We start from the raw sequence: 121,896 nt of genomic DNA on the forward strand, positions 1-121,896 counted from the left end.
AGAGGACTGTACACCCCATTCCACATTTCACTCTTGTTGCTCCCGTCTGTGTAAGCAGAAGACGTGAGTCTGCAGCAGGTCATGGGTGTGTTAACTGTGGTCCACTTACCACTCTTTCTTCCCCATCAAATAAATCTCTCTTCAGGACTCGTGTCCCTGATGTCTCTACCCTGCAATAATCCTGCCTTATGAATGTACCAGGGTTCTCTCAGATTACATCCTGTTCTTTGTACCAGCTTTTTTTTTTTTTGGTTCTTTTTTTCGGAGCTGGGGACCGAACCCAGGGCCTTGCGCTTCCTAGGTAAGCGCTCTACCACTGAGCTAAATCCCCAGCCCCTGTACCAGCTTTAAGAAACATATTTACTAATAACTAGTCCGAAGCAGGGCTCCTACTGGCTACGAATAACCAAGATCATGACTATGTAACCCCTTCAAACAGCGCTCAGAAAACCTCCGAGTACACGCGCCCTTGGCTGCACTTTATCAACGACCTTAGTCTGGTGAAAGAGCACATTAATGTGGCGAGTTATAAGAAGCAGATTTACTGCTTACGCGGTAGGCAGCCGGAGAGTAAGCCTACTTACTGTAAAATAGTTCCTGTGGCTCAGAAAAGCTGCCCCGGGGCAAGCCGAGTCTCACTTCTGTGTGTCCCTGCTGGGCTACCGCTGGAGAACCCTGAAAGGAAGCCAGCTCTGTGTCTGTGGTACACATTTCTGACAAACATGACTCACTGAGTAACATTTTGAGGGACATCGTGTTTTCAGAGAAAGGAGGAACCAAAAAAAAAAAAAAAAAAAAAAAAACCAAACCCCCCCCCCCCAAAAAAAAACCAAAAAAAAACAAAAAAGAAGGCTGTTCTGGAAAGTTCTTCTGAAGCCACAACAGTTATCAATGTCTTTTCCAATTGGGCTATCACCACATTTAGCTGAGGAGTGTCTTTAACATTTCTAGCAATTGTCTTGAGTTTTAATAAAATCTTAATTGAAGATCTTCAAGTTATTCTTATTGGGGAAGGGTTATTTTGTTTAAAATTTTCTTTTTGCTCTTACTATACAGAATGTCTTCAATTATTGGAATCTTTTTATCCTCTTCCTCCTCCTTCTCCTCCTTTATAAAATTAGGATTCTGGTTTTTTGGGGTTTTTTTTTTGTTTTTTTTTTGTTTTTGTTTTTTTTTTTTTTTTTGTTTTTTGTTTTTTCTTTTTTTTGAAGATCCAGGGCTTATTTTGTTTGGTTTCGTTGTTTACCATTGTGCTGGCAGTAGACAAAGTGTGAAGGTTGTTACTTCCCTCCTGACAGCACAAGCAGAGGGTTTGCACTGAAACATGTGAGAAGGGGGACTTTGGAGCCTGATCCCCAGAGTTCAAGTACCAGCTCTTCTGTTCAGTAGTGATGTGGCCTTGAGCAAACCAGTCACATTCCCTTATCAGTTTCCTTGCTTCCTACTTTCCAACCATCCTTGCAGGGTTATAGAGTAATGTAGATACGCCTGGGAGGTCCTGAAAACACTCCCGAGGAATGGTATTTGCTTCTTAAAATACCCTCTTAAAAAGGGAAGTCTATGTAGTGGATTAATATCTGTTGCACCTTGAGTTTAGCTTTCCTCTACACTCCACCACAGCTGTACACACACACACACACACACACACACACACACACACACACACACACCTGCCCTTTATATTCGACCAATGAAATCAAACTTCTCCATGAGAAGAACAGGCAGTAAGAGCTCAAAACTCCCTCGGCAGTCCTTCAGGCCATTGCTTCAGCCCCACCGTGAACATGACTGCTGGTAGGTTGGTCTAGTGCTACATTGGCCACTGCCCTTAGACCTCCTCAGGCAGAACAGATACTAAAGGGAATACTTGAGAGGGGAGCTACCTCGCAGGTTCACTGAAATTGATAAAAGCTTCCTGTAAACTCCTGTTGCTCTGAGATAGACCTGGAAGTCCTGATAGTCATGTAAGGCTCACGGAGGACCTGGTCTTTGCCTCCTGGGACTCTGGCCTCTGTGCCCCACCTTCTCTCCTGCTCCATGGGCTCTCTGTTTCCCTAATAAGGCAGGGATCTTGGCTTCTGGGTTTTTAACCCTCATTTGGCTGTTTCCTACCCTCTCTCAGGAGAACATTCATAACCTTCAAATAGACTCAGGCCCCATGATCAAAGCAACTCATGTGATAAGGAGTTCATTTGGCTTTGGGTTCCAGATGACTCAGAGTCTGTCATGGTGTGGGGCACGGCCCAGACCAGCAAGTGTTGCTTTAGAAACTGGTTCACACCTTGACCCAGAACACAAAGCAGAGAGCACATCTCAGAGCCCAGACTCAGAGACACACTTCCTCCGAGGCCTAACCCTCCTCAACAGCACCACCGACTGGGGGCGGGGCACTCAAATCCTGGAGCCTATGGGAGGGGCTCCATTCCCATTCAAAAACCATCACAACCAACTTCAGGATTTCTGTCACAACAGGTAGTTATTCAATCGTGTGTAGCTCCGAGGAATTTACAAACTTTATTTTTTTCTTCTCCCTTGTCTCAAGGCCTTATGTCCTACACCCAGTTTACAAAAGTATTAATTTTGATTAGAGATTAAGAGAGCATACACCTCTAGTCTCAGCATTCAGAAGGCAGAGGGAATTCTAGTCTAGCCTGGGCTACATAGTGAAATGGTTACAAAAACAAAACAAATACATACATAATACACACACACACACACACATATGTATATTAAAAGTTTTTGATATTTGGTCCAGATTGTTGTGCTATTGATAAGGAAACTGTTAGCTTGTAGGTTGATGTCATTATGGAGGTGAAGGCAGGTACAGGACAGGATGAGGCCTGTCATTGGACGGGAAGGAAAGATGGGTGGGAGAAAAGTGTTAGAGGAGGAGGGGAGGAGGAGACTAGAACGACAAGAGAGAGCAGCAGGAGAAGCAACATAGAAGCAGATGTGAACGATCCTTGCCGTGGGTCCTTACATAGATACAGGTTGTTATGAATATTCTTAAGGGATGGATGTGTACAGGATTTTGTGTGTCTAGATGAGCAAATTGTATCTTATCTAGTTGGGCAATTATATCTTATCAATTGGATCAGAGGTTATTGTGTGATGTGTTCTTTCATGTGGCAATTTAATTGAGTTCAAGAGAGTGTGTGGTGGCTGGACACACTGGACCCACCACGGAATTGGGATGTGTATGTCTGGCATGGTGGCAACCTGCCTTGGGAACTAGATGGGTAGAGACATTGTTGCCAGGCTCAGAGAATAGCCTTCGGCTGTGTGATATGGGATGGAGCCCAGCAGGTGAGACGCTTTGCTGACTGAGATGAAGACATCCCACAGATGCCATGTGGCTGTATGGTGCCGGCACTAGTGCGGGATAAAACAATCTTTTTTTTTTTTTTTTAATATACCACAACAGTAGCTGACTGCTTAAAATTATCCAGGTAATTAAGAATGGGGTGAGAGGGGTTGGGGATTTGGCTCAGAGGTAGAGCGCTTGCCTAACAACTGCAAGGCCCTGGGTTCGGTCCCCAGCTCCGAAAAAAAAAAAAAGAAGAAGAAGAAGAAGAAAAAAAAGAATGGGGTGAGAAAGAGCTTAGGCTAATTTCTTCTATTTCCCAGCCCAGCGAACTTTCTAGTAATAAATTATTTGCTACTATAGATATAAAACAAGAAGGTCAAAAAGATAATGCAGATATATAAAACGAACAAAGGTTTAATGCAATTATCACGGGCGCCAATGACTTTACTGCATAGTAATGCAAAATGGACATTAGGGATTCCATTAGCAATGGAAGCTTTGGCTATAGTTAGGGTTTGTCAGTCAGGACTTTATCAGGTAAATATAATCCCCCTCGTGGGTACTAGGAAACTTAGTCCGACCAGGCTGTTGAGAAAAAGCGCCCTTTGGGAGGCGAGGAAGGTGGAGAAGAACAGACGAATCCCGGTGGCTGGTAAAACAGGAGAGACAGACACACACACACATACACGGTGCGCTCAGACTCTCTCCACATCAGCCTCTTCCTTGCCTCAGGACTCTGCCAGCAAGAAGGCAGATGTGAGTGACCCAGAACAATGAACTGTGAGCATGGATCAAACTCCTCCTGTTCAGAACCTAACCAGCGGGTTGCTGTGTTCTTAGTCACAGGAGGTGGCTGAGTGCTGAAGGCGTTAGAAACCAAACCGAGTTAGCAGCCTCAGGACCGAGGAGGCAGAGGTTTGGGTTAACTTTTTTTGTGAAGTGTTTGCTCATCTTTGCTCTGGGTCACACTACGGTTTGGAATATGCCCAGCTCCTCACCAAAGAAAGGCAGCGGCCTCCACCCTGAATTCCTAAGCCAGACTAAGAGTTTGACTCACACAAACCCCGAGGCTCACTACCGCAAAGTTCATAAATGGTAACATCAGCATTAAAACCACCGTGATGACTCCCTGTCCCACATGTGACTTAGAAGTCATCACTTCCATCCTTGGAAGAAGAATGAAGCCAGGCAAACTGAAACTTGATCTGGGCATGTGGCACAGGCCTGTAACCCCGGAATTTGGGGATTGGATCAGAGCTCAAGGTCACCCCCCCCCCCGCCCCGTGCTGCATTAAGTAGCCTGAGACCAGATAGAATGACATGAGATCCTGTCTCATAAAAGCAAACCCAAGCCAATGTAAACTGCACAGAGAGTTTAAGCTGAAGGCTCTCATTTAGACTCATCAGAAAACTGATGTCATGGGGCAAATTACTGCCTGGAAAACTGGCACAAAATGTGATAGAATTATAGTTTTCAGGGAGAAACTCTGGGCAGAAGTCACTGTAACTGACCCATTACCAGAGGCTGAGTGTAGACTAGCTGGAGAATTACCCTCCCGAGGGGACCCATGATTAAGAGAACACACACATTTCCCAAAAATTCACCTCCATGAGCCATATCACGTACTCTCTGTGAGGTCAGAGAAAAGCCCCTCTACGGGACTTTTAGAAACAAATGCCGAACCTTTTGTTTTCCTTAGCAAGGCTTTCTCTTATTTTCCTAATGCCTAAGCACTTGGAGTTTTACCAAATTGTACCTGACCAGGGGAAAGGGAATTACCCAGCTTGGCTACCTCCAGTCATTGTGGAAATACCCAACCGAGTTTCAGTTCAAGCTGGAGAGCTGATGACTCGCAGAACACCTCTCTCATAGCTTGCAACCAGATCACCCCGCACCTGCCTGCCAACAGAAGACTCTGGTGGAAATGACCGGCAATCCCTTAGTTTTTATTCTTCAATTCCTACTTTAGGAAAATGCAGAGTGGTGGGGAAGATGGAAACAAACAAGTGGAGGGAGGGAAAGTCAAGCCTCTCACGTAACAGCAGAGCAAATACATAGACAGTTTAAGTCTCAGTTAGAGAAACGTAAAGCACAGAAGCTTATCTACCTAAGTTCCCAGAGGCCTGATGCTGTCAGGATAGGCTACACAAAAAACCAGTCTGACCAGACCCAAAAAGGAGACATAGAGAGGCGTGGTGGTAAATCTTGACGGTCTTAGCTACTTGGGAAGTGTTGGCAGGAAGGTGAAGAGCTCTGGGCCGGCTTGGGAACAAGGACAATGTATCATGGTTCTGTGCCCAGTGAGCCCACATACATACCAAAACCCCAAAGCAAACCAAAGCAACTGAACTGAAGTTATTATTCAGACCTGGCTGTACAATAGAGATTCTGGAGCAGAGTCTGGAATGGAGTCTTTATTTTTCTTCTTTTTTCTTTAATTAGATATTTCCTTTATTTACATTTCAAATGTTATCCCTTTCCCAGTTTCCCCTCCAGAAACTTGCTATCCCATCCCTATCCCCCTGCTTCTATGAGGGTGCTCCCCAACCCACCTACTCACTCACTCCTGCCTCCCCGCCCTGGCATTCCCCTATACTGGGGCATCGAGCCTTCATAGGATGAAGGGCCTCTCCTCCCATTGATGCCCGTCGAAGCCACCCAGGCATGGAGTCTTTAAAGCATGCTCTCTTTAGAGAGTGGCTGAGCTGAGAAAACTGTACCCATCACTCCAAGACATCATTCATCTCATCTCCAGCTGGCGGGCTATTGAAGGAAGGGAAACAAAGGTTGTTCACCATTCCAAAGTTCAGGCATACCACGCCTCTGAGACCTGTGGTATCTGTGTTTCTCCTGTCATCCCTACACCCTTCTCTTGGTCTCTGCACATCTGAGCCCAGGCTGGACTTGGAATGCTGAGTCTGATTGGTGTCTGCTGATGCTAACGTACTGATGCTACTCCAGGCAGCGGGCTGGAGAGCTAACTCAGAGCAAGCAAACAGTGAGAATGGGGCCATCCAGATGGCACAGTGTCTGGGGAAGGACGGGTCATCCTTTGGTGAGTGTATGGCCACCGACAGGATTCCCCTGTTCTAGTGCCCCGTACCCATGCACTTATAAATGCCCCGTATTAGCTGGACTGGTGGCTCATAAAACAAGAGGTGGGGGCTCAGGGGATAATGACAGATGTAAATGACAGCGGAAAAGAGAAGGCATGCAGAATGGCACTCCCCTCATTACTAAGCCAAGGAGTAAAGGGAGCAAGGGACTTGGGGGTTAGCATTTAAAACCTGTCCTCAATCAGTGCACCTCCATTCTAGGCTGATGCCCAACTTTGCAAGCTTGTGAAACTGCACTGCCTTGGCTATTCTGAGTCTCCTTGTTCTTACTATGAAGTGAAGGTCCATCCATGTCTCTCCAGAAGATCATACATACTCCCTTGCAGAGTGAGTCAGATGTGTTTCCTCCTCTACCACTAGGGGGAAGGAACAACCCAAGTGGCTAGGCCATCTTCCTTTCCTAGAACACTAATAATAAATATAAAACGAGCAGAGGCATCTCAAGGTTTCATAGACCTAGCTGTTAAATGCCATCAAATTCTAACCTCCTGGTGGCTTACATTAAAGACGACACTATCAATAGGTTTGATCCTTTAAGAGATAGGTGCTATTCACAGCTCTAGTTTATGAGTGAACCGCTCGAACCACAGGGCCAGAAAACTGGAGTGGCAGGACTAGGGTTTAAAACTGTAGTCTGGGATGACACTGCATCTCAAATGTGCCTTGGTGGATTAGCTCACTTTCAGTTGCTGCTATGACAAAGTGACACAAACTCAAGTGGCTTAGAATAACACAAACTAAGTACCTTGCAGATCTGTAAGCCAAAAAGTCCTCAACTCAGTGTGTGGGCGTGGCTGTTTTCATACATTTCTAGGGACTACAGACAGGAGTCTGTCTGACCTTTCCAGCTTCTAGAGGCCACCCTCCCTCCCTCCTTCAACTTCACAGTCAGCGTCTTATGGCTCTTCTGTTGCTACAGGTCTTTCTTTGACCATAGCAAGGGATAAATTAACGGATTCATTTACTAAGTTCAATTTTGGTTAAAATTCATAAAATTTACCATTTATATTTTAGCAACGTTTAACACATTCACACTCCCCGGGGCAAGTCTGCAGTACTTTTTGCCCTCTTACGGATCCGAATTCTACACCCAATAAACATTTCCTCCCCACTGGTCTTCAGACACACCAGAAGAAGGCATCGGATTCCATTATAGATGGTTGTAAGTCACTATGTGGTTGCTGGGATTTGAACTCAGGACCTCTGGAAGAGCTCTTAACCACTGAGCCATCTCTCCAGCCCCTCAAAAGATGTTATTTAATTTTGTGTGTTTGAGTGTTTTACCTGCATATACCACAGACCAGACCATAGTGCCAGGTCCCCTGGAACTGGAGTTACAGGCAGTCATGAGCTGATTTGTGGGTACTGGGAATGGAACCTGGACTCTGCAAGGGCAGTAAGTAATTTTAACAACTGACCATATCTCTAGCTCTCTGGTATCTGCCGTTTCGATTCTCTGTTTCTTTGGATTTTATTTCAGATATTATTGACATAGAGTCTCACAGTCCAGTTTGGCCTCAAACTTGCTAAGCAGCCAAGGATGACTCTGAACTTGTAATTCCTTTTGTTTCCGTCTCCTGAGTGCTGGGGTTACAGGTATGTACCACCATGCCTGGCACATGGGATACTAGGATCAACTCCAACATGTTACACACACGAGGCAAGCAGTCTACCAACTGAACCACACCCCCAGATCCTATTCTAGTTGTTTGGAGACAAGTGAGACAGGGTTTTGCTGCACAGCAGCGTTCCTACACAGTTTCTGCTTCAGTTCCTGATTCCAGATTCCTGCTTTGGCTTTTATCAGTGATGGACTGTGATGTGTAAGTTTAAACCAAATAAACCTGTTCCTCCCCTGTGTTGCTTCTTGGTCATGGTATTTACATAGTGTTTTAGTCAGGGGTTTACTGCTATGAACAGACACCATGACCAAGACCACTCTTATAAGGACAACATTTAATTGGGGCTAGCTTACAGGTTCAGAGGTTCGGTCCATTATCATTAAGGCTTCCAAGCAGCTAGGATGAGGGTCCTAAAGTCCCTCAGTGACACACCTACTCCAACAGGGCCACGCCTTCTAATAGTGCCACTCCCTGGGTGGAGCATATAAAATCCATCACACATAGCAACAGAAGAAAAACTTGCTGTATGCAGAAGCTACCTTTGGTCGTAGTGTTATTTTTTTTCTTTTTTCTTTCTTTTTTTCTCGGAGCTAGGGACTGAACCCAGGGCCTTGCGCTTGCTAGGCAAGCGCTCTACCACTGAGCTAAATCCCCAATCCTAGTTGTAGTGTTATTTAGGGAACCATTGTAGATCTAATTTTCATTAAAAGTATGAATTTCACTTCTCTTAGTTTTTGTAAATGATAGGAATCTATGGTCCAATTTCATTGTTATCTATGCTAATGCCCATTTCCCCAACACCATTTGTTGGAGAGACTATCTTGTGTATCTTGTGTGTTCTCCGCAGTCTTCCTGAGGCTTCTTGTGACCACAAGTGAGAGTTTGTCTCTGCCCTCTGTTCTAGTTCTCGGATTCACTTGTCTCTTTATACCAGAGCAACCCTGGCTTGATTACTGAGCTTTGTATTGTGTTCCAAAATAAAGAAGCACCAAGTTCTTTGAGTTTGAACATTTTAAAAACATGCTATTTGGAGTCCGTTAAGATTCCATATAATGCTACTGTTCAGGTAAAAAAAGACAAGAGTCATTGACGTTTTAAATGTTTTAAAATGTCATTATTATATGAGTCTGTGCATGCTGTACAAAAGAGTATGTGCTTATGTGTGAGTGTGTGTGTGTGTGTGTGTGTGTGTGTGTGTGTGTGCGCGCGCGCGTGCGCGCATAAGACAGAGAGACAGAGTGGGTGATCTGCATGTGTGAGGTCAGAGAACAACTTGTGGAGTTGGTTCTCTCCTTCCACTTTTACACTGACTCCAGGCTCAAACCCAGGTTACCATGCAGGTGAACCAAGCATTTTTACCTGCTGAGCCATCTTATTGACCTCCCAAATGTAACTGAAGTATGTTTTAAGCATATTTAATCTTCTTATCCATGAGCACAAGAAGTCTTGTCTTCTTTAAATATATATGTACATTTTTTAAAAATTTATACACACACATGTGTACATGCGTATCGGTCAGAAGACACCCCCCCCCCAAGGGACTATCCCTCTCCTTCCACCATCTCAGTCCCAGGGATCAAACTCAGGCTATTAGACTTGGTGGCAAGCTCCTTAACCCGCTGAGCCCTCTATCTCATTGGCTTGGGTTAATTTCTTTGTATTTTTGATTTGTTGAATGTCCTATTATCATGTTGCTACTTTCTCTGAGGCAATTGAGATAATCCCGTGGGTGTTTATTTTCTTTTCTTTCTTTTTTTTTCTTCTTTTTCTCTTTTTTCTTTTTTTTCGGAGCTGGGGACCGAACCCAGGGCCTTGTGCTTGCTAGGCAAGCGCTCTACCACTGAGCTAAATCCCCAACCCCTTCTTTTCATTTTTAATGTGATGTGCGTCACTGACAGATTTTCGTACATTAACTCACCCTGGTAGCATTCCAAGAAGGATGCTACTTGATCGTACTCACTAGTCCTCTTACTGTACTGTTGAATTTGTTTGCTAGTGGTTTTGAAGTTTTTGTTTTGTTCTGTTTTGCATGAACATTAATAAGGAATATGGATGCATAGCTTTTCGGGTTTTGTTGTTTTTTTAGAAATTGAGCTCGGAAGAATTGCCTTTTTTTTTTTTTTGTCTTTTGATAGAGTGTGAGAAAACACTATGTTAAACTGTAAGCATCAGATATATATCTTTAGGGAAACCATGTGGTCTTGGGTTGCGGAGAGAAGCTGTGATTAGTGATTCAGTCTTCTCCCTGCTAATATTTACATTTACCACTTCATAATTCTAATCTTGGTCTGTTGCATGTTCCTAGGAATCTTTTAATTTTTTTTAATTTCTCTAACTTACTGCTATTAAATTTAGATTTCATTTTTAATTTGTGTGTATATGTGCACATGAGGGTGGTGCCCATGGATGGCAGAGGTGTTAGACCTCTGAAGCTGGAGTTACATGTGGTTGTGGGCCACCCAATTCAGGAGTGTGTAGAGAAGGAGGAAATGAACCTGGCTCCACCGGAAGAGCAGTGCTCACTCTTAACCACCAAACCATCTCTCCAACTGCGCTTTCTTTATCACGAGTTGCCTTTCACTGTGATTTTTAGTTACTTGTATTTTCTCCATTTTTTTTCTTTAACTAGAGGCTTCATGGATTTTGCTGATAGCCTCAAAGACCAGTTCTGTTGTGTTCTTTTGCTTTAGGCTTCTTTTGTTTGTTCCTACTTTGTACAAAGGTTGTTGTTATTTTCAACCTCTGGTTCTGTATCCACGTGTGTACATTTTGTAGCTATTTGGCAGTGTTTCCCTAGTGCTACATTTGTTGCCTTCTATACATTTTGTTACATTCTTTCTTTTTTCATTTGTTCGTAGTTACTTCCTACTATTTTGTTACCTCTTTACCCTCTTGGTTATTTTTAAGATGTGTTGCTTAGTTTCTACATATTGATATACTCCCAGGTTTATGGTTTTGAGACAGCATCTCACTATGTAGACCAAGTGCTGAGACTAAAGGTATGACCCCAGCTATTTCCTCCTTTCTTTGTGACTTTGCCAATAGTTTATCCCACTGTAATTAGTAAAGACACTGAACTATTTCAAAACTGTGTACCTTTCAACACTTATTTTGTGACGTAATTTGGTTTGTCCCCAGGAAAGTATCAGAGAAAGTGTATTTTGCTCTTGTTGGCCTGGAGTACTCAGTGTGGCTGTTAGGTTTCACTAGTCCACAGTGGTGTTCAACCCCCTTTCTGAGTTCCCATTTTATTAAAAGTGCACTTGGGACCTGCTATTGTGTTGTCTGTTTCCTTCCTGAATTTAGGAGCTCTCCTGATCACTACATGTACATGATGTTCTTTTTCTGGGATGTTTACACAGGTGCAGACAGACAGACAGACAGACACACACACACACATTTTATTTTGCCTGCTACAACCATTCCTTTGTATTATCTTCCATCTTTTCACTTTCAGCTCATGTGAGTCCTTAGATAAACCAAGTACCTTATGGAAATACATGATTACTTAAGGCAAGAATTGGTAGGAGAATACTGTCACTTAGTTATTTCTGTAGTCTTAAAAATACTGATTTTACGGGCTGGGGATTTAGCTCAGTGGTAGAGCACTTACCTAGGAAGCGCAAGGCCCTGGGTTCGGTCCCCAGCTCCGAAAAAAAAAAAAATACTGATTTTACATTGAGTGTGTATGTATGTGGTGTGTATGTATATGCTCGTATGTGTGAACATCATAAAAGTCAGAATACAACCTACCAGAGTCTGTTCTCTCCTGCCATCCATGTGGATGTCTGAGGGGACAGTCCACTATGGTGGGACAGGCATGACAGCCAAAGCTTAAAAGAGCTGTTCTCATTGTATCCACATCAGGACACGGAGATGAAAGCCGAATGTGTCAGAGCTTCTGCAGTTAAAGCACAGAATGTATGTATGAGGCAGTGATTCTACATGGGGGATCTGACGAGGCCTCTTCAGCTACAGAAGTGTCATTGAGATGGTTTCTGTAGGATAAGAAAAGAGGAAAAAAGAATCTAGGCATAGTGAGCAGTGCAGCAAAGGAAAGAGAGCCAAAGGTTAGACTCACTTGTCAGCGATGATGCATGTGTGTCTTAGCTACATATCTGGGCAATGGGCAGATGAACTTCCTTAAAAGTCTGTGTACCAGAATTGCATGACAGTATACTGAAAATGTTGACATCTTACAAGGTGTTTGAATGTAAAATTTCAAGCGCATATCTTGCACATACTGTGTGCACACAACTAAAAGAATATGACATTTAAAGAAGAATCTTTTGGGGATTGTTTTGTTTTGTTTTGTTTTGAGTCAGGGTCTCACCATGCAGCCCTGGCTGTCCTGACACTCACTATGTAGACCAGGCTGGCCTAGAACTTGAGAACTCCACACACTTCTGCCTCCAGAGTGCTGATATTAAAGGTGTGCACTGCCATGCCTGGCCTTTTAGTTTTAAGACCAATATTTTAAAAGTATGTAAAAGACATCAGGGGTCTGAGGAATGTGTCAGTGATTAAGGGCATTTGTTAATGTTCCAGAGGACTCAAGTTCAGTTCCCAGTGCCACATAGGGCATTTCTCCTCATGCCTGTAACTCCAGCTCCAAAGACTCAGGCCCCTCTTCTGCCATCTGTACCCACGTGCACAGAAACACGCACACAGGTAGGTAGATAAAAACAAAACAAGTCTTTTCAAAAGAAGTGTCTGGGGCTGGAGAGATGGCTCAGCAGTTAAGAGCACTTACTGCTCTTCCAAAGGTCCTGAGTTCAAATCCCAGCAACCACCTGATGGCTCACAACCATCTGTAATGGGAAACAATGCACTCTTCTGGTGTGTCTGAAGACAGCGACAGTGTACTCATATAAATAAAAATAATGGGGTTGGGGATTTAGCTCAGTGGTAGAGCGCTTGCCTAGCAAGCGCAAGGCCCTGGGTTCGGTCCCCAGCTCCGAAAAAAAAAAAGAAAAAAAAAAATAAATAAATACATCTTTTTTTTTCTTTTTCTTTTTTCTTTTTTTCGGAGCTGGGGACTGAACCCAGGGCCTTGCGCTTGCTAGGCAAGCGCTTTACCACAGAGCTAAATCCCCAACCCCATAAATAAATCTTTAAAAAATTAAGTACAAAATGCTTAATAAAAAAAAAAAGAGAAGTGTCCACATTTGTGAAATTTGGGAGAGCAACTAGGGTTCTGCACTGGAAAGGGGAACAGAGCCGGGGCCTGCCTGCCCAGGCTGTCACTCCTCCTACAGCAAGTACCTGACTCATTAGTTTCAAAGTCATTAATACTGTTTCACACCATTGAGAAATGTTGGGATCATTACAGTACTCAGAAATTCAGGCAGCCAACTGGCATCTTTAACCTCTCCCCCAGAATATACCCCCAGGTCAATCAGACTGATTCAAAAATTACTTTGAATTTTTAAAATATGCATACCTGGCAGGAGTTAAGGTAACAGATACTTTGTAAGTCGAGGAGACAGTTAAGCTGTACATTGTGTTTTGTTTTTGTGGCGTGCTGTTATTTGTCTGGGGAAGACAGTTCATTCTCATGGTGATGACACCTGTGCATGAGTTCAAACATAAGGAAGACAAATGTACCAGCCCTAGAATCTGCATGGACAGAAGGCAGCAGCAGACCAGACTGCGGGCACAGGACAGTTCCAGACACTTCATTTCTCACGACTTTTCACATCAGTAAACTGGGATGTAACTGAGGTGGGGCTGCCATTTCTCTAGCCAGGACCCTACACATACAGATGGCTACTGGAAGCAAGAAACATGCGAGGTGCTAAGTAAAGAACTGAGAGAGGCTGAGGACAGTAAGACTTGCTCTTCCAATCATCTGCTGTTCCATGGTTGCAGCTGCTGTGCTTTCACAACGCTACCCTTGAGGGATCCTTCAGGAGCTGGGCCGTCATGCTCTATGCATTGCTTCCTCCCTGCTCACAGAATCGTAAGAGCAGGCAGGTAGCAGCCTGATCAGGCCTCTTACGAAGAAGTCCTCCCGGGATACAACTGCCAACTGAGCAAAGAGGAACGATGCGCAGAGTGGTGCCTGCTTACGATTCCAGCGCTCGGGAGGTAGAGACAAGAAACCACTGGGCCACAGTTTCCTGCTTGTAAATGTTATTTTCAAAATCTCTGAAATCAGAATTCCTTCTCAAGTTTTAATTGATCTGAAGCTCTTTATATTCTTGGATCTCTCTATTAAAATTGGTTATCAGAATGAATGGAGGCTATTCATAATTCACAACGAAACCAGTAGTATATTTAATAACGAGGCTGTGCAAACTGACAGTAATGGTCTGGTAAATGATGTAGCTGTGCGATATTGTACAGTGTTTAAGCTATAATCCAGAGTGCACAGCACTGTGTGAGGCTAGTAGTCATTCTGACAAACTAGGCCCCATTCTCTGGAAGGTTCTTTCAGCAGCACTTTAAGGTACTCTTCTTCAGTGGCTCTTAACCTCGTGAGACAAGGAACATTACAGAGGTCTCCAAAAAGACTCAAGTGCGGAGGACGCCACATACAATAAGAGCACAGGGCTGTCTGATCTATGTGGTCTACAAAAGCACCCTGGCAACAGTGTCCGAAAGTCTGTACCCTCATCTCATGTGAAGAGCGTTGGACGTCAGTACCACAGAGGTAAGTAGGTTTTCTGCATCATTTCCAGGTGCTTCTGAAGTACGCCTGAAGTTAGAAGCCAGTGCTGGCGACCAGCCGAGTGGATGGTTTCGGGACTAAGTGTCAACAGCTTCATTCTGTCTCCAGATCCTACGACAGGAGACAGGAGACAGTGCTAGAACCAGTAAGCAGTAGCACTCTGGTAGCATCTTATTCAGGGAGTTCTTCCTTGGCTTTGTCAAGGATGGACATGGGGTAGAGAAGGTAGGGCGATCAGACATGGGACATATTAGGGTACATTTAATAAAACAACCCACTCTTTCTTTCTTTTTCTTTCTTTCTTTTTTTTTTTTTGGTTCTTTTTTTCGGAGCTGGGGACCGAACCCAGGGCCTTGCGCTTCCTAGGCAAGCGCTCTACCACTGAGCTAAATCCCCAACCCCAACCCACTCTTTCAAAACCTCTTTTGTACACGGCAAGACAGGGAAGTGCAGTCACAGTGGAATTCACTTAGTCCGAGGCTACAAAAGAAAGGACCACAGGACCGAGAAGGCTCACAATGGGAAATCACAGCACTTCCTGGCACTTACAGAATTAAGGTCAAAGGTTGGCGAAAGTAGATTTAAAAAGATTACACTATTTTTCCAGTGACTCACTAGCTTCCACAACAGAGGTACAAAAATCCAGATTCTTTCACTCTTTTTTTTTCTTTTTTCTTTTTTTTTTTCGGAGCTGGGGACGGAACCCAGGGCCTTCTGCTTGCTAGGCAAGCGCTCTACCACGGAGCTAAATCCCCAACCCCCCAAATCCAGATTCTTACATGTATTTCAAAGGCATAAATGCACGAGGCGACTTTTCTTTCAGTGCATCTGAAGCAGGGGACTGTGCACCGGACGCAAGTGCCAGCACCGAGCTACACCTTCATCCTAATGGTGCGAATTTATATGATTTCTCTTGGCAGAAATATTTTTTCCATACTTTCTAATGTGATGAAAAAGAAATGTCCCCAAGCAATGACATTATTAACAGGGAGAAAGGATGAAACGTGTGGAGAAGCAATGTCTGAACCTCTCACAGTTGGGATGTCCAGGATAGTTAGTTACTTCTTTGGGCTTCCATGTGCATGGTTTAAGCTGTTAAAGCAGGTCTAACTTTGGAGCAACTGTCATGGTGGTTAAGTTTCTCTACAAGTGAGGACCATTTTGTCAACAGACTGCTTTTAAAGATTTATTTATTTATTTTATGTACAGCATTCTGCCTGCATATGTGACCGCAGGCCAGAAGAGGGCACCAGATCCCATTACAGATGGTTGTGAGCCACCATGTGGTTGCTGGGATTTGAACTCAGGACCTCTGGGAGAGCAGTCGGTGCTTTTAACCGCTGAGCCATCTCTCCAGCCCAACAGACTACTTTTAGAAACTGAACAAAATAACATTTTACAGAGAACATTTGATGTTTCAGTTCAGCCACTGAGGCCAAGAGCAGCTCCATTGTTCGTGAATCTTTACCCACAGAGGATGAATGTGGACAACTTGTATGCACTTTCCCCTTCCACCAGAAAGACATCAGCTGCTAAGGGAGCTGAAGGGAGCCCGTGGTATGCGGCCACAGCAGAACATGGGAGAAGCCAGCATTCCCAAGTTCCCCGAATTTATTATTCACTGAAAAAAAACCTTTCCCATTGCAAGTCTGGCTGGACTCACCAGTATCAACTGGTTGGGAAGGAAAAAAAAGTTCACACTGTGGGCCAAAATCCCGAAGCAGCTGTTGGGAGCAAGAGGGCCACCAAAACTGAGGAAAACAGATTCACAGCATTGTTATCCAGAATGGGCTTCCCTGATATGTGCTTGGTCTCCTGTGTTGGGCTACTGACCACCAGGCCAGTGCTTTCATCCAGCCCTGGAACAGAAAAGAAACACATGAGGTACAAGATACAAATAACTGTTAACACACTTTTCTCCAGAGGAGACGATCTTTGAGAGATTCTCAGTGCCTTGTTAGAAGACTTGGGGGATAACTGATGTGGTGTTATATTTAAAAGTTTTCAATATAACATCCCCCCCACCCCCTGCCGCTGCGGCATAGGTAGGCTTTACAACACCTCAATAGTGATCATTCCTATCTCTGGGGTTCCTTTAGAAATGGAAGGGCTGGCTTCCCAGTGGGTCCTCTCTGAGACAACCATGTGAGGGCTGACAGCGGGGATCACATCTGGCCTCAGAATTGGACATCAGGGTCCAGGATGGTGTTGCTGCAGGAGGCTCTTAGGACTCCTTTTCTGTGTCTGCTGCAATGGAAGGCTCAGTGTTCAGTATTGAGAGGTGGGGTTTCGGAAAGTGATAAGCCTGAGAGCTGTTCTCTAGTGAATAGGGCTGATGACCTTCTAAAATGAGGTCTCAGGGAGCTGCTGGGCTCTTTGCCCACAGGCGGACATGTGCTGGCATGTAAGCCAACAGTAAGCCATCGATGGATCCTACCTCTATTAAGGGCTTCATCTTAGTTTTGCCCATCATAAACTACCTACTCCTGGAATAGAACAGAGTAAAATGTAGGCATGTTAAAACGTGCACATATTTTTCTTTCTTTTCTTTTTTCCTTTTAGGATTGTGCGTGTGTGCACTGGCCTGTCTGTATGAGCATACATGTGTGATTGCACATGGAAGCAGGAAAAAGGAGGAGGAGAAGGAGGAGGAGGAGGAACAAGAGGAGGAGGAAGAGGAGAAGGAGGAGGAAGAAGAGGAGGAAGAGGAGGAAGAGGAGGAAGAGGAGGAAGAGGAGGAAGAGGAGGAGGAGGAGTTGTTTTACTACAAGCCTTTGCTCTTACAACGAGCTTTAAAATTTTAGAGTAGTTGTTGCTCAAAGACAGTATCCTTTTCAATGTTTGGGACATCAATTATATCCTAAACAAATTGTGGCACAGAAAATCCCAGTAGGAAAAGATAATGTACTTACTTTAAATTATTTTCAAAAGCTGTTAAGGAGATGTTAACTGGCTTAAGACCTCCCTTTAAGCTTACCACAGGAGAACTTAAACCTCCGATATTCTTAAGGGGATGCAAATCCTAATTTCCCTAAACAATTAACTGATGAGAGAAGAATAGCTTTACAGAAAGTAGAGGAAGCTATTAGTCAACAACAGATACATTACAGACTATGATCAATTGTTGGTTATTTATACCCACAACAGTCCTTTGACAAAAGGGACCATTAATGTGGACTCATCTTTCTTCATCTCCAAGTTAAGTTTTAACACCCTATTATGAAGCTGTTATTATGTCAATACAGAATTGTAGTATAGAATCATGAAAGTATTTCAGAAAGAATGTCTTAAGAATCTGATGAAATATTCCTTATTCCAAACAGCAATTAAATTGGTTATTATGGAATACTGATATTTGGCCTATTGCATGTACAACCTTTTCAGGCAAAATTGATAATTTTCTTTTACACATGCTTTTATATTTCCTGTAAATTTACAACCTATAGAAAATTTGCAACCTATAGAAAATACACTTACTATATTTATAGATGGCTCATCTAATGGCAACATATGTAATTAGGTTACATGTTTATTCTCTTGAGTTCCCCCTTGCCTCAGCACAGATTATTGAATTATGTGCTGGAGTCACTGGTTTTGAAATGTTGAAAAATTAAGCTTTCAATTTGTATAATGATAGCCAATGCATAGCTTATGGTTTGCAACTGCTTGAAATTGTTCCTTTTTTAGATACTGCTAATTCTCAAATTTTGCAATTATGCAAATACAACTCAATTTAAGGGACTGTACTGTTCAATACTTTATAGGCCATTTAACAACTCATACTGGATTGCCTGGATCCTTTAATGAGGGCAGTGCCATAACTGATTTGTATGCCAGGCCTTATGTACGAATGACTACCCCAACAATCTCACTCTGTAGATCAACAAAACAGTAATAGCTGGAGAAAATAATTTGCTATTTCTAGAGAATGTGCAAGTCAAATGATAAATACTTTTCCTCAGTGTCTTCAATTTCTTCCTGTACCACATGATGGTGTTGATCCCCGAGGACTTATATCTCATCAATTATGGCAAGTGGATGTTACATTTGTGATTTTGGAAAATTGAGATATGTACATGTGACTATTGACACCTTTTCAGGGTTTCTGGTTGCAACTGCTTTAACAGGAGAAGCAACTAAAAATGTAGTCATTGCCTACATTGTTCTGTGCTTGGTGTTTCGAGTCAGATTAAAACAGATAATGGAACTGTCTATTGCAGTCAAGCATTTGAGATATTTTGTCAACAATTTAATATTACCCATATTACTGGGATTCTTTATAATCCTCAAGGACAAGGTATAGTGAAACTTTAAAATAATATCTTCATAAAATAAAAAAGGGGGAGTTACATCTCTATATACTACACAACTATTTAAATAGTGCTTTTTATTTTAAATTTTAAAATTTGGATGCCAAGGAATTCTCTTGAGTGTCTATGGCACCCTACAACTAGGCAGACTTGTGCCTAGGTGAAGTGGAAGGATCTACTTACTGACATATGGCATGATCCGGATCAGATATTTAATATGGGAAAGAGGGCATGTTTGTGTTTGTTTCTGCAGATGCTGCAGGAGTGTGCTAGCTGCCAGAGTGAATGGTCAGACCTGCTGCTGCTGGGACAAAGAATGATGCTGACCGAGAGCTTACTAAGTGCCCTGACAATGGTAACAGGGAAGCTGTTTTGCACATATGTTCCTGACCCACTTTTGCTTGCCTATATCCCAGATTGGACACGCTGCCTTACTTCAGGCTTTTAGACCTTGTGGGACAGGATCTGGATTTTGAACAAATGTTAGTGCATGTGTTAAATCTTCTAACCTTTTATTAATTGGTCATGTTAAAATTACTTTTGTTTCTATGGTATTTAATGTAAGTTATATTGATTGTTTCACTTTCTAATTTTGTTAATGTATTGAAATCTGTTATGGCGGTTTATCAACCAGCCTTTGCTCTATTTCCTGTGAGTATTACCAGGACCCTGGTATTCTGAAAAAGGCTTGCAAATATTGGAAGGAATAAGTCAGGCTTTAGCAGAAGCAAGAGGATTGTGGGCTTGATCACTGCTGGTATAGCGGCTTTAATCGCATTAATAGCCAGCCCTACTGCTTCTGCAATTGCTTTGACAAAAGTTAAGATAGCTACTTTTGTTAATTACTTAGCAAAACATGATATTAATGCTCTGAGTATTCAAGAGGATTTAGATAGATGTTGGAACGACAGATTGATGCTCTTTATGATACTATCCAAATTATTAGGGGAAGTTCTGAGTTTAAGAGTAAGACATCTCGAGTGTCATGCTAAATACCAGTGGCTTGTGTTACTCTTAAAGTTTACATGACAGTCACTATAATTGAGAAAAAGTTCAAAGACACTGGCAGGGTATTTGGCATAATTCTAATACCTCTCTGGATGTTTCAACTTTGCATACTGAGATTATTAATTTAAAAAATGCTACTGCACTGAGCTTTGCAGATATTGTAGATAAAAATATTTGTGACCTGAAGTCAGTATTTCCATCCTGGTCAAGCTTCAAGAATGGCATATATATCTTGATCATGCTAGCCTTTCTTGTCTGGGGAATACTTTTATTCCTGCCTATTGTGATAAAGATTGCCTTTAACAACATCAATATGTTGGCCACCAATATACACGGCTTGAAACTAAAAAATGGACCCCATACAGAGTTATTAATTTAAAAGGCTGGCAAGTCAAGGATGGGTAACATTCTGCATAGAGCCTTACCAACCTAAGACAGAATAGCATTGCTTTTGATAATGCATATTCCATGACAGATAAAGGCATTCTTGTCAGAACGACCTAAGACAGGCTCAGTTTTGTTTACGAAATAAATAAGGGGGAGGTGTAGAGAGCCTTTTGGGACCACTTGCTTCTGGACACTTGGCGGGAATAATTTGACATTACCAGGACAAAAGAAATAAGTTCAAGGCAGAAATCTGACTTCGGGCCTGGGCTCAGGAGATAGGCCCTGATTAAGAATATTTACATTTGAGTTAATGCAAAGCTCAGAGCAGGCTCAGTGGAGACCTGTATGGCAGTCCTTTTGTCCTGGTCATCCTAACCAGTCCTTAGAAAGGTGTTTACAGGATTTTGTTTATTGCCTTGCTTGTTCCTTGACCCAGAACTGATCTTATTATTCTACATGTAATTAAAGTGGTATAAAAGCAAATTGGAAAATAATAAATCTGCTTCAGCTTCAGAACTGGCTGGAGTCATGCTACCATGTTGTCTAATTGTCTTTTTATCTTTTCAATCCTTGCTCCTGCCCTGGGGAACCTGTTGACTGACTGAGCTGGCTTGGTTACCCTACACATCTCCCAACATCCTCTCCCCTTCACGGTGATCAACATGTCTACTAGGTATGGCCCATAGAAAGTTAGGCATAGTTGCCTCACTTTCCTTCTGACATTTCCCACAGGCCTCTTGTTTTCAGCCTCTTCCAGATGGTAGGATTCTTCCTCACTTTGTTTGGAGGCTTTTCCACTCTTTTTGTTTTTTGTTTTTGTTTTTCTCCACAGTGCGATCCAGTATGACTTGTTTGACTTTGGATGCCATTACTCCTGGACCTATCCTTGCCTTCTCCTCTTCCTAGTGATGTTTACCACCAGGTGGTCCTCAGACCTGCTCCACTCTTCCTCCTGCTTTCTGTGCCACCCGTCCTGCACACTCTGTGCCACCAGGAGCTGAGCCACCAGGAACAGCTGTCTTCATTAGAGATGTTGTGCTGGAAAGAATGAGCAAGGTCCAAGACCCATCAAGGCGTGTGAGCCTGCATGGGGTAGTCACTATGCGATTTGCTGCAGCATTCTTACCTGCTGAGGTAACTCTCCGGCCCTGACGAGTCATAAATAAAAACTTACTGGTGACAGCTAAGGGCTGTGCACTTGCGGTGCCTCAGCCTAAGAAGGTGGAGACAGGAAGAAAGCTTGAGCCCAGGAGTTCAAGACCAACCAGGGAAACATAGCAAAAACTTAGGGTGAGATTGGAAAGTCATGGTGGGGATAATCACTGTGGGGAAGCAGGCCATTCATGTGGTCAAACTAGTGTAACAATTATCAAATGTACTCAGCAAAAACCAATGGAAGGAGGTCCACTAAAATGATCTGATCCAGTGTCCTGCTTTCCTAGAATCAAGTGACAGCTCAAAATCAAGCCGGTTTTCTACACTATAAATCCTGCTTCTTAAGACTTAGAAATCCCTCCAGATTGGTTTATCACCAAAGAACAAGAAAATCAAAATTACGATGGTGATTTCCAGTCACTTCTAGCCCTTGGGGTTAGTTTCAAGTACATATAAAAACGTTTTTCAGATTTCTCTCCCATCCTGAAAAGGAAATGGAAGTTACAATAAGACACTGTCTTACCAGAGAACTGCATTGTTGCCCCTAAGAATGAGTCCACAATTGATCCTAATAACCCGGCCAGGCCTCCAAATGCAATGAGGGGCCACTGTGGAGCAGAAATGTCTAAATCATTCACAAACACCAGCTGTGTAAGGAAGTACGCCAGGCCCACGAAGGTACCACCGAGTAGGCTGGAGACAAGTCCCACTGCTGTGACTCCTCCATTGGTTCCTGAAGGAGAAATGAGTGTCAAATCATCTGGTTAGTAATCAACCAGCAAATGAGGGATACGAAGAAAGCAGACAGAACAGAACAAAACCCACACTGGTATATGTATATGCCTAGTTAAAATAAACGTAAAGAACACTCTCTCTCTCTTAAACAAACAAACAAAACAAAAACCAATCAAACAACAAAACCCAACAAATACATAGGGGCTGAGATATAGATTGTGTCTAGCATGCACAAAATCTGAAGTTCAACACCCCCCCTCCCCGGACCTGCCCACCTCCTGCTCCACATACCACACACTGCTCACTGTCTGCTGCTTGGAAACAAGAATCAAAAACCTGTTTGATGGAAATTCCCTACATGAGACACTGGTACTGGAATACATGCAGACACTTTATCATGGAACCCACACTTATCTCCTCAAAGTCTCATCATTCTTCATGGTGAAAACATTAAAAAAATCCCATTTTCTAGCTTTTAAAAACTGTACATTGTCCCAAGCAGTCACTCTACTCTAGTTAACACTCCTAGAGCTCGCTCTTGTGCAGAGTCCCCACTGTCAACCCTTCCTCATCTTTTGATCCCCTCCCCAGCCTCAGGTAACCACCATTCCATCTTCAACTTCTGTGAGATCGACTAGTTTACCAGATACTGCACACGCTGTGACTATTAGGAAGAGTTCTCCGGGCTGGCAGGTAGCGCTTGGTAGGAGTGTTGGCTGACTTTGTTAACTTAACAATAGAGTCACGTGGGAAGTGCCTGGATCAAACGGTATCTAGGTTGGGCTGGCCCATGGGCGCGTCCGTCGGGATTGTCTTATCTTGGTTACAGTAATTGAGGCAGGAAGCCCTGCACCGTGCCCTGGGCAGAGATCCTGGACTGTGAGAGGGTCGAGAAAGCCAGCAGAACAGCAAAGCTCCTGTCTGGTTCTCTGTTCTAGACAATGCATGTGACGGGGCCGGCTGCTTCAAGTTCTTGCTGCCCTGTCTTCCCCGTGTTGATGAGCTGTAACGTGGGTCTGTGAGCCAAACAAACCTTTTCTCTTTTACATTTGCCAGGCATTTTTTTCCCCCATAGCAACAGGAAGTGGAACTAAGACACTAGCATCTACAAAATTTTGATCCCTGGTATCACAGGAATAAAATAAAAAGATAATTCTCTTCACATATAACCTATTAACAGCCTTCTTTCCACATACTTTAGATTACTTGTAACAATCACTACACTGGGTGTGGTGGCACACACCTTTACTTCTAGTATTAGGGAGGTTAAAGGCAGGTGGATTTCTAACTTCAAGGCCAAGCCTGGTCTACCCAGTTACACAGAGAAACCTTGAATCCAAGGGGAAAAATTACTAATACAATGTGTCTTAGTTAGGGTTTCAATTGCTGCAAAACACCATGACCAAAAACAAAGCTAAGGAGGAAAGGGTTTATTTGGTTTACACTTCCAGATCATAGGCCATCACTGGAAGAAGTCAGGTCAGGAAATCAAACAGGACAGGATCCTGGAGGCAGGAGCTTATGCAGAAGCCATTGAGGGGTGCTCCTTACTGGCTTGCTCCCCATGGCTTGCTTAGCCTGCTTTCTTATAGAACCCCAGGACATCAGCCCAGGGATGACCCCACCCACAAGGTTGGTCCCTCCCCCATTGATTACAAATTGAGAAAATGCCTTACGGATGGAAGAATTCATGGAGGCATTTCCTCAACTGAGACTCCTTCCTCTCTGACGACTCTAGCTTGTGTCAAGTTGACACACAACACCAGCCAGGACACAATGCAAATAGTTTCTATACACTATTGTCTAGCAACTGATCATAAGAAAAAAAGGACTGTAAGTGTTCAGTAGAGACGAAATTCTTCTCTTTTTAAAGATTTATTTTCTGTGTGAATGTTTTGCCTACATGCATGTCTGGAAACTTCCATGTGCTTGATGGTCCAAGAGGCCAGAAAAGGGCATTAGATCGCCTGGAACTGGAGTTATAGATGGTTGTAAGTCGGCAGGTAGGTGCTGGGAGTCAAACCTGGGTCCTCTGGGACAATAGCAAGTGTGCTTAAGTGTGCTTAGCTGCTCAGTTGTCTTTCCAGCACCCTCCATTTACACTCATTTTTTGTTTGTGAGTGTTTTGTTTGCATGTCTGTCTGTGCTCTGTGTGTGTACCTGGCGCTGTGAGGTTAGAAGTGGGGCTCGGGTCCCCTTAGAACTGGAGGTACAGATGGTTGTGAGCCATCGAGATGGTGCTGAGAACTGAACCAAGTCCTCTGCAAGAGCAAGCACTCTTAACTGCGGAGCCAGCTCTCAAGCCCCCTAAAAGTACTTCCTTTAGATATGTTTGATCCAAGGTCAACTGAATCTGTAGATTTGGAGAACAAACTATATTAAAAACAAAACTGGTCTTCAATGCTTTATTGTCCCCCTATTTTTTCCCTTTTCCATTGCTCTGTGGGTCAATCTCTATGTTCCTTTATTGTGTATCTAAGTGTCATTACTATTCTCTATAGATACTATTTATTATTACCAATTTAATAGTCTATAGCAATTTTACAATTTAGAAGACCAAATACAAACTTTATAAGACTCTTAAGGAAAACCTTAATTCAAGAGGTTTTTGTTTCTAGTTTGTAATTAGCAAACTCAAGTCAATACTCACCAGCTGGGGCTGGGGAGGTGGCCCTATCAGGAAGGTGGTGGCTGAGCAAGCATAAGGACCTGGGTTCAATTCCCAGAACCCAGGTAAAAAGCTGGGTGTGATAACACCCAATACTGGTGAGACAGGCTTGTTCCTTTGGTTCTGTCCAGCCAGTAAACCTACTTGCAGAGCTCTAGGCAGGCCAACTGAGAGACACTGTCTCAAAAAAAACTAGAGTGGATGGCTTCCTAAGAAATGACACCCAAAGGCTGACCTTTGGTTTACAATTATATGTATATGTGACACACACAGACACACACACAGACACACACACACACACAGACACAGACACACACACACACACACACAGACACACACACACAGACACACACACACACACAGACACACAGACACACACACAGACACACACAGACACACAGACACACACACACAGACACACAGACACACACACAGACACACAGACACACAGACACACACACACACAGACACACACACACAGACACACACACAGACACACACACACACAGACACACACACACAGACACACACACACACAGACACATACACACACACAGACACACACACACAGACACACACACACACAGACACACACACACACACAGACACACACACAGACACACAGACACACACACAGACACACAGACACACACACAGACACACAGACACACACACAGACACACACACACAGACACACAGACACACACACAGACACACACACAGACACACACACACACACAGACACACAGACACACAGACACACAGACACACACACACACACAGACACACACACACACACACACACACACACACACGTAAACTTACCAACTGGAACTTTCTCCCAGGTTGTTATGAGTCGAGGTGAGCTTTTGCTCAGAACTGGGGCAACTTCGGAAGCCCAGGTGTCTCCCGCAGAGGAGGCCAGTGCAGCCAGGAGAGACAAACACATCCAGGAAGCAGTGTGTTGCTTGGCAAAATCTATGGGCATTTCCCCAGGGCCATTTTCTATCATGTAGAGCAGGGCCAGCTCTGTGGGAACGCCTCCATTACAGAATACCTGGACCCAATTCCTTTGACCTCCTGGGACACAGGTAAGCAGATGGAAAACAGAAAGGAAAAAAAAATCTCAGTTATAGGAACATGTATTTTTAAGTTTCAGAAAAGAATAGTAGCTTTAAAAAAAGGTAGTCAGGCATCTTACATCCACATTATATACTGTTATTAGTAAGCCCGGAATAGTTAACAGGAGGCTTGCACTGAGATTCTGCAGTTATTTGCCATATAAAAGTAATAATGAATTCAATTAGGCTACAGGAGTAACTCTTAAACAAAATGCATCCTATAGCCTGACACGGTCAGATCAAAGCTTGGGTTAGGAGACAGTCCCTCAGTTTGGAGTGATGTCAGAGGTAATCAATTTTACCTTCTTTATACTCTGAATCTAGACGCTTCTTCATTTCTCCTCTCCATTTCGTGAGTTTTGAAGATGTAAGGAAAAACATCAGCAAAGAGGTAAAAAAGCTGAAATTGGCAATGGTTAAGATGAATCCGACCACCAGCCCTGGAAGAAACAAAGTAACCACAGAATTACTTAGTCCAGCCTTATCCTCTGAGGTGCATTTCTAACACAAGCTCCCAAGTCCAACTCAGCTGCCCCCAATCAGTAAACTGAAGACCGTTCTAACTGATAATTTTCAAGCATATTCGGATCTCCTTTCAAATACTGACATATGATCATTTTCGGCAAACTTTTTATACTCAATTTGAAGAGAATGACTGAATTATTAGGTCATAAACATTTTACACGCAGTCACAACAGCAGGCTAATCTGCAGATTTTTCTTCCCCCCTACGTCAGTAGCTCTTTCTGGGGAGAAGAGATTATAGTTTTATAGGTTTATATCTTTGCATTTCCTCCCTTAGGCCTTGGGATTTTCTTTTAAAATGAAAATTCAAGAGAAGATAAGCTTTTCAAGCCTTTCAAGAACTTTGGTGTCTGTGATTTTCAGATTTATTTTTATACTTTTCTCTGGTTTAGGGCAGGCTCTTCATTTCTCAAAGGGTGACCCATTTCAAGGATGCATGTAAGACCCACACTGCAATGGGATACAGGGAGCTCACAGGGCGTAGAAAGGGTTAATAAAAACAAAGGACGCAGCACTATCAGAGCACTGGGAAGGATGCTACCGAAATCAACTTCTGAATTAAGCTGAAGGAACATCACAGTAGAGAAGCTGCTGTAGGCTGTACAAGCAGGTAGGAGAGGGAGGTAGCTCAGGGCTAGCCCAGTGTGCCGAGCTCAAGACCCAGGGTCTGGTCCCAGGGTGGCCAGGTGTCAAAGTCTCTCCAGGTAATCACAGGAAAGGACAAACAAATCCAGGATGGGGCTTTTAAAAGCCCGCCTGATAATACAATGGTTGGCTTATTCATTTTGAGAATATTTTGTTTCACTGAACTTGGTGGTAGAGGGAACAAGGTAGCTTCATTTGTATCATGACAGCTAATCCTACAAAAATGAGGCTTGACTCATTTGTATTTTGAGTAAATGAGTAAAATAAACATCTACAAAATAACAACAAAGACAAAAACCAAAAGAGATGTTTGATACGAGGATAAAGAAAAGTCAACCAAAGTGAGCAAACGAAGTCAAATCAGGGTGTCCTGCCTCTAAGTGCATCCTAAATTCAAAGTAGATCTACCTTCCATCTGAAGAAGAATGCACCAATAGACAGATATCTCTTATAATGAATCATTTCTAAGACTTTTTCCTTTCCTGACATTGTCACTATTGATCACAATTGATCCACTGTTTAAAGGGCATGATGTCAGGAGCCGTGGTGGCTGACACCAGCCTGTGTAACCCAGGACCTCATGTAAACAAACGATCAATCAAACCATGCACGATGCCCCTCTCCTTGAGGAGCTTGATGCATCAGGATGATCTGTCTGGAGTTACATATCCTATTGGCCCATATGCCATATGGGTGACCGGGTTCCTCAGAGCATCACATCTGCAAGTATCTGACGGCAAGTCTCTCTTCACTGGGGACTGTGATGTTATTAGTACTTTTGTTGTGCTAGAGGGAGGGTGTCACACTTGCTGAGCCCATCCCAAGGGAGGGCACCCCTGACCTGTAGACCTATGTTAATATTTCTCAGATATTATGCTCACCAAAACAGATTCGAATGATGACTGACTTCTCACATACTCTACAAGAATAGGGCATGCCTGAGCAGATGACACGTATCGCCACCCACGCTGTAGTTCTGCATGTTAGCTGCTTAATAAAGTGGCAATTAATCTCTACGACAAAAGACGGCATTCAGCTTCTTTTCTCGGTTCTAATCAATTCAGAACAGAGGCTTCTCCTTCAGGAAGACAAGTCAGAGCTGAGCACAGGGGCAGAAGTAGGTAAGACCACGCCTGTGGGGATGGTCATACTGCCTCTGGTCTTTCCTGACCCAACCTTGCCTTGCCTGTGCCCTTTTCTTCAGCTCACAACATCTCCAGAGAGGCAGGGCTCTGCCAGGATCATGTTTGACTTTGTTATCTGTCTTCTCTGAGGAGAAATGGAAGTTCTATGACAGTGTTTGAACCTGCTATGTTTACGGTTCCCAATATCACGATGTCCCGGGTGCCTAGAATAGTGTCTGCCACACATGGTCCCTCACTGCTCAGTTACTGAAACTGGATGGGGAAATAGTTAATCATTAATTCTAATTATCAAGGCCAAGGAAATGAAATTGAAACTCACCAAGTCAAAGGCTAAATAAACTGCCCATAGCAAGATAGAACATGACTGTGCAAACGTCGACTGAACAGTACTTCCTTGGACTAAGTCCCCAGTATAGAGTCCTATCCCTTCCCTCCTCCCCCCACACCACCCTGAGGCTTCCTTTTAAGTACCTTATGCTCTGTCATCTCCACACACTAAAGCACTTCTGGGTCGGAAGGGTTCTACATACCTACGTATCTTCTGTAACACTTCCCTCTCAATCAAGGGCATACTAAAAGTATGATACGCCCAGCCTGAACGAAAATGAGTGTGGCAGGCAGCATGAGATACATTTTACACGGGGAACTCCTCGTAACCCAGTGCTAGATATAACCATAATTCCTTTCTATCTGCAGACAGGAAAGTTGTAACAAGGGAAGTTTAAGTGACTCAGAGTCAGACTCTAGAAAAGTATTCTCAACTATTGTGAAATGCTTCACATCAGTGTTACATTTTAATTCTTAAGGGAAGAAAGCCCCAAACAGAAACATCTCACAGAGTGAAAAGATTAGAAGAGTCCAGACTTTTAAATCAGTGGACACTTCCTTCCTAAGCACCCACTCTGTGCCAGTTATTATCCAAAGAAGCATGGCTAGCAACTGTCAGCTCTCAAGGTTTGTATCATCTGCTAAGTTTATCCCTGGCAGACCAAGGAGCGCATCAACAGTACCAAAATGTTCTACAGAAGTGGACGCACTTTTGTAACCATCAGTCAGTACTGAAAAGAGGTAAGTTAATGGGCTGAAGACAGCCTTCAAGGTGGTAGAGTGCTTTTCCAGCATGCACAATGATTTGGGTTCAATCTCCAGCGGAAAATTGAGCGTGGTCATGCATGCCTGTAATCCCAGCATTAGAGAGGTGGTGATCGGAGGATCAGAAGTTCAAGGTCATCCTCAGCTATACAGCAAGTGCTCTTGGACTACATAAAATCCTGCCTCGAGAAAGTCTTGTTGGGCATCAGTGGGAGGAGAGGCTCTTGGTTCTGTCAAGGCTCGATGCCCCAATGTAGGGGAATGCCAGGGTAGGGAGGTGGGAGGGGGTGGGTGGGTGAGTGAGGGAACACCCTCATAAAAGCTGGGGGTGGGGGAACTGGGAAATGGGATAACATCTAAAATATAAATAAAAAATGCAATTAAAAAAAGAAAAAACAGGGGATGGGGATTTAGCTCAGCGGTAGAGCTCTTGCCTAGCAAGCACAAGGCCCTGGGTTCGATTCCCAGCTCCGAAAAAAAGAAAAGAGAAAAAAAAAAAGAAAAAATATGTAATAGCAAAGGTTTTTCTCATAATTACTTGTGCCAAAAATTAATATGGCTTTCACTGGATGTTCTTGTATCAGCTCAGCTACTTTTCTTGTTGCTGAGGCAAAAAGAAAAGAAAAATCTAATAAAATCAATGCAAGGAAAAAAATCCTGCCTCAAAACAGAAAGAAGATAGAAAGAAATTAACAATGTGTCCCCTTCTCCTTTGGTCTTAGGGTTTCTACTACTATAAAGAAGCAACTCTTAGAAATGAGAAGATTAAACTGGGGGTTTGGGGAGCAGGGCCACACACAGGCAGACACGGTGCTGAAGAGGAGGCTGAGGGCTCTATACCCACTCAGGCAGACAGCAGCAAGACAGTGTCCTACGGGGCCTGGCTTGAGCATTTGAAACCTCAAAGCCCACACCTCGTGATGCACTTCCTCCAACAAAGCCACACCCAGTCCAACAAGGTCACACCTCCTAACAGTTCCTAAGGACCTACGGGGGCCATTTTCATTCAAACCACTATAACTGTGATAGTTTGCTGGTGGCAAAGCAGTGACTACTCGTGAGCAACACCTCCAGTACTCAGGAGGTGGCCATTCTCGCAGCACGCTGTGGCGTGTACTACACAGCCGCCTCAGGGTGGGCTGACGTCTGTTCTCAGTTAACCTGCTTTCACTCCTAAATGCTAACTATCTAGTGATAGTTAAGGACATTTCACTTTCCCCTTTGGTTTCATGAAGAAAAGCAAGAATAATGTCAAAGAAAGCCATCAAGGCCAAATGGAGGGGATCCAAAGATTTTGTTGTTGTTGAGAAACTCTGTTTTTTCAAGATACTAGGACATTGCCTCTCAAGTTCATAATCTTAATACAGAAATACATTTGGATATGAGAGTTACTGTTTTAAAAGACACACAGAGATGCACATAAGCATAAAGAGAAACAAATGAACATACACACACACACACACACACACACACACACACACACACACACAGAACCCTGGGTAGAATTTAACAAATTCCTTTAATAAACCAAATTTAAATGAAAAGCCTCCAGAGATGGAAAAGAAGAAAGGCTACTATTTGGTAAAATCTATAGTAGTTTCACATTTGAACATTCTGGGTTTTATATCTTTGCCTGTCCTCATTTCTTAGTTATTCTTTACATACTTGTCAATTATAAACAGATTTTTTTTTTGTTTTTTCTTTTCTTTTTTTCAGAGCTGGGGACCGAACCCAGGGCCTTGCGCTTGCTAGGCAAGTGCTCTACCACTGAGCTAAATCCCCAACCCCTATAAACAGATTTTTATCCCAAACCCATGCCTGAGTTTGAGTGTCAGGAAAAGCAAAGGTCCCACTTTTTTTTTTTATCTTGATATTACAGTTTTAATTAAAACCAAAAGGGGTTTAGAACAAAATGCAGAGGGGCAGTGACAACGCACAGAACCAAGCAGCAAAGCCCAGTCTCAGTAATACACAGTCGGATTCCCTCCGTGGGAGGCATGTTTCAGGATGGTATCTAGGATCTGCTTGCTCCGTGCAGTAATGAAACTGACCCAGGCCAAAACTACCAAAGAGAAGAGTGCTACATAAGGGGCACACATTTACCACTTTATTATTTGTAAAGACAGTAAGTAAAGCAGGGCTGGAGAGGTGGCTCAGAGGTTAAGAGCACAGACTGCTCTTCCAGAGGTCCTGAGTTCAATTCCCAGCAACTACATGATGGCTCACAACCATCTGTAATGGGATCTAATTCTTTCTCTTCTGGTGTCTGAAGACAGCTACAGTATATATATATATATATATATATATATATATATATATATATATATATATGTGTATATATGTATATATGTATATATGTATATATGTATATATGTATATATATACATACATATATATATTAAATCTTTAAAAAATGTTTTAAGCAGGACAATAAAGAAAAAGAAAGTATTATCAAATAGTGTTTGCACATCCTCCTGTTGGGATTTGCTCTTTTGCTATGTATTGCAATGCTAAATGTGGTCCCCAAGGCCTGGTTACATGTACAATGAGAATCTACATGTACAATGTGACGTTGCTCCTTAACTATTAGTTAAATGAGGATGCCTAGAGTCTATAGCTGGGCATAGTTGAAATGGGGCGGAGGGGTGGGGAGTGTGTGTGTTGGGGTTCCGGGGCTTGGGATCATAGGAGAACAATGAGGGGAGAAAAAGGTGGAGAGAGAAGGAAGCAGTCATGGGGTACGAGAGTCATAAAAATATGACCACGAGGGCTGGCCAATTAAGGTTAAGAGCTATCCAGAGGGAACATGGCGAATTATAAAATGGGGTTATCTATGGGGAAATAGATTATAATAGCATAGAGGATAGATATCTGCCCAGCTCTAGTCCTGATTAAGGCTTATTATAAAAATAAAAGTTGTGTGTCTTTGATCTGGGGGAACTGAATGATCTAAGAAGGGGTAGAAGCTCTGACTGAGATGAAATATTATGGACAACATCCTACATAATGCGTATGTAATTCCCAATGGTGTCTATAAAATGTGTCGCTTTTCCGTAACTGCACTACCAGCAAAGGATGAGGTCAAAGGCAACCCATTGTTCCAGCCCAGTGCCCCACATGTGGGGAAAGTGCATTTAATGCAATACAGTACAGTGTGAAGGCTAAGATTCTCCAGAAGAGACAGCTGTACACAGCAGGTCAAGATAGGAAATAGTATATACTGTTAAATAACCTTGAGACATATGTGTACAAAGGCATTCATCTCATTGTATAAAGATGGGGAGACTTCTTTAAAGTTGCCTACTGTAGGTTATGATATAATGAATACACATAGCATGTGTGTGTGTGTGTGTGTGTGTGTGTGTGTGTGTGTGTGTGTGCGCGCGCGCGTGCTGTTAGATATAAATTATTTGCCAGATTTTTCTGTAAAGTTTTTGTGGATCTGGAACTTTCAGCAAAGAAAAGCAAACAAACCAAAACAACAACAAACACCGTGATTCTGTCCCCCAAAGCTAAGAAAACATATTCTCGGAAAAGTTTCAACATCCCCAAATCCAAACATTCACAGCCGCTATTTTGCTTCACAGTTCTTCAGATAAGTAAAACTAATGGGGTTTTCAGTTTCTGGATGTATTTTCAGGTTGTTATCGGAACCAAGTTATCTTTTAATATTCAAACTAGCTGATGCAAATCTGAAGATATAAACTCTGCATCTGACTGATTAAAACAGAGGAAATTAAAAGAAAAAAATCCATATTTACTCTGAGTAAAAACAATATCTAAAATTTAACTTTCAAAAGGAAAAAAAATTCTGCCTTCAGGGTTTATATTATTAGAAATACCTGACAACAGAATTTTTGGTTCACATTTGTCTAAGAGAAACATATATCTAATTATCCTACTTTGTCCCTTAAATTAATAACTTCATAATTTACTGGAAAAATTTTAAACAAACTGGCATTTTTATAACAGAAAAGCATCCCTTAATTCAGCAAAGAAAACTTATACAACCCTTATTTTTACAGAATTAAAAAAGATTAAATATTAACATTTTAATAAATTTATTAAGTTTAATATTTTAATATTATACATGAATCTTAGGAGCCTGGTTTTTTTTTTCTAATGAGAGACAGAAAGGGGGTGGATCTATATGGGAGGGGAGGGGTGAGGGAACTAGGAGGAGCAGACAGAAGAGAAACCATAATCAGGATATTTGTGGAAGAAAAAAAATCTACTTTCAATAAAACAAAAAAAATATATAAATGAGTATGCTTCTTCATTAGCAGATAGTACAGTCTTTATAAATCTGCTCTATATCAATATCTACATAACATAGATATAAGACATTAATGGCAATTTATTTCTGAACAGTGTATGAGACTAGCACTTTGAATCAGTCATGGCATACGGACTCTGCATCTTTAAGAACTGAATAAAGAAGGAAGGCCGTCCAAACAATTGACCGAGTGAACACCATACTCATGATTGACAGCTTGCTGCTGAGAGCCAGTTCAAAGGGAAGTCTGCGCAGGCTGGGGTTGTGACTCAGTACAGTTCTAGTGTCTTTAGAGAGCTAAGAAACCAAGTCCTCTTCAAGGCCAAGTGTGTGAAACTTATAAAGGGCTCAATGCCTTGGAGGAAATGGGGCAGCTGGTTGTCTCTCTAGACCAATTTTTTTTTTTTAAGTCCTTAAGATAAGCAATTTCAGCCAGGCAGTGTGGTGCATGCCTTTAACCCCAGTCCTTGGGAGGCAGAGGCACAACATCTCTATGAGTTTGAGGCTAGCCTGGTCTACAGAGCGAGTTCCAGGTCAGTCAGGGCTATACAGAGAAACCTTACCTTGAAACCCACCCCCCTCCAAAAACAAAAACAAAAAAACAATCCGATTTGTCCTCCAGACCTTACTCCCTTAATATTGTAAGGTCTCTGAGATCACTGGGAAGCTCCTTTAACAGACCTTTTGCCAGTACTAGAACCTCAGGAGAAACAAGACCAAACATCCTCTGGAACCTTTACAAGCTGAGGAGTGGTCAAATTCAACTCTACCAGACTAGTCCAAGTCCAAAATCCAAAGGAAGGGAAGTTAACTGTGTCCTTCAGACTCAGCTTACTTAACCCTTTTGCTCTGGAGAGAATACCAAAGGGGATGTGGGTTTTTTTTTTTTTTTTTTTTTGGTTCTTTTTTTTGGAGCTGGGGACCGAACCCAGGGCCTTGCGCTTGCTAGGCAAGCGCTCTACCACTGAGCTAAATCCCCAACCCCCAAAGGGGATGTGTTATCCAACCGTGTTCATGTTGTGGGGTAAATGAGGCAAACGGCTGGAGTACCCATCAAATGAAAATGGAAGACTGGCTAGAGACTCCATAATGATCATTCTGAATTATCACCACCACAGGACAAACATCTAGTCAGACTGGCTCTTGGGGTTGGATCTGTCATCTGGGGACTTCTCTCTTTATCCCAGCTAAAGGATACTTCTCTGCTACAGAAAAGGTACTGACATAGTAATCTTGGCCTGGCGACGCTACCCATGGGAAATAGCTGTACATTCTCCAAGTTGTTTTCTATGGTAGGATAGAGGGGGTTGGGGATTTAGCTCAGTGGTAGAGCGCTTGCCTAGGAAGCGCAAGGCCCTGGGTTCGGTCCCCAGCTCCGAAAAAAAAAAAAAAAAACCACAAAAAAAAATAATAATCTATGGTAGGATAGAAATGTCACTAATCTCTACATATATATACCTCAAGTCTTTAGGATGAAAGGGCGAAGAAAACCCACCAATCCCTGAACAGGAAAACTAAACAATCCCTGAGCTCACTCAAACCCAGGAATTGAAATTCTACGGTAAATCGTTATTCTGAAAATCTCCACCCTGAAAAGCTCTAACCCCACCCTGAAGAAATCTTATATAAGCCCTGCTTTCTGCTCAGCTTCCTCGCCTCACTTTCCTCAGCTGTAACACTTTCGCTGGAGCAGGGCTTTCGCTGTGGAAAACCTCCAGCTGCAGGGGCAGACATGTAACACCTTGGGGAAAACAGTGCTTCCTGGAGCGGAACTGTTACACTTTCTCTGGGGGAAACATTGCCCTGCTGCAGCTGAAGCAGAGATGTGTCACTTTTGTCCAGGAGCCTTTTCCTTCAACACTTACAGAGATATGGCGTTTGAGGATGATCCCGGTATTGCTGGCAATCTGTTGTGTCTCAGGCCAAGAAGGTTTAAACCGGACCAGTTTCCTATTGTACCTGAAAGGTTTACTGCACTGCGAGTCAAGGTCGATTATCTGTGTGAAGTTTCCGATCTCCTTTGGAAGTTCTTCAGGTTGATGGTGAGCGACAGCCACAGTAATGAGGTTACATCGTTCTCCAGGTTCCAATGTGAGTGTGTTGAGTTTTGACAGATTTTTCTAAACGTTCTTTTTCACAGTCCTTAAATGATGAAAACGAAGGGACAGGGTGGTGAGGGGACCCAGCCTGTCCACCCAGAAGGCATTTCTCAGTTTATTACAACATACCTGAGCATCTGCACTCAGGGAGAGCCGGCATCATGAGGTTGACCAGGCAGCCCAGCTCTGCTACTACAGTTGGTTACTGTACAAAGGTCTGTTGGTTGAGTCAACTCGACTGCTGGTGGCAGTTCATGTACAGATCTTTCGGATACCTCTAATCTCAGAGTTCTCCTGGCATTCGTTGAGTTCCCCAACTACCCTGGCATTGCTGGGGTTTTGATGGACTTGCAATGCTGGCTGGCCATTTGATGCCTTGGGTAAGCAGTGCTGGAATCTTCCTTTCCATCTCTGTCATGTTTCCCTTTGGCTTTGAGGTCCTTTTTCTTTGCTTTCTTTCCCAGAATCTCCAGAGGCTCTTGCCTCTTTTTCTCTTTCCTTGTTGGATGTTAAGTTGGGATCTTTCTAAAAAACAACTTGGGATGAAGAAAGACTTGGCTTCGAGTTGCCTCCACCTTTCACATGTTAGATGTTTCTGATAACTCATTTCAGATGGTGCCAGTCAGTCAGTGATTCATTACAATTTCAAGGTGAACTACAGTTCAGGGCTTCAAAATTTCCTTGTGGCAAACAGGAGAGCCTAGTCTCCCAGGCGGTGCCCTGGGGGCTGCCTCTTCTTCCCAAAGTTGCACCAGGAGGTGAGTACCCCTTAACGCAAAGCATACGGGGGGCCTCTCAGAAGGGGACCTGAGGAAGACTAGTTAGACCCAGCAAGGTTTCTGCTAGAAGCAGATCCAAAATACTGTGAGAGCTGGTGAGGTGGTTCAGTGGGCACAGGTACTTGAGGCCCTGAGCTTGATCCCTGTAGAACTGGTGGGAAGAGAACTGACTCTCAAAGGCTGTCCTCTGAACTCAACATGCGTGTGCTCACTGTGCCCTTCACCAATGAATGAATGAATGAATAACTGGGAAAAATAATTTCATGACTATAAGTCAATGATAAACAGTATTATGGTCAAACACTGCTTGCTCAAATTACTTGTTAAGAGTTAATGCTTTTGTAGAGCGCTTGCCTAGCAAGCGCAAGGCCCTGGGTTTGGTCCCCAGCTCCGAAAAAAAAAGAAAAAAAAAAAGAGTTAATGCTTTCAAAGTGCTAAATGCCTGACGCATAGTAAGGGTGACGCTCCCTTTGTTAAACAAATAGTGCAATAGCCGTTCCTAATATTGATTGCATATATTGATTGCATATTTATAATAACATTTATAAAAATGTCAACAGCTCTAGCTGACTTTCATTCTCAACTACTACAGAAGGAAAGCAGTCAACAGAGTGAAAATAATATTTCTCAACTATGAAGAGAAGTATGATGTTAAGGAACTCTATTAACATCTAATAATTAATAACATCCAATAAACGCTGGCTTTGTGTAGTGTGCAAAAACCTCTCAGGTAATCATTTTATTTAATTTTCACTGGGTTTTACAAGGCAGCTAAACTTGTAAGACCTTTTTGTTTTCTTCTTTGAGATGGGTCTCACTATGTAGGTCTGGTTGGCCTGGATTGCTATATAGATCAGTGTCTTAGGGTTCTTTAGGGTTTTATTGCTGTGAACAGACATCATGACCAATGTACGTTTTATAAAGGACAACGTTTAATTGGGGCTGGCTTACACGGTCAGAGAGGTTCAGTCCATTATCATCAAGGCAGGAGCATGGTAGCATCCAGGCAGGCATAGTGCAGGAGGACCACAACTTTACCAGAAGAAAGCCAGGAACAGACTCAGCACGCTCAGGCAGCTAGGAGGAATGTTTCCAAACACCCCCCCCCCCGCACCCACAGTGACACACTTCCTCCAACAAGACCACACCTTCTAATAGTGACACTTCCTAGGCCAAGCATATATAAACCATCACAATCAGGTTGACTTGAAAATCATAAGAGATCACCTGCCTCGGTCTCCGGAGTGCTGGGACAAAAAAGAATCTGGAGCTGGGGACCTAGCTCAGTTGGCCAAGTGTTTGCCTAGAATGGGCAGAGTCCAATGCTGGGTTTTAGTGCCAGCATCCCATAAACTAGTTGTGATGGCATAAGCTTTGTATCCCAGCAAACGTGAGGAGGACGCAGGAAGAGCTCAAGTTCCAGCTTATTCTCAGCTACGTCCGGTTCATTCAGACCAGCATGAGCTATGTGAGGCACAGTCTCAAATAAAAAAAAAAAAAATGGGGGGCTGGAGAGATGGTTCGTAAGTAAAGAGCGGCTCTACCAGAGGACCAGAGTTCAGTCCCTCGCACCCACGTCCGGCAACTCTCAGCCAGCTACAACTCTAGACCCAGAGAATCCAACGCCTCTACATCCCTGGGCTATGGGCAGAGGGACGGTCGGACAGACAGACAGACAGACAGACAGACAGACAGACACGCACGCACGCACACACACACACACACACACACACACACACACACACACACACCTATATATCTGTAGTGGTAAAAAGAATAAAGATAGTGACAGGTTCCCCTCCATACCACCCCTTCCCTGCCCCCGTACCCGCCCTCCCACTTTGCTTTCACTCGAAGTTCCCTTAGTGGGTTGTTATCACGACAGGCATACACATCCCAATTCTGTGGCGGGCCCTGCCACAGCACCTTCTCTTAAGCTCAGTTAAGTCGACACACGAAAGAACATGCCACACAATAAAAGACAATAAAAAGTCTTTTGTTTTTACAAAACTGTAGGGCCATGACGGCACATGCTTGGCATCTTCCCACGACCCCAGGAAGGTGCTTTGTGTTTATGTTCCATTTTTTTTTTTAATGATAAATCCTCCAGGTGACACACTGAAAACCCTCACAAGAAATGGGGAGAAGGCACAGTGTTATTATTCAAACTGACCTTTCCTGCTTTCACTGTTTGGCTTTTTACCAACCATGCTATCTTACCTATGTGAAGGTCCACTCTAGTTTACGGAACTTTACAAGCACTGACTTCCATATGAACAGAGTAACAGCACAAAGCCTGTGCCCAATTCAATCCTAAAAAGTAACCCAGGACGACAGGTTGGGACGGAGCTGTTGGAGATCACTGGTAGACATTTCCGAGAATTATTTTTCTTACCCCTTAAAGAGGGTATTCTGGTAATTCTGCCAGCAGGAGACCAAGCCAAGTACAGAAGAGCCCAGGTCAAGGCCCACCGAAAGCAGTCCTGTTAGCCTAATCGCATCGATTACAAAATTGGACGTGTAGGTTACTCTATAGGCATTTGCTCCTGCAGTTCTACAGAATGATATGCCTTTAACCCCAATATTAGGAGGCAAAGGCAGGCAGAGCTCTATGAGTTGACGGCCAGTCTTGTGTATATGATGAGTTCCAAGCCAGCCAGGACTACACAGAGATGCTGTCTTCAAAAACTTCTTTTTTTTTTAAAATCAACAAATTCAATTATACTCAGAATTCAGAAAGCATAAGATTAAATAAAAAACCCCACTTGTATAATTATTTTAGACACTGGAAATAGAGACATACCTCCTAAAGCCCCGCTGTGATCTAGACTTTTCTTTTTAAAGCCATTACAGGAGATCACAACAGAGACAACAACGGAGAAGAGCCAACGCCACGGAGAAACAGGCCGCAAGCTACCTAGTAAGTTAAAAAAGGAGAGAAACAGGCTGTAAGTGACCTGGAGAGGTGAAAGCATGAACAGCGTGAAAGCTGCATGGCTTGGTCTTCTAAAGAGGTTTTGAATCTATGCATGAATGTATGTATTATGTATGTATGTTTGTATGTATGTATCATCTATCTTCTATCTCTCTATCTCTCTATATCTATCTATCTATCTATCTATCTATCTATCTATCTATCTATCTATCTATCTATCTATCCATCCTTCCATCTAGGGAGACAGGGTTTCTCTATATAGCCTTGGCTGTCTTGAAACTTGCTCTGTAAACCAGGCTGACCTCAAACTCAGAGATCTGCCTGCCTCTACCTTCCAAGTGCTGGGATTAAAAGCATGCACCACCACAACTCAGTTGATTAAATATTCTTAAAATTCTTTCCGTACAATATGAAGAGCCAAGAGAGCCAACTAAGCCACAGAAGATTGAAAAAACCTTATTTGGGGAGGTGAAGTTGTAGCACATTCATTTGCATTAGGTGTTTGGTCCTAGTGGAAGAGTCGAGCTTGGAAATCCTAGATTGTTCTACTTACTTATATCAGAATGTTCTTGTTTATATAGGCAAGTTCTAAGCCAGCTTCAAAACTTAAAATTTGTGTGTGAGTGGTAGTGCACACTTTTAATCCCAGCATTTGGGAGGCAGAGTTAGCAGATCTCTTTAAGTTCCAGGCCAGCTACATAGTGAGAGCCTGTCTCAGAAAAACAAAAACAAAAAAACTGTGTTTATGTGTTATGCGTGTGCCTGATTGTGTATGTGTTTGTGTGTGTGTGTGTGCATGTGCATGTATATGTGTATATGTAGACATCAGAATAACTGAGTTGGCCCAAGAGTTCCTGGGGATTCTCCTATGCCTCCTATCTCCCAGGAGCACTGGAATTATAGATGCTTTCTACTGTGCCCAGCCTCAAGTGGGTTCAGAGGATTCAAACTCAGGTCCTCAAGCTTGCACAGCATGCACACACAACCCAGAGCCACTGCCTCAAGTCCCTGTCGTGCAATTTTAAAGATCTTTCTGGAAGTGTTGGCCCACATAGGAGACTGAGACCAGAGGATTTGAGTTTGAGATCAGCCAGGGCTACAGGCTGCGGTCTCGCCTCAAAAAAAAAAAAAAAAAACCCAAAAAAACAAAAACAAAAAAACCAAACAAAAAACAAAAACAAAACAGCAACAAGCAAGAGTTGGCGGTGGAGCAGTCCCTGAACACATGTGCACAGTACATTAGAAACCATGGGTTTAACCCCACCCACAACCCTACTGTAAAAGCCAAATCCAAAATAATCCTTAAAAACATCATAGGACCAAGTTATGTAATCCAAATATATCAATGCCAAAATGAATCCATTATCTTGTACAATTAATATATGCTAAAGAAGAAAAATCCTGAAAGGCTTTTCTTAGGTTGAGGCATATACAATGGTTTGCAGTTGTAATCCCAGCACTATGGAGGCTGAGACAAGGAGCAGGAAGAGTTCAACACCAGTAGGGGCTAACATAGCAAGATTTGGCTTCATTAAAAACAAAGACATACCAAGAAGCCAAAGCAAAAACAAAGTACCTTCCTTCTGCCAAGTGGCTGTAAGGTACATTGAAGATCAAATCGGGCAAGCACCATGACAGTGCCAGCCATAGATGTCTATTCTTTTGAAGTGACAAATTCAACTTCCAAGTATAAAGACTGTACCGCCTTTGTCATTTTCACAGGATTATGAAACTGCTAAACCATTACTAATCTTTTTTTTTTTTTCTATTCTTTTTTTCAGAGCTGGGGACTGAACCCTGGGCCTTGCGCTTGCTAGGCAAGAGCTCTACCACTGAGCCAAATCCCCAACCCCTAAACCATTACTAATCTTAAAATGATAAAAAGCATCATCCAAATTGTTTTACAAAACTATTTTATATCTTTTGTTCCCACAAAGGTAAACAAAATTACTTGACACATGCATTTGATGATAGGTGTAATTAAATATCAGCACAAGAAACATCAAGGCTGTAAAGTTCTCTAGACATCATTTATCTTGTCACAGTAGCAAACTAGATTCAGACTGTTGTAGTGAACATAATCATTCTTTTTTTTTTTTCTTTTCCTTTTTTTTTTCGGAGCTGGGGACCGAACCCAGGGCCTTGCGCTTGCTAGGCAAGCGCTCTACCACTGAGCTAAATCCCCAACCCCGAACATAATCATTCTTAACCATTTAACATATTTTTTGGATTTTGAAGTCGCACTTTAAAATTCCACCCATTAACTTGTAGCAAAATTTAAGACACTTTTACTTACCATAATAGGTGCTAGCAGTCATTGACATAATCCAGAACGCTAGGGAAATGCAAATGATCAGGCTCAATATTACTATATTGGTAATCATCTTTATATACTTTTTGCACGTACTGTCGTCAAGATCTGTCATGGAAAACAGAGCTAGGAGCACCTGAGGGGAGGGAATAGATAGCATTTCAGATGAACTAAGTCATTTAAGTTTCTTGCAACAATACTCCTTTAGAGGTACGGAGAAATACCAACATCTTCCACCAATAGAACGACAAAATAGAATCGTAAATCCAAAACTTCGAGTCACTGCTGCTAGTGCAGAGCTCCGGCTCGACCCGGGGAGGTCAACACCCCCAACTGGAAAATGAAAGCAAGCAGGGAGGAGTCGCCAGGACAGCAGGACAGCACGCTGCTCCCACCTAACAGGACCCGGAAAGAGCACAAACCACAGGTGGGTGGCCAATGGGCGGCCAGTGACGCCAAGCTCCGCCCCTCCCCGCCCCCGAGCCCCGCCCCCTCGGCTCCCGCACGGCGTCTGCCGCTTGCTTCACTTCTGCGGTACGCAGCCTGGGCGAGCGAACCTGGGCCCAGAGCGGCGCGGGAGAGCGCCTTTAGATCTACACCCGGCTGTCCTTGGAGTCTGATTCTAGCCAGCGGGGCCCAAGACCCCGCAGCTCCAGTCTCACCGCGACTATCTGCGTACGCATGCGCAGCAGACCTGCCTCGCTCACGTGACCATTCGAGGAAGAGACTTGCTTGAGTACGGATAGTGTCTTGGGCTTGTCAGGGCAGTGTTTGTAAAGCACCTCTGTAATAGGCGTTAGGACAACTTAGGTCTTGGGATTTGTGGACATCCTAGACTTGAAAAAAATGTCATCAGCAAGGGTGGTGTGGGGCACTAAAACTTGCCATTGATGGAATAATGAAATGCGAATAAATTTAAAACCAATAATGAGTTGTAATTTATGAAGGATTCATACCTGGAGATAGGGTGTTAAGTGGAGGACTTAGGAGCTTATCGTGTAGAAGCAGAATTACTTAGAAAGTAGCTTAAAATAATGGCTTGGCCCTTACTCTGGACCAGACTCAACTGGTACTGTGTTATATAAACAAACATTGAACTTTCATATAATGTTCTAACATACATTGTGGAAGTGTCCGTCCCCATGCACTATTTATCTGTAAAAAGTAACTTATTCGCCTGATATAATTGTCCTCGCGTAGGGCTTAATGCTGAATAATCTCACCTTTTCTACCTCTTTCTGAATTCTGGCTGGCTGGTTCAACTCAGCTGCTCTGGCTCAAACTCCTCACCAAGCAGTCTGATTCAATCTGGCATCTCTCAACTTGTTCTGCTTAGCCTCAAACAACTCTAGCAATTTGTTCTAACTCCTTCTTATTCTCTGGCTTCAGCTGTCTCTGCTGACCTGCAGTGAACTTCATACACTCCAAAATAAACAAACAAACAAACAAACAAACAAACAAACAAACAAACAAACCCACAAAAACCCGAACTCAACTGCACTGCTCTCAGGGTACTGCCTCCCAATTCCTAACTCTGATTGGCTCTCTCTGTGCGCTGCTGCTCTTAAGTGGTTTCTCTTTCCTGTGCTGTTTTTGTAAGTGATGGATGTATCCTTTCTGTCAATCTTTCGATTCTTCGTCACTTTGGCCCTCAATTAGACGTCACTTCCACACATGACTGCTTCCTTCTACAAACTAATTTTACATTAAAGGATTGTTTTAAGGGCACGTATGTATTCTAGCCAAAGGCACTAAAGGGGTGTGGCCTGTCTGCATACTATCCAGATCATAGTGACCTACGTCTTTGGATTCCCTTGCCAGAGCAGCCATGTTACTGGATTAAAATTCCTCTACAATTTCAAGAGTGTACATCCTGTCAATTCATTTTACACCGCAGACTATCATCAGACAATCTGAGTCTTGTGACTGATTTCATCTTTTTTAGATGGGTATTTTTGGGCCAGTCCCATGTGGTTCTAGGTACTGGCCCAAAAGTCACATTTTCAAGCTTGCACAGAAAGCAATTTATCCACAGTGTCATCTTCCCAGGCCCAGCTTCAAAACAAAGATCTCACTAGATGTGGTGGCCAGGCTTGTAATCCCAGATCATAGGAGGCTAAGGTTGACTATGAGTTATTTTGCTTGAGTGAATTGTAACTAGCTGATAACCACATATTTCCGAGATGTTTATTGCTAACTGTCAACAGTATGGGAGGCAACGGGACAGTTTCAGGTGTGGTACACAACCCACTCGATCTTTAAAAGCTTACATTTCTACTGCTGGATGGGGGCTTTTTTTTTTCTGGTCAGGCTAATATTTTTTTGATATACGTGGGCTATCTTGTGGCTGAAACTGGTTTGCATCTCTGTGGGGCATTTTTAAAGATTTTATGGTATTTTGAATTTCAAAATTCATGTCAAGACTGGTTTTCCTTTGGTAGAACACAAGATAGTGGCTTCAACTGAAATTCACTCTATATCTACTGTTTCTATTCTTCTGCATACCATAGCCCTATTTTTTTTTTTTTGGTTCTTTTTTTTCCGGAGCTGGGGACCGAACCCAGGGCCTTGCGCTTCCTAGGTAAGCGCTCTACCACTGAGCTAAATCCCCAGCCCTACTGTTTCTATTCTTTATAGTGAGAGGGCTAGGTTGATTCCATGGCAGGCTTCAGATTGGCAGTTAAGGAGACTAGGTCTAGATCTCTGTTTCCAAGAACTGGACAATTCTAGGCAAGTCCGGGCCTCAGAAGCTGCCCAGGGCCTGGCCTGAGGCAAGGACAATGGGTCAGCAGCAGTTTCCAGACCTCCCTAAAAGTTTCCAGACCCCTCCCCAGGAATGGAATGTCCAAAGATATGGACCCAACAGATTAACATAGAGGTCGTCTACCCCCAGAATTCCCTAATGTGCTTTCAATCAGGCCTGCAAGCTCACTTGGGTGTCCATCTTGGTAATGAGAGCATGCTGGACTTCTACAGAATAAAACGTTCTTTGCCTTTACATACAATCTGAGTCTGGGGTGTGATTCTTTGGTGAACTGTGGACCCTTACATTAGACAAATAATTGTATTACTTCACCATGCTATCTGACCACGGTTTGGATTGTTGAGGCTATTGGGGGCAGGTTACTAACAACCTGTCAAAATTTAAAATTTAAATTAATAAAAATTTAAAATTTTAAAAAATATTATTTTTTGCATCATTTAGAAAAATTATATAAAATTGCTTTTAATTTGCCATTTATCAGGTCTTCGACCAGTTGTTTTCTAAGAAAGTGGTGGGTTATCTTTCTGTGATTATCAGGCCATCTAATGACATTGAAGTCTATGTTAAGTAAGTTCTGCTTGAGTACTGGAGTGTCAACTCAGGGCTTTGTGCTTGCTGGGTAATTGCTCTACCGCTGTGCTCTATCCTAGCGTCAACCCATGAGTATGGATCCAGGGGTATTCCTTCTCCTTAATATAGATCAGGCTAAAAATCATATTACCAGAGAAATGTGCTTTCAAATGACTATTTCTCTCCCACCCACCCCAATATCCAATATAACAGAGGCAAAGTGGGGAGCGCCCTGATTTCCTCAGGCAAGTTTCCTGCCTAACCAGCCATTTAAAAGAACACTTCCATTAAAGGTTCAGACCCAGAAGTTGCCTACACCCATCCCAAGTGTTCCAGCTACACCTTCATGTGCAACATTCAGGAGCTTCGCAATTAAGTGCAGAGTTCAACCCTCGTGAGTAGATCGAGGGTTGAATAAATTATTGGACTGACAATAAAGAGCTATGTATGTAGTCCTGGGACTGTTTGAACATGGCTATGAACCTATGTGTGAAAGAAAGGACAAGGAAAGGACATGACAGCTCCGAGGTATAGTGGAAAAGAAAGTTTATAGTAGAAAAAACTTAGGAAGAGCCATGGACATCTGGAAGAGTCCAGACAAGACCCTGAGCCATGTGAGTTGAGAGGGGAGGGGAAGGGATAGAGGTGAACCAAGTGCAGCAGGAGGCCCAAAAGAAAGTGGAGTAACCAAAATGGGAAGCAACCCGGCTATTTCAGCAGGAGAGCTCAGGGTACTGGGCAGGGCATACGAACCTGGAGGAACCCTGTAACTGATTGGGTCTGAGGGGTGCTGAGAAGAATCTGGCAAGCGGGTCCACTTTGATATGTTAAATAGGCATCTCAGCCCTTTGTCCTGGGTTTGAAACCTAAGAATAGGAACCTGTCTTTTTGCTACATGAGACTTGGGAGGCTCTCTTCAACAAGTTATCTCCCCTTTGTACTTAGGCACAAAGATGTTGCTGGCTTCTTTAAAGGTCCTACCTCAAGTTCAGCAAAAGAATCCTGGAAGAACTGGCAGGAGGAAGGGACTCTTCAAACGAGTACTCCCCCACTCCCATTTTTGGAAAATTAGCTGCATTTTGTCTCTTTGTGATTTGTGTTGAACTGAGCAAACCTCTCTTCCTGGATCCCAAACTTTTGCTGATAGGTAGGTAATAAAACAAACTATCCTTTCTTAAGACTGAATTGGGGATCATTGTCTTAGTCATGGTTCTGTTACTATGAAGAGATGCCATTACCACAACAACTTTTACTACTACTGCTGTTGCTGCAGGCCAGCAGGTAGGCAGAGAGAGAGAGAGAGAGAGAGAGAGAGAGAGAGAGAGAGAGAGAGAGAGAGAGAGGAGAGAGAGAGAGAGAGACTGAACCTGGCCTTGGCTTTTGAAACCTCAGAGTGGACCCCCAGCAACAGATCTCCTCCAACAAGGACACATCTGACAAGAGGATACCTTCCTAATCATTTCAAATAGTTCATTAACTGGGACTAAGCATGAGAATATTTGAGCCTATGGAAGCCATTTTCATTCAAATTACACTTATGTTGTTAATACAAAAAGTCCTTAGTAGGTATTGTGGCTGAAATCTCAGCAGTGCTAAGAGAAACACGGGGTTAGAAGGTTCAGCTTGGGGGTTGGGGATTTAGCTCAGTGGTAGAGCGCTTGCCTAGAAAGTACAAGGCCCTGGGTTCGGTCCCCAGCTCCGAAAAAAAGAAAAAAAGAAAAAAAAAGAAAAAAAAAGAAAAGAAGAAAAGAAGGTTCAGCTTGAGACTACTTTGAATTGCATACTGAGACTGAAAGACCCAGAGTTGGGGTCAATCTAAGGCCAGTGGGAAAATTCCACCATAAACCTCCAAACATAAAGACTCCTCCCTTCCAGGGACAGTAGGGCTAGTTTAGTTCCTGCAAACCAAACTGTCAAAGCCACCTGTGGCTCCCAACCAACGCCCCCCGCCCCCCACAACTGTCCTGGGAAGTCCAGAATGGTTCACTGACCAGGAGTCAGTTTGAAGATCACTTCGCCCCATCAATAGTACCCTGCCTAGTTACCATTGTTTGAATTCTGCCCCAATTGTTTGCAAGGTATATAACTCCCTGTTAGAGTTTGCTCAGGGTCATCTCCCCTTGAAGTAGAATGACCCTGACATGTTGGAATTAAACTCCTCTTGCTTTTGCATCGATCACTGTCTCTGAAGGTCTCATTCAAGAGGTCCTGGAAGGGGTTCAATTCGAACATCACAAGACTATTTCTCAAAACATACAAAAAGTATTCTTAATATGTTTAGGATTTATTTTTAAGTGTATAAGTATTTTGTTGCATGTATGTATGCACACCATGTGCATGCCTGGAGCCCATGGAAGTCAGAAGAGGGCACTGGATTGCCCGGAGTTGGAGTTATGCACTTTTGTGATCTGGGTTCTGGGAACTGACCCCTGGTCTTCTTTCTACTAGAGCAGCAGGGGTCAGAGCCCTTCTCTTGATATTTGCATTTTTAAATTTTAAGATTTATTTTTATTTACATGTATATATATATTTCTCTCTGCATGTGTATACATATATATGCACTTGTGTTTGGGCACTTTAAGCAGCTAGGCCAGAAGAGGGCACTGAATTCCTTGTAGCTGCAGTTAAGAGTTGTGAGCTGTGTCAAATGGGTGCTGGTAACTGAACACCACTGATTCAAGGGCATCATCAAGTGTCCTCTTTTTTAATTTTTAAGACAGGGTTTTACTATATTGCATCGGAGCCTCGAACTCAATATGTGGACCAGACTGGCCTCAAACTCATAGAGACCATCCTGTCTCTGCCTCCCAGGTGCTGGGATTAAAGGCTAATCATTTGTTTAACCTCTGAGCCATCTCTCCTACCCTAATTCAAAATCTTTACAGATTTACCAGTCTAAAAATGTCAACAAGATCTTTGTCTCTTTAAAACCAAACTTCAAGAAACAAATTTTCTTTAAATATTTAAAATTTTTATTTTTATGTGGAGTAAATAGATATTTAATCATCAATTGGGGGTTTCCCTTCCATCTTTGACCATTCAGTTCCCAGAAAAAAAATACAGCAACTTTTTAAAAAAATTTATAAGCAGATATCTACTTTCTATGCTATTATGTCTACTTCCCTGCCAATAACCCCCAGATATTACTTGCCATGTTCTGCCTGGGCTGCTCTTACTCTGATTGGCCGGCCCTCAAGGTCATGTTTCCATGATTCACCTACCCCACGAAGTCTTTTCTCTTCACGCTTTCCTTCCTTTGTGGTTCTCCTCAAACCCTAAGCCTAGGTACTGGAAACCTCACCTACCTCTCTTTCTGCAAAGCTAGAGGCTGCTGGCATCTTTATTCAACTAATAGTTTTGTATTAAAGAGCAAGGCCACACAGCATTACTTGGTGTGTGAAGATTCTCTCCTCCTTGAGGGCAACCAGACCCTGTGGGACGGTATTTAGCATTACAATACATAGCAAGCAAACATCAACAAAGGAGAAAAGCACTTCTTTGTCCCTGTTTAGGGAAGGAGGTGGGAGGAGGAGGAGTGGGAACAGGGAGGGAGAGAAAATGAGGGGGAGGTGAGGTAGAGACAGATATACTGAGGTCTAATTGGAAAGGTGGCAGGGAGGCCTGCTAGTGTTAGCAGTCCCATGGTAAAGCACTGATCTTATAGGCAGGAGCCCCTTGTCAGAGAAGGGAGCTCTAAAAAGTTTGCGAGTTAAGAAGAGGATGAAACAGGATGTTCAAGAGGACGAAGAGGAGTTAATAAAGACAATTTAGAATATTTACCAAAGAATTTCTTAAACTGGAAGCTTGTCTCAGACACATATATCATTTCTTGACATTGGATCTCATTTTTTTTTTAAAGATTTGTTTATTTATTTTATGTATATGGACACACTGTTGCTGACACACCAGAAGAGGGCTTTAGATCCAAATACAGATGGCTGTGAGCCACCATGTGGTTGCTGGGATTTGAACTCATGACCTCTGGAAGAACAGCTAGTGCTCTTAACCCTTGAGCCATCTCTCCAGCCCGGATCTCATTCTTTTTAATGTTTGGAAAACAAAGTTTTAAAAGCCAGGCAGCACGAAACACCAATTTGTTGAATCCCATTGACTTTCTAAAAGTGGGTTATAGTGAAGACAGGACAAGTAAGTGGAAAGATCCTTACTGTAGACCTGAGAACAGGAGCCTCATCTCTTGTTTATTGTGCGTGGTAAATATCCCAGTTACTGTTAAAATGCTATTTTATGAAGCATTAAAGAACACCATTAAAGCAGTGCTTTGACTATTGTATCTATCACTAAGTCTTCGTGCATGCCTCAAGCTGTCAGAGAACAAAAAAGGGAAGTTATTTGTGTGTGTTTTAGTCCTGGCGATGGGACCTGGAGCCTTGTGCCTGGTAGATCGGGACTCGGCCACTGAGTTGTATCCTGACTCCACACGAACCTTTACAGTCCTTGGTCTATTTAGCTTAGAAAGCATGGACATTTCAAATGGCGCAGTGATGTACACTTAGCAATGACCTGAAACCAATCTGCCATTAAGGCCCCACTTGTTCTTTACCTGTTTCACAGTTTGCTTCAACTCAGAAGAAAGAGTACAGAGTTTGTGGGTTCAGGTTAGAGTAAAGGCCTTTACAGAAATGTTCACCTTTAGAAATAACAGGATGACAAAAATTCCATGGGAAACAACTTTTTAATAGTAACAAATTCCAAATACTTTTTTTGTGAGTACAATGTTATGGTTTAATAAGACATTACAAAATCCTTAACTTTGTAAAGTATTCGACTGTATAAATATCAAAAGAATCCCCTCCTGATATAAAGTTTAGTTTCTCTATCATATCAAAATAAAAACGTACCCGTTTTCTAACACTGAGAAATGAGAGAACACAACAAAATCTCCATACACACCATGAGCAAGTATCTCAAACAACTTTAGTACAGTTAAAGTTTATCCTCTGCTTTTCTAAAACGCATGATTTTTCCTAATTTAATAACATATTAAAAAGAGAACTGGAGGGTAGAAGACACGTGTTCATCCGAGACTGTGTAGACCTCAGGCATTCACATCTCTGCAAGTGGGACAGAGTAGTGTGCGAGAGAATAAACAGAGGTACCTTCTTGTGTGAATCCAGCTTGCAAGGAGAAAGGCAGAGACTGAAAAACAACTGTTTCATGAGTTAGTTCAGAATCCTGTCAATAGCATTATTTTTTCCCCAAAATACCAAATTCCAAATATTCTAGTTCTCAGCTTTGACCTTTTGGCAAAGTTATCATTTCGATCTGTTCAGTGTGTGTGTGTGTGTATTTTAAAGGGTTAGGACCCAGAAACACTGAACTCAGGCCAAAGCCTAGTGTTCTGCCTACCTCTCACCAGTCATTTTAAGAGAAATCCATTTTATTTCAAAAGAGAGTCACTTGGTTGTAAGTAAGTCTGAAGTTTCTACATTTTCCCATTGAGTTTCCAGTCCACAGTATGTACTGAAGCATCTTACACCTACTTCTTTCACAGAATTCACCTCGTATTCAAGCACCGTTCTTTCAGGAGGCTTGCAGCAACAGAAGGGCAGAGAATGTCATATCTAACCCCTTTGGGTGTTGGAGTTTGAACCTTGGACTTGATGCATGCTGAACGGGTCACATCTCCCAGTCCAGTACTTGCCTTCCTATCAAGTAAGTTCCTAACCTTCAGTTGTTTTCATTCTTAGCTTTTTCTTTGTGGATGTTAGCAGCTTGTAGACACACTGGATAGATAGAAGATCTGTGAGGCATGCATGACTGTCGAGAGCTGTGGTAATTCTGATTGGTTTATTTCCCAAAGAAGGACTCAAATAGCCTGGGCTGGCTCAAGTTTTGGGCCCACTCCCCATTCCTCTGAAGCCTAGAGAACATTTGTCTCTGGGCTTCATCACACCTCACCATCAGTTTTACACTATGCAGTCAACTAAAAAAAAAAAAAAAACTAAAATCTATCAGCAAACTGAAGGCAGGATTTTAAGACTCCTAGACTGTTTTTAAAAGCTTGGAATTCACTTTTCCCCACCTTCTCTTCCTTCTCCTTCCATTCTAGCCTGACGGATATGTGTTAGCATGTTCAGCTAGGAAGCTATTTTAAAGGCAGACAGGTGTGTTATTAATACAGTCATGTAAAGACACTTTGAAGCATGTTACCAGGAAAAACAACATGAAGAAAATAGGAAGAAAATTACATTTACTGAGGATTGTTTATTCAATGAAGTCCAAAAATAGTGACTGTAAAAGACTGGGGATCTGGCTCAGCAGGGGCGTATGCATGCAGGAAGCCCTGGGTTCAATTTCCAGCACACAAACAAAACACCCCAAAGAAACTAAAGGCTGATAATAATGAGTGAAGATATGCAACTTTGCCAAAAGTGCATTGTGTTTTACAATGCTGTACATTTATGATTTAAAAGTGTATTAAATATCAAGTATTAACCCTAACCAGACCACATTAATTAGTGCTTGGCGAACATGGGAAGCCATACGAAAGTTTACATTTTGAGAACATAGGTTATGTTAATATGATAAGTTGCCCCGCTTATTTTAGGCTACCAAGTAGGTACTAGTCAGTGTGTTTGCAGTTGATAGTTGACATAATATAAAGACACATGAACCAGCATTAGGAAAAACTATACGATGACAAGTTTAAGGAACTTTACCCAATACTTAAGATAGCTAACAAGGATGATCACATCTATAAAAGAACTTACAGAGTATTGGTTATAAGCATCACACAGAAACTAAGACAGCCATCCACTGTGTTTGCAGGAAACATGGTCCTTACTAAACAGTGCTGATAACTTGGCAGGACAGACAGAAACAGCTCAAGAGATGACAGAGAGTCCAAATCCCATCTCTGTGTAGGAAAGATTTACAGTTATTTGCGATCAGGCATGTTACATTCTTATGGTGATCTCACAAACTGGAAGAACTAAATAACTTATGTGAATGCACTTCCTTAGCCAAAGCTCTTTGAAGGAAGGGCTTTGAATTTGAAGGAAGGGCTCTTATTTTGAAGGGAGGGCCCTTTTATTAGACAGTTAGTGACAATAAGGCCTTTTCAAGGTACAAGTGGTACCAGAAGAGCCATCTCGATATTTCTGTTTTATAAATATCAGTATTTGCATAGCTTTATCACAGAGACACATTATTTTAGAGGACTGTATTTTACTTCCATTATGAATTAAAGTTTTGATTTTCTAAAAAAAGAATGTTAAAAAGCAAGCTGATGGGTAAGAAAAACTGAGTCTGTTTTAACGTAGCACTGTTGGGTTTCGGAGCCAGGACAAGTGGCTGAGGTGCATATTTAGTATACCAAAGTGGACCTGGGCTCCACTCAGATCCCCAGTCTCTGTCTGTTACCAGGCATGGATGGCATACCGCAGCCTCTATGCTCAACTTCCCAACCTCCTAACACCTTCTTAGGCTCTCAGATACCTTCTTAGAAGTTTTCATAGCCTCACCTTGATGTGCTAAATATGTTCCTCAGCTGCTTGTCCTGGGTCTGAAACACAGCATAGTAAGTACTTCCCTGTGATTAAATTATACTGCGATTTATTAAAGGGCAGACGCTATTTTTGACATAAAAAGACAACTAAGTAGTAGTCACGAAAAGAATCACCAGCTTAAGAATTTGCTATCAACACAAAGAACAAATGGTCTAAAAGTGTTTATCAATGTATCAACTGTGAATTTGGAAATTCAATATTTCTATTATAAGAAAAAGAATAGTATGCATTTGCCTATTTAGTTCATCAAGGTAAAAGCTAGACTTCAGATTCTGCATTATTTCCTGTGTATTTTCTTAGAAGTTAAATATAACTCACCAGCTTTTCCCAGTCTGAGGTACTTGAGGCCTTGCCTTAGTTTGGAGTCTCAAAGGTATTTCACATTCAAAATGCTATTTTCAAATTATTTTACAACCTACTTTTAAATCCAATGTTCTTATAAGGAAGGCCATGATAAGCTTACTTTCACTGGTTAAAATACAAAAGGCTAAAAAAGAAAGAAAGAAAAAAACCCTTGCCCTGTACCCCAGAGGTTTTAGTCTACAAATTTTCAACCACTATCCCAATAATTTAATTCATAGAAAGTCCAGTAGTTTCAGCTCATGTTTAACGTGACTAGCTCCTACTTGACATGTTCTTTTGAATGTACTAGCCCAGCTTTGGTGCGGAATGCCTTCACTTGTAGGAACATATCATTTGTCATCCCTATTAGCTTAAAGGAACACAACCAGAAACAACCTCTAACAGGGTTTCCTAGGACAATGAAGTCTAAGTACATAATCCTCATGTAAGGCACTTCTTCTCATTCCCAAACTTGTCACTGACACTTTCTCAGGTCTCCACCAGTGATATTGCTACTTCAAGTAAAACTTAAGCACTTGATTGTAGTGTAATAGCCCGAGTATGGTTGGCGACGGCAGGAGATAGGCATTGGGTCCTGTGTAAGGAAAACTTAAGTGCAGATATTCTTGTCTATCTTACATTTAGAGAACTGGTAATGTTTTATCTTGCTGATCTTGTTGAAGAATTTTTAAATTTTCCAAAGGAAGACTGCTTAAGGCGGTTGGCAAAATCTGTTCTGAGATGCCCTTAGGTAGCATGTTGCCTGCTTCTAAACTCTTCACAAAGCATGTGGCTTTGATCCATCTTCGAGTCGCTCTGCGTTCTCTTTGCAGGCAAGTTTTCATTTTTCTTCTCAGGCTTGCTATTTCTCTTTCTAGTTTAATTATCCTCTTCTTCGCCTCCACAGGGCTCCTGAAGGCATAGCTGTGTTCGAGCAGTACTTGTTGACTACTATTCAGCTTTAAATTACATGGTCCGGCTGAAGTAAAACTGTTGCTTTTCTTCAGTAGATTCCTTGACTTGAGTTTCTGAGCCCAACAGAGAGTTTAACATAAATTATGAATATCACAAATAAGTAAACAGTGACCAGTTTTGAGTAACACTGTATTTAAACTGATCTTTTAGGAACTGTTTTTAAAGTTTAATGGGCAACACCAGCAGGCTACCTCATGTGATCATGGCTTAAGATTCTCAAAAGGTTGAATGAACTTTAGTCACCTTGTGCTTTTCTTTTTTGAGTCAGGGTCTCTCTTACAGCTCTGGCTGCTTCCTTGAACTGAGACCCCCACCTGCCTCTGCCTCCTGAGTGAATGGATTAAAACCATGTTGCCACTATGCCTTTCTTATGTCCTTTATCTACAGACTTATTAAACACTGATTTCAAAATATGCAGTGGACTTTCAAGGTATCTTCCAGATTATTCAATATGATTCTATGGAGATTAAAAAAATCTTTTCCAATTCCTTTTACTAAGCCCAAATTAAAATTTGCTTAGACATTTTGTGTTATCGATGATATTGATCTGATCTCTCTTTTAGTTAATATTAGTTTTTCAACTAGATGAATAGTTCAGACCTGTAATCTACTTAAACAAGAACTCACATATTTACAGGGACAAATTCTTAGGTACCAAGCTTCTAAACAGACTTAGATATTAGTTCTTTACACTAAACCTTCAAAGATTTAAAATCTGGCTAGAATTTTTTTTTCTAATCCAGGAAGCTAAGGATTCCTTTGCCTTGTATACTCCAGAAATATCAAACTACTTGTGATTTTCCTATTGTGTCATATCTTATAACTCTGTCTCTCATTTATTAAATAGACATTCACTCCCTGTATGATGGGACACATTTGTGATCCCTGCATTCAGGAGGCTGAGGCAGGATTGATATAACTTGAGACTAGTCTAGAGCTACACAGTGAAATGCCTCAAAAAAGCCAAAAAGTAAAGTAAAGGTCCACTTTGCATTTTGGGTGCAGAGGCAGGAGGATGCCTAGTTCAAAAGTGGCTTGTATGGCTGGGTGAGAGCTCAGTGGTTAAGAGCACTGGTAGTTCTTCCAAAGGACCCAGGTTCAATTCCACCCCCACATGGCGGCTAACAGCCATGTGTAATGCAGTTTTCCCCAGGAGATCCAATGTCCTCTTCTGGTCTCCACAGGCACCAGGCACATTCATGGTGCAGATCTACATTCAAGCAAAGCACCCATAGAGAAATAGCTTGGGTTAGATAGTGTAAATTTAAAGATAGCTTGGGCTACCTCCATAGCGAGATTGTTTCTTCAAACAGAAAACAAACAAAAACCAAAGCAAAGCAGACGCATTCCCAACCACTTATGGAAACATTAATCTTGGGGAAATAATGGTGAAGAAGTTATAGTCCCTATTATCATAAAGCCTACAGATGGCCTCTCTCCACAGAGAAATGGCAGTCTCCCTTGGCTCTTCATTTTCAAAGCATCTAACAGATTCTGGCATAATGAAAAGTTTAATAGTTACTGCATAAATGATCAAAATGTCAGAAATGGGGTTCCCTCTTTCATCATGCTGTCCAGGTTGGTGTCAGACCTTCTTCTGTTTAGCAGATGACCTTGAACTTCTCCTGCCTCTGCCTCCTGAGGACCTAACCACATGTGTTCATTCCCTGTGCCAGTTGACGGTACATTTCAATTTCAATACATACCTGAGTCTGAACTCAGGTCAGGTTGAGGTGCTCAAGTGTGAAAGGTTTAGAAATAAGCCCTTGTTTTCTGCAGCTTTTCCAACATCTGCAGCACAGCCACCCCCACCCCCCAGCATATTATAACACTAACTCACGACCACTTCCAATGTCACAAGTAACTCATACAATGGCTTTCCCTTTCTTAGAGGGAGATGCCCTTTTTAAATCCCCCAGTGTTTCCTACCTTTTCTGTCTTATGGTGACTTTCTCGGTGTTTCTTCTCTAATCAGATCTTAGCTAACCAGATACAATATTTCTTTCTCCTCTTGTCTCTTTCCCCTAGTGCTGGTCATCAAACCTGGTGTGTCGCTGGACACACTCTACTGTAACAAAACTGTATTTGCACCCTTAAACCAAGTGGCTGTGTTTGTTTTGCTTTTGAGACAGGGTCTTACTATGTAGCTGCACATAACTCTTGCTGCACAGGAACTCAATAAGTAGATGTGGCTGGCCTTTAACTCACAGAAATCTACCTCCTTCTGACTCATGTGGAACTAAAGGCTGCCTTGAACTTGTTCTAATTCATTCAACCTGTACCCAATTCTCTTTTCTTTCAAATAAGTCAACAATTGATAATTTATCACTCAACTCCCTGGCTTTAGTTCTACCACCGAAGTAAACTGTTCTAAGTGTGGTCAAAAACCTTCCCTCCCGAACCCCCAAGTCCTCATACGTACACTGAATGATCTCTACCATTTCTTATGAAGCACCATAACTTGCATAACTGAATATGTGTTCTTAAAGTACTTACTTGCACAGCACTTTGTCACCTTGAAATCAGAAGAGAGTGATTCTGAAGGTTTCATTAGTATCTTCTTTGGTTTTGCCAATGGTACATTTACTGATAATAACTAATAATTTGTAGTTCTGTGAGGCCACAATTCTGGTAAAGTACCCAATATGCAAAGTGTTTGATACTTGGAGTGTTCGTATAGATTTTACCTGAGGAGCATCCTTAATCTAAAAGTCCAAAACCTGAAATGTTTGGAATTCACTGGGGAAACAGACTGGGAGTCAGGAGCTTTGACCTCTACCTCTAGTCTGGACCTTTACTGTACAAGGGCGAGCTGGTTGCTTTTTTGAGGTGTGTCATTACACATTCATTTTAACACAATTCAAGTTGCTTTCTTATACAAGCAAAAGATAACAGGATCTAAAACATGGTTTAAGAAAGGAGAGTGACCTACCAGAGACTTTATATGGGTACAAAAATCAAAAATGGTTGGAACAGCATCCATTTTAAGTCTTCGAGTTTGTCCTGTTAGGTCAAAACAGGAGGCTTCAAAGTGCTTTGAGCAAAGAAAAGTGTGTTTCCCTGGCACAAAGTTTTTGCGCCTAACCAGGCGAACCCATTCTTTTCTTCTTTTGGGATCCAAAGGAAACCTTAAAACAAGAAAACAAAAAGCAACTCAAATTCCAGCGGTCCTGCTTTTGTTGTACTTAAAATAGTTACATTTTAAGAAAGTCTCTCATTTATGCAAAAATTTATGTAAAAAATTAAGCAATCTTCAGATGCCAATTTATACAAATTTTTATAGTTATAAAAATTTAGTGAAGAACTGACCTTAATAGCCTTTTCAAACTTTAAAAAAAGAGCTATTCCCTCCAATCCAGCCTTTAACATGGGCAATAACTAAAACACAAATAACACTCCTATGTAGAATGATCACAAGCAGGAGGAATTACACATGCTGTATCTGCTGCTATATAGCAAATAAGTCAGGTACGTTGAAGACTACATTTTAACAAGGAAAGTCTAGATGATAGCACTCCTTTCTGTCTTTCCTACATCATTGTTTTATATTTTCTCCATTAAAATTTCCAGTGTATGAGTTATATATTTTCAAAGAAAACTGTGTGCACACAGAGAGAGAGAGAAGAAAGAGGAAAGAAGGGAGAGAGAGAGAGGGAGAGAGGGAGGGAGGGAGGAAGGGGGGAGAGAGAGAGAGAGAGCGAGCGAACGCATGAACAAGCACTGGCAAACATGTGGATGTGAGAAAACTTCTGGGGGAAGTGATTTGATTCTCTCCTTCCACCCTGGGTTCTGGGAATGGAACTCAGGGTCTATGGTTTGTATAGCAATGGCTTTTGCACAGCCATTTTGTTGGCTTCAAAGCTGTTTCTTTTTTTTTTTTTCTTCTCCTCCCCGGCTCCCCCCAACCTCCAAAGCTGTTTCTTGAGGAAATCAGTCATTATTATTTATCTGCTTTTCTTTGAATTGACTAATAAGAACTTGACAAAAATTAATCTATTAATATGAATGCAGAATATATAAATAGCTCAGTTTCTACACAGATACGCTGCTTTTAAGAGATCTGGAGACATGGAGCATGGCAGAGACACGGCTGTATAAGATAAATCACCTGTAGCTATCCTTTTCCTTTCCTATTTATTTCAAATCCGAAAGACACATTCATCCAACATACGCTGCTGAAGGGAGACGAAAGTTTGAAGGGTGTTTCTAATAATTCTAGGTTTGTTAACTGAGTTAGAAATGCAGGAATAAAACATAGTTAAATTTCGGTTGCAATTCTTTTTTCTTTTTAAATCTAGGACCAGTGAGATGACTCCTTAGGTAAGAACATGGAACCTCATAACCTGAGTTTGGTTCCCTGGGCCCACATGGCAGGAGAAAGAAAACCAACTCTCACAAGCCGCCCTCTGCCCTTCACGTGTAGGCATGTGTACGCACGGTCCTTCTCTCTCAAATACACAGGAAAAATATGAATGCTAAAATGATCCCTCTGGTATTGTATATGTGTGTGGTCACGTGTGCCAACTTGCAAAGGGAAGTCGGAGGCCAAGCTGAGCTGGTTTTCTCCTTCAACCTCTACATGGGTTCTGGGGATCAAAATCAGATTGTTTTACATGGCAAGTGTCTTTACTCAGTGAGCCATCCTGCTGCTTATCTTCTTTAGTTTGATTACTGTATCCTCTGCATGTACTAACTTGTGTATAAAAAGAACTTAAGATCCATGTGAGATCATGTGGTTCAGAAGGCCTATCAGACGTATGGAATTAGATTGTCACACGCTGCCAGTGATGAGAACATAGAAGATGAAAACCCAGATGTGCTCTAAATATCATTCCTCTGGGCAGACATGCCCTAAAGATTTGCTGTCACTCCACAGTTCACAGTATTTTGGCATTTTAATTAAACTCAATTTTCTGATAAATTTACCACCCTGCTCAGTCCGCATGTCTGCATCACCCTCTGAGACAGGGCCTACCTATCTACCCACACTGGACTGTAGCATACTGCAGTCTAGGGCCAATCTGAAACTCTACAGTCCTTCTGCCTCAGCCTTCTAGTGCTGGGATTACAGGAGTGAGCCACTGCATTTAGCTTAGCACTTACCTCTCAACCTCATTTCAAAGAACTCTTTAATTATTTAGTGGTTTGTCAAGCCCAGCTGAAGAGTCATTTTACTAGGGAAAATGTGGGTGCTGGGAATTGAATCCAGGACCTCTGGAAGAATAGCCAGTGCTCTTAACTGCTGAGCCATCTCTCCAGCCCCTAAAAATCATCTTATATTAACAAACTCATATGGTGGTAACCGATGGATATATTCTTGTCCACATAGCAAACCCAAGGTTTTTATAAACATTTCCTGCTGTAGAAGCATCACTCAATAGTTTGAACGATGCTATTTAGCTTGTATTTAAAATAAATGGTGGACTACCTCTTACATTCTTAGACGATTTAGATGTGGCAGTAACAAAAAAATGCCTAGCCTCTGAGAGTACATTGTAATTTAGGAGGTAGAAAATTAAGTAGTTCTAACTTTTTAGCAGACTGACTGACAACACTGTTGTTGGATTACCAGAAGTCCAGTGCTAGCTCCTTTGCACAGTATCTGGACACAGAGGCAACATTTCCTAACTTTTGTAGATCTCCATTTTTGATAATAGTGGTGCTAGGATCAAAACCAAGGTCTCTCATATATACTAAATGAATATCTACCATTGAGGTACACCCCCAGCCCCAGGTATTGCATTCTATAATTTATAATGTAAGATAGGAATGCTTCTAAGGACTGAAGACATGGCTCTGGCGATCAAGTTTGGAAAGTTTCAGGACAGTGAGAGACCCTGCCTCAAAACAGCACACCACACACACACACACACACACACACACACACACACACACACACACACACGACATCCAAGGTTGTTCTCTGGACTCCTTTTAAAGATTAAGAGATGTAAATGCTTAGTTTAGTGGCATAGTAGGTCTTTTATAAAGGAGCAAGGATGGAGCCGTGTGGAGTAGGACATGATGATTTATTTAGAAGGCCCCAAGAAAGGGTTTTAAACTGGATATATGAATATGAAGTTATGAGTCTTGGGCACAAGGCATGAAATAGACATGGGCCTTCTTGACAAAGAAGACAAGTCATAAATGGATGAAAGACCTGACAGAATAATCTGTTAGATACAGCCATTATCAAAATCTAATTTCCTAACATTTTACTAATAACTACTTTTAATCAAAGTACTTTTTAATCATGTGTGTTTCTTTGTGTGGATATATACACATGAACCAAGAAACCCAAGGAGGTCAGAAGTTGGGTCCCTTAGAGCTGGAGTTACAGATTGAGCTGCCTGTTGTGGGTGCTGGGAATTGAACCTGGGTGCTCTGGAAGAACACACACTCAGCTGCTGAGTTATCTCTCTAGCCCCAATCTCTGTTTTTGGAAGTTATTATGCCCATTGCATCTGTATTGCAGAACCACTATAGATTAGTGTGGTACTGTACACCTCTTCTTATCTTCACAGTCATGTCATGTCATATTGGTGGCTTGAAACCAAGCTCAGTGAGAGTGAATGCATTGTAGAAGCTGGGCAAATACTCCACACTGGGGCTTTCCCCTTTTTTGAAATGACAATGGTCAGTGTGTAGCTGTAGACCAATGACTATAAAAGGGTGGTTAGATGCATGAGTTGGAGCCAGTGAGCCAGTCAAGAGGCTGTTAAGAGGGAAGCCAGTACCCAGTCAAGAGGGAAGAGTGATACATCAAGTTGGACGGCTTCCAGCTTGCTCAGTGGATGGGATTTCCACTTACTGAAAAGGAGAACTGGGATTCGGTATATTTAACTGATGGCGATTCCCTACTGATACTGGATGGATGGGACTGGCAGAGGACCAGGGTAACAGTACACATCTGGCCTACAAACAGCCTTTTAATCATTAGAGATAAGGACTTCTACTGTTTAGGGGATATTTTAAAATGTAGATCACAAGTGGGACACATAGACACAGGTGGATCATTTTGAATAAGAGTTTGAGATGGGTTAGTAGAAGAGATTAAAACAAAGCAAAGAAGAAAAATCATAAGACTAATGACAAATTTAAAAGTGGAGATTATTTTACTGAGTAAAAAAAGAAGGGGCTCGAGACCCCAAAAGTACAACAATGCCAAGCAACCAGAGCTTCCAGGGACTAAGCCACTACCTAAAGACTATACATGGACTGACCCTGGACTCTGACCCCATAGGTAGCAATGAATAGCCTAGTAAGAGCACCAGTGGAAGGGGAAGCCCTGGGTCCTGCTAAGACTGAACCCACAGTGAACTAGTCTATGGGGGGAGGGCGGCAATGGGGGGAGGGTTGGGAGGGGAACACCCATAAGGAAGGGGAGGGGGGAGGGGGATGTTTGCTCGGAAACCGGGAAAGGGAATAACACTCGAAATGTATATAAGAAATACTCAAGTTAATAAAAAAAAAAAAAAAAAAAAAAAAAAAAAAAGAAAGAGCAACGGCTAAAGGAAAAAAAAAAAAAAAAAAAGAGCACAAATCATGAAAATAAGGCCCAGGGCATGTTAACAGAGGCAATTTAGGTTAAGATGTAGAGAGGTATACAAAAATTGAAAATAAATTTAGGCGACATAATTTTTAAAATTATTTTTATTTTTTATGTGTACATGTCTAAATGTATCTATGTGTACAATGTGCATGATAGAGCCCACGGAAATCAAAGGAGGTGTAGAATCTTCTGTTTGTGAGCTGCTGTGTGTGGGCTGGGAAGCAAACAAAGGACCTCTGCAAGAACAATAAACATTCTTAACTGATGATCCATTCTATGTCCAGTATGAGCCAGCCATCCATAGTGAGACCCTGACTGACACACACACACACACACACACACACACACACACACACACACACACACACAGAGAGAGAGAGAGAGAGAGAGAGAGAGAGAGAGAGAGGATAGTGTGTGTGTCTATGTGTCTATGACCTACAAGAGAAATTAAATACTATTTGTATTTATAAAAACAAGAACATATTATTATTCTAACATTGTCCTAATTCCCCCTTCCCTCTTTGCATGTTGTATTTGGAGCCAAACCTCAAATTCTTCCTGTAACTAAGACTGGTCTTAAACTCATGGTAAGCCTTCTGCTTACTCTTCCCATGTAACAGGAATGTAGGAATATCGGAATGTGCCTGCCTAGCGATTACAAGACCTAAATTTCTAAGGTCACCATTAAAATGTCAATTTCCCATTAGATAAACAGTATTGTATGCTGTCTATATTTTCTTTTTCTTTTGCATTCTTAAGACATGGTTTCTCTGTATCTGTGTAATAATTCTGGTTCCTGGAACTTGCTTTGCAGACCAGGCTGGCCTCAAACGCACAGGAATCTCCTGCCTGTCTGTAGGCATGCGACAACACTCAACCTACTTTTGTTTGAGATGGGGTTTTACTCTGGAATCAGGCAGGCCTTGAATGTAGGGTGGCTCAGACTCCTGAGTTCTAAGACTGTAGTTGTGAGCCAGCTCACCAGGCTCTCCGTTGTACATCTCTTACACTTTGCTTTTAGTGGCTAGACTTCTCCCTTTCATGGTCCACATCGTATTATCAAGTCCAGGAAATTCTCCTTAAACATTTTCTCAAATCTGCCCATTTCTCTTCATCTTTACTGCCAAGAGCATCTTATTCTAGACCACTGAATGCTTCCTTATATTTATTAAAGTTTTATTTTGAGACAGGCTCTGTGTAGCTCAGGCTGGCCTCTTCCTCTGTTCCGGGGTTATAGCCATGTATGAGCACACCAAGCTTGGGCTCCCTTTGTTACAGCTCACTCAACTCCTGTCATTCAGCGCTCCCGTACTCACAGCTAAGCATCAGTGTTTACATCAGTTGACATGTACCAGAATTTCCCTGTGAAGGAAATAGCAGACGGATTAGCATTCTATATGGCTTCCTCCGTCTTTGGTGATGCTTGACTAGCACTTTAAGTATCACTCTTAACTCTACACTGCTGCCAGAAGGCTTTTTATTATGTAAATCTAATCGCTCTAGTCTTTTTATACTCTTCAGCGCTTTTTCAAGTACTCCGGGAACAAAACAGAAAACGCTTTAATATAGAAGACCAAACCTATGTCAGCCTCTGGTCTCATCTGACATGTCACCTTTTTTGTGAAGTGTCCTTTGACTTCCTGAGGCTAAATTAGGTCTCTTTGAATGTCTTCTCTGTGGTACTCAACTGTGATTATGCCTTACTCCTGTATTCAATTCTAAAGTCCCTGAGGGTAAGAACTTTCCACATCATTAGCATAATGTCAGGCAATTAGGGACCCAGTGTACCTTAGCTATAAGAATGAATAAAGCTCTACATTTGCATGAAATAGCTTAAAAACAAAGGTCAGGAGGATTTTTAAAGTGGCACCTTTCAGTTAGGGGATGCACGCAGTAATAGTGGGATAGGAAAAAGAGCAAAGATATTTTCTATATTCTAAGATCACAAGGTATATGGTGGGGCAGATAAAAATCAAAATTGTTTTCAGTTAAGTTTTTAGAATTTCTTTTGTTCAGGCAGGTGGCAGTTCTTGAAGGAAAGGTGACCATTTATTGAGTACCTATTATATTCAAGGTAGTGTTCAAATGCTTTGGAGAGCTTGACTTAACACAACTAAAGACATGGCTGAGTGTTCAACCAAGGAAAAACAAAACCTAGATTGTGTGTGTGTGTGTGTGTGTGTGTGTGTGTGTGTGTGTGTGTGTGTGTGTGATTCTGTTTTAGGAGAGCTTCTTTCTGTTTGCCTCTTTGATAAACATTGCTTAATTACAGGGCCGTCAGTGATTGACTCGTCAGTTACCATATGTGACTCTTAGGTTTCCCACCTCAATTCCACTAGTGAAAATTAACTCGAACACACCAGGCTTTTAGAGTGATTTGTTGGCTTGAACGGGAAATGAGCTTTCCCTTATAGCGTCACTGTTCTCAAGGCATGGTCTAAGATATAAAAATAAAAGAGTAGAAAATAAAAGTACATTCATCACTTTTTAATGTAAGGCGTGTCAGTCACAATAACTCGGATCGATCTTTCTTTCTTTCCTTTTCTTTTTTTGCAAATTTGGTAAACTTTCCTCGGAAAAGGAGCAAATGTTTCCAGATGTGAGAAACCACACACAAAGGACAAGAGTGATGCTCCCCTGCTAACTAAAGTCAGAGGACCTTGTTCTTTTGACGCGACCGAGACTCAGGCCGGTTAGGCTCCCGTTCCCGCCACCCCACTCCCTGCCCAGGTTACCTGTGGAAGCTGATGTTAATGTGCTTGTTGTAGGTAGCAGCACAGCCCGCCGCGGCGCAATTGGTCGGCATTTCCCCCGGCCCCTCATTCGGCGCTACCTTACGCCAGTTCTGAGGCGCTGCCCGCTAAGCTTCTGTCAAACGCTAGACAAACGAGGCAGGCGACAAGCTCCGCGCAGAGAGCGGGGTGGGAAGAGGGGCGTGCACAGTACCGAAGTGGGAGGGAGGCCGCACTCCCCTTTTTCTTTATTAATATGGCGGTTTTAGGCCTGCAGAGCCAACGTGCTGGAGCTCTCGGCGCAAACGGTAGCCTTCACCAACATGGCGGCCACACCTGCCCCTCTTCCCCCTCCCGCTCCCCACTTCCCGGGGTCCCAAAGACACTCGGTATACTGCGTCTCTGATAGGGGTGCCCTTGCAATGAATGAGATGATGACAGGTGTCTTCCACACCGACAAATTACTCTGAAACTCAGGCCTGCGGCTGAAGAGCAGGCCCGCTACCGGGACACTGACCCCTGTCACCTCAGACCGGGTGCTAGGGACGGTTAAGACCGCAGGGACCAAGGACGAAGCGGGGAGCAAGAGGAGACTACAAATCCCAGCGAACATCGCTGGTCTACAAAGCCTGTTCTCGCGACACTTAGCTTTCGCCTTCCGGCGTGTCGCAGGAAATGACGATCGGGACACAGCCTCCTTCCACAGAGCCTTTCTCGCGAGGCGGAAGAGCAGCAAGGGGGCGCTAGGAGAGGGAACTGGCTAGCGACGGTCCGGCGAGAGAGATCTGGGGTGCGGGGAAGTTGGGGAGCAGAACCTGCTAGGCGTCCGAACACGGGAAGGCCGCGCCTGCCGGGTCCGTTAGGACAGAGGGCGGAGGAGTAAGGGGAAGGCAGCTGTCGGGCGGTCCCCGGACAGAGGGCTTAAGGTAGTGTGGACAGCGCTGCTCCCCGGATGGCGACCGCCGACACTTCGACCCCGGCCTCTAGCGGCCTCTCACCGAAAGAAGAAGGGGAGCTCGAAGATGGGGAGATCAGCGACGACGATAACAACAGCCAAATCCGGAGCCGGAGCAGCAGCACCAGCAGCAGCGGCGGCGGGCTGTTACCGTATCCGCGGCGGAGGCCTCCTCACCCGACCCGGGGCGGCGGATCTGGGGGAGGCGGCGGCTCCTCGTCGTCCTCGTCCTCTTCTCAGCAGCAGCTGAGGAATTTCTCACGCTCGCGGCACCCGTCTGAGCGGGGCCACCTCAGGGGACACAGCAGCTACCGACCCAAAGAACCGTTCCGGACTCATCCGCCCCCGGTTCGGATGTCTTCGGGGTCCCTGTCGGAAAGCAGCCCCCGACCGTCGTTCTGGGAGCGGAGCCACATAGCTTTGGACCGTTTCCGCTTTCGAGGCAGGCCTTACCGGGGTGGGAGTCGCTGGAGTCGGGGGCGAGGAGTGGGTGAGCGAGGAGGCAAGCCGGGGTGCAGACCTCCTTTAGGAGGAGGAGGAGGAGGAGGAGGAGCGGGATCCGGATTCGGCAGCAGCCAGAGCTGGCGAGAACCCTCTCCACCTCGCAAGAGCTGTATCCTTAACGTGGCGGTCCGCCCTGGGTGTGTCGCCGGAGCTCCCTTTGGCGTCATTGCTAGGTCCCGGAGTTTAACTTTTCAGAACCACTCATTTGTCTCTGTTCGTCGGCAGTTGTCATGTGTCACACTCCACCGCTATTTTCGTAGGTTGTTTCACTGGATGCGTTGCTTTTGGATCGGAGCGTGTCATGGATTCGGGTCAGCCAGGGAGATCAAATACAGTCTGGGTTTTTAACGGGACACCAGCAGTCCAAATTTCATTAGTATTTGTGCAGTTTTGTTTGTTTGCTTGGTTTTTTTTTCTTTTTTCTTTTTTTTTTTTTGCTAGCCCTGGAATTTCGTGTTTAATAGGACATCGACATAGATTATTAGAGAAAAGAAGTACTCCGGAGGAATACTGTTACTTATATTGCGTCCTGACATTAGAGTTCATGAAGTTTTCCTCTGTAATTTTACCGTTCTTTTGATTTTTTTTTTCTTAACCTAGAGTTATTCGTTCTTATTGCGGCCCATTGTGGTGTGTATGTGTACGCGAGTGTGTAGATCCTTTATTTATTTATTTTACTATTTTTACTATTTAGGTCTTTTATATTCATAAGTACTTTGGAAGGCTATATGCATTAAGTTCACTTTCCTATGTTCACTCTTTGGTTCTATAACTCTTCGTGCTGCCAACATGTAGGTCAGAGAAACTTAAACTTGCCAGCACTTTTAATTTAATGTGTTAGAGAAGGAGAGATGTATAGCGAATGGACTGGTGGGGAAGAAATGTCCTAAGTTTTGCTCCCTCTCACATTATTCCCAGTTATCTTTAACATTACTAAGTTTACTCAGGATTTATGTTAAGAAATTAATCGTCCAAAGCTTTCCTGTTTTCTTAGGGATTTATATATCCTGACTTCTACTCTTTAAAATAGTTTCATTACTAGCTATAATTCCCATGATGTAATGATGTTTAATAGATTTTCTATAAAGTTTACATCTGACACTTAATCGGAAGATACTCGAAATTATCTTTATGGAGAACTTTAGGCCAGATGTGCTTTTCCCAGATGGCATGATGTTAAGTGAGCAAGGAAAATATAAAGTAACAACAGATTTTGGTTTCTGTGTCCCAAAAAAGCTTTTACTTCTATCACCTATCATTGTTTTAGAAGCAACTCAAGATGGTTTTGGAGAAAAATCACAGGTAGGTAACCTTTTAAGAGATGGTGAATTTTTTAAATGAAGATTAGAAAACCTTTACTCATGATTGTATGCAAACATGAGCCATCCACGGACTTTTTTTCTCTTTTCTGAATTAAAAAATCAAAGGATATTTAAATATGTATATAAACATGTTTTTTAAGGTTACCTAGGTGAAAATTTGTAATTTGTATCAGAGAATATCTGCATCTCTCTGCTTTAGGAAGGTGTGGTGATTAGGCCTGCTACCTCCTGCCCTCGCCTTTTCTTCTGTTTGTGTGCTACTATTTGGGGATTCTGCCTCATATGAATGTTTATGTACTTATTGCAGAAAGAGTGTCGGTAAACATCCAGTGTGGGATGTGGTTTTGATTGCCCTGACAGCTTCTTACAAATCAGCTGTCTTGCTGATTGTTTTATAGATACAGCACTTTAAGAACAAGATGCTTGGTTTGATTTTCTGCATTATTGTTCTTATGAGATATAAGTAAACCACCATATAGGTATTGTTCTTCATAATTTGAAAAGGAAAATGTAGTTCCCAACCTCTTTGTATAATGTGAGCAAATAAAACTTGGAAACAAAGCTTTTTCCACATTTTTAATATCTGTATCATACTCAGCTTAATTCACATGTCTTCTGTGATTATAAAAATGGCTACTTTACAAATATTGCCTAGAAAAGATTGAGTGCAATTCTGACTCACTTAAATGATTTAGAAATGAAACATCTGGAGGATAAGCTTTGGCTATTGTTACTGTTTTATAACTTAAATAGGATACATTATGTGCAGTTTCAAAGAAAACAGAATAGACAAGATTCTGTTTCAGTTTTTTCTATTGTTGTTTAGAGACATGGGTTCACTTTGTAGCTACTTTGGAATTCAGTATGTAGCCCAGCTGGCTCAAAGCTATGGCAGTCAACTTGCATCAGCTTCCCAGGGATAACTGCCATTTTAAACTTGGAAAGGAAATCAGATGAGCCTTAACACAGTTAGCTAGCACAGTGTCCTAGATGAATAAAGTCATCCCATCTTCACTTAGGTTGCACTTAAGGTTGAAAGTGGTTCCTCCTTTAAAACATCAGGTTTTAAAAGTCATTTAAAAAATCACTCTATCTCTCTTTCTTCCCCTCTTTCTGTGTGTCTCTGTCTCCCTGTCCCCCAATCCCAGTACTGAGGATTGAACCCAAGGGTTCAAAACATGTACTAAATGTTTTAGATGTACTAAAACAGCATCACTGGTTCTTCTAAAATTTTGCTTGAAGAGAGTATCTTGCAAAATTGCTCCCAATTCTGTCTCAGCCTCTATGGTATTTAGAATTAAAGGCACTTGGCACCATACTTAATACAAAAGCAATTTTTTAAAGACTTACTTTTATTAATTTTAATTATGATTATGTGTATACATTTAGTCACATTAGTGCCCCAGGAAATCAAGAGATGTCAGATTCCCCAGGGCTAGAATTACAAGGCAGTCATAAGCCTGCTGACATGGATCCTGGGAATTGAACTCAGGTCCTTTGAAAGCACTATATGCACACACAGCAGCTAAGCTATTCTCTCCAGCCCATGCAGTTATTATTTTTCCTTCTATCACTGGCAATTGCATCAGCAACTGGTACATAAAAATGCAAGTTAGACAGAACATCTTGACAAACATTAGAATCGATTTGGTAAACAGGTGTTGTTGGATTTGATCCTAATTATCCAGGAGAGATGGGAAGGATTTTGTGTAAGAGATAGTTAATGACTCTAACTCATTTTGTGTAAGAGATAGTTAATGATTCTAACTCATTTGTTTTTACTCATTTTCGGTTGTTAGCTTACTTTTGGTAAATTGAATCTATTCTCTTTGCAAATGTTTGCAGTGTCTTTATTTGGTTTTTATTATTATAGTTCTACCTTTAGATGGCTCAGTTAGACTATATATTTGTATAATGCACACAGAATGCATGAATGGACAGGGAGAATAAATAATTCTGGCTTCATTTAGGAGGTGTCTTGAATTGCGGTCGAGTTGAAGAACAGAAGCCTAGCTACAAAGCTTCATAAATTGTGATGTGCAGGGCAAAGGTAAGACTGGAAAGGTAAGCACAGGTCAGGCAGATAAGGCATCCATTCTAAGGACTTTTGGGCTCTAATGAGAATGAAAGGGATGAGCTGAAGTTTTATAATGTGTAAAGATATGGACAAGGTTTGTGGACAGTAGAGAATCCCAAATACCTTATCAATTCAGATTCCTCTCGTGTGGTAGGTAAAACTGGGAGTACTTTAGAATGTTTTCAAATGAAAAAAAAAGGACTGAATTCTGACGACTGCAGAACAGCATTTCAAGCATTGAAGAAAAAGGAGTTAGGAAGTACTAAAAATGTAGATAAATGAGGAGACAAGAAAATCCCAGAAGCCAAGACAACAGTGGTGTACAGTGTTAACATGCTGCAGAGAATTCAGGTAAAATGAAATTTGAAAATAATAGTCTGTAAACCTAGATCAGTTTATATTGAATTAATAGGACCTTGGTTCCATTTGGTTGGACAGTAGAAAAGAAAGATACCGAGAAACTATTCTTTTAAGAAACTTGACTGGCTGTGTGAGAGTTGTTTTCACAGCAGGACTTTGGTTTTACATTAAAGTTTGCTGTGTCTCAGATATTTAACCATGAGTCCCATCTTTGAATTTGTTCTTAGGAGTTTGAACATCTTTTTGTGGCTATCCTATATTAAACAGAAAAGACCTATGTCATGTTATAACCATTGAAAAGACAAATTCCTGGGTTTTCACCTCTTAATTTCCAGAATGAATTCCTATTTATGAATTGTTTGAATTAAAAAGTACATTTTGAGTACCATTTAAATATTAATTTTTGTCACATGGCTTTTATGTTAATTGTGCATGTGTCAGATTTAGCTCGTGGTGAATTATGTATTGGTTTTTTAAAAAATGTCTCTTTCATAAATAACTAATTTTCAGTGTTCATTTTTTTATTTCTTTTTTTTTTTTAAATTTGAAATGAGAAGAAACTAGTAAACAAGAAGATTCCCAACTGATTATCAGAAGTGTAAATTGTCAACATCTGTGACACACAGTTTCTCCCCCTTTCTTCAGAAAGCATCCTTAACATCCATTCGCTTTGGGGTTTTGTAATACAGAAGGAAGGATGCTGCAACCTAGCTGGGTGGACTACCTGTGGATTCTACTGGTAATTTCTGACACTAATGATTTTGTAAGTGGACTGTTTGTATGGATACTTGTTAAATTGCAATATGGGCACATAAGCAGGCATTAGCAGCACATGTATTAAATGGAATTTAGTAATTTAAAAATATCAGTTCATCTTGAAAAATTGAGGGAGAAAATTCATCTATAACTTTATTTTTGTTAAATTTAACTGGAAATTTTTTGGAAACTGGTTTCCTTAATATGCTGTTCAGCCAAAAGTTTTGGAAGATCTCCGTCAAGAAAACAGAACCATTCATCCAAAAGTGAGAACTGTGGGGAAGAAACTTTTGAAGATTTGCTTTTAAAGTATAAGCAAATACAACTGGAACTAGAGTGCATCAATAAGGATGAAAAGCTAGCTCTGAGCAGCAAAGAAGAGACTGTGCAGGAAGATCCGAAAACATTGCATCTTGAGGACCAAGCAGGCACCAACAATGCGAATGTCACAAAAGACCCCAGTAAGGAAGGGGCTCCTGAGGAGAAGACTCAGCTCAAAACCTTTCAGGCATTTGAATTGAAACCACTCAGGCAAAAACTGACTTTACCAGGGGATAAGAACCGGGTAAAAAGAGGGAAAGATGGAGCAAAGCAGCTCCCCTTGAAGTCCAGCACTACGGACGCCAGCCAAGGTAACGGGTTACACTGGAAGTTGGCTTTGTTGTTGTGACTGTTTAGTGAAAGGTCTGTAAGTGTGCTTGGGTTAAGGATCCCAGTTTTTTGTAAGTTCTTTTGTGCTTTCATTATAGGTCTTAGTATTATTTAATAGTAAGTTTTGTTTATACTAAGTACTTTGGTTGAGGCAGGGTCTCACTCTGTAGTCTAGGCAGCCCTGGAACTTGCTATGTAGTGGTCCATGCTGGCCTGAAACATGTAATCCATCTGCCTCAGCTTCCTGAGTGTTGGAATTACAAGTGTGTGCCACCATTCCTGACTTCTACTCATCTTTTTTGTGTTTTTGGTCCAGTCAGCTTGCTATCCAGGTCTTAAATGTGTTGGACAGTAGGTGATGATACTGGATAGAATCACTGCTTTAGTGTTCTGTAAATTTGCAAGTTTTTAAGATTTATTGACTAAAGAAAGTTTTCACCCCGATTCCTAGTTTGAAACTTTTGAATTTGTGCATAGATTTTAGACTTTAGCCATCTTTTTCATCATCGATGAGTTTTTAACTTCTCTTAGTTAATACTACAAATTCTATTAATTGATTTTGTAGTGTTTAAACTGCCTTTTTATACTTGAGCTAGTTTATATATTTTGTTTTTTAAAATCCTTGTTTAGTATTTTCTTTATTAAGATATAATTTTTATGCAGTAAAATGTAATTTTTATCATAGTTTCTCTAAATTTTGACTTATATAGACAGTTGAATAACTGATAATCATCAGCCATTACAATTAAGATATATGCCTCTATGTTTTTATAATATTTTTCTTGTATGTGTGTACTATGTGTATGTGTGTCATCAGTGGACTTGTAGGAAGGACAAGAGCTTTACCTTCTGACTTAATCTTATTATCCCTATTTCTTTAATGCTTAACAGGTTTCTTAATCCTTAGTCCATCTGGTAGCTGCTGGTTTGCCCCCAGGATTTTCCAGAATAGCATAAATTGTATCAAACAGTTTATTTATTTATGTTATTGAGGATTAAACCTGTGACCTTACACCTGCTAAGCAAGCAGTTTATTGCAGAGTGAGATTCTCACCTCTTTTTTTTTTTTTTTAACCTTTTGTTTTATAATAGAAATAGGCAGGGTTTCACTAAATTGTTCAAAGTAACCTTGAACTTGTGATTCCCTTGCCTTAACTTCAAACATCACCAGGATTGTAGGCTGGTACCACCAGCCCTGCATTCTGAGTTTACACTTTTTTTTCTTTTTTTTTTTTCTTTCACTTAGCATACTGATATTCATCCATGTGGTTTTGTATATCATTAATTCATTCCTGTTTTTAATTGTGGAGTGGCATTCTCATGCATGACTCTGCAGTAGTTTATGTATATGGTAGAGGGATATTTGTACTTTTTAAGGATTTATTTATCGGGGTTGGGGATTTAGCTCAGTGGTAGAGCGCTTGCCTAGCAAGTGCAAGGCCCTGGGTTCTCGGTCCCCAGCTCCCAAAAAAGAAAGGAAAAAAAAAAAAAAAAAGAAAAGAAAAGAAAGATTTATTTATCTATTTATTATGAGTGCTCTGTTTTCATGTACACCAGAAGAGGAAATCAGATCCCATTATAGAGGGGAACCACCATGTTGTTGTTGGGAATTAAACTCAGGATCTCTGGAAGAGCAGCAAGTACTCTTAACCAGTGAGTCATCTCTTCAGCCTGGGATGTTTATCTTTTAATATAAAGATTGACGGGCTGGAGAGATGGCTCAGTGGTTAAAGAGCACTGACTGCTCTTCCGGAGGTCCTGAGTTCAAATCCCAGCAGCCACATGGTGGCTCACAAACATCTGCGATGGGATCTGATGCCCTCTTCTGGTGTGCATGAGGACAGCTACAGTGTACTTATACAGAATGAATAAACAAATCTTTAGAAAAAAAAAAAAGATTGACTAGTGATTCATCTTGTCTTCTAACCTTAATACCCCACTCCTTGACCCCCGTTTTCATTGCCCAATTTTAATGTAAAGTTATAATACCCATAAAATGAATTAAGAATTGTTTATAAACTGTTGTATAGAATAGTTTAAGATCGTACCTGGAATATGTAGTGAATTTTGCCAGTAAAAGTGCCTGGATTTTAGATGGAGGTTTTTTTTTCTTTATGAGGATATTTTTGGTTCTTATTGCAGTGGAAATTGAACTCATGACTGGGAAAACCTTATATGACTAAGCTATCCCTGCATCTTTATATTTTGATTGATCATCTATTATGTTTTATTAAAAATTTGCCACTATGATGGTGAATTTGTCTGTTTGTATGTTAAGAGAGTATTGATGTTGCCCAGGCTAGCCTTGAACTTTTGTCTTTAGTGATCTTCCAGCTGTAACGCCTCAAGAAAATGGTATGTACTAGGACTCCTGCTGAGGACAGCACTTTTGTGTGTGATTGTGTATCAGACCCAGCACCTGCGTCTGCACCTGCATACAAAGCCAGTAGTTTTCCAGCTGAGCTCACCCTGGCTTTTGCGTTTCTGTTTGTATTAAGTAGTTCAAACTGAGAAGCATGACAGTCAGTTTTATCTTATTTTGTTTTTGTTTTTATTTTTTTTTAAAGATTTACTTATTTTATTTATGAGTACATTGTAACTGTTTGCATGTAGACATAGGGCATCAGATCCCATTACAGATGGTTGTGAGCCATCATGTGATTGCTAGGAATTGCACTCAGGACCTTTGGAAGAGCAGCTAGTGCTCTTAACTGCTGAGCCATCTTTCCAGCCCTTGTGTTTTGTTTTTGTGTGTGTGTTTTTCAAATTATTTGTGTGTGTACATGTGCTATAGTACATGGGTGTAAGTTAGAGGACAACTTGGGAAGTCATTTCTCTCTACATTTATGTAATGGGGATCTAGCCAAGATTTCCAGGCCTAATTGTGAATCAAGTAAATTTATCCAATGAGCCATCTCATTGTCCCAAAACTCTTAAATTAGAATTCAATTTTGTTTATTCTTACCATTTTGAAGACAGCTTTGGCTTATTTATATTGTTGGTTTTGAAAAGCCAACTATTGGGCTGGAGAGATGACTCAGTGGTTAAGAACACTGACTGCTCTTCCAGACTGCTGCAGTTCCCAGCAACCACATGGTGGCTCACGACCATCTGTAATGGGATCTGATGCCCTCTTCTGGTGTGTCTGAAGACAGCGACAGTATACATAAAATAAATACATTTAAATAAAATAAATAATAAATAAATCTCAATTAAAAAGATAAATCTTAGAAAGCGAAAGGAAAGCCAGTTATCAGTCTTAAGGATATTTAACTTGAAGGTTATCTAGCTTTCTACAGTCCTTTGGGAAAACTCCCATTTTGTGTTTGATGGTATATAGTTTTGATACAGTTTAGTGTTGACTATAGATTTCTTTTTATTACCCAGTTGTGAATTTGTTGTGAATTTGATCTTTCATTTGTTTTGGAATCTGTATATCTATTTTCAGACTATGCTAATATCTGTTTGCTGAGATTCTATATAGATGTGCGGTAGTAAATCACTTCACTGTATTTTTCATGTCTCTTGATTATAGAACTCAGCCACATAAATTCTAGAAAACTTTCTGTCCTGTATCTTTCTTTCCCTTTTCTGTGTCATTCTCTTTTCAGCTCTATCTGATTGATTTGCTTTAAGCCCACCTATTGAGCTTTCAGTTTCAATTAAAATTTTTGTTTTAATATTTCATTTTTGTTTCTGAAGTCACTTTGGACATTGTTTTATTTTTATCCCATAATTTTAAGTTGATTTATTTCTTTTGTGTGTGTGTTTCTTTTTTGTTTTTTTATTCAAGTTGTGTATCCAGTCTGGTCACAAACTCTTATTTTGTCCTTGAACTCCTAATCCTCCTGTCTTTGCCTCCTCCATAGGCTTCCCACATACCAAGCCTGGCTTTGTATAATCGATGATTATATTCAAAGTTTTCAAGGCCATTCATTGGTATAAGTTTGTAAACCAGAGTGATGACTGCTTTGGAGTATATAATCTCAAAGTTGTTCTTTTCCTTTCTATTGAGTTTAACTACTTATAATTTCTGTGAAGTATAACATTACAGGTTAGAGAGTATATACAAACGTTATAAGGTTAGAGTTATGGGTGAATGCTAGCAGTAATTCATGTGAACAATTAAATATGATGAACTGGCATCTGTGGAAGAAGAACTGAAGGAAACCAAAACCCAAAAACCACCTAATGCTTGGATGAGTTGATCAATTTTTATATATATATATATATATATATATATATACATACATATATATATACATATATATATATACACATACATACATATGCATATATATGTGTATATATATGTGTATGTGTATATAATAATATGTATTATTGTAATTTATATCAAATATATATATATGTGTGTGTGTGTATGTATATGTGTGTATATATAAATGTTTCTGCATGCACATCCTGTTCTTTCCTTTGCTCAGGAAGATTCTGTTGTCAAATGTCTTTTTCCGTTGTTCTCAATGGCTCTTTTACACGTCTTCCAATTTTTCATAACATTTACATATAAACTTCTTATTTGAGATGATAGAAATTGATTTTATTTTTTTACTTCCTTATGATAAATACACTATCCTTATTAATTTTTTCATTTTAATTCTACTCAGAGGAAGCAGATCATGTACATGACCACTTTATTTTATCAATCTATCTCTTCTCTACTGTTTACTTGCTTTATTTTTAACTACTTTCACATATGAAGGTGTTTGGAAAATGTTTGAGGTTTTTTTTTTTTGAAATTTGAAAAGTCTTTATTGAACCAATTGCATGTTAGGTTACAAAGGTATTTCACTTTTCCAAAATGCTGTTTCTCTTTGTAGACCAATCTGGCCACAAAAGGCTACCTGGCTAAGTATTAGCCAGAAACTTCTAAATCTCAGTGTGATCTTCTTGTGGCATTTTTCCAACAAATAATGCAGACCAAATCACATGATGGCCACCTCACTGGTCACATGGTCCTTAGCTTAATGAGCAGAGGCTGACAGGCTGTCTCCTCACTCTTCCAAGAACCGCCCAAGTGCACACTGCAGAAGGAAAGTTTGTTGTGAATACCACAGGAGGACAGAAGGACAGACAGCTCATAACTCCAGTGGAAAAACATATAGGAGAGCTGAGTGGCAACAGCAGGCACTGTGATGACCTGGGCTGTCAAAGTCTCTCCGTTACTCTGGCATGGAGATCCCATGGCTATGAGCAGCCACAGCCCTTGGAAACATGCTTGAGGTTTTTTTTAATCTTGAAATTTAATTCCCTCCTCCTTATCCTTAACTATTACCCTTAATTTCTCTCAAGCATTTGTCTTTTTTTCAATGAAATTTTAGGAAAGGCTAGGCTGTACCTGCTCAGTATTTTAATTCCCATTTCTCCATTAATAAAATAGAATCTTTTCACTCTCTACCACAGAACAGAAACTTTGAAGTGTTAAAGCTACATTTGGCTAGGTTTTGCACAATCCAGTTGCTGAATTCAGTGTTCTTTTGAACATTTCCTTATATTCACAAACTAGTTGAGTGCTTTATTCCAGGCTCTTACAAGTGTTAATGAACAGAATAATTGTTTATGCCTCTGTAGGTTTGCTTTTACTTTTACTTTCTTTTTCGTCCCGTATTTCGTTCTGCTGCCTAGACTCCTCTCTAATTCTTAGGCAGTCATCCCACTTGAGAATCCGGGTCTATAGATGTGCAATACCGCACCCTAAAGGTCAGTATGATATTATATGCTTGAACCTTAGAGGGAAACAGCAAACATGATGGGCAAGTTAGTTTGAAAGAAGTATTAGCAAGGTGAGTAGGATGGGAGTAGGGTCATGGGTCGAATGTTAGTAGGTTGTTCAGGATAGTGTTCAGTTTGAAGGTGTGATGTAAGCAAAGATTTGTAGCCCATAAGAAAGGACAAATGAATAATTGTAATAAAAGATTTCTGGGCAAAGAATCATTGATTTTTAAAGACAGGCTAGCATTGCCTGTCAGCTTGACAGAAATACAGAATATTAGGTCCTTCCCAAGATTCAGTGAATTGTGAACTCCTGAAGTAGGACTCAGTGACCTTAATGTAGCAAACCCCTTTCTGTTGGTTTCTCATATGTTGTAAGGTTGAGAATCTATGAAATGGAATAATGACCCTACTCAGATGGTTTCCTGTCAGACTTGAGAATAACAAGAAGCTATCTTACTAAGGAGGAATGAGGTATGTGAGTATTGGAAAGGAGATTAGAGATGGTGTCTTAGGGTTTCCACTGCTGTGAATAGACACCATGACCAAGGCAACTCTTAAAAGGGACAGCATTTAATTGGGGCTGGTTTATAAGTTCAGAAGTTCACTCCATTATCATTAAGGTGGGAACATGGCAGCATCCAGGCAAACATGGTGCTGGAGAAGCTGAGAGCCATACCTACTGCAACAAGGCCATTCCATGGGCCAGGCAGATTCAAACCAGCACAGATGGTTTGTGGAGACACAGCATCAGAACTATACAACAACTCTTGCTTTAAATTCTGAGTACGTGGGTTGGTTTTTGGTTTTGTTTTTTTTTTTGTTTTGTTTTTTTTTTGTTTGTTTGTTTTTTTAAAGACTTATTTATATATAAGTCACTGTAGCTGTCTTTGGACACACTAGAAGAGGGCATCTGATCTCATTACAATAGTTGTGAGCTACCATGTGGTTGCTAGGACTTGAACTCAAGACCTGGAAGAGCAATCAATACTCTTAACCACTGAGCCATCTCTCCAGCCCTAGAAGTTTTATTCTGAGTAAAAGATCTCCAAAACTTAGATTTCAAAAGATTTCTTGCTGCAGTGTTGAGAATACTCCATAGTAAAGAGAAATTTTGGTGTTTTTGTAATATGTATTTATGTATTTTTTACCCAGGTGTCCCCCCCCCCCCCCCTTATTTTTCCATTTGAGACACAGTCTGTATAAGCATCTCTGACTGTCTTGGAACTCTGTGGATCATGCTGGCCTTGAACTGCAGAAATCTTTCTACCTCTGCCTCCTGAATTCTGAGATTAAAGATAAATACTAGTACACCTGCTCCCTCCGACTCGTTTTTTTTTTTTTAAAGACTATTTTTTTTTTTTTTTTAATTGGTGGTCATGGTGCATGCTGTTTATCCCAGCAGTCATCCGGGCACTCAGGAAACAGGCTTGGTGGATGGATCTCTTGAGTTCGAGGCTACCTTGCTCTTCAGAGAGCAAGGGTTATACAGAGAAACCTTATCTTGAAAATCAAACAAAAGAATACTTTTTCCCATATAACTTTATGTCCTTGATTTTTCATTTTTTCGGAGACATTCTTACTGTTACTGTTTTAACTACCATCTGTATGCTGACCCCAGCTTACATGCAGACCCAGGAGTAAGATTTAACTCCGTAGCAACTGTGTAAGGCCAGTTCACATATTGGAGATTCTAGATAAAAATCGAAATAATAGTAGGTATGATAGTGCATATCTGTGGTTCTAGTTCTTGGGAGCTAAAGGCAGGAGGACATAGTGAGACCTTTTCCCATCCCTCAAAAACACTGGAATAATTATAGAGGTATATAATATAGTGTATCACTAATCACAAGGTCAATTTAAGCAATGACCTGCATTTATAATCCACATGTAAAGTCTTATATCTGAATCTCATGGTTTCTTGTTTACCATTGTGCTTAGAAGGTACATTCTAATAGGTATTTGCTGCTATGCTACCTTAAAGGAGGTTCTGCCACTTTACAGAAGCACGATATCTTAAGTCATTATTAGATGTTTCGTGGCCAGATGAAACTCAGGATTCTCATGTAAGAGGAAAATATAGCACTTTCTGTACTTATTAAAGACTGTGTTTTTTTTTTTTTTTTTTTTTTGGTTAGCCTGTTTAGTTTTGTCTAATAATAGTTGTTACTTTGATTGATTGATTGATTGATTGATTTTATTATAATGGTACTTTATTTTATTGAGACAGGGTCTTACCTGATAGTTCTGGCTGGCCTGGGACTTGCTATGTAGACCAGGTTGGCCTTGATCAGCCTGTTTCTGCCTCCCAAGTGCTGGGATTAAATAAGTTAAACAAGAAAATGACTATACTAAAATACTTTTATCAGTGTAATCTCAGGAAATAGTAGTGTATATTTACATATTGAATGGATTTTTAAAACATGCCCTGTACTGTAATGAATGTTACTTATCTTTAAAAAAGCCTGGAAGTGTGCTTGTAGAAGTCAAAGGTTCTCCGTATTTTCTATGAAGGGAGTAGAGCAGGGAGTGCTGTTGGAGCCAAGATGGTTAGCTGCAGCACCAGGTGTGAGGGGCATGGTTCAGAACAGTGAGGTTCCTGAGTGGTAGAGGGGTGGGCGTGCTTGTATATTCCTGTGTGATTTGAATCATTCAGTCATAGTTTTATATATGTTCTGGTTTTATATGTTCTCTTACTGTTTCTTTGGGATGAAGTTCATGCATAGTGAACTTTATATTGGGCTAAAATCCAATTATTTCTTCCTCCCTTTTTTTCCTCTTTTCTACTCCCCCTTCTTTTTTATCAGTACTAAGGGTAGAACCCCATAGAGACATGACAGGTAATCTAAAACACTAAATCACATTCCCAGTTTTTGACATTCTATTACACCGACATCATTCATTTTATGATGGATAAGCCTTGTTTGTTTGTTTGTTTGTTTTATTTTTGCTTCCCCCTTCTTTGAGAGTTGTCCAAGTCGTCTTCCAACTCACTTTGTAGTTCAGGCAGGCTTTGTGCATGTTACCTTTCTTGCCATAGTTTTTTTTTTTTTTTTTTTTTTACAAAGACTTTATTTATTTATTTATTTATTTATTTATTTATTTATTTATTTATTTATATGAGTACACTGTAGCTGTTTTCATGCACACCAGAAGGGGGAATTAGACCCAATTACAGATGGTTGTGAGCCACCATGTGGTTGCTGGGAATTGAATTTAGGACCTCTGGAAGAGCAGCCCTCTTAACCCAGGGAGCCATCTCTCCAGCCCTTTTCCATAGTTTTTTTAAATAGCTGGATTTCAGGTCTGGGCTACCTGGCCTGACTAGAATGAATTTTATATATATGTTTTTTTTAAGTTTAGAGAAAAAGGAATCTGCCTTGGATTTGGTGATTGCTTCTGTTGTTTCATCTACGGTTCTTGAGTAATTACTCTGTTTATTGAGTAAGCTGTATATTTTTCACCGGAGGGTTCACTTGTGGAACCAAATTAGGATTTTTATAATACTAACAGGTTTGGTATTATGGAAAAAACAACAAACCATAAAGTATTAGGCTTGCAGTTTAAATCTGCAACTTCAGTTGTGCCACACTGAAAGGCTTCCAAGTTTTAATTTTGTTAGCTCAAGTCTCTATCTCAGGACTGCTGTAGAAGCTGTTATTGCTGTTTCTATATGATGTGCGATTAGGTTTGGGATAATACTGTAGAATTCTAGGTCCAAGGCTAAAAATCTGAAAGTCTTTAATTTTATTGCTATATAAACTAAACTACTCCTTGTGTTCTACTAAAAAAATGGCCATTTTTATATGCATAAACCAATAGTCTTAAGATTGTTTTTATGGTTTGTCATTGTGGTTTCTCAATTTAGCAATGAAGGTTTATTTTGTTTGTCTACTCCATAAATTTTGTTCTTATTCTAAATAATTTATCTTTTATAATATTTGAATCATTTGCCATATCAATTTTAGAGTGAGGCTGATATTACAAGTTTGGTCAGATTTATATTTTCATTGTCTCTGTGTGTGTGTGTGTGTGTGTGTGTGTGTGTGTGTGTGTGTGTGTGTGTTAGTGTGTGTTAGTGTATGTGTGTTGTAAGAGTCAATCTTGGATGTTCTTTAGGATGATCCTTTGCTTGTTTTTTTGAAACAGGGTTGGTCTCTCCTTGGGACCTGGGGCTCAGTCATGCTGGCTGCCTGGCTAGTGAGCACCAGCTATATCACCTTGTCTCCATCGTCCCAGCGCTGAGATTACAAATGCAAGCCACCGCTCCTGACTTTTTATGTGGTTCTGGGAGTCAAATTTGGCTTCTCATACTTGTGTGGCTACCATTTTATGAACTGAGTTATTTTTTCAGTCCTTCATTCTCTTTAATTTGTATAATTTTATTTGTATATACTAAGAGAATAGTATTCTTTTGCTTTGATTGAGGGTCATGGAAACAAGGCCATAATAAAGACACCCTGTAATATAATTTCTGATTTCAGTGTTATTTTCATTTTGGATTAATTGTGGCTATATTTTAGAATATTCAAAAGATGCTGTTTTATTTTAAAGGATTAGAAGATAAAGAGCAAAATATAACAAGAAGAATTAGTGCCTCAGATATTCTATCTGAAAAGGTAAGATACTACTTTGTGGGATTGAATATATCTTTATATGACCTATACTTACATTCTGTAGTCTGTTCTTTTGTTTTTATTCATTTTAGAGACTTGATCTCAAGCTTGCCTTTACTTCCTGATTGCTGGGAGCACAATTTGTGGTGTATTATTTTGAAATTATTGCTGTGACTTTAGACATTCTGGAGAGTTGTCTTAGGATTTCTTCCCACTTAAGTCTAAACTCTATTAACTTGATAGTGTAATTCAGATCTATAGATGATCTTTCTGTTCACTGTTTCTGAATCATTTAATTTTGACTCAGTGTTTATCTTCCAGGATTTTCTTTTGTTTTGGTGTGTGTGTTTGTGTGTTTTATAGTCCATTTAATAACAGAATTAGGTTGATCTTCATCTGGAATCACAGTTTTAACTACTTGCTAACTGAAAGGAATGTTAGCTGCGTGAGATCTTTGGCTTTTTGTGTTCCTCCAATTAGTTTAATGTCATGTCTTCACTGGGTTGTTGTGAGGCTTTAGTAGACTAAAGTACAGAAGTATCAAACATTGTTTAAAATTTGATACATATTGAGTATTGAGTAACTCAAGCCTTTTCTTTTTATAGATCTGAAATATTTGCAATTTCTTCTATAGTAATTTCAGTTTGTTGTTAGGAGTAAACTGAAATGATTCAAGGTCTAGGAAAGATGGTCCTGAATTTAGGAAGGCTAAAGTGACAGTGAACACACACTCATACATACTCATTTGTTAATATCCTCACAGCAACCATATGAAAAGTAAGTTGACATGTTTCATAGATGAAGAAACATACATTTGGATAGGTTAAAAACTAAATTTATGTAGGAATTATATGTCAGAGCAAGAACTGAATGAGGTCCTCTGAGCCCTGTTTCTGTGATCTTGCTTTTGAGTAGCTAGTTTAAATACCTGTGACAGCATTAGTGATCCTTCCTTCCTTCCAAGGGTAGCCATTTCATAGAGTAGTCTCAGTGAAAAATGATTATAGGGGCTGGGGATTTAGCTCAGTGGTAGAGCACTTACCTAGGAGGCGCAAGGCCCTGGGTTCGGTCCCCAGCTCCCAAAAAAAAAAAAGAACCAAAAAAAAAAAGAAAAATGATTATAACTATTTTGGTAAAATCTAACTATTTAACAATAGAATCTTGTATTTTAAAATGGAAATGTTTCACAATTGTACTGTTCAGTATTGTAGCTAGAAATAGCACACATGACTTACGGAAATGCAGGCTGGAGATGGCTGCCCAGCAGTGAAGATGTTTGACTCTCAGCACCTGTATTGGATACCTCACGTCCAGCTGTAGCCAGCAGCACAGGATCTGACACCCTTTGCTGGCCTTCGAGGGCATCTGCATACATTAATTATTTAGAGCCCAGTGTGGTAGTCTAGGTTTGTAATTTCAACAGTCAGGAGATTGAGTCTAGAAGGATTGTGAACTCAAGGGTAAGCTAAGCTGTGTAGTGAGCTCAAACATTCATGTCCAACTTGGCTATATGGTTAACTGAGACAAACTAACAGATAAGCAGATATGTTATTAACTTGTAGTTTTTAACAGTAAAAGGTGGGTGGAGTCATTAGCTAGCATTCACTGTTTTCTTTATACTTGCAAATAAAAATAATTGGAGTTTAGGAAAAATATAGTTATACAATACCAATTAGAAAAAGTTATGTGAATTTTAATATACTGGAATTTGAAACTATTTCTTCTTCCTCTTCCTCACTTTAAAAGGATTCTCCAAACCTCTTAAATCCATGAATACCTAAGAAGTTTTACTTAGAGTTGCTTGGTATTTTTAGTTAGTTACATTTCAGTGAAAGTGTGTAGAGCAGGCTAATTTTCTAAAGCCATTTCAAATTATAATTAGTAGGAGTAAGTTCTGGTGAGCTGTTCTAGAGTGTCTAGAAAGACAAATTTTTTTATGTTTTTACTGTAAAGAATAAATGGTTGAGAGAGTTGGATCTGATTTAAATGTCACAGTATGTGCACACATTGAAACAGCACAAGTACCTAACAGTTTGCATAGTGTTTATGCACCAGTTAAAAATGTAAAAGGTAGGGGTTGGGGATTTAGCTCAGTGGTAGAGCGCTTGCCTAGGAAGCGCAAGGCCCTGGGTTCGGTCCCCAGCTCCGAAAAAAAAGAAAAAGAAAAAGAAAATTTAAAAGGTAGAGTGAAAACACTTAGCAAGTTACTTCAGTTAGAAAACACTTTTCAAACATGCCCTTTTAAGATAACCTGTTTTAGATTCTTTGGAGAAATTCTTTAAGTATTCAGGGAACATCTGTACTTAGAACATCTTTTTCTGCCTGCATTAATGTTAAGAACTTAGCATGTTCTTGGGATTGTGATGTCATTAGTGTTCTCGGACTGCAGCCTGATTGGTGAGTCACTTCATTCTTCATTGCTAGCTTCTTGCTGTTGTCACATCTTAAATGTTGTCTAATTTTACTCTCCTGCTTCATGTCTGCATATTGACATACAAACCAATAATTTCTACCAGTTGATTTTCTGTTTGATTCTAAGAATTAATTTTGATTTTTAGAAGAGAAATGAGTTTTTGTTTTTTTATCCATATTTTCCATTTAAATATTTTATTTTGATACTAATATTAAAATTAAGTTGGTGAAAGATTCAAGTTGGCAAATGTTTAAAGTTAAGTAATAGAATTTAACATTTTTTTCTGTTTTAAAGAAACTTGGTGAAGAAGAGGAGGAACTGTCTGAGCTTCAGCTTCGCCTTTTGGCTCTGCAGTCAGCTAGTAAGAAATGGCAGCAGAAGGAGCAACAGGTGATGAAGGAGAGCAAAGAAAAGCTGACCAAGACCAAAACCACGCAGCAAAAGGCAAAAGCCAGCACAAAAGCACACTCGACCAAGAAAGTGAGCACCACAGGTGATGAGTGTTCTTAAACTGTTTCAATTGAACTAATACCTTGTAGTATCTTGTAGTTTCTAGTTTTATTTTGGACTTTTTTAAAGAAAATTATTTTTTCTATAATAAAAATCAAAACAACATAAACCCAAACAAAGAATTGAAAGTCAAAACAAACTTAAAGAAAAACTAATCTCACACACACACACACACACACACACACACACACACACACACACACACGAGAGAGGGAGAGAGAGAGAGACAGACAGACAGACAGAGACAGAGACAGAGACACATAGAGAGAGAGAGACTAAAACGCCAAAAAAATTCACAAAACAATATGTAGGGGTTTGGGGAGGGGCGATAAGAACATAACGTTGGGTAGGGAGGTAGATAGGATAGGGTAGGAGGTAAAGAGGGGAAAGGGTATTATGAAAATGTATGAAAAAATTTTTTAAGTAAAAACATTTTATATTTTGCCCACATGTAAGTGAGTGAATCATGTCATGTTTGGTGCCTGAGGAGGCCTGAAGAGGCCATGACAGCACCTGGAATTGGAGTTATGGATGGTTGTGAATGGAGAATTGAACCAGGGTCCTCTTGTTCTCAACCACTGAGCTATCTCGCCAGTCCTGTAATTCAGGAAGTTTAGAGTTTGGGAGATTACATATTCCTATTATAAATAGAATTCAGGGAGGACTGACTGTTAGTTAGCAATATAAAACACTGCTTAAGTTTTAACTTTTAGTTGGTAGATAACTGACATTCTGCTTTCATGGGAAGCTAAACAAGCATTACGGAAGCAGCAGACAAAGGCATGGAAGAAACTCCAGCAGCAAAAAGAGCAGGAGAGACAGAAAGAAGAGGACCAGCGGAAACATGCTGAGGAAGAAGAGAGGAGGAAAAGAGAAGAAGAAATCAGAAAAATCAGAGACCTTTCAAATCAGGAAGAACAGTACAATCGATTCATGAAATTGGTTGGTGGGAAGAGGAGATCAAGAAGTAAAGTAAGAACTATAACATCAAAATGTGCAAAAGTTTTTACAGTTATAGTCATTCATTCATTTTTTTGAGGGTCAGAATATTTGCACCATAGTGCACATGTGGAGACCAGGGGACAACTTGCAGGAGTCAGTTTTATCATGTGGGTCATGGAGATTAAGCTCTGGTCATGTGGTTGGCAGTCACTGAGCCATCTTATTGGCTCAGAATGCTCGTCTGTAAGTGTTTTGTTAATATTATTTCAAAGGTCCAATTAGCTAAGGGAAACTAAGTATCTTATGTTTGATAGAGCTTCTATAGAAAGTCACTTTTCCCTTTGTGTTTGAGAGCATGAGTTGTGTGCATGTATACAGCATGTGTGTAGCATGCTCAGCCTTTTAGTATGTCTTCTCCAACCACTTTCTTTGTGGTTTTGTGTTTTTTGTAATTTTTTTAAATTTATAATTTTATTGCCCCTGGCTATTTTGTATTTTGTCTTTATCATGTTTTAACCATTATTTTGTATTTGACAATGACTGAGTAAATCATTTCCTTTTTGGGTGCTTTCAGGAGAAGTGCTACTGACCTAGTATTATTAACATCAACGATGTTTTTGGAGTTTTGAACTTTAAGAATACACTCATGAGTATATTAACTAAATGTAGAGATTTTTGAAAAGTAAGGGTTCTTTAAGGAGACAGTCAAGGGGAAGCTTTCTTTAGGCAAGGATTATAATATTTATAACTAAGACTCTTACAAATAGAATATTTGTCTAGAGATAAGTATCGTATTATTTGTACTTTATTATCTCTGCCTGCATAGGTTTTTCTGGTTCTTGTCATGAATCTGGGAGTAAAACATAAGGTAGAAAAAGCATGGCATATAAACATGCCAATCGAGTCCATAGTTTTCGGATACAGTTGATTCATTTATAACTAAAATGTTGTTGACCTTTCAGTGTGTGAGTATTTACCTATATGCTTGTCTGCGTACCACTTTCATGCCTGATGCCTGTGGAGGCTAGAAGAGGACGTTGAATCTTCTGGAGCTCTAGTTATAGACAGTTGTGAGCTGCCATGTGGGTGCTGGGAATTGGCCAATTTTCTTAACCACTCAGCCATTTCTGCAGCTCCTATTCTTTACTTAACAAAAAAGTCTGATAATGTCATTGTAATGATTAAATGACCGTATTCCTACAAATTTCAAGCCTAAACCATAATGATTGTAAGGATTTTGTAATCTGTTTTTGTTTTTTAGAGGAATCCAATTACTTTAATGGCTTAGACAATGGAGAAATTCATCTGTATAGATAATACATGACTGTCAAAGACATTTTCCAGATTTTATGCCATGGGAAAGTCTCAGAATCATAATGATTTGGGGTATTTGCCCCTAAAAGATAATTATCAACTCTTGTTATAAGAAATGTTTGCTCTATACTTAAGTCTTCAGACCCTGACCTGAGGCGGTCCTTAGAAAAGCAGCCTGAGAGTGGAGGAGGCATCTATCAATATGATAACTATGAGGAAGTTGCTATGGATACTGACAGTGAGACCAGTTCTCCAGGTAGGAGCCCAAACATTGAAAAATTTTATAATCACAATTAAGCTACTCAAAACCTTCAAAGAAATGTCTTCATGAGAGTTGTATATGATACTGTAAAAACTTAAACAGTAAATCTCTGTTGTATAGTTTTAACCTTTATTTTCAAGTGTGCTTTTCTAAAGAGGTTTAAATTAAAACTTAAGAAGTTTTCCTCTTAATTTATTTACCTTTATTTTATCTGCATTGGTATTTCACCTGCATGTGTGTCTATATGAAAGTGTCAGATCTTGGAGTTACCGACAGTTGTGAGTTGCCATGTGGATGTTGGGATTTGAACCCAGGTTCATCTGGAAGACCAGTCGGTGCCTTTGTCTGCTGAGCCATCTCTGTAGGTCTGAGGCTCTAAATTAAAAAGCTTTGTTTCAACTCTGTTAAGTATTTGATGTAAATGGTTTTATGAGTGTGGGATTAAAGCCATGAGGCACCATGCTCAGGCTTTTCTTGTTACTCAGACATGACTGACTGTCATTCTCTTAGTCATTTTAAACACCTGCGCCTGAGGCAGGACAAACTACAGATGACGTTTGAGGAGTTGGAGGACTTAGGAGATCCGATGATCAGTGTCACTTCTTGTGGTCATGTGAGACCAAATCAAAACTAGAACTCTAGTTCCATGAATCTAGACTAGAGAGAAAACAAAAATATATGATTTATGTAATTATCAAACCTGTTCATTTTTAAGGTATTGTTTTTTAGCTGATGATGTTAGATAATCTTACTTTATGTTCTTAACAATTCAAGGCTTCAGGAACTTGGAGGTCATTGCAATTTTAAACTCTTAACATTTTATTTTAAATCATTCATTCATTGTATATAAGTATGCTGTAGCTGTCTTCAGACACACCAGAAGAGGGCATCAGATCCCTTTATAGATGGTTGTGAGCCACCATGTGGTTGCTGGGATTTGAGCTCAGGACCGCTGGAAGAGCACTGAGCCATCTCTACATCCCACTATCAACATTATTAACTCCCCATAATCTGTAAAATAACTTAATTTATGTATTTAAAGAATTTTATAAAGTTTTATAGAGAAAATGTACTTTGAGATTTAACTTCTTTTAGCCTTAGTATTTATCATGTCTCCTGCCTTCCTCTCCCTCTCCCCCTCCATCCCCATTTCTCTTCCTTCTGTGTTTCTGAGATAGGGCCTGCTGTATTGCCTAGGTTTCAGGTTTTCCTTAAACTTTTTGGGCAGGCCAGGTTGTCCTTGAAACTGAGTTCCCATTTTCTATTTTCCAAGTACTGAGACTGTAGGCATGTGTACCACATCTAGCTGGTACACACATTTTAATGTAAGAACAGTGTAATTAGGATTAACATATACTCAGCCTTGGGCTGTGAATCAGCAGTTTGAAGGGCAGATGTCTCAGTATTGACTTATAAGACAACGGGGAAAAGAAACACTGTGAAGGAGAATTCTGTTGTTCACATGTAGTGCATAGTCCTCACTCTTAGATCCATTTCAACTTCAAAACCATGTCCTTATTGTCCTTAGCACCATATTAAGGGGAGAATGAAGTCATGCTCCACCCTACCCCCCCCCACCTCCCCAGGACTTTGGCAGGATTCAAAAGAATTTATTTTGTGAAAATTACATTTAAAAAATGTGCCTTATTGTCTTGTTAGCACAGATAGGTTTTGCACCTAATAGTGAAGTAGGGGGAAAGTGTCTCTTTATTTTGTTTGAAACCAAGTTTCCCTCTGTAGCCCAGCTGCCCTTAGGTGGGGCATCCTCTTGCCTGAGGCCTGGGACTGTAGGCATATGGAACAGTGCCTAACAGAATTTCTAGATGTTGAGGAATTAAATGCCAGCTTAAAGGAAACTTTTAACTTATTTAAAAACAATTTTATATGGTTCAAGAGGATGCATAGGACTTTAAGATTTATCATAAACTTATGAGCTCTAATTTCTACTCTAAGTGTATGTCTCCTCAAGCATACTGATACATTTACTATGCTTCTGTCAGAACACTTCACTAAACTTGTTTGTGTCTTTTAAACAGCTCCTTCACCAGTACAACCACCGTTTTTCCCTGAGTGTTCACTGGGGTATTTTTCTTCAGCACCATCTGTTTCTTTGCCTCCACCAGCTCAGGTCTCAGTAAGTAAAAACTGAATGATTTCAAAGAAATGACTGTGCATCTTCAAATGTGCTGGGAAACGGGCATGAATTGCTTGGTTTGATTCACTATTTAGAATTAATAGTTAGAAATATGTAGAATCAAACAGTTGATTGTTTAATGGTAGTTTTGTTTTTTTAATCTATAGCTAATTTTGATTTTATTGATTTCAGTTTTTTTGTGTCTCAAATAATTGCTACTCATAAAATTATACCAAAGCAGAATAGAAATTGCTGCTTTCGATTTTTATTGTTTTTTTTTTCCCCTTTGTTTGTTTTTGGAGGTAGGGTCTACATAGCCCTGGACGTTGTAGAGCTAACTGCATAGATCCCTGTGGCCTCAAACCCTGCTTCCCAAGTGTTAGAATTAAAGGCCTGCCCTGAAGTTTTGTTTCATTTTTTTGTTTTGTTTTGTTTTGTTTTGTTTTGTTTTGTTTGAGATAAGGTTTCCCTGGGTAACAGTTCTGGAATTCACTTTCTAGCCCAGGCTGGCCTTAAACTCTCAGAGACACCCTTGCCTCTGCCTCTGGATTGCTGGGATTAAAGGCATGTGCTACCATGCTTGGCTTGAATTATTTTTTTATGAATTGACATTTAAATAGGATACTTAATCTTCTTCGGATAAGCATCATTATGTTTTAAAAGAAGCATATTATCTACAGAAATTAGATCTTTTTTGATTTTTAAAATGCATATGTTTATGTGTACACATGTGCATCAGTGTGTACATGCTACAAGCACACATGTGGAGATCACAGTACTACTTTGTTCCTCTTCTGCAACTTGGGTTGTAGGGACCTGCTTTGACCCATTCAGCCATCATGCCAGCACTGATCTTTAAACATCTATCCATCACCCTGTTTTTGTTTTGAGACAGGGTCTCACTCTGTTCCTCTGTGGCCTGTAACTTGATGTTTAGATGAGAATGGTGGCCTCAAAGATCAGCTGCTCTTGGGTTACTTGGGTTAAAGGTGCCTGCCATAACTTGGGCCAGCAGCATCTCATTTAAAAATAAAAAAACAAATCATAAAGGTTCTGCAGTTACTTCTAGATTGCAAGGATCTAGAGAGTAAACAGTATCCCCCACTAGGTAAGAGAACTCAACCATCGAAAAACTTCTTGGTAAATGTTTGGTATCTTCTGGGGGAGTTTATGGTAAGGGAAATTGAAATGTTTTCTTTTAGGAATGAGGGGTGAATGAGCTAAAGTGTAGGGATTATCGGAAAGTCTTTGAAGCAAAAACATCTAAACTAAGGGATTGATAAAAATCCATTTCCCTCTATAGTCTCTAAGAAGCCATTTTTACAGGGTTCTAAGTGATGGTGGGCAGGTAGGTACTCCGAGGTCTTTCTCTTATCCATTTGATTTGTAATTTAATTTTAATGCTACATGAAAAGTTTTACTACTAAAATTTTTTAATTTGTTATTCTTTTGAAAATTTATCCCTAAGTGTGATAATACATGCCAGGGGATGGGAGGAGTAGGCAGGTGGTTCTCTAAGTTGGCTCTCAGTGGCCAGCCTGGTCTACATAGTGAGTTCCAGGCTAGTCAGGGCTGCACAGTGAGCCCTTGTCTACAAATACATACATACTTTAACTTAAATACATTACTGATTTTAGTTTTACTGTTTTTTTTTTTTCCCCCCAAGCTGGGGACCGAACCCAGGGCCTTGCGGTTGCTAGGCAAGCGCTCTACCACTGAGCTAAATCCCCAACCCCAGTTTTACTGTTTTTTTTTTTTTTTAAATAACTTGATTTGATCTGAAGAGAATGACCTTGTCTAATTGAATTCTTCTACTGTCTAGAATTTTAATTGTAGATAGGGGCAGGAGCAGAGGTATCTGTGTAATTACTGTGAAATTTATAATGTTTCAAAGGTTGTAATTGCAAAGGAACATTTTAATTGTTGAATATTAAATTCTGCACTAGCTTTGAGTTGAATGTATATAACATTTACATCAGTATACATAGAACAACTAAATAAAAGTTTACTTTTTCTGATTTAGTATTTCTTCAGAGATGTTTGAAGTTAATAAAATTTGAATTTAAATGATTTCTTCTTTAAAACCCAGTCTGTGCCGTCTCTGAGCCAGCCGTTTGGGGAAGGCCTGTGTGCTTCTCTCGACCCTCTACCTCCTCTTCCGCCTTTGCCACCTCTACCACCTGAAGATCCAGAGCAGCCTCCAAAGCCCCCGTTTGCTGATGAAGAAGAGGAGGAAGAAATGCTCCTTCGAGAAGAACTACTTAAATCTCTAGCAAATAAAAGAGCTTTTAAGCCAGAGGTAATGTACTTCCTGCCCCTCTAGGTGGTGCCCTTGCGCCTAGCTTCAGGATGCTCTCAGCTGCCTCTTTCAGGGCTGCTGGGTTTTTCTCATGTTATTTTGCTCCAGATGTCTAAAGGTGACAGGCATGTCTTATTATTTGGAAATGTTCATCTTTTTCTTATTAGGAGGCATCCAGTAATAGCGACCCACCTTCACCTCCAGTTCTGAACAATTCTCAGCCTTTGTCAAGAAGCAATCTATCAATAGTCAGTATTAATACAGTATCTCAGCCTAGGATACAGAATCCAAAGTTTCACAGAGGACCACGTCTTCCACGAACTGTGATCTCGGTAAAAACAAACATAAGACTTCATACTTTTATTCAAATAGCTTATTAGAATTATTTTTATTGTCCTGTCTCTACCACCTAGTTCATTTATATACAAAAATACTTGTATAATTATAAATGAAAAACTTTAAAGAAGTTTGAAGTAAGAGCAGTATGTTCCCTTGAAGATTGGTAGAATTTGGTGATGGTGTGTTTGAGGATGTGTTCTGCTCAGAGTGTCATAGTTATTCTTTGCTCTGCTCTTTTTAAAGAACTTAAATTGGTCCATTTTCAGCCTTTTCTGGTATCAATTTTAACAAATACCTAAAAATTCTTTGCTTTTTAAAAACATTTTAATAGGACTGAGAATTGAACCTAGACCCTCCCCCATAACATGCAAGCATACTACCAAAGCACTATATCCCTAACCTTTTCTCTCTTTTTTTAAATTTGGGCATCTCACTAAGTTACACAGGCAGGCCTTGGCCTTCAGAGTAGTAGGAATTGCACCAAGCCACCTGGCTCATTTTTTAAATAACTTTTTCATATTTTCAGCCAGAGATCATACTGTAATGGAAGATTTACTTAGGATGTTCATTAAGGAGTTGATCTGAGTCAGGTGGCATATAGTTATTGGAAGCTTGAGTTTGAATTCTACTTGGGCTGTGTAAATGAGTCTGCACAAAAAAACAAGAACTGGGGATGTGGCTTGGTGAGAGTGATTTCCTGAATACATATAAAGCTCTGGGTTCAGTCCCCAGCACTAGAAGATAAAGGTTGCAATGAAACTTTTACAAATCTTATTTCCTAATGACTTTAAAAGAAAATAAATAGAGGAAAGTCAAGCTGAAATCTTTCCTTTGATAGGATGACTAACTTTGGTCAATCACCCTGTATTTGTAGTCAGTCTACAAAGTTTGTAAATGATTTCGTTGAGTTAATTCAGATGGCAGCATATTTCTTTATAGAAAGAAAAAAATTATTGAAGTGATTATTGTAATGTCTGGAAAATGTAGACTGTGTTTCATGCTTGGATTATAACCCATATTGGGGATATAATAGAGTGTAATCAGAAGATGCCACCACATACTAGGTGGAGCCTGTTATTTTTTTGTGTGTTGATATAGAAAGAGTCTAAAAAAGTATATGAAGCTATACACTTAATTTTCAAAGAATAATGAAAAGAATTGAAATATTCTTCCCGGGGAGCTGGAGAGAGCTTGCTCAGTGGTAAAGAGTACTTGCTATTGCCCTGGGTTCAGTCCCCAGCCCCGAAAAAAAAAGAAAAAAGAAGAAAAAGAAGAAAAAAAAAAAGAGTACTTGCTATTTCTGTAATGAGTTTGGGTTGTAGCACCTATGTTATGCTGCTCAAAACAGCTCTAACTGTTCTGACCTCCAAGGCCACCTGCTGCATACACATGTGCCATACACACAGACCGATACATTTTTTTTTTTGAAGATTTCTTTCTTTCTTTATTTATTTTTTGGTTCTTTTTTTCAGAGCTGGGGATCGAACCCAGGGCCTTGAGCTTCTTAGGCAAGCGCTCTACCACCGAGCTAAATCCCCAACCCCAGATTTCTTTATTTTATGTATGAGTGCTCTGTTTGTATGTATGCCTACATGTATGCCTGCATGCCAGAAGAGGGCATCAGATTCTATTATAAATGGTTGTGAGCCACCATGTTGTTGTGGGGGATTGAACTCAGGACCTCAGGAAGAAGAGACAGTGAGTGCTCTTAAAGCCCCCAGACACTTTTTTTTTTTTTTAAATGAAAACAAAGAAATGCATTTATTACCATGGTTAACAAATACATTGCTTTTGTAGCTTCCAAAACATAAATCAGTGGTTGTAACCCTGAATGATTCAGATGATAGTGAGTCTGATGGAGAAGCTTCCAAGTCAACCAGTAGTGTCTTTGGTGGCTTAGAGTCCATGATCAAAGAAGCAAGACGAACTGCAGAGGTAATGAGCTATAATTAATGTTGAAAGACAGTTGGTGTATTAGCCATCATCGAAGTTAATTTTGTTTCTGAAAACATTAGACCATAGAGTTCAGGCATTTTAAGTACAATGGTTTGTGGAAACAGTATTTGTGCTTTTGACACTTATGTAGTGAAGTGCCTGTTGATGAGGTAGATTTTACTGTTTCAAAATTGCCTTTGTGTTTCTAGTTACTCACTTTCAGAATAGTAAAGTGGGTTCATTTGTGTACAGGGGAAACTAAATGTTGTTCAGCATTGTATTATATTAACTAAAACACCAGTTTTCAATTAGAAAAAAAACTATAGTGTTTAAGCCCTTTCAGGGTGTTTTCTATTTCAGTAGTTTAAGGAATAGCTTTGCCTAGGTAGATTATGTAATTGGGTAGTTGACAACTGGCCAGTTTAGTTTTTCAAAAGAAGAGTGAGGATAAGACTTTAAATGCTTTCTTTTAAATTAAATTAAATTAAATTAAATTTTATTATTTTTTTTAGCAAGCTTCAAAACCCAAAGTACCTCCAAAATCTGAAAAAGAAAATGACCCCCTGCGAACACCTGAAGCTTTGCCTGAAGAAAAGAAGATTGAGTATAGATTGTTAAAGGAAGAGATTGCTAAGTAAGTCAGTCTTATGTGATTCACTTGAGGGTAGTTTCTGCTAAAGTTTCTTTTGCCTATATAAGCCAGGACTCTGAATTTATCCTAGTTATCGAGTTAATGTTATGGTTTATACAGAGGGAGTCAGTCATCCGTTACCCTAAATGCAGTGAGGCACTGAGATACAGACAGCTTAGGGAGCACACAAGAGCCGCCGTGTTAGTTCTGAGTGCAAACGGCAAGTCCATATACTGGTTATACAGTCAGTGTCATTAACATGTGTCTCACAAAAGTACATTTTAAAGAAAATGCTTTTGGTTTACTCTTTGGCCTAATTCCTCTCTCAATTTAGTCGTGAGAAACAACGTTTGATCAAATCAGATCAACTGAAGACAAGTTCATCGTCCCCAGCAAACTCAGATGTGGAAATGGATGGGATTGGTAGAATTGCAATGGTTACTAAGCAAGTTGCAGATGCAGAAGCAAAGCTTAAAAAACACAAGTGAGTTTTATTCAGTGTCTGATTAAATATGTGCCTAGATTGGGAGATATATATCTATCTATATTTATATTTGTATATGTCATTCGTAACTACTATAGGATTACAATTTTTCCCACCACAGGTCTCCCCACTCCTGATCAGTGGCAAACATGTACCATCCTCTCCTCCCTAGGGTCTTAAAATCCTCATACAGGGATTAGTTAGGTGTGAGAACAGAGTGTGGATGTGGCACGGGAGGTGCTTGGCAACTCCTGGATCACAGATTCTTACACCTGCTAGGACTATAGCAGTTATTCGTTCTACTGACTCATACATTTATGCAGAGGAATTTAATTAATATTTTAATAAGAGACACCAAGACATTTAAGGACGGTTGTCACACTGAAGCTTATCCATTGCTAAAATTGTTTGTGAATTTCCTCATTTTATAACCTTAAGAACTTTGAATTTGTTTAGAATATCGTCAATTTTTAGATGACCTTTTTTTTTAGAACGTCTTCATTGTAAAGCATATTTTTGTCTTTTAAGAGAAAGCACATTTCTATAACTTACATTGAGCGGTGTGTGTGCGCGCACGCGTGTGTTTGTTTATTTTTGAGGTGTGTGTAGCCCTAGCTGAACTGGAACTTGATGTGTAGTAGACAAGGCTGGCTTCAAATTTGTGGCAGTCCTCCTGCCTCTGCTTCTGGAGTGTTGGAATTAGAGGTATGTTCTACTATCCAATGTACTTCTATTACTGAAAGTGGACTTGATTGTTGGAAATAGTTACTCTCTGGTCTAATGAGTAATGTTCATGCTGTCTGTACTCCTAAATTAACTCTTAGAATTGTCTATATTTAAATAGCATCATAACTTTTTAAAGGCAAGCTTTTAAATAGTCATCTGGAGGTCCTTAAGGAAAAGGAATACATGTTCATAGCCTCATTTCTAATGTTTCAGACCCTAGGCCTTCTTTTTGTGAATCATGAAAATTAATGTAATTGTGATTTTTTTTTTTTTAAAAGCACCAGGAGCACTGTAAAACTCATGCTCTTTCCTTCTGAACCAGACGGCAGACATTAAGCATTCTGAGCATGATATATTTGGAGGTGTTTAGGTTTTGGATGTTTCTCTTCTGCTAAACTATATTTTTTAACATGTAGGATTTGTCTTCAGTTGTATCTTTCAAATTATATGCATTTAAGATAATTCTTAAAATACATTATTGTTATTAATTTGAAAATTTTCTGTTTTGATGGTGTTAGTCTGCTAGTTCTAGGAAAAAAATAAGACTTTTGTTATTTACCACTCAGGATTCTCTTGATTAAAGATGAATCAGTTTTAAAAAATCTAGTATTGCAAGAAGCCAAGAAGAAAGAGTCTGTTCGAAATGCTGAAGCAAAAATTACAAAACTTACAGAACAACTTCAGGCAGCAGAGAAAATCCTCAGTGTTAACAGGATGTTTTTGAAGAAGCTCCAAGAACAAGTAATGCTCTTTTCTTAAAAATTAAATATTGTAGTCTGATGTTTACTGTGTTTTTTAAAAAGTGTTGCTTTTATTCCTCTGTGTGTGTGTGTGTGTGTGTGTGTGTGTGTGTGTGTGTCTGGTGTCTGCCATATGAAGTCAGGCAGGCATTGGATTCTCTGGAGCTGGAGTTAGAGGGAATTGTCAGCCTGCTGGACTCAGGTGCTGGGGTCCTCTGGAAAATCAGTAAACTGTTGAGCTGTTCCTCCAAACCTAGTACTATATATTTACACAGGCTGCTTTTGTTGTTTGCTTGCCTGTTTATTTTTGTTTTTCCTCTAAAACAAAGGGAGAAAAATTGAACCTAAGCCATCAGCATACATGTAACTATGGTCTTTTATTGAGACATACTATTAGGATATTTTTACTTTGAGTTGAATACCTCCAAAGCTGTTGTGTTTGAGAGGATATTTCAGAAGATTTTAACTTATGCTTTCTATTTTCAGATTCATAGAGTTCAACAGCGTGTTACCATTAAGAAAGCTTTGACTCTGAAGTATGGAGAAGAGCTTGCTCGGGCCAAGGCGGTGGCTAGTAAAGAACTAGGGAAACGCAAACTGGAGCAAGATCGCCTTGGAGTAAGTTGCCTGTGGGAGAATGTTTGGAAAGCAGGGCTTTTATTTTTTTAATGGTACTTCTAAACTAAGAGATGTATAAAGTAATTCCAACTTTGGTTCAACTTCAGAGAGAACAGATTATATTATTATTCAATCTGTATAATCTAGAGTTTGTTTTTAAATGATTCTTATATTTTGGATGCTTTTAAAATTTATTTTGTGTTGGTTTTAGTTTTTGTTGGTCACAGATTAACTTGCAAACGTGTGTTGACTTGCTAAATTGTTTCACTCTCGTTATCAGTTTGGTTTTATAGTGTTGGTATAGTATTCTAGTGATACCACACTTATCTTGTAAGCAATCGTGTATGATTGCATAAAACGATATAAAATATTTACTTTTCTCCCACAGCCAAACAAAATGATGAGACTGGATAATTCTCCAGTATCAAGTCCAAGGAAGCATTCAGCAGAGTTAATTGCTATGGAAAAAAGACGATTACAAAAGCTAGAATATGAATATGCCTTGAAAATTCAAAAGTTAAAAGAAGCCAGAGCCCTCAAAGCAAAGGAACAACAAAACCTTGTTCCCGTTGTGGAAGAGGAACCTGAGTTTTCTTTACCTCAACCCTCCCTTCATGATCTGACACAGGATAAATTAACCTTGGACACAGAAGAAAATGATGCTGATGATGAAGTTTTGTCAGGTTCGAACAGAGAACGAAGAAGATCATTCCTGGAGTCCAATTCTTTCACTAAACCCAACCTTAAGCACACTGACACACCTAACAAAGAGTGTGTAAACAAACTCAGTAAGAGTACTGTAGAAAAGCCAGAACTTTTTCTAGGGTTAAAAATAGGGGAATTACAAAAATTATATTCAAAAGCTGACAGCTTAAAACAGTTGATTTTAAAAACTACCACAGGTATTACAGAAAACATTTTGCATGGTCAGGTAAGTGGCATTTCATATTTTCTATAAAATGTAGAGTTTGTTTAATGCCTCACTTGTCTTTGGAATTATTGTGGTTTCGGTTGTTCTTTTGCAGGAGATCTCTGTGGATGTGGATTTTGTTACAGCACAGAGTAAAACAACAGAAGTGAAGCCATGTCCATTTAGACCTTACCAGAGCCCTCTTCTAGTCTTTAAATCCTACAGGTATAGAAGAGATAGTTACCCTGGCTCCTAATGCTTTCTCTTAAATCTGTCTTAATAAAAGCAGTTGAATTATGGTCACTGGAAAACAAGTATAGGAGAAAAAACTGTGAATTGCTGTTGTCCTCTAATCCTATCAAAAAGGAAGTCTTAGCATGTTCTATGGGTTCAAATTCTAGGTTTCTGTTAAGTATTTTAGGAACAGAGTCTTGTGAAAATTTTTATTTATTCATTGATTTATAAGTATTTTTCAAGATAAAATCTCAGTACTCAGCTCTGGCTGAAATGGAACTTGCTTTGTTAGCCTCAAACTTAAAGTAATCCTCAGCCCTCTGCCTCCCAGGCACTAAGATGATAGGTGTATGCTGCCCTTCCTGGTCAGGGACGATTTTTTTTTTCTTTTTTGTTTTTTTTCGGAGCTGGGGACCGAACCCAGGGCCTTGTGCTTGCTAGGCAAGCGCTCTACCACTGAGCTAAATCCCCAACCCCTCAGGGACGATTTTTAATGTGAGCACTCTTCATTTGTTGTTGGTCAGCCTCTGTGATGTTGACCTAGATGTTCTAAGGTGGCTAGTGTCCCACCACATTTTCAGAATGCTAGATGTTGTGACTGCTGAGTGGGTGTGGTTTTATGACAGCGTTGCAGAGCACTTACTAGGTAGGGCAGCCTCATAGCCTGGCATTCATACAGGCTGTGTAATGTGGACAAATGCCAGTGGACAGCATTTTATTGTGTGGTGGGGACAAAGGTGTTAGAATATAGTAGTATTTATATATTTTTTCTATATTATAGGTAGTTTTGAAGTTTGTTTGTTTACTTGTACTTGAAATTGAACTTAGGGCCTCATACATGCTAGGCAGGTGCTCTACCTCTGAATGCTTCCCAAGTCTGGTGTGGGGTTTTTTGTTTTGTTGTTTTTAAATGAGATGGAGACCCCCTGTGTTAGCTCTGCTTTCTTTGAACTCAGCCCCCCAAATGCTGAGAAACAGTTGTGCACTGCCTCACTCGGTTTCCAACATGACGTCTCTCATTTGCCCATCACAAAAGCAGCTTATTTCTGTTACTTGTATGATGGCTGTTCTAGTTACTTTTAGTGTTTCTTTGATTAGAAAGCAGGTAAAGAACTCTTAACTGAGAAAGAAAAATTTAAGATGTCTAGTTTTCTATCCATCTGCCTAACAAGCCTATCCATTCTTTTTCTAGATTTAGTCCTTACTACCGAACCAAGGAAAAACTTCCCCTAAGTTCAGTGTCGTACAGCAATATGATTGAGCCAGATCAGTGTTTCTGCCGTTTTGACTTAGCAGGGACATGTAATGATGATGATTGTCAGTGGTGAGTAGTATTTATTCAAAAGAAATTTCTAGAGAAAGCCACATTTCCTTGATTTTGGAAAGCACACAGTTATCTTTTGTGCTCTTGTTTTATTTTAGGCAGCATGTACAAGACTATACACTTAGCCGGAAACAGTTGTTCCAGGACATTCTGTCATATAATCTATCCTTGATTGGCTGTTCAGAGACCAGCACTGATGAGGAAATTGCTTCTGCAACAGGTTTGTAAAGAGTTCGTATTGAACTTAGGGAATTTAAAATGATCATGCACAGCTTATGGTATTTTAAACAACTAATAATTTAATACATACCCATGACACTTACTAGATCTGCCTTATCGAAAACAGTAGTCACTGACCACTAATTGGCTTTTAAAGGGAAGTTTAAATGAAGGCACACTTTATTTACTAGTCATACTTCAATGGTAAGTGCTGGCCAGTAGCTCTGACAGCAGAGAGAGATTTAACAGATCATTGCTGTTATAGAAAGTGTTTTAGTCATTTAAGTGGTTTAGCTAAGAAGAAAATATATAACATTTGTGTGATATTTTACTGTTAATTCTAGCGTAGCCTTTTGATTTCCTTTGCTGGTTTCAAAAGCTTGGGACTAAGAGTCAATATGGGTTTAGCCTCTTAAATCCTGTAGTGAAGTAAAAAATAATAAAATTTGATGTAGAAATCCTGGATTACTAGCAAACACTTGTACACTGCTGTTGTTGAATTTCTCCACAGATTTTGGTGCCAAATAATAAGTCTTTTGGATTTAAGGAATTAACATTTACTAGTTTTTTAAAAACATCACTATCCACTGAAATTACTTTGTCTTTCTTCATTTGGGATTCTACTTTTACTTAATAATGTAGTTCATTTTAGTTTCCGAACTGCCAACCCTAGTTTATATTATGGTATGGTGGGAAGGATTTGTCAGAGTAATTAAGCTAACCATAGGTTTTCCTTTTTGATAGATCATAGATGGTACTGACTGGTGCTATGCATAGTTTAAGTCTTACTCTTTCCTTTGTAATCTCTCACTAGCACAGTTATTGCAGCCACATTTTCATAATGAATATAGTATCCTTATTATTTTCAGAAAAATATGTTGAAAAACTTTTTGGAGTAAACAAAGACCGAATGTCAATGGACCAGATGGCTGTTCTCCTTGTTAGCAATGTTAATGAAAGTAAAGGTCATAGTAAGTATGTATGTATGTATGTGTATATGTGCATATGTGTACATGTGTGTTTCTCATTTCTGTATGACTGCAGGCTAACATTATGTTTTTAAAGTGAATGTTGTCTTTTCCTACCATGATCAAATAACTGTAGCTCTTTTAAAGTCTTTAAAATAATAAAAAAAATACTAGTTACATAAATTAACAATATCTTCTATCTCTGTTAGCACCTCCATTTACGACTTACAAAGATAAAAGAAAATGGAAGCCCAAGTTTTGTAGAAAACCTGCATCAGAGAATAGCTGCAGTAGTGACGATGAGCAGTCTACAGGACCAATTAAGTATGGTAAGTCACGCCATTTGAGATCTAGGATTATTCAGTTGTGTTCTCGCCGTCAGGATACTGACAGTTTTAGCCTAGTTTATAAATGCGTTTTCTTAAACTTGTATCATTGGTATTTTTCACTGTCCTAAATGTGATGCCCTTTGTGTTTTCAGTAATATTCATTTCAATATTCATTGTGCAGAATTGATCCTGACATTGCAGGGTGTTTTCATTACTGTTCTTTGCCCAATAAAAGGGAGGAACACTCTTTAATAAGTATGATGTCTCATGTATTTGCAAACATGCTTTGGTGGGGTGAACACAGCCTCAGTTGGAAATCACTGCTTTGCCTGTGTCCTTGACAGCACATGAAAATGATGATGATGATGATGATGATGATGATGACGACAACAACAACAACATCATTATTGCTTTATTTTGGAGTCTTATTTTCTGACATGCAGTAAACGTGTGTGTGTGTGTGTGTGTGTGTGTGTGTGTGTGTGTGTCTGTGTGTTTGTTGAGTACATCTTTCATTCTTATTTCTAGTTTTCACTATTTGTGGATTAATAATGAGGTCTAGGTAGACTCATGTGCTTATCTATGTTTGTGTAATAGTTCTGTAGTTGAGATGTAGAAGAAATATTTTGTAAATTTTAACTTAATATATGGTTTTCCTCCCCTTCTCCTCCTCCCTCAGGCCAAAGTCTCATGTAGCCAAGGCTGGCCTTGAACACCTAATCCTCCTGCCTCTACTTACAGAGTGTTGAGTTTATAGGCGTGCACCACCATATCTGCATTTTAACTGTTAGTTCAGTTTTTCAATTATCAGTGAATTATAAGTGAATGATCACTTAAACTTAACATAATTAGCATTATAAACTTAGTATGGTTTACCAGCACACCATACTTCTAGTTTATTAGCTGAGTCCTATTTATTCTTATTTTCCTTATGCTTGAAATATTTTTTTCTTTTAGAAGTGTCTAGGTTTGGATGGTTAATTATCTGACACTTTTACTTTAGAGCTGAAAATCACTTGATTACCTGTCATTACCTGCAATGTTTAGGGATGTTTAGAATCTTTAGGGATGAGAACAAAGTTTTTTCCTTGAGTGGTTGAAGATAGAAAATTAATGGTATTTGTTCTTACAGCCTTCCGACCAGAGAACCAAATAAATGTTCCAGCTCTGGACACTGTTGTCACTCCAGATGATGTTAGGTATTTTACCAGTGAAACTGATGACATTGCTAACTTAGAAGCAAGTGTACTCGAAAATCCATCACATGTACAGCTTTGGCTCAAGCTTGCATACAAGTACTTGAATCAAAATGAGGGGTAGGTCGCTTCAAATTATTATGAAATATTTATATCTTTATGTCACCTGTGGTCACTAGGTTTATATCTTTATTCATTATTTTACTTCACCAATGGTCATCAGGTTTTCTTACTATTATCAATGGGGTCTTTTGTTTTTGAGGCAGGGTCTCACTGTAACAGAGGCTAGCCTGAGCCTCACTTGGTGGCCCATGCAGCCATGCTTCAGACTTCCTGGTGCTGACATTGCGTGTGTGGGCCACCACGCCTGGTTCAGTGCTTTACTTTTTTGAAGCAGGGTCTCATGTAATGTTGATTGGTGTACCTGCTGTATAGTTGAGGGTGCCCTTGAGCAGGGCCTCCTCTTTTTACTTCTCAGATACTGGAATTAGAGGGAGATTTTGGTTTTTTTCCTTTTTTCTCTTTCTTTCTTTCTTTCTTTCTTTCTTTCTTCCTTTCTTTTTTTTTGAAAAGTTAAAAATTCCTTAATTTTTTTATTCCTGGTACCACTACCACAATTTACAGGGCAATATACCTGATGTAATGAAAAGAAAAAGAAAAAGGTAAAGCTACAACAGATAAAAGACCTCAGAATGTACATCTAATTGATACTCATTGCATTAGTCAGTGGCTGCACTTTTGTAAACTGTGGCTGTGAGCATCCTGAACAAGAGGGGCTTCCTGTTTAAGCTGCAGTGACTTCTCTGACCATGGATCACCGTTCCTTCTGTGGCAGATTTTACAGTTCCTCTAATGCATGTGGGACGACTGTCTCAAAGTAACTGCAGCTTTCCTGACAACTCCTCGCTCTCTCTCCTGCTGAGAACTGTAGCTGTTTGTTTCTGTTTTATTTTAAAACCTTCTGTCACCATGTCCACCACTTCCACCTCTAGATCCATAGCCACCACCATAGACTGCCTGAGCTTCTTCCACCCAAACTGCCCCCATCATGGGTCCATAATTAGATTGTTGCTGTCCACTATAATTTCCAAAGTCATTATAGTTCCCACCACCCCCATAGCTACCTCCATCAAAATTTCCTCCTTCATTATAACCATCATGTCCTCCTCCACCACCACCAGATCCATCACCTTGGTTTCCATATCCTGGTCCACCACCTCCATAACCTCCTCTACTACTTAACCAGGACCACCACCATAGTTGCCACCATCACCTCCAAATCCATGATGTCTACCACCTCTACCTCCATACCTGCCCCTACTGCCTTCACCTCTACCACCATAGCGTCCTCTTCCACCAAAGTTTCCTCCTCGACCAAAGTTTCCTCCTCGTCCCATAAAGTTGCCAGATCCACCTCTATGTCCTCTCTGTGACCCAGCAGACTGCAGCTCTTGTTTAGAAAGGGCCTTTTCCACTCCACAATTATGCCCATTAATAGTATGGTATTTCTGAACAACAATTTTTTTTTTCATCTTTATTAACTTGAGTATTTCTTATTTACATTTCGATTGTTATTCCCTTTCCTGGTTTCCGGGCCAACATCCTCCTCCCACTCCCCTCCCCTTCTACATGGGGTGTCCCCCTCCCCATACTCCCCCCACTACCACCCTCCCCCCAACAATCACGTTCACTGGGGGTTCAGTCTTAGCAGGACCCAGGGCTTCCCCTTTCACTGGTGCTCTTACTAGGCTATTCATTGCTACCTATGAGGTTGGAGCCCAGGGTCAGTCCATGTATAGTCTTTGGGTAGTGGCTTAGTCCCTGGAAGCTCTGGTTGGTTGGCATTGTTGTTCATATGGGGTCTCAAGTCCCTTCAAGCTTTTTCAGTCCTTTCTGATTCCTTGAACGGGGGTCCCGTTCTCAATTCAGTGGTTTGCTGCTGGCATTCGCCTATGTATTTGCTGTATTCTTGCTGTGTCTCTAAGGAGAGATCTACATCCGCTGAACAACAATTTTATCAACTGTGTCATAATCATCAAAAGTTAGAAAAGCAAATCCTCTCTTTTTCCACTCTGCCTGTCTTCTATAACTTCTATGGTTTCAATCTTGCCATACTTTTCAAAGTAGTCTCATTATATTCTTCTGTATCCTCTTTAATACCAACAACAAAAATTTTCTTCACCATTAAGTGGACACCAGGCTTTACAGAATCCTCTCTAGAAACAGCTCTCTCTGGTTCCACCACATGTCCATCAACCTTGTGTGGCCAAGCACACATTGCAGCATCCACTTCTTCCACACAAGAGTAGGTCACAAAACCAAAGCCTCTGACATGTTTTGTTTGAGGATCTCTCCTTACCACACAGTCTGTAAGTGTGCCCCATTTCTCAGAATGTTCTCTTAAGTTATCATCTGTGGTTTTGAAGCTCAGACCACCAATAATCATCTTCCTCAGCTGCTCTGGTTCCTTTGGATCGTGGCCCTCCATTTTGAGACCGGACTCACCTCTTCCAACTTGAGTTCAATATGGGACCAAGAGGAAGACCATATTTGGTTTTGAGTCCCTAGTTTACTTCTTGACAAAGCCAAAAGTATTCTATTGTTGTAAACCTAGTAGAAAAGTTTTTAAGAGTAGAACTTCCTTTTGTGTTTATGGCTCAGTGCATAATAGGTGGTAAATTATACTGAAGTTTGATGTACATGGATTACATCTTTAATCCTAGCAGTTGGATTTCTGTGAGATTTAGGCCAGCCTGGTCTATGTAGTGAGTTCTTTCTAGGCCAGCCAAAGCTACATAGTGAAACCCTCTCTCAAAATCCAAAAAGGGGGTGAAAATGTTAGTAAAATTATGATGAGGATGGGAAGGTTAAATTTTAGGTTAATTTGCAATGGAGATTTAAGTTTATTTTAGCCATTTTAAAATTCTGATGGAAGTGGTCTATTTTCCATGGGTGGTTAAGTTATATATTTCACAGCTAGTAGTTTCTGCTACAAGTTTCATACTCTTCTGCCTTTTAATAGTAAAGAGCAAGCTAGAAATAATCTTTATAATGTAAATTTAAAGTATAATAGTTTCTTTTATTAAAAAGCAGTCTCCTGGGAAAGACCTATCTTAAAACTTAGTATAAAACCTGTTAAATAAGACAACAGCAGCAGAGTGCTGAGAAAGCACACATACCTGAAAAGGGTCTTTTTTTAACTTGTTTATGTGTCATTTCCATGAGAATGGGGTAAGTTACAGTGCTTTCTTGTCTGACTCATTGAGTAAAGGACAAAGGAACTATACATTACTCTATGAGTAGGCTCTTGAAAGAATTATCTTCTTTAAGAGATAGCAAGCCTTAGAGCTGAAAAGAACTATTATATTGAAAGCTTTGATATTTTATGCTGGCAGTAGCTGGCCTTGAGAGAGAGAGTTGTTTAACTTTCCTGTTTTCAAACAGTATAAATCATAAAAGGTATTGCTGAGTATGAACGTGTAGAACACATTTGAAGTCGATAATTAAAATACTTTTATTATACTAGGTTTTTATCTGTGGTAAATGCTTACAGAGAATATCTACTTTAAAAGAAATTATTTAGTCTATGGGAGATCGGGACCTTTTGGCTTTGACAGATATGATTTAAAATCCCAATTAAATACTTTGTATCATAGTGATCTTGGCTTCTTGTAGGTCTAGTAGAAAGTAGATTGTTAGTTTGGTTTATTTGATTAGCCTGCTTAGATGTTAAGTGTTTGAGTGTTTTACACTGCTGGTGTTGAGCCTGGTGCCATGTGTCTGCTGAGCATGTGCTGTTACACTGAACTGCAGCCCGAGCTGCTCAGCCTCTTACAGTGAACACTGCCCTTTCTTTTAAACATACAGATTGTGCTCAGAATCTTTGGATTCTGCTTTAAATGTACTGGCTCGAGCTTTGGAAAACAATAAAGACAATCCAGAAATTTGGTGTCATTACCTCAGATTGTTCTCAAAAAGAGGGACCAAGGAGGAGGTGCAGGAAATGTGTGAAACGGCTGTTGAGTATGCTCCTGACTATCAAAGCTTTTGTACTGTAAGTAGAAAAGATGTCAGCCATGTGGTTGATGTATGCTATGGTCATTATTCCTTGGGGCCATCTTAATAATTGGTAGGTAGCTTAAAAGACTATATACTTTATCACTGTGTAGATTGATGTCTCCAATTCTCAGGTTCCTGTCACTTCTCTATAGGGATAGATTTTTGAATATACAAGAGAAATATTTAAAGAAGACATGATTGGGTTGTTAAGTATATTAATTAAAGAAAGTTATTAGAAAAATTGTTATATAGTTTCTATTTGGACAAAGTTAAGGGAGTTTCAGAAACATGAAAAATTTTATTCTTTTAAATTTCTTTGGTTGTGAAAAATTATGATTGCTAGAATTTTTAAAAATCTCTGTTTATGAAAATAAGTTTTACCTGTAATTTCTGCTAGTACTGGACTTTTCTTTGAGAGAATAGTTTTCTTATCCAAACTTAAATAGATCTGTGAAATAGACTCATGTTTGTTAATTTCTGAACTTCTGTCTACTGAACTCAGGAACCATTAAATTCAGGTAACGCCTGATGAACGCGTTATCAGTTGTCTTGTTTGTTTGTTTGTTTCAAAATCAGCAGGGGTTTAAAACTAGATCCTTATAAATGATAAGACCCACATCACTACTGAGTAATATCTCCAGTCCATAAACAGATTTATCAAAGTTACTTTGTTTACTTTGAGATAGGATTTCCTGTGTTGGTTAGGTTGTGGCAAACTCCTCAGTATTATGGGGCCAGCATGCCTCAGATCTGAAACTCAAAGCTTGGGATAACATATTGCCTCTTAATACATGAATTGATTACTTATACCTGTTATAGTTTTGGATAGCAAAGACTCTCCAAATCCAACAATCTAGAGTTGATGCTGTTGATCACCACAAGCTTTTCCAGAGAAAGGCATATTCAAAAATTGTAGCATTCTTCCTTAAATTTGTTTGTTCTTTAGGGTGTCTTACATTTCTAATACAGATGCTCTTTTATTTTTTATTTCATGTATGGGTGTTTTGCATGAGTGTATGTCTGTGCACCCCTTGTGTGCCTGGTGCCCTTGGATGCCAGAGACTGTGGGGAACTCTGGGCCTGAATTGCAGGCCATTGTGAGGGGCTGTGTGCTTGGTGGGAATTCAACCCTGAACTTTTTTTTTTTTTTTTTGGTTCTTTTTTTTTTCGGAGCTGGGGACCGAACCCAGGGCCTTGCGCTTCCTAGGTAAGCGCTCTACCACTGAGCTAAATCCCCAGCCCCAACCCTGAACTTCTAACTGCTGAGCTATCGCTCCATCCACAGACACTGCTCTTTCATTTTTAAAGAGTCACATTCCCCATCAGCATAGATTGTGTATGGTCATAAATGTAAGCTCTGCATCTCTGTCATGGTCTTGTTCACCATATTGATTCAGAAATGAAGTACAGTTGCTCTGGGTGTTGATTGGGAGAATACATTTTTATTTTAGTTCATCTGATTTTATGTACTAATCTGTGACAGAAGGCAGATCTGGATATTATACTGGAAAGTAGGTTTATTTATTTTTATAGTTACTCTTTTCATAATTGTATATCTATTGAGACAGTATCTTAATTGAATGACAGTTTATATGTAGTGTTTTCCTATAAAGCAGGATTAATTATGTGAAACCATTTTCATCAGTTTTTGCACCTAGAAAGCACCTTTGAAGAAAAGGATTACGTGTGTGAGAGGATGGTAGAGTTTCTGATGGGAGCAGCCAAACGGGAAACATCAGATATTCTGTCCTTTCAGCTGTTAGAGGCTCTTTTGTTTAGAGTTCAGCTACATATATTCACTGGGAGATGCCAAAGCGCACTTGCGATTTTACAGGTAAACACTTATGATAGTATCTGATCTCATCTTGCATAGTGTGTGTATACAGGTCTCAGACGTGAGTAGCACTGGAGCACTGTTGAACAGTGAGGCTTTGGATTTGAACTCTTGTCACTTACAAGTAAGTTGTGGTGACACTCTACTTTTGTTTGGTTGGCATACTGCCTTTATGCCTATGCCGACCAAACAAAAAAAACTGAGTTTTTATAGGGTTTACTTCAAAAGATTGTGTTAGTCACTTCCTAACTAAGCCTTAACCTATGATCTAAAAGGATTTTTCAGTCAATCAGTCTGCCTGTCTTTCTTTCTTTTCTTCTTTCCTTCTTTTGTCTTTAACTTATCAGATTTTAAGTGTAAGGGATCTTAATATTTTTCATTTTATTTCATTATTATATCAAACTTGAGTAATCTCAAATTTGTCATTGAAAAATGTGGTGACTATAGAAAATGTCACTTATAAGCCAGTTGGTGATGGTGCATGCCGTTAATCCCAACACGAATCCCAGCACTTGGGAGTCAGAGGCAGGGATCTCTGAGTTTGAGGGTGGCCAGGGCCACACGGAGAAACTATCTTGAAATTTGTTCTCACTCATATATTTAAGAATCATTTATTCAGTTTCATTCTTTAGATTTGAATCTTTTTGTGGATGGGAATGAGTATTTAAAAACACTTCCAAATGTTTTCATTTTCCCTAGAATGCATTAAAATTGGCTAATGATGCAATAGTAGCTGAATACCTTAGGACAGAAGATCGGTGTCTGGCGTGGCTGGCCTACATACATCTTATTGAGTTCAATAGTCTCCCTTCAAAACTTTATGATCCATCTAATGCTAATCCTTCAAGGATTGTTAACACAGAACCATTTGTAATGCCATGGCAAGCAGCTCAAGATGTCAAGACTAACCCAGACTTATTACTAGCAGTGTTTGAGGGTAAGTGATGTTTATTAATTATGATATCAGGCATTACAAATTACAAACCATTGTTCAGAACATCAGTTCACTTATTCATTATCACTTCAAAAAATGGGGTGACTTAATTTGTAATTGCACTTTAGTTTCTAAGTATTTTTTATACTACTGAGTTACTTAAGATGGTCAGTGCATCTGTGAAACAGAAAAGCTACATTGTGGCTTAATTTTTTTTATTATGGCAAAGGATGCAAGATTAATGTATTGTTATTAAATGCATGTGCATCTGCATGCGCACGTTTACTTCCTGATAATACAATCAGGTTAGAGGAGTTGATCAAATTGTAGAGCTAAGTTTGCTTGTTTATTTTGTTCTGTAAGTCTCGTAAGGATGTGGGTTTTTCTGTTTTTTAAGATTTATTTATTATATATAAGTACACTGTAGCTGTCTTCAGATTCACCATAGATGGTTGTGAGCTACTATATGGTTGCTGGGATTTGAACTTGGGACCTCTGAAAGAGCAGTCAGTGCCATTAACTGCAGCGCCATCTCTTCAGCCCCCTTAATTTTTTTCATGTTGTCAATATTATATGCTAAACATAAATCTGCCATATTGAACATATAATTGAGTTTAAAACCTGTTCCTCCCTAACGTAAGTATATAATCCTGATGGTGGTTTATGCATTTGATATAATTATGAAGTATGTAAGGCCATATACAATGTATTAGTATGTAGTATAAATTTTAAGAAGTAAGAATCTGTCATTTGTAGAATTATTTGGTACTCTAAACTCAGGAGGGGGAGATTACTATAGGTTTTCGAGTTCTAGGAAAGTGTCTGAGAGTTGGGGCTGAACTGTGAAGCAGAACTACAACGTGTACAAGGCGACCTTCTCAAAGATACAGACCTGTGCTTGTTTGTGTATTTCCTAAGGGCTTTGGTTGAATTTCTGTGATTTGCTAAGTGCTTAATAAACCCTTGTTGAATACCCATGAAAAAAGGGAAGACAAAGGAGGGGGTTGAACTTTACTCTATATAAGAAAACAGACCAGAATAGGGCTTCTGTGATTGAGCTGTAAGAACAGGCACAGTGGCACATGCCTTTAATCCCTGCACTCAGGAGGCAGAGGCAGGCAGATCAGGAAGGAAGGAAGGAAGGAAGGAAGGAAGGAAGGAAGGAAGGGAGGAAGGAAGGAAGGAAGGGAGGAAAGAAGAAAGGAAGAAAGGAGAGTAGAGGAGAGGACAGGGGAGAGGGGAGGAGAGGAGTGGAGAAGAAGAAAGGAAAGAACTAATACAGACCAGTGAGAAGTCTGGATGATGAGCCCAAGCCTGATGGTGGTAGTCCATCCCCAGGAGTGTGTGGGAGGAGAGATTGAATTCATGCAAGTATTCAGAGAGTGTGGTGATGAGTACAGGTGCTCTGCAAAGTGACCTTACCAGTTCAAAAGAAGGTGTTAAACCAGCGGAAGGACCCACCCTTATATTTTCAGGGGAGGAATTTTTTTTTTTTTAAGGGAAAAAAAATCTAGTTTAGGTAAAAACATCAAAGAAAGACTCCTTTAAGTGATCAGAAAAAAATTGAAAGATAATTTTGTGGTTCTATTTTTGGAGTGAGTTTTAAGGAATTTAAGGTAATTACAGATGCTAATTTAAGTAAAAATACCGCTTATTGTTAGTGGAATCTCATAAGAGATGGTTCTACTTTTAACAGGAACGTAAGGTAGTATCTGGAAGTGTAGGAGTGTGGTGAGACCTGAAGCACTGCACTTGGGTGGATGTCAGGGTTAAGTGACGACAGGAGGATGATGGGCTAGGAAGGGCGTCTTAGAGTTGGTAATAGAAGGAGGGCCCCAGATTCAGAAAGTGTGCAGAAACAACCAGCGTGCGCGTGGACCCTTCTCTAAAGTGCAGGAGACCCCAGACAAAGGCAGGCAGGCCTTCTTAGAGGGATTAGGTATTCTAAAATTTCATTGGTGGGCTCTAGGGGGTCACAGGAGGTCAGTGTCTGTGTTCCTATGTTGTGAATGTTTAACCATGTGATGAGATAGGGCTCTAGGCACAGATGGCCCATTCTGAGATAAGGTATTTCCCCATTTTTCTGGATATCCAAGGCTGTTTTTGGGAGGGGATTTTATGATCTTGTTCTGGACTTTATGGTCTGTTTCTAGAGCTGGTGTCTTATGACTTTCTGGGACTTACAGTCTATTCATGAAGTTGAAGCCTTATGGTCTTTTTGAAATCAGGCCTGGTCCTTAAATGGAGACACATGGGTTTATGTTGCTGTCTTTTCAGTATGACATGAAGTGATTGACTTTGTGTTTGGTGGTAGATGCCGTGAAAGCGTGTACAGACGAGGCCCTTACCAGTGGAGAAAGAACAGAGGTCTGCCTTCCACTTTACACAAACATGATGGCTCTACACCAGCTCCTGGAGAGGTAAAGCTCAATGAGCAGACAACTGTGCTAAAGTCAGTCCTCACAGTGTCTGAGCCCCGTCTCCTCCTTCTTCTTCTTAGGGATGAGGAGGCAGTGGAGCTTTGTAAAAGCTTACTGGAGTCCTGTCCCACAAACTGCCAGTTATTGGAAACCCTCGCAGCTTTGTATTTGAAAACAGATTGTTATGACAAAGCCCGATGGGTTTGGCTTACTGCATTTGAAAATAATCCTCAGAATGCGGAAATTTTTTATCATCTCTGCAAATTTTTCATCTTGCAGGTAAAACAAAAATTACTCATGCTTCTTAAATACGGTATTTCTGTATTTTGTATTCCCTCACCAGTGACTTCTCCCGGTAGCATAGCCTTCTTGGTCTTTCTGCCCTTTGTAGGTTAAACTAGATTTTCCTGCTCTTCCTGCAGTTTTACCATTGCATTTGCGTGCAGGGCTTTTTGTCTCTAAGAACTCCTCAAGAGCACAAACTATGTTATTTATGTTTACACCCAAAGTATCCACATTAGCAACAGATGTGATAGCTGCTTAAGGTCTTGGTAGGGGCTGGGGACAGCAGTTAAGAACATGTCTGCTTTTCCAGAGGTCCTGAGTTCAATTCCCTGCAACCACGTGATGGCTCACAACCATCTATAATGGAATCTGATACCCTCTTCTGGTGTGTCTGATGACAGTGACAGTGTACGCACATACATAAAACAAATAAATAAAATCTTAAAAAAAAAAGATCTTAGATTAATCAAAGGCTGATTGAGCCTTTGATAATACTAGATACATTATTTAATAGTTAGTTGAATTTAATCCAGAGGTGTTTCAAATTCATTTCTGTTGTGATGAAAACCTGGACAAAAAACAACTTGGGGAAGATAAGGTTTATTTAAACTCAACAATTATAGGTTAGCATCCATTTATTACAGCATCAGGAGCCCGAAGCAACTAGTCACACTCACGCTCAAGAGCAGAGAGTCATACATACACTCAAGAGCATGTGTGCTTATTAGTACCCACTTACTGTCCACACTTACATAGATCAGGGTCCTCAGCCTTGGGAATGGTGCCACAATGACTTGGACCTTCCATATCAAATAACAATTATGACAGTATCCACAGGTGAGACTCTTCCCAGGTGATGTCAGGTTATCGATTAGAACCAGCTATCACAGGAAGTGAGGGTGCGTTCATGTTTACTCATTTTGTTCCCATCTCACCAAGAAAAATAATCTCGTCAAAGTCTTTATCAAATACAAGCCTGACATGTGTCCCTCCTTTCTTTTATAGAACGGAGGTGATAAGCTTCTTCCACTTTTGAGACAATTTATTGGATCCTTCTTTAAACCTGGCTTTGAGAAGTATAGTAATGTGGATTTATTTCGGTAAGTTGTGGGAATTTTGGTCTGTAGAGGAATGAGAAAGAATTTAGGCCAGTGGAAAGATAGTATTTTCTTGTTGGTTGATTCCATTCAGACTGCTTATTTAATATCCCGAGTACTCTCCTACAGAGCTGTCCTGAGGGCTGAAGATGAGGGAATGGAAGCAAGATATAAAATGCAAGATAGCATACAGCTAAGGCTTTTGTAGCTTCTCTATTTACCCTGTTAATTGTTGTTTAGTCCTGCAGTAATGATGAGTCCGGAGACAATCTCAGTGATAACGTGAAAAAATGGATTTTACTTACTGGTTAATTTTAAAAAACCCAAACAAAAAGCCCTTTCTAAGTTACTGCTCTATTTAGGCTGTGAAATGGTTAGTAAACAGCTTTAGAGGATTTTTTTTTCTCAACCCATCAGTTTCTCAATAACTCTGTAGTTACTGTCCTTACTTTGCTGAGAGCTCTGTCACAACATTGAAAGAGATACTCAGATCATCAAAGAATGGAAGACTTTAAACTTTTCCTCCTTCTTCCTCATTTCTCTGTATGGGAACAACTGCTCTTTTCTTGAACCAGAAAATAGTTTTCAGTTTGCAGGTTATGTTTTATTATTCCTACACAGCTGTGGTGTTGTAGTGGGGAAAAAAAGTCAGTAAATGAATGGGTGTGTCTGTGCTCCAGTAAACTTGTATTTATAAAAATAACTACAGTTTGCTGATTGTGAGAAAAACATCATCAAAAAGAAAATATTTATGATACTCTCCATTACTTTGTTATACATTTCTAAATTATAAATTCTCTGTGTATATGTATGTATAATGCTCAAGGAGTCCAGAAGGAGTGTTGGGAGTTACAGACAGTTGCCAGCACCCTGTACTGGGGCTGGGAACTAACCTCTAGTGTTTTGTGAGAGCAGCCAGCACTCTTGACCACTGAGCCATCTCATCAGCTCCCTAAAAGAATTCTTATAGGAAATACTGATAAGTGAAAATAAAATCTTAGTTTTGTGGTGGCAAGTCAAAATTGTGCAGATGATACTTTTACCTAGATGCTGCCCTCCTCCCCCTTTCTCCTTAGTCTACCTTTTAATAAAAGCATGCAATGTCAAGTCACATGTTTAAATTTTGTGTGGATAGGTGTTTTGCCTGCACTTAAGTCTGTGTATCATGTTGTGTGCTTAGTGCCTAAGGAGGCCAGAAAGGGGGCTTTAGATGCTCTGGACCTAGAATTACAGATGGTTATGGGTTGATAAAGAGCTAATATAATCCAGAGCCCTGGGTATTAGCAGTTGAATTAGGTCCTTTGGGAGAGCAATCAGTGTTTAAAACTTGAGCTCTCTGTCCAGCTATCTCCCAGTAAGTCAGATTGAAAATAAAGTTTGTTTATCTCTGGTTTGTTTTGTTTTTGTAAATTTAGACCTTTACATTTTATCAATACCTTTAAAAATTCTTAAAATATGGACATTAATATTTTAAATATAGTTACAAGAATGTCGAGGAACGTGGATTGGGGATTTAGCTCAGTGGTAGAGCACTTGCCTAGCAAGTGCAGGGCCCTGGGTTTGGTTCCCAGCTCGGGGAAAAAAAAGAAAAGGAAAAAAAAAAAAAAGAATGTCGAGGAACAGACAAGAAATAGAAGGAATTTAGAAGTCGATTCCCTCCTCCACACCCAGTCTTTTTTTTCTTTTCTTTAAAATTAAATTGGTTTGCTTTTGAACTTTGGCAAAAGACTAATTCAAGGCCAAACAAAGCCCTTGACAGACTTGTGCTCTGGTTTACCCTTGGTCATGGAGATAATTAGTTTAGCTTACAAAGGGGTGATGCCAGATTTTGCCTTGGTAACTAATCAAAGGTCTTTAGATCTTGATGCTAGCTTAATTGAGCAGAATAAAAAACAGTATCTATAAAAATTTGAAACTAGATTGCCTCTAAATCACCTTATGGTTTTTTTACTGACATCTTTTATTAAATTCTTTTGTGAAATAATCATATATCACCAAGAATTAGAAAAAAGACACCTGTACTTAGTTTATGTAGATAATAGGAAAGTATTTGTCTGCACAAGGATTAATTTAAGAAGCCTATAGCCATAGTGGCACACGCCTGTGATACAAGTACTTGAGAGATTGAGGAAGAAGGATTTGAGTTTAAGACTAACCCAGGCTACATTGTGAGAAAACAAAATGTCTTTTTTTTTTTTTCTTTTCTTTTCTTTTTTTTTTCGGAGCTGGGGACCGAACCCAGGGCCTTGTGCTCGCTAGGCAAGCGCTCTACCGCTGAGCTAAATCCCCAACCCCTCAAAATGTCTTTTGAGTTAAATATTCAGAGAGTGCCAGTAAATGAGATAATTTTTGGTTCATTGTTATGTGTATGTATATATATTTTAAGCATATATAATAATTAGTTTATTAGTAGAAATCAGTGCTTGAAATGTATTCAAGATAATATGTAGCACTGTAATACTTATCTAGAAGTGGATTTGATCAACTCTTTATAGCATAAAGATTATACTTTCATTTAGTATAAAGATGACAAGCAGCAAGAACTATTTTATTTGTTTCAAATGAATCTAGAAAGTTACCTTGGTGTTTTCATTCACTTTGAGAAAGTTGCCCTAGAGATAATACAGTTTTATGTACATTAGATTTGAAGTCATTTTACTTTTCAATGGAGGATTCTAAAGTCCTCAGTCCTGGGTAACTCAAAGTAATAGAGCCAGCTGTGATAGTGGGGATGCTAACCCGACCTCCAGATGCTCTCTCTGTTTGCTGCCTTCCCACAAGCTGGGCTAACGCTTTAAAATTTTTCCCTTACAGTCCTTTTAAAATCCATTGTAAATGATTATATTTAGATTGTCATTTCAAGATTAGATGAATCCATGACTCTGATGTTACACATAAAGAGACTCAGATACATTGGAAGAAGAGCTGAAGTAGTGAAAGTCAAAGAGGCTTATTCAGGTTTCTAAGGATGACCTCTTAAACACTGCTCTTCTGCTTTTGAAAAGAAAGGGGTGATAGAATTCAGAGCATTTTGATACTCTGAAAATGGCTCTTTTTCTGATAATTTTTTTTTTTTTTTGGTTCTTTTTTTCGGAGCTGGGGACCGAACCCAGGGCCTTGCGCTTCCTAGGCAAGCGCTCTACCACTGAGCTAAATCCCCAACCCCTGATAAATTCTTGTATGTAATATTTTATTTGTTATGTCTAAATTAAACTTTTATATGTGTCTGTCTGTCTGTCTATCTATCTATCTATCTATCTATCTATCTATCTATCTATACATATACATATTCAGATAACAGATTTTGTAGCACTTTGCCCCTACAAGAATGTACAGATTTTATGAAATTTCAGATACTTTGTAATCTCATTTGGACCTTTTATTTCTAATAAGGTTTAATTAGATGATTTGTTTAATTTGGGGAATAAAATTGCAAACTTATTTGGGGAGAGTTAATCCATATTGGTATAAAAGTAAAATTTTGAGCAGGTATGATTTTAGAAAAGTTCATTCTTTTGTAGAAATATTTCAATTAAGTTGAAACTCAAGATTATCAATGTCTGTATTTTAATCCATGTGTGCCTAGGCATAATTTCATATAATGTTGGGATTTTCTCCTTTCAGGTATCTCTTAAATATCCCAGGACCACTTGACATTCCAGCGTGCTTATGTAAAGGAAATTTTGATGATGATGTATTTAACAACCAAGTCCCTTATTTATGGCTGATTTACTGGTGAGACATTATCTACTGTGGAGAGGAACGCTGCATGTTAAACCTCTCTATTTACAGTTGATGTTTTATGAATTATGATGTATTAAAGAGTCACTGAAGCACATTCAAAGAGATGCTAAGCCTGTATTTACTGAAAGACAAGAACAAGGAGACTTTACTGTAATAATGTCTGTATGTTTAAAGTGTGTGCTGTCATTCCTTTACCTAACGAAGTTAAACTAAACACTTATTTTCTTCATTTCTTTGCAGCCTTTGTCATCCTCTTCAGTCAAGTATTAAAGAGACAATAGAAGCATATGAAGCAGCATTAGGGGTGGCCATGAGGTCTGATATCGTGCAGAAGATTTGGATGGAGTAAGTTTAGCTCTGTTTAAGAAAGGGATTTTTGGAGTAGTCCTATGGTGGGGAAAGGGTGATCATCTTTTTGCTGAGTTACTGGCTTAATTATTCTGAAGCACAATGTCTTTCTTTTGGCAGTTATCTTGTCTTTGCCAATAATAGAGCTGCTGGATCCAGAAATAAAGTCCAAGAATTCAAATTTTTTACTGACTTAGTGAATAGATGTTTGGTTACGGTCCCTGCCCGATACCCCATCCCTTTTAGCAGTGCTGATTACTGGTCCAACTATGAATTTCATAATCGGGTAAGAATTTAATGGTTCTTTTTGGTTTTTTTTTTGTTTTGTTATAAAATGTCTGTATATAACAATGAAAATTTACCAAAGACAGCAAAACTACTATTTTATGGGGCTGGGGATTTAGCTCAGTGGTAGAGTGCTTACGTAGGAAGCGCAAGGCCCTGGGTTCGGTCCCCAGCTCCGAAAAAAAGAACAAAAAAAAAAAAAAAAAAAACCTACTATTTTATATTGAGAGCTTTTCCTGGGACCACTTTGCTAACATTCACCATCCTTCCTGTGATCAGTTCTTTACTTCATAGTCCAGGAAAAGGTGCCTTCTTAGGCCTTGTAAAAATTAGGATATCCTGGGGATAGGGGAGGGGCTACGTGAGGCGGAGGGGGCGTGGGAGGAGAGGGAGGGCTGTGATCGATGCAAAGTGAATAAATTAATAAATGAATAGAAAACCATATTGATTGTAGCTACTCTTGCTAATTTCTGTCAAGCAAATGCAGGCTTAGGGAGTCACAGAACTGAAAATAAGGTGCTATTTACATTTATAATAGTAAACTATGATTAATGACGTCCTCACAAAGGGTAAAGCAGGTTTGTTTCTTTTCAGAGTCTGATTTCAGTCAATGTAATGTAACCCAAAAGCTCCTGCTTACTAAAATTCAGTGTAGACTTAGATGTGCACTCCCACTCCCCCTCTGTAGGATGGTTCTGCTGCTCATCAGGATAACTGATTAATGTGTGATGTGCTTCTGTGCCGTTCTTTATCCCAGGATCTCAAACCACTACATGGACATTAAGTCATTTTCTTACGGGGATTCCATGAGCAAGATGTGGCAAGTACTGTTAGCCCTCTGACTTGCCCAGCAGTGCACAGCAAGTAAAGGTAGACTCAGGATTGAACTCGGACTCCTGGCTTCCTGTCAGTGCTTTGTCCATGGCTCTCATCCCTAGACTGTAGTCTCTACTTTGTATTTGGAAAGTGGCTAGCATAGTTAATCACACATTATAATTTGTACATTTGTGTCTTAAAGACCTTTTTTTTTCATTAAATAGGTAACTGGGGTCTGCTTTTTAGTTGCATTCATTTTCACCTCGCTCAACCTTCGCAGGTCATTTTCTTTTATTTGAGCTGTGTTCCAAAGACTCAGCACTCCAAAACCCTGGAACGGTTCTGCTCTGTTATGCCAGCAAACTCTCGACTTGCACTGAGGTAAGAAAGATTCTGGTTTTCAGCTCAGTAGTATAGGCTCTTCATATGAAATTAATTTTGAAACCTTGATAAATCTGTATGTAGTTCTGCCTTTTCCTCATGGCTCTATACTACTCTAGCCTCAGAATTGTTAAGTGACGTTTAGTTCTTCATACAAAGACAATGGAAAAAAAAATCCGGTCATTTCAGAGAACTGTATACCATTTATTACTGCATATGCATCATAAGCAGTAAACCTACTTTGCATGCTAAAGGAATATTACATTTCCATGTCAATTATTCAGATATTTAGCAGGTACTGGGATCTCATGGGTTGGTGACATAAAACCAATATATTCTTACGAATAACAAAGTAGGCTAACTTTTTGTTGTTAAAACTTAAAACAAATAGGTTTGAGATCCTGTTTAAGCACAGACCTAGGATGTCCACATTCATTTAGAGTAAGAGTTTCTGAACACTGTGTGTGACTTAATTGCTCTATCAGGGTAATCTCTTAAGAGTACTTTACCCTGCCCACGCTTGGACACCCACTGTGCAGGCATTGCACACTGCAGTGACCGCGTACCGCAGTCATTTTCCCTGAGTTGGTTGCATCTTACCGTAGAGCTGTCTTTATAAAATAGCTAATGTTTTTTATCAGATACTCTCTTTTGTTTTAAAGTGCATTCTCCATGCTATGATGCATATGAAATATATACTATATGTCTGAAATATAGTATATGTCTGGAAAATAATCCAAAGTTTGTGAGAAAATTAGCCATATTATTCTAGAATTAAATTTCATGACAACTGTGTTAATGTTCAGAAGCTAGTGGTGGAAATTTCAATAAAGAAAGTTATCTGGGGGTTGGGGATTTAGCTCAAGGCCCTGGGTTCGGTCCCCAGAAAAAAAGAACCAAAAAAAAAAAAAAAAGAAAGTTATCTTTGATATGCATGTGAAGTAGAAAGTATGATTGTATTTTCTTTCTGTTTGAATCTAGTTTCTGTTATGATAAACAGTTTACATAGGTAAAACATAGGTAGTTTAATTGTGGGTAAGCCATACTACTTGTGTTTTGGTCCATTCTTGCTATGATTACCTTTGTTACCTCTCCCCACCAGGAGAATAAGAGCTCAACACTTAGCTATTATATTTCATTTTAGTCCCAGAAATATTCAATATTCAATATGCTTGCTTTAGGAAAGAAAAATAGTTTTTTAAAATTATATTGATGTGTCGAGTCATTACCTTAAAAACACTTGGGGTAGAGGAGTCTGTACTGAGATTGCTTTTGCTTTCTGCACGCGGGAATGCACGAGCTCTTTGTGTTGTTGAGGATAGCTGTAAACAGTAGTTTAGCGCATTGTGATCCTGGGACAGTTGTCACAAGAGACATTCTATAAATGTTTGCTGTGTCCTTGTTAGGATTTAACTGGCCAACCTTGGCGCCTTGTTGTACATCCTGTTGTAGAGCGCATTGGAGTGCCCTGCACTTTGAATGCTTTGTTCATTTTCCTGAATGTACTTTACAGGCTACTTCAACACGAATGGGAAGAAAGCAATGTTCAGATTCTGAAACTCCAAGCCAAGATGTTTACATATAATTTACCAACATGCCTGGCCACCTGGAAAATGTAATGCAACAATCATGTACATGTTTTTATAGCTATGCTTTTATTTGTAAGGGTTGCTCCAGACAGGTAAATCTGAAATAGCATCTTATCCCCTCCCCTAAACAGACATAGTATAGAGTTGTTTTAGGTACTTGCTGTGGTTTAATACCTAGAGCGAGTAAAATGCTCATTAATAGCTGCTTCTGAGATTAATGATAATATTAATAATAATAATTTTGATGAGGGAGAACATTTTGATAACAATATTATCAAACAAATAAGTGTATATAACACTTTAGAACCATCTTTAAAATGTAGGGTTTCCCCTGTTACAGTCTGTACATGTTTTTATAGCTATGCTTTTATTTGTAAGGTGTTAGTACTAATTTTGATTTTTTTCCCCTCCCATAAATCTTACTCATGTTCAAACACTGGTCTGCTTTATTCTTGTAAAGTTGATAAAAATTGTTGAATTTTTCTTTTCACTGTAGGTTACACTCCTTGGAGGTTTAGCCTGTTACTTTCAGGAAGTTTTGTATTCAGATTCCCACAATCAGTATTCTGCCAGTGCTGGTGTTTCATTTTGTTTGAAGATATATAAATTTTCCCCCTTTTCTATATTCCTTTTTTCCCTTAGAGCCATTGCTGCTGAGATTGCTCTAAAGGGACAAAGAGAGGTAAGCAGTTCGTAATTGGATTATCAGATGGGCCACTTCCTTTTCCTTTTAGCTATTTTGCCCCTTTTGTTTGCCTCTCACTTTAAAAGGATTAAGGATAAAAGTTAACCTTCAAGCACTCCATTTCAAATCTCTAAATCCCAAGAGAACCATGTTTAACTTGAATGCTAGTATATTGTAAATTCTGCCTTGAAGCAGACAGGTTTTTGAAAGTTTTGTGCACCATGTTTTCTGATGAAAGTGTGTGTTTGTCTATCTTATAGGTCCACCGTTTATATCAGAGAGCCTTACAGAAGTTACCTCTTTGTGCATCACTATGGAAAGATGTAATGCTTTTTATCTTTTATTTTATCTTGACGTTTTCCTATAAATTTTCTGCATGTGCCATATCCATTGATGTGGTAAATGCTCAAAACATAGCTGTCTCTTACTTCTATGCTTCCCTGTCTTTTACAGCAACTCTTGTTTGAAGCATCAGAAGGAGGTAAAACTGATAACCTGAGAAAACTAGTTTCCAAGTGCCAAGAGATTGGAGTCAGCCTAAATGAGCTCTTAAATTTAAACAGTAACAAAACAGAAAGCAAGAATCTCTGAACACTGGGTGCAGTCAGTTCTAAGCCCTTATAATAATTGCCAAAATTATTTGAATGATTCTTCAAGATTAGGCTGATCCCTGGCTAAGGTCTGTGTAAGGCAGACAAGCATTATTGATCATATCAAGTTTCCTACAATGCCCTATCCGTAAAACCGGAAGCAATGAACATGAGTGACACTCTTGGAACGGATAAATGAACTCCCTGTTGGCCTGCTTCTGGGCCCTGCCAGACTCTCTAACATCATGTACGTAAGTATAGCTCCTCGAAGCGACTGACGTTTATTTTAATTTTACTTTGTTTTTGGTTTCATTTTTTACTTTCCCTACCTTTATGTTGTGCTATTCCTGGTCCACTTGACACTCTCTGATGCCTGAGAGATTCTTGTTTGGGATTTAGTTTCCAGGGCCATGTTTACAGTAAAAAAGCAGGCAGTCCCTTTTAGTTCCTCCCCTTTAAGTCTCTGAGATTCTTCATTTCAGGGTTTAGACGTAAGCAGTCCATCTTAAGGAGAGTGTAGCTGCCATGGCCACAAGTCTGCTAGTTGCACTTGAATGTTCTAGCAGGGTTGTTGACTGCCCTTTCTGCGTGCTGGACTCCTTGCTGAGACTGTTTAACTTGAAGATAAAGAAACCATTGCAAATGCCAGTGCATCAGAACCTAAGAGTGGTCAAATATTATGTGCAATTTTTTTTGTAAAGAAATTTTAATTTATAATAAAGTTTAACAGTTTAAAGAACAGTTAATATTGGAACTGCTTTGTATTCAAGTACTACTTTGTGGTTGGTGTACAAAATATCTTTAATATAAGTTAACTTTTAATAGTGGTGCTGTCTTTGTTCACTTCTCACTCTGGTGGGGAAGGGTGGAAGTAGGAGCCAGGATTCTTCCCATGACACCATTGCTTTCTTCTTCTGCCACTCTTCTCTCATTTAAAACAGCAGAAACCAATGGCTGT

The 121,896-nt window shown here is 40.1% G+C and overlaps 3 protein-coding genes, 1 non-coding gene and 1 pseudogene across 9 annotated transcripts; 1 reads left to right on the top strand and 4 right to left on the bottom strand.

Moving 5' to 3' along the window:
• Positions 1-15,889: 15,889 nt before the first annotated feature.
• Positions 15,890-42,605, bottom strand: Tmem19 (transmembrane protein 19). Of its 4 annotated transcripts, none has more exons than XM_087556327.1 (7): positions 42,572-42,605; positions 41,895-42,045; positions 39,467-39,580; positions 26,406-26,543; positions 25,808-26,062; positions 22,103-22,312; positions 15,893-16,578 (listed from the first exon to the last, which is right to left on the bottom strand). In XM_087556327.1, exons 1-7 carry the CDS (start codon positions 42,590-42,592, stop codon positions 16,415-16,417), a joined length of 1,053 nt encoding a protein of 350 aa, XP_087412453.1. In that variant the 5' UTR covers positions 42,593-42,605; the 3' UTR covers positions 15,893-16,414. The 4 variants fall into 4 exon arrangements, with proteins under 4 accessions (NP_954529.2, XP_087412453.1, XP_087412455.1 ...); XM_087556329.1 differs by having other exon boundaries at positions 42,467-42,605; XM_087556328.1 differs by lacking the exon at positions 42,572-42,605 and adding an exon at positions 42,138-42,327.
• A 7,312-nt stretch (positions 42,606-49,917) lies between these two features.
• Thap2 (THAP domain containing 2) lies at positions 49,918-64,589 on the bottom strand. The gene is made up of 3 exons (NM_001394993.1): positions 64,377-64,589; positions 57,022-57,217; positions 49,918-54,142 (listed from the first exon to the last, which is right to left on the bottom strand). The coding sequence occupies exons 1-3, from the start codon at positions 64,445-64,447 to the stop codon at positions 53,756-53,758; spliced, it is 654 nt and encodes a 217-aa protein (NP_001381922.1). The 5' UTR covers positions 64,448-64,589; the 3' UTR covers positions 49,918-53,755.
• A 510-nt stretch (positions 64,590-65,099) lies between these two features.
• On the top strand, positions 65,100-121,684 carry Zfc3h1 (zinc finger, C3H1-type containing). Of its 3 annotated transcripts, XM_087557249.1 has the most exons (38): positions 65,100-67,134; positions 69,125-69,204; positions 69,386-69,582; positions 70,149-70,239; positions 70,563-70,979; positions 81,283-81,347; positions 84,052-84,250; positions 85,016-85,239; positions 86,659-86,779; positions 88,822-88,919; positions 91,009-91,218; positions 91,386-91,550; positions 93,355-93,492; positions 94,005-94,126; positions 94,458-94,607; positions 95,900-96,074; positions 96,560-96,691; positions 97,080-97,622; positions 97,717-97,826; positions 99,028-99,159; positions 99,258-99,379; positions 100,248-100,349; positions 100,556-100,675; positions 101,808-101,991; positions 105,739-105,925; positions 107,576-107,764; positions 108,464-108,701; positions 111,013-111,118; positions 111,199-111,397; positions 112,409-112,503; positions 116,125-116,235; positions 116,485-116,589; positions 116,713-116,878; positions 117,974-118,074; positions 119,588-119,689; positions 120,306-120,345; positions 120,609-120,671; positions 120,802-121,684. In XM_087557249.1, exons 7-38 carry the CDS (start codon positions 84,151-84,153, stop codon positions 120,937-120,939), a joined length of 4,788 nt encoding a protein of 1,595 aa, XP_087413375.1. In that variant the 5' UTR covers positions 65,100-67,134; positions 69,125-69,204; positions 69,386-69,582; positions 70,149-70,239; positions 70,563-70,979; positions 81,283-81,347; positions 84,052-84,150; the 3' UTR covers positions 120,940-121,684. The 3 variants fall into 3 exon arrangements, with proteins under 3 accessions (XP_087413375.1, XP_087413376.1, NP_001419292.1); XM_087557250.1 differs by lacking the exon at positions 69,386-69,582; NM_001432363.1 differs by lacking the exons at positions 69,125-69,204; positions 69,386-69,582; positions 70,149-70,239 and having other exon boundaries at positions 65,100-65,941.
• LOC120093959 (small nucleolar RNA SNORA44) lies at positions 76,114-76,236 on the bottom strand. Its single transcript, XR_015626225.1, has one exon. It is a non-coding gene; the product is annotated as a small nucleolar RNA SNORA44 (small nucleolar RNA).
• Positions 102,823-104,359, bottom strand: Hnrnpa1-ps42 (heterogeneous nuclear ribonucleoprotein A1, pseudogene 42; annotated as a pseudogene).
• Positions 121,685-121,896: the final 212 nt, after the last annotated feature.

Source organism: Rattus norvegicus, chromosome 7 (genome assembly GCF_021556685.1).
Source record: "Rattus norvegicus strain SHRSP/BbbUtx chromosome 7, alternate assembly SHRSP_T2T, whole genome shotgun sequence".
Lineage (NCBI taxonomy): Eukaryota > Metazoa > Chordata > Mammalia > Rodentia > Muridae > Rattus > Rattus norvegicus.

Excerpts from the sequence above, each read along its gene's own strand:
- Tmem19 (XM_087556327.1), bottom strand. The coding sequence starts at position 42,592 with ATGCGTACGCAGATAGTCGCG. Across the intron at positions 39,581-41,894 it reads GACTGCTAGCACCTATTATG|GTAGCTTGCGGCCTGTTTCT; the intron begins GTAAGTAAAAGT and ends TTAACTTACTAG. Across the intron at positions 22,313-25,807 it reads CTGGGAGAAAGTTCCAGTTG|GAACCAATGGAGGAGTCACA; the intron begins GTAAGTTTACGT and ends TTTCTCCTTCAG.
- Thap2 (NM_001394993.1), bottom strand. The coding sequence starts at position 64,447 with ATGCCGACCAATTGCGCCGCGGCGGGCTGTGCTGCTACCTACAACAAG. Across the intron at positions 57,218-64,376 it reads ATTAACATCAGCTTCCACAG|GTTTCCTTTGGATCCCAAAA; the intron begins GTAACCTGGGCA and ends TCTTGTTTTAAG. Across the intron at positions 54,143-57,021 it reads GTACCCATATAAAGTCTCTG|AAACTCAAGTCAAGGAATCT; the intron begins GTAGGTCACTCT and ends TGTTGGGCTCAG.
- Zfc3h1 (NM_001432363.1), top strand. The coding sequence starts at position 65,326 with ATGGCGACCGCCGACACTTCGACCCCGGCCTCTAGCGGCCTCTCACCG. Across the intron at positions 111,119-111,198 it reads CTACACCAGCTCCTGGAGAG|GGATGAGGAGGCAGTGGAGC; the intron begins GTAAAGCTCAAT and ends TCTTCTTCTTAG. Across the intron at positions 120,346-120,608 it reads CTCTAAAGGGACAAAGAGAG|GTCCACCGTTTATATCAGAG; the intron begins GTAAGCAGTTCG and ends TCTATCTTATAG.